Below are 144,179 nucleotides of genomic sequence, written 5' to 3' on the forward strand. Positions count from 1 at the left end.
AAAAGAAAAAAAAAAAAAAAACAGCTTAAATACAGAGCTGGAAAGATGCCTGAAGGAAGAACCTCTTATTCTTATGCAAATGGGTTTCTCCAACAGGGAGAGAATTTTTTTTTTTTTTTGAGACACAGTTTCACTCTTGTTGCCCAGGCTGGAGTGCAATGGCGCTATCTTGGCTCACTGCAACCTCTGCCTCCCAGGTTCAAGCGATTCTCCTGCCTCAGACTCCCAAGTGGCTGGGATTACAGGCACCTGCCACCACGTACAGCTAATTTTTTGTATTTTTAGTAGAGATGGGGTTTCGCCAGGTTGACCAAGCTGGTCTCAGGTGATCCACCTGCCTCAGCCTCCCAAAGTGCTGGGATTACAGGTGTGAGCCACCACACCAAGCCAAGAGAAACTTTTAATTGCTGTTTCTTCCCTGGGGCTTGGACCAAGCTGGAGCCCTCGGCTGGGGGAAGGGAAGACTCTGTGGGTACTTAGCGGGAAATGCTGTCCAGATGGCCACACAAGGCCCGGGCCCCCAAGGCCACCTTGGGCTGGGCGGTGGTGGTGGCTCATTCCTGCCCTGCACGGCCACTGGACATGGCATGCACATGTGGTGGACACTGCCATGCACCTCAGCTGAGAGGGAAGAGGAGCAGAGAGCCACTGTTCACCCATTTGTCCCACATGTGCACCTGCAGCCATTGGGGTGGGAGTGGAACACCCCCAATATTGTAAAAGAAAAGATAGGTGACATTACAGTCCCGAATAAAAAGAAGCAAAATGCCATAGAAAAGACTGGGTTGGACCGAGACCAATATTCCTGAACCCCAAGAGTGACAAGGGGTCGGGGGTCGGGGGGCAGAGTTTCCTCTACCCTCAGAAGAAGTCTTAGGACAACAAGGCTCAGAAATGAAAGGGAAAGAAATTTTTTTGTCCACATTTTACTCACCATGTCTCATAGTTCCAAACAGGCCACCAAAATGATACAGAATTTAATCTGGGTTCTTATCTCACAACTAGGAAAAATTAGGCACACTGAAGGGTGAGGAGTAGGCAAAAAGAAAGCTCTCAGCAAAGAAAGAGGTGGTCCTGCCAACAGGCCTCCACCTCACAGACTGAATACCAGGCCACCATACACAAGCTGAAGAGGCAGACTCCATCCCCTGCATAAGGTGTGAATCCCTGGCGTCTCCATCCCATTCTCCCAGTGCAAGCAGGCAGGCCCCCAGTCTGTTGCGGGCATGCCCAGACAAGGCCCTGTGCACCCTTATATGCCTCCTGCATCTATCAGTATTGTACAGGATAAGGTGATGTGACCCTTTTTATAGGACACCAAAGGCACAATCCATGAAAGAAATAATAAACTGGACTGGACTTCATTAAAATTAGTTTAGTTTTTGTTTGTTTGTTTGTTTTTTTACTCTGTGAAAGACATTGTCGAGAGAATGAGAAGACAAGACACGGACTGGGAGAAAATATTTGCTGAAGACATATGTGATAAAAGACTGTTATTCAAAACATGTAAAGAATGCTTAAAACTCAACAGTAAGAAAACATACCCAATTTTCTAAAAAGGGGGAATTAAAGACCTGAACGAACACCTCACCACAGAAGATGTGCACATGGCAAATAAGCATATGAAAAGATGTTCCATATTATATGTCATCAAGGAAATGCATATTAAAACAAGTGAGATAACACTAAACACCCATTAGAATGTCTATAGTCCGGCACACTGACAACACAAAATGCTGACAAAGATGTGGAACAGAAACTCATTTACTGCTGGTGGGAATGCAAAATAGTATAGCCACTTGGAAGACAGTTTGAAAGGTTCTTCCGTAAGTAAACATACTCTTAGTATGTAATCCAGTAACTGCCCTCCTTGGTATTTACCCAAACGAGTTGAAAATGTATGTCTGCCAGCAAACCAACATGGCACATGGATACATATGTAACAAACCTGCACATTGTGCACATGTACCCTAAAACCTAAAGTATAATAATAAAATAAAATAAAATAAAGAAAATGTATGTCTGCACAAAAATATGCACATGGATGCTTATAGCAGCTTTTTTCATAATTGCCAAAACTTGAAGACAATCAAGATGTCTGTCCTTCAGTATGTGAAGGGATATATAAAACTATGATACATCCAGACAACAGAATATTACTCAGTGCTGAGAAAAAATGGGCTAGCAAGTTATGAAAAACATGGAGGAAACTTAAATGCATATAACTAAGTGAAAGAAGCCAATCTGAAAAGTCTAGCTACATGCTGTAGGATTCTAACTGTGACACTTGGAAAGGTTAAAAACTATGGAGACAGTAAAAGGATCAATGGTTGCCATAAGTTAGGGGATTGAGGGAGAGAGGAATGAATAGGAAGGGCACATAATTTTTAGGGCAGTGGAAATACTCTGTATGATACTATAATGAAGGATACATATCATTATGCATTTATCCAAACCCAGAGAATATACAACACCAAGAGTGAACTATTGATTTTGGGTGACAACGTGTCAATACAGATTCACCAATTGTAAGCAAATGTAGCACTCCGTTTATGGGGAGGTTATATATGTGTGGCGGCTAGAGAGTATATGTCTGTACCTTCCTCCCAATTTTGCCATGAACCTAAAACTTTTAGACTGAGCACAGTGGCTCCTGCCTATAATCCCAGCACTTTGGGAAGCTGAGGCAGGAGGATCACTTGAAGCCAGAAATTAAAGCCAGCCTGGGAAACATGTGAGACCCCTTCTCTACAAAAAATTAGCTGGGCATAGTGGTGCATACCTGTAGTCCTAGCTACTTAGGAGGCTGAGGTAGGAGGCTCCCTTGAGCCCAGGAGTTCAAGGTTACAGTGAGCCACGATGGCACCACTGCACTCCAGCCTGGGCAACAAAGCAAGACTCTGTGTCTCAATAAATAAATAAGCCTTAAAATATATATATTTATAAAAAGACAAGCAATAAAAAATAAAATCAAAAGCTGGTTTTAAAAATATCAACAAAATTGGCAAACCTCTAGTTAGGCTGAATAAGAGATAAATGATTAATATCAGAAACAAACAAAAAAAAAGGAAAGATCACTACAGAACATACAGACATTTAAAAGTTAAGGTGAAAGAACATACCACCTCAACAGACAACATTTATGATAAAACTTCCCTAAAAACGAAGAATAGAAGGTAAATTACAAAACCTGATAAAAGGCATCTATTAAAAAAACCTAACTGCTAAGATAATAATAAAGAAAGGCTAAATGCTTCCACTGTAAGATAAGGGATAAGCCAGGATATCCACTCTCCACCTCTCCCCCATGTCAACATGGTATAGGTGGTCATACCTAGTGCAGTAAAGCAAGAAAAAAAAAAGTATACAGATTGCAAAGAGGAATTAATGCTGTCTTTATTTGCAGACGTGATCGTGTGCATAGAAGAACCTAAGGCACAAATAAAACTTTTCACTAAAGACATGATCATTTATGCAGAAAATCTTAAAGAATCTGGAACAAAATTATTAGACCCAATGAGTCATCGAGCAAGATCATAGGACACAAGGTCAAAGAACACAAGGTCAAATCCAAAACCTGAGCACTTAAAAACTGAAAACAAGAAAACATTTAAATAGCACAAAAATATAATTTACCAAAGATAAATGTAACAATATGTTACAAGATTGTATACACCGAAAAACTATGCGCTGATAAGAAAAATCAAAATACCTAAATAATGTAGACATATTTTGTGTTCATGGGCTAGAAGTCTCAATATTCTTAAATTGTCAGTATTTCCCAAATTGATTATGTAAACAATGCAATCTCAAAATCCCAGCATGCTTTCTAATTTAGAACAAAACATTGTAGTTTATTGAGATTCAATTTTTTTTTTTTTTGAGATGGATCTTGCTCTGCCACCCAGGCTGGAGTGCAGTGGCGTGATCTCAGCTCACTGCAACCTCTGCCTCCCGGGTTCAAGCAGTTCTCCTGCCTCACCCTCCCAAGTAGCTGGGATTACAGGCGCACACCACCATGCCTGGCTAATTTTTGTATGTTTTTAGTAGAGACGGGGTTTCACCATGCTGGCCAGGCTGGTCTCGAACTCCTGACCTTGTGATCCGCCTGCCTCAGCCTCCCAAAGTGCTGGGATTACAGGCATGAGCCACCACGCCCGGCCTGAGATCCAATTTTTTTAATATTAAATAAAGAGAAAGCCAAAACAATTTTTAAAAAGCAAAATAGGACTCACGACTACCTGACTTTATGGTTTACTATAAACTACAGTAATCACCATAGTGTGGTGTTGGCATAAAGACAGAAATATAAATTAATGGGACAGAATGGAAAGCCCAGAAACAGACTCACGCATATATGGACAGCTGATTTTCAATAAAAATCAAATAAGCCAGGCGAAGTGGCATTCAGCTATAGTCCCAGCTACTTGAAAGACTGAGGTGGGAGGATGGCTTTGAGCATGGGTGTTTGAGACCAGCCTGGGCAATATGGTGAGACCTCGTCTCAAAATAAATAAATAAATAAATAAATAATAAAGAAATATAGTGGAAAAAGGATAGTCTTATTAACAAATGGTGCTGAAAAAATTGGATATATAATATTTGAGCAATAACAAAAACCACAACTTTATGTGTTCCACACAACCTACAAAACATCAACTCAAAATGAATCAGACATACTTAAAAGGTCAAGGCTGCAGTGAGCCATGATTGTGCCACTGCACTCCAACCTGGGAAAGGAGGATCACTCAGCAATAAAAGGAAATGAACTACCGATAAATGCAAAATCATGGATAATTACAAAAGCATCATGCTAAGCAAAAGGTAAACTCAAAGGGCAACATACAATATGATTCCATTTATATGACATTATGGGAAAAATAAAAATATAGGAACAAATCAGTGATTGCCAAGGGCTTGGTATAGGGGAAAGGAGCAAAAGAGAACTTACTTGATAAGATGGAAATATTTTATATCTTAAGTACACTGATGGTTACAACTGCAAAATCTGTCAAAACTCATCATGCTGTTCACCTGGAGAAGGAGAATTTAACTTGGGTAAACACGATGTAAATTTCTTAATGGGAAAAACCTAGCAAGTAACAGCAAGAGAGGAGATTTTTTTGTTTTTGCAATTTTACTTTACGGAAATACAACATATTTCTCTTAGTGTTTTTACAAGTTGTGTTCTTGTGCGTTAAGAAAGATAGTGTATCATGATACCTAAAAACATATTTCCTTTCAAAAGATAAGGGAATAGACAACCCAGTCACTGTGGCTTGAGTCTGTAATCTCAGCTACTTGGGAGGCTGAGGCAGGAAGATTGCCTTGATCCCAGGAGTTCGATACCAGCCTGGAGCAATATAGCAAGACTCCACTTCTAATTTAAAAAATAATAATGAAGAAGGTTCATAAGAAAGGTAAAGCAATAGACAAATAAAAATGTTTTATATTTTCCTGTTATATACCACGTCTCTGCATCTCTTTGCAAAGTATCAATTATATTTCCTAAGTAGCTAGTTACAGAAACCAGTTTTTCATTTAAGCATTAGTGTATTATTTATAACAGTGGAATTAACCTCTGTCTTAATTATTCAGGTCAATGAAAGAGATATTAAAACCCCATTACTTGGAGCATTTCCCTGCCATTTTAATTCCTAGAGATGAGGCTTACGTTTTTCTATATTTCTCAAGTACCCCCGGTGATTTTTATTAGTCAAGTTTAAAAACTGGAAGTTAGTAAACAGACTCAAGTAATCCATGAAATAGTAAGGCATACGATAATTTCCAATACTAACAAATCAGCTTAACAATGGTAAGACAAAAAGTTTGGTAATGCTGGCCATTTATAGGGCATAGCATTTCTGGGAAGGACATTTAAAAAATAAAAACAATATAATTGATACAAGGCATCGTTTTAAGTACTGAGAATATAGCAGTGAACAAAATAAAGTCCCTGCCCTAATGGAACTTATATTCTAGTGGGGAAGCAGTCAATGGCAAATGAACCAAATATATAAGCAGTGGTAATGCTAGAAGAAAATGCAACATAAGGGATTTTTTAAAATGATGGGGCAGGGTACTAATTTCAAGACTTGAAATGACATTTGAGCTGAAAGAAACCTGAATTGAGGAAACGAGTTTTGTACAAGTCACAAATAAGCATTTTTAATAGAGGGACAACAATGCAAAGATCAAAAAGTATTTTCTTTGCATTGAGAGGAGTGGCTGAAGTGAAGCAAAAAGAACAGAAATAGCTAAGTAGAAGTGCCTTAGGTAGAAAGCTGTGGATGCATTTATCAAAGACCCTAGTTTTTAAAACTTTCTCTTTTTTTTGAGGCAGAGTCTCACTCTGTCGCCCACGCTGTAGTGGCGTGATCTTGGCTCACTGCAACTTCTTCTTCCTGGGTTCAAGCGATTCTCCTGCCTCAGCCTCCCGAGTAGTGGGGATTACAGGCGCATACCACCACACCCAGCTGATTTTTGTATTTTTAGTAGAGACAGGGTCTCACCGTGTTAACCAGGCTGGTTTCAAAGTCCTGATCTCAAGTGATCTGCCCGCCTCGGCCTCCCGAAGTGCTGGGATTACAGGAGTGAGCCACTGCACCCAGCCTTGTAGTTTTTAAAACTTTTAATGTCTTAGTGTAAAAGGGTTGAGTTTGGTTTTACATACTTTAATATTACATATCTACTAGCTAAGTGGAGATGAGTTCAGGGTAGTGGTTGAAGCTGAAGATAGTCAGCACTAGAAACAGGAAGAGAAAAATAGTACAGCTGTTGAGAAAGAGAGAGATCAGAAATTAAGTCTTACGATACCAATGATATAGGATTCCATAAAGTAAAAAGAAGTGGGTAAGAGGCAACAGCTGATCAAAAAATAAATTAAAAAAAAATAAAACCACCACACCAGGACTTAATATAGTCAGCCTGCAGAACACTAGAGACAAATCAAAGATTTGAAAAGTAAACAGAAGGAATAAAAAAAAGTAACTAGTGGCAGTTCCATAGCTCATTCTAGATTGGAAATCTAATTAATATTGGTCTACAATAATGACATGACAATACATCACACATTTTTCAGTCAGATAAAGTTTGCATATCACCAAATGCAAACAATATCCTTAGCTCATTTAATAGAATCATTAGGAGTTTTAGACTGTTCATACCTCTTTAGTTTCATATTTAGATCAGGACTCAAATGTGGAGTAGAACATGAAATTAAAATGATTTCATTCATTTGGGAGTTGGAACTATAAATTTTGTTTCAAATATAGATGTAATTTTTTTTTTAAGCTGAAGGGCACAGTGGCTAGTGGCCTTTTAGTGTAGAAAATCCAGCACATGAAGCCCCATTAGAGAATTTGTATAGGTACTTGGAACAACCTTTTTAAATTTATTTTATTTTTTTTTTGCACACAAAACAATAAACATTTTCTAAAAGTACATACGAACAAAAAGATGCATATCAAACATATTAGGAATGTTGCACATGGGAAGACGGGGAATAGAAATGGAGGGTGGGAATTAAAGAAAATAAATGAGAGAGGGACTTTGTATGGATCAGTGATAATAACTCAATCCTCTATTTGACAAAGAAGAAGGAGAAGGAAGAGGAAGAAAAAGAAAGTAGGATAAAGGATCAGAAAGGGAGGAAAATAGAAAAAATTAGAGTATGACTCCAGGGTAGACCTGTTTTGTTGTCGCTTGGTTTGTTGGTTGGTTTGACAGTTGTATTTTTCATATGTTTCACCATGTTGGCCAGGCTGGTCTCGAGCTCCTAGCCTCAAGTGATCAACCCGCCTCAGCCTCCCAGAGTACTGGGACGACAGGCGTGAGCCACCACATCCAGCCCCCACATTGCTTCTGGCCTCCGTGGCAGACCTCCCAGATGGGGCGGCCAGGCAGAGGCGCTCCCCACATCCCAGACGGGGCAGCCAGGCAGAGGTGCTCCTCACTTCCCAGACCGGGTGGCCGGGCAGAGACGCTCCTCACTTCCTAGACAGGGTGGCGGCCGGGCAGAGGGGCTCCTCACATCCCAGACGATGGGTGGCCGGGCAGAGGTGCTCCTCACTTCCCAGACGGGGTGGCCGGGCAGAGGCGCTCCTCACTTCCCAGACGGGGCGGCCGGGCAGAGGGCTCCTCACTTCCCAGACGGGGCGGCTGGGCAGAGGCGCTCCTCACATCCCAGACGATGGGTGGCCGGGCAGAGGGGCTCCTCACTTCCCAGACGGGGCGGCTGGGCAGAGGCGCTCCTCACATCCCAGACGATGGGTGGCCGGGCAGAGGTGCTCCTCACTTCCCAGACGGGGTGGCCGGGCAGAGGCGCTCCTCACTTCCCAGACGGGGCGGCCGGGCGGAGGCGCTCCTCACATCCCAGAAGGGGGGCCGGGCAGAGGCGCTCCTCACTTCCCAGACGGGGCGGCCGGGTAGAGGCGCCCCTCACATCCCAGAAGGGGCGGCCAGGCAGAGGTGCCCTTCACTTCCCAGATGGGGCGGCCGCGCAGAGGCGCTACTCACTTCCCAGACGGGGCGGCCGGGCAGAGGGGCTCCTCACTTCCCAGACGGGGCGGCTGGGCAGAGGCGCACCTCACATTCCAGACGATGGGTGGCTGGGCAGAGGTGCTCCTCACTTCCCAGACGGGGTGGCCGGGCAGAGGCGCTCCTCACTTCCCAGACGGGGCGGCCGGGCAGAGGCGCTCCTCACATCTCAGAAGGGGTGGCGGGGCAGAGGCGCTCCTCACTTCCCAGACGGGGTGGCCGGGCAGAGGCGCTCCTCACTTCCCAGACGGGGCGGCCGTGCAGAGGCGCTCCTCACTTCCCAGAAGGGGCGGCCGGGCAGAGGGGCTCCTCACTTCTTCCCAGACGGGGTGGCCAGGCAGAGACGCTCCTCACTTCCTAGACGGGGTGGCCGGGCAGAGGCGCTCCTCACTTCCCAGACGGGGCGGCCGGGTAGAGGCGCCCCTCACATCCCAGAAGGGGCGGCCGGGCAGAGGCGCCCCTCACTTCCCAGATGGGGCGGCCGCGCAGAGGCGCTCCTCACCTCCCAGAAGGGGCGGCCGGGCAGAGGCGCTCCTCACCTCCCAGAAGGGGCGGCCGGGCAGAGGCGCTCCTCACATCCCAGAAGGGGCGGCCGGGCAGAGGCGCTCACTTCCCAGACGGGGCGGCCACGCAGAGGCGCTCCCCACCTCCCAGACGGGGCGGCGGCCGGGCAAAGGCTGCAATCCCAGCACCCTGGGAGGCCAAGGCAGGCGGCTGGGAGGCGGAGGCTGCAGCGAGCCAAGACCACGTCACCGCACTCCAGCCCGGGCAACACCGAGCACCGAATGAGCGAGCCTCCGTCTGCAGTCCCAGCACCTCGGAAGGCCGAGGCGGGCAGAGCCCTGGAGGTCAGGAGCTGGAGACCAGCCTGGCCGACATGGCGAAACCGCGCCTGCAGCCAAAGGAGAAAAACCAGGGAGGGGTGGTGGCGCGCGGCGGCAATCCCAGGCAGCCCGCAGGCCAGGGCAGGAGAATCATGGGAGCTGGACGCAGGGAGTCTGCAGCGTGCCGAGTTTACTGCAGCCTGGGCCACAGAGGGAGGGAGGGAAGGAGGGAGGGAGGGAGGGAGGGAGTGGAACAACCTTTTAACATTTTTTATTAATCCTACTTTCCCCAGTAATCTTATCTTTCATCCTTTTACGCCATAGCTAAGATTTTCTATTCCTAGATCTTCCTATGATAATTCAAGGAATTTCTGTAACGGAGTCAACCTATTAGGTCCTAATTTTTTAAAGAAAATTAGCATGAAGTGTTCTACAAAATCAATTACTAGCTATTGTCAGAAAATATAATCTCAAACTTTCTTTCAAGTATCTGTAATTGAATGTCTTAGAAATTTTAACACATTTTGACACTATCTCAAAATATTTGTTGTTGCATTACTATCTAGTTGCATCCTCTATAACATCCTCCATTCACTACAATTATTGTACAGTGCTAAAACGTATCTAAGTTTTGTCTGCATTTTCAAATTGAGTAATGTATATTTAATAGAGGCATCTATATTAATGTGTTTACATATTAACTCAGAAATATTTTAAAATATTTTTGCAGTTTCCTATGAAGCTGAAAGTTGTTTTTAAAAATCTTGTATTTAAATATTAGTTGCTCTTCCAAATCCCTATCCCTTTTTAAAGCTGTTGTATTTATAAAGCTATTTGTATTTATAAAGCTATGACAGCTAGTTTGGGGTGCAAAGATTATTTTCTAGTTAGAAATAGTAATGGGGTAGAGTAAAAATCATGCCATTTGCCCCTAGAGCATATTCTTGATAAACTTCATGAAAATGAATAACCTACTCAACCTTTTCATATTAACTACAGAGAAATTATATATTACATAAAATTAAAAAGGTTCTCATTAAACTACTCACTCTGAAAATAAATGAAATTATTCAAACTCATTTTCCATAGTCTGAAAATTAATTTCTAACATACCCTAAACAAAGAATATCTTTATAAGCAAACAGGCTATTGCTTTTAGTAAATTTATTTATTGTATAAGAGTGGAAGGTTAGTTGGTACAGTACTATGCATAATCTCTCACCCTTGAAAAATTAAACGTAACTAGATAAAAATAACAAAGCAGAATGAAAACAGAATATTTTATGGAGAATGTTCTGCTGTATCTATATACTAATGTTCTTCACCATTGTGTCTTAATTTCTTTTCTTACTGATTTCTTACAAAAAATGAACATATTTTGTCATTTGATAAATGTACACAGTTCTATATTTTTCATTCAACTCAGCTAACTAGCTGACTGAAACTTTCAACTAAATGTAGCACTATTTAAAAAATTAGAGTCCATTCCCTTATCTCAGAAAATGCAACATTGTCCTGTGAAATTTGCACAATGGAATATAATGCAAATATCTCAGCTACAAAGTAATAAATTAAAAAATGCCAGCCACCATCTTATGACTTAAGCATTATGAATTAGTCAAATGCTATCTTGTGGAATAAAATAGTCATACTAAATGTAGAGAAAAGTGATAAAAGTTTCAAAAATGTGTGCCAGGACTACCTTCATTACTTTTATATTTAATTTTAAATTAGATGTTTAAAAAAATGAGCTACTCCCTCACATGTTATCTTATATACTAGAAAGGAAACAAAGCATCATTCTTCTTCAGGGTAACTGTATCAGAAAGAGAAATTACTGCAAAACAAAACAAAACAAAAAGCAAAAAACCCCACGAGCTTTTATACACATAAACCTAATTGGACAAAGGAAAATATTTAAAAATACATCTATCGACAAATATCTGTAGGTTCCTCCCCACAGCTAACAGTGACACACATAGCAATACTATAGAAATTATGTCCACATACTTATATTCGTCAGATTCAAATTTGTTACATCAAAGCATACATGCAAGAATGTGTGCCACATGACTTAAAAACTTCCTGTTGAACATAAAACAAAATAAAAATCTGTGAATAAATATAAAGCATCCCATAATAATATCTATAGGAAGCCAAAAGGGGCCAACAAAAATGTCTATGACCTAAGTTTTACTTCATAGGAATATTCATAGTCTCCAAAACAGATTTAGTTGTAATGCTACACATTACAAATATTCAACTGCTTACCAAAATACTTTTTCTGGCAGCAAAATGTTACTTAAAAAGCGGGCGGGGGGGGGTGGCGGTAGTGGTGGTGGTAAGTGCTTGAGGGAATAAGAATGCAGCAGAAAATTACAGGAGCCCACATATCCTTTTTCTTAAATTTAATTTGTCATATATAAGGTTTTTATATACAATCAGTGTGCATTGTAACAGTTTATATTAAAAGTCAATCAAGTTTATCTAAAATGTTAACCTGGCTGCATAGCACATTTGACATTATTGCCCACATGAAACGGGAAAACAAACGGATTTACAATAACTTTTGGCCATTTTGGATTCTGAAAAGTGTTTATACACCTACCCTTTTAAACCAGATGCATCTGAAAAAAATGTTTCCAGAGCATGCAGTTTAGATTTTACATATCATCTTGCCATTTTTTTAAAACTACAAACACAATATTGACTAAAAAAGGAAAAAAAGGGAATAACATGTATCTAATAAAATACTCAGTATAAAAAGAGGACTAATGGAATTAAGTGGCCCCTTTCCCCATTTTTACATTCTAAACAATGATTCCATCAAGACAAATCATTAAAAAGTGTTATTACACTGATTTTTTTTTTTTTTAATAAGAAAGCCTGAGTTGGTAGGGAAAGGAACAGTCAAAAAAAGCCTGAGAAAGGGAAGGAAGTAAGGAAAGTTCCTTTAATATTTACAATAATTTACAGCCATTTTTTTTTTTTTTGTAAAAAGGCATAATAGATCACAAACAGGAAATTCCTGGCTATTTTACAGATATAAGTACAGAATTTAAATATTCAAGCTTGTGATGAAAAGCGGCAAGGTGGTCGCAGTGTACAATGTAAACAAGTAGCTTTGGAAATGAACAAAGTCCTTGAGTGTTTTTCTTTATTAAGAAAGAACTCTCTTTCATTCCTTCCTGAAACATGATCACAGGTCAGAGTAAAGTTCATATATAAACATAATTTAAATGGAGGTCAGTCTAAAATCACTGACTTAAAAACAGTTTTATCCAGCCTGTATGGGAGGGCAGTGTTGAGGTCCCTGTAATAGTAAACATTTTCCATTTCTTTAAAAAAGAAAACAAAAAAACGTACTACAGTTTTGTAGTACAGTGCAGCATAATCCTTAAATATAAAAATATTTTCTCTTCTGTTGGGATAATAGACCTTGCATCCTGGAAAGAAGTAACAATACTGCTACTGATAGAAGATCTGTTTATATCTTTCAAGTCATGTAAGGCAATTACTGTGTTGGTTTATGATATATGGCTAAAAGAAAAGTCCAGAAAAACAAAGTATCAGTTTTTGTTATGTTTTCCGACTACTCCAGGTATGCTCCGGTGTACTTTTGTGTTCAACTGAATGTTCAAATGGAGATCTGGAGCCATAAGGAGATCTCTGATCTAGTGGTGACCTAGGGCCACTGCTGGAAGCTCTGTGGTCCATTTGCCAGTCTGAGTGATACCTATAATCCCTGGAAGATTTATGGTGCGTATATTCAGAACTTGACCGGTGGTCTGAATGTAACCGATGATCTGAGTGAGAACGATGATCAGAATGAGATCTATCTTTTAAACTTCCTTCCAAATTTGACCTGTGATCTCTACTCCTGTGATCATCCAGTTTTCTGTGTTTCTCTCTGTCACTGTAATATCTAATAAAGAAAAATTGAGAATTTTAGACAAATGCAAATTAAAATGTTTCCAAATAAAAGATAACTAAAAAACATAAAAATACCTTAAAACATGTTTTTAATTGTATACAAGCTCAGTGTTTCATTATAAAACTTACTAAATTAACTCAAAAATCACTAGAAATATCTCTTTGGAAAAACTATTTGATTCATAAAACTAAAGCGAACCATACAAAACCCCTAAAATAGCATCTAATTTCACATGGCTATTTTAGATAATTAGCTGCTTTTTATTTTACACATCATTTACATGACTGCATCTTAATTGTCTGGAAGCTGAAATTAAGATTATTACAACTATCTGAAATACTCCTGAGACCAGAGCCTTTTATCAACCTCTAAGCAGGAAAAAGTTTAAAAATGCTAGAATGCAGTCTATGAAATAATCTGAAAAATTTTTCACTGGTTGCTGATGCCTATTAAAAGCTTCCTCAAGTTTGACTAGTTATATAGTAAGACTTGACACATGAATCATTAAGAAATTTACTCCATACAAACATGTGACAGCTTGATAAAAAATAAATGTGGCAGTTCAATGAGAAGTATTCTCTAAAATGAGTGCCTTTTCCAAACTGACACACACACAACTGTAACTATATTGCATAAGCCTGTGAAATATATACTATAAATCTGCCTTTTCCTTTTAATTATTTGACCCTTTCAAATAACAGCCATTCTACAACTGATGTGTTCACAGTGTTGACAGAGGTTCTCAAAGAAATTATTGTAGTGAACACAACTAAAATACAAAGAATGTCTTCTAATTTGTTTCTCCTACTTACTATAAAAGCATAAATACTATAAATCTCAGTTTTCAAGTTTACTTTTATAGTAGTGATCATTAACTACCGAAAATACTTCTTTATCAATAAAGGAATAAAAAGTATTCTGATGTTATTATACTGAGGTTGCTTACTGTTCAAAGGCTTCAAAAAACAACAATAAACAAAAAACCTTCCTGGTTCCAATAATATTCCAGATTGCTGAGGTTAAGTTTTACCTCGATGAGATGTGTTCACATATATTAATTTTTCCCCTGACTTTTTAAAAATATGGAATGCAAAATTTCCTAAACCAAACCTGAATCACTGTATCAAGCTTTTATCACATTTATTATATTTTAAAGAGTATTTGAGCCAATATTCTTCAAAACCAACAATGAACCCCATGCAATTTATAATTATACAACTCCCTATATCAGCTTTCTTACTACATATTTTGATCTCAATTTTATAATTCAAAATCCATTTTAAAGAGAAATTCAGTTCTTAAAATATATTTTTCTTAATTATATACAACAACTTTATTTCACAAGATTTGTTTTGACTGCATGAAGATTGAATTGGCTGATAGGTCAAATACAGGAACATCATGATAAGGAGAAAGACATGCATAAGCAAAATTTCTAAAGTGACTGCCAAGTTTACCTGCTGTCTTGCTTGTAGTGATCCCAATCACGATGGTCTTTACCATTACTAAAAGAAGAATAGGGTCTTTTCCTGGAATCACTTTTTTTGTAAGAATCTCCCTGATGTCGGTCTTTATGATGATCATGGTACTGAGTTAAGTGTCTATCAGAGGAATAACTGTCCCTGCTGCTATCATCGTGATTTGTATTCTCTTTTAATCTTTCCACATCTGTTAGATAAGTACAACTTTTATTAATGACCTTAAAAATAATATGTGGCAAAAAAAAACTTAGTTGATAGATAACAAGAATTTGTTTCAACCCTTGCCAAAACAAAAATCGGTTCCCAAATGCAAGCAGTTAAAGCATTTAGAAATGGTGTATAAAAGCAGTACTAGGGATTAATTAAAAAGGGTTACTTGATTCTGAAATGTGACAGAAACTAGAAAATATGGGACCCATTCCTTTCTCAGACTATACTTTTGTGACTCTCATACAGAAAGAATGCATTACTATTCCAAGTTACATAAAAAAGAATATTTGTTCATTTTAACAGTCATTCTACAATTTCTAGAAACTGAGAAAAGGATGATTAAAAGGATAAACTAAAATGAACTATAAGAGAATACATTTTACATAATAATGTAGGTATGTATCAGAATTATTGTATCTCCTTAATATAAAGGTACTTATAAATAAAAACAAGGTAAGAACCTTTTTTATCATTTGGTTTATTTAAAAAAAAAATAAAAAAAAATTTTTTTTTAAATTTATTTTCCCAATCAGTAAGGCTTACATACCTGGATTTCTAATCATGTGAGGATTCAAGTTGCTGTTTTGATCATTGTTTTGCTAAAATAAATGCACACATGTGTAAGAATCTTTAGGTGACTTCACAAACTTACAAAAAAGGAGAGATAATTCTTAGAAAATACTGATAATGAAGTCTTCACACAAGATATTAGAATGTTTATGTGTGTATATATAGTGTGTGTATATATACATGTATGACATTTACAGATCTCCATTTTTAAAGTATGAACTACTTGTCCCATGACTTAAAGAGATTTTTTCACTTTGAAATAAATTGACTTAATAGAAAAGTTGCAAAAACACTGAGTTCCCACCTACCCTTCATCTAGCTTCTCCTAATGTTAATATCTTATATAAACATAGTATAATGATCAAAACCAAATAATTAACATTGGTATAACACTATTAATTGAAGAACAGACTTCATTCAGATTTCACATTTTTCCACTAATGTTCTTTATCTGCTCGGGGATTCGATTTGGAAGCCCATATTACACTTAGTTGTCATGTCTTCCTCTGGGATAGCTCCTTAGTCTACTGCATGCTCTTAACACTTCAGAAGAGTAGCAGACAGTTATTTTATAGAATATCCCTCAAGTAGGGCTTGTCTGATATTTTCACATAATAACACATATATTTTTGGCAAGAATTCCACATAAGTGATGTGCCTTTCTCAGTATCAGAGGGTTCATATGCTGCTATGTCTTAACTATTGGTGACATTAACTTTGATCACTTGTTTAAGGTGGGTCAGGCAAGTTTCTCTATAAAGTTATTATTTTCCCTTTATAACTAATAAACATTTCAGAGGAGATCTGCCAATATCCTGTTTTCTTGCGCATTAATTTTACCTCCCTTCTGTGAATCTTGCCTGCAACAATTATTACTCTGGTATTCAATGGTGATTTTTAAAATTTATCTTATTCATTCCGTATTTATTAATCAAATTGCTCTGTAAAAAGAATGTCTCACGGTTTTAATTATATAAATTCAGGGAAAAAATATGATGGCAAGTTTACCTGAGATTCCTGCCGTTTTTTAATAGCATGCTTATATAATTTATGTAATTTTCTTGCATCAAATTCAGTAAACTTAGAGACAAAAATCCACAGGTTTCTAGAAGAATTTAAAAAAAGGCAAATTAAGTTAGTCTGGTGGAACATATTTAGTTTTTTTCATGGAAATCCTTCCCTCCAGGCACAAACACATATACACATACACAGCCCTCTATGGAACAAACTCTTAAGGATATTAATTTTCCCATGCGTTTTTTCAAAACTTCATATATGAATAAGACTCCAGTGAAACTAAACATTAAATTTTACTTCTCTTCCAAATCGCTTCATTTTATAGTCTTTAGAGTGAAAAGCAGTACAATCCTAATTTGAAATGCACCAAAGACATAAATTAAATCAGGAAGTGACTCAGATTCATATTGTGATCCTGATTATGCATATAAGGGGCAGGTATGTTAATAACTGGAGTGGAAATACCATCAGATAATATGGATTATGCTTGTAAAGAATTATCTTAAATAATGCTTTATTAAAAAGTAACTGTCACTTAATAATGGTAATGTAATGGTCCCAAGAGTAACACGACCAAACCCATAAATGAGGTACAGCTTGCTAACTCTTCCCATCCCAAGGGAGGCATCAGTAATTAATCAGAGACTGTGATTATTTCACAATGCATGTGTGTATCAACTCATCAAACTGTATACCTTAAATATATAACTGTAATTGTCAAATATACCTCCAAAAAGAAAAGGAATGTTAAATTCTAAGGTAGGGTAGTAGTCCCTAGAAGATTCAAATATACACTAGAGGTATAATATTTACCTTGAAATATATTTTTTAAATGAACTTAGAGAATATATTGAATGATACCTTACTGAAATGAAATCCACAGAAGGGGGAAAATTCATCTAGCCTTTATATAAATTCACAGACTATCTCGGACATATCTACATTCTATGGTTAACTCATAAGGGTAAAAGGTAGAAAGTTAATAAAGTACCTTTTTGTTCCTAAGTAAATACCTTATAAAAATATATTTTCCCCCAAAAAAATCTAGTCAGGAATCAGATTCTGGTCTTAATTATATCATCCAAATGACTGTCTGATCTTGAACAAAGCACCAGAGCTGAGGCAAGCATCAGCACTTACACAAACCTAAGAATTAGTGCCCCTTTTAAACAGTTCAGGTCCTAGGTGTTTCCTTTGTCATTCTCCAGTCCCAGCCCTAAAATGCTTTTCATCTGAATCCATTTTTTTCTTCTGTAAAATGGTATAGTAAATATCTGTTCACACTTCCTACAAGTAATACTATTAAAAGGATCAGCTAGAATGAGGCATATTTGATAAGACAAATAAAATACAAATATACATTCTATTTTGGCCATCACTTTATTACAGTGATCTGTAAGTAAAAACTAGTGTTGCATTTCAGTTGTTTTTAAGAAATCTGGTCAAAAAATATACTGAAAGAAATTGTAAGCAAAAAACAAAAAGATCATTATGGTAACTACAGTAACACTTGCTTAATGCCAACCATTCTGTAATTATGGTTTAGATCTCTATGGTCTTTCATTCTGTACAATTCCCCAGATGAGGAAAGAAAGGGAAATATCCCATAAAGCAAAATAGCTGCGACCTCTACCTCCTGGGTTCAAGCGATTCTCTTGCCTCAGCCTCCTGAGTAGCTGGGTCTACAGGCACATGCCACCATGCCCGGCTAAATTTTTTTTTTTTTTTTTTTTTTTTTTTTGTATTTTTAGTAGACCACCGTCTCAGCCAGGATGCTCTCAATCTCCTGACCTCGTGATGCACCCGCCTTGGCCTCCCGACATGCTGGAATTATAGGTATGAGCCATTGTGCCCAGCCCACAATGACTGTTCTTGAGGGGATCGGGTCAGCCAATGATAGGTCTTAATATAAGGTACTTTTTTTTCTTGTTTCTGCATTAAAAAAAAATTTCCCCCAGCACTTTGGGAGGCCAAGGCAGGCAGATTGCTTGAGGTCAGGAGTTCAACACCAGCCTGGCTGACATGGTGAAACCCCGTCTCTACAAAAAATACAAGAATTAGCCAGGCCTGGTAGCGTGGGCCTGTAGTCCCAGCTACCAGAGAGACTGAGGTGGAAGGATAGCTTGAGCCCAGGAGGTGGAGGATGCAGTGAGCCGAGATTTGCCATTGCATTCCAACCTGGGCAAGAGAGCGAGATTCCATCTCAAAAAAATAAATAAATAAAAATAAAATTTCTCCAAGATAGCAAAAGATATTTTGCTTTATGGGATATTTCCCTCTTTTCTTCCCCATCTCCCCTTTAAGGGAATTTGGTTTAACCAGAGAGAGTGGCAGCAGGAATGAACAATAAGGAATATGAAATCAAAGTAACTGAGAACCAAACAGGGGAAAACCAAAAAGGTAATCTGCCCAACTGAGTAAAGAAAAGTGAGGTGAGAGCATAGCCTTAGGATGTAAAGTGACAGAACATAATGAAAAGCTTAAGTCTCTTGGCTATTAGTCTCTCTTCTTCCAAAGGTTGCCCCACCCTTTCCTTATAACAAACCGAATTTGAAATGGTACCTATTTGTATTAGTCACTGTGTAATTTTTTTAATTAAAATTTTATTTCAAATTCTTTAATTCTTTGCTCATTTTTAAATTTACTTTCAACCAAATTCACTGCGTAATTTCAATAAGATGTTCCTTATTTCTCATCTAGAAAGCAGAAAAGGTAGACATTCTAACTCTTTGAACCTCAAACATCTAAGCCCTAATTATAAGGATTCAAAAAATTGGTGAAGATACAACTAAGTATTTTCATTCAGTGGTCCTCCAAAAATGATAACCCATTCTTGGCAAAAGGCATTATTTAAACGAGAAGTTGCCAGGGTTTCAAATTTTATAGTTCCAGTTAAATGTAAAAGATAGAAGCCAAGCATTTTTACACTAATAAAAGTAGAGAAGAATTTTAATATAATCCTTTAGATTAGCTAAATTTAGCTTTAAGAACAATTTGCACTACATTACCTTCATTTTCCTAATTTTTTGCATTTTACATTGTGTGAGGATGTTAATTTTTACATCTTTATACATGTATCCAGGAGGTAAATTGCTAAATTCATGCAACAATAAACTTTGTGGGAACACCAACTTCAAAAGATATTACTGATAATAATTAGGTAAATTGCAAAGACTTTTTCAAATAAAATGCAATCTGAATTTTAATGAAACAGCTTTCACTATTTCTTTAAAGGCAGAGATGCCACTTGTTACATACCATGATACATAAGTAACCACTCATAAATAAAAAACTTAAACGTTAAAGGGAGAAAAATTAAAACAATCATCTGCAGGTTACCTCTTTAAAAATTATCTTGTTACCTAAACTTCAGGATCAGGAAAGAAAACAAAAAACAAAAGACAGTTATATAATATAAATTTAACACTTCCTGAAAAGTGTATCACTTACTTTCTCCATTGCTTAATTTGTTCAGGATTTGTATACTCTTTTAGACATTCTGTGATATGGTCTCCAATTTTTATTAAACATTGTCTAGTATGTTCTAGTTGTTCTCTTTCTGAAAGGCCTTTCTCAGGCCTATCAAGTTGTTTCAAAGCTGCTTTAACAGGCCTCATTCTTTCTTTACACTTTAAAATGAGAAAACAAGAATATAAACACATGTATTAGAAACCTAAATTCAACAAAATCTACCTCCTTCAATGATATTTACATGAGTATAATATAACAGTTTGATAGCAAAATAAACAATTAAATCTCACACTTCACAAATCTTATAAATCAGGGTTCTTTCCCCTTTAGATTTTCTTCAGGAAAGCAAGCCTTTCCGTTATCATTTAAAATCAGTCTTTGAGTAAGTAAAAGTTTTGGATTTTACTTAGCTTCTACAAAAAATGGTTATTTTTTATACTGTAGCACACTATTATAAGGAGTCTTAAATATAGACTATTAAAAGATAGTAAAATATTTCAGAGTATAACTTAATACCCTACTATCCACTAAATACAGGGTAAAATGACTTTAACAAAACTATTAAAATCAATATAGCTAGATATATAAACTGTATTCTTCCAAACCTCTGCGACAACAGAAGGTGGCGATAATGACTTGCTCTTCATATTTTGGGTGGTTGGGGAGTAGAGGGTCAAAGGGTAACTTTTTCCTTGGCCTATACATTCCTGACATGCATATTAAGAACTGTATGTTTTATTGTAGCAATAGGAACTATAACCTTATACCAAAATCAGAATAAAAATATTACTAACAAGGCAACCTTCAGATAAAATTTGTAAATGCAAAAACAAATTAAAATTTAACATTATATTCACAGAAAGCATGCTGGTTTAGTTCTAGGAATGTAAGGATGATGGGTCAACATCAGACAATATCTTTAGATAATCCAACAACATTTATTAAGAAATTGGGCCAGGCGTGGTGGCTCATGCCTGTAACCCCAGCACTTTGGGAGGCTGAGGAGGGAGGATCACTTGAGTCCAGGAGTTTGAGATCAGCCTGGGCAACAGTGAGATCCTGATTCTATACCAAAAGGAAAAAAAAAATTAGCCAAGCATGGTGGCGCACACCTGTAGTCCCAGCTACTCAGGAGGTCAAGGTGGGAGGACTGCTTGAACCCAGGAGACTGCAATGAGCTGTGATCATGCCACTGGCACTCCAGCCTGGGCAAGAGTGAGACCCTATTTCAAAAAAATAAAATAATAAATCCTCACACCACTGCTCTGAAGGACCTCTCTTACTACAAATAAAATTAAAATTCAGTCAGATCTGATGCTTTAAGAAAGGGAAAATCTTTAATTTCCTTTCTAACTTTTAGTTTATTCATCGCTGTTCTTTATGTTTCCTATTTTTTGTTCAACTTTGGCAGTTTATATTCTGTTACAAAATAATTTATCCAACATATGTAAGTTTAGTACATATTATGTTCTAGGCATTGTTCCAGATCCAGGAAATAGAGCTGTAAATAAAACAGATCCTGCCTTTATGGAACCTGGACTCTAGTATAAGACAGCTAGTAAATGAACAAGAAATAGTGTGTCAGATGACAACAACTGTGATAAAGAAAAATAAAGGAAGAAAGAGCAGGGAGCTTCCTATCTTATCATAAGCAAGATTTCAGAGAAGGGCAATGTTTGAGAAGACACCTAAAGAAAATGAAGGAGTAAGCCATTCCAAGTAAAGGAAAAAACAAACATGAATGTCCTAAAACTTGTTTGACATGTTTTTTAAAAAAGTATGAATGCCAGTGTCGCTGGAACCAAGTAAGTGAGAGAAGTGGCCGGCAATGATGGGAGGTGACTAGATGCTACGAGGCTGGTTTCAGGCTAAGAATCTTTTCTCCTAAATGAGATGGAAAGCCATTGGAGTGTTTTAAGCACAGAAATATAACGGTGTGACTTTACTCTCCCTCTAAGTCATGATTACTCTGGTTGCTATGTGGAGTACAAACTGAGGTATGAGTAGGATGGAAGCAATAAGAATAGACCCTGACAATAGTCCTTTGCAACAGTATTTAATCTATTTTATAGAAGAAACTGAAACTTAGAATACAATGACATCTGTCAAACCAAGCTCTAACCGACCTCAGACTCTGCTCTTTCCTGACTGCTAAATTATACTGTCATTTAGGAAGACAACAAGTAAAAGATAAGGAAAATCAAGGTGCCAAATGAAGCAAATATGTTTAGAGAGTGACGACCTAGAAAAGACCATTGAATTTCATAATTACTTAGAGCTATTCCCGAATACAACAGGATTCCTTACTTAGAGGTAAAATCCTATACAAGCCAGAAAGTCTGGCTACAGAGTCCATGTTTAAGAACTATTCCAGTCTTCATTTCCATGATACACACAATATCATTTAAGATTAATGGAGAGGAAATTCATGCATTGTGTACAGCGGGAATTTTTCCATTCCAGCAGTTACATGAAAAAGTTCGAAGATTAAAAAATAAATGTAGGGGAAAAAAAAGTGGCAAGAGATACAATTTCACCTAATTCATTAGTAGACCACATAGGGAAGGGAAAGTAGCTCCAGTGAAAAGTTTAATGTTTTCACTTCAAAAAAGCAAAAGAATACCACCTCCCCCGACTCCCACCCAATACAGAGTAGGTAAAAAACAAAAAGAAAAACAAAAAACAAAAACAAAAATGGTTACCCTTGAAAAAGAGAGAAGAAATACCAGCCTGTGAACCTGCAGAGGAGATAAAAATAAAAGTCCAGAGATAAAAACTATGGCTCAAATAAATAAAATGGAAGATAGGAGCTGCAGCAGCTTTGAATGTCTCCAATACTCTCAGTGACTGGAAGAATGTCAACAGCTCAAAGTATGGAGAACAAGAGGACTGGTAAGAACCAATATATTTAAAGAGCACGAACAATATTTGAACTATATTAGGGCATGTTGTGGAATCAGTAGGAAATACATTAGTGGGTTCATTAAATCAACATTGTCTAGTCATGGTGCAAAAGAAGAGAAAGTAGGACAAGAGGATAAGCTGGGGATCTAGAAGGACATAATGGGTTGAAAACAAATACAATTTTAGAAGGTGAAATTTTCCATCTTTGAAATATAGCATTTGATTAATACTAGTGATAAAACTGACACCCAAGTCTAACAAGTGACTGAAGTATGTTAATTGCTCCAACTAGTATAAAAGACTCAGATGCTAGAAATCTCTAAAAAGGAAATATAGGAATATATATTTATATATAAATTTGTGTATATTGTAACTATATATAAACATGATACATTTATATATCAGACTATAAGTGTTTCCTTCAGTTGTGGCTTGTAAGGAAACATTTCCTAGTCCTAGTTAAAGCCAAACTACATATCTGTCTCATATCACTCAGCCTTTTTTCTCTAACATTATTATTTCTTCCTGGTTTTGCTCTGCAAGTGGACTTTTTAGTCTCACTCTATCTGCTTCACATGTCTGAATTTAGGAACAACATCTACAACAATCACTATCAATTTCTGAGCTTTCTGAGCTTTTTTGAAGACGGCACTGATCTGCAAACTTTACATGTACCAATTCATTTAATCTTCATACTTACTTACCAAATAGCAGCATTCTGCCTCAAGAGTTAGTACTATTAAGCACAAACATACTGTTATATTATGTAATTACATAAGTATATAATTATATTCAGTAAATAAATTATGAATATATACATTGAGTAAATCATAAATACATAAATTATAATTATCTCCAGTAAATAAGTCTTTAGAATAAAGGCACAGATAGTTTCTCCCTCACTTTGAGGAACACAAAGGCATGACAACATGCAGAATCAGTATATTTGACAAGAGATATTGCCAGTCCAAAACAACATCGGTACAAAAACTGAGCCTGTTTAGAAACTCGTAATTTGACAATGCAACTTTATAGCTACTGCACCTACTAACAAAACATTAGGCTCATATTTTGTACATAATTTTTTCTTATTTCACTTATCTAGTGAAACATTTCATTCTTATTGTATTTTTTTAAAAAATATTGGTCTGCAAAAGACTGGGAAAAAAATTAGTCCTTCACCATAAATAAGAAGCACTATTACATAGGTGTGTGTGTGTGTATACATATTTATTTTTTAATGGCGTTTGGGAATTAAAAAATTTGAAATACGAGCTGGAAGAAAACAAATTCACTCAAAGTACTCGTTAAACCCCTCTTCTTAAAAGTCTTTATTAAAAAGTCTGAGTTGCTTTTAAATTTAAGACACTAGCTGGGTGCGACAGCTCATGCCTATAATCCCAGCACCTGGGCCCACCTTGGCCTCCTTTTATCTCCCCTGTCTGTTTTTTTTTTTTTTTTTTTTTTTTTTTTTTTTTTTTTTTTTTGAGACAGAGTCTCGCTGTTGTCAGCCCGGGCTGGAGTGCAATGGTGCAATCTCTGCTCACAGCAACCTCAGGCTTCCGGGTTCCAGCAATTCTCCTGCCTCAGCCTCCCAAGTAGCTGATATTACAGGCGCTCGCCAACATGCCAATTTTTTTTTTTTTTTTTTTTTAGTAGAGTGTCACCATGTTGGCCAGGTTGGTCTCAAACTCCTGACCTCAGGTGATCCACTGCCTCAGCCTCCCAAAGTGCTGGGTTTACAGGTGTGAGCCACCACGCCCAGGCTTATCTCCCTTTTACGCCAAGGAGTTCAAGACCAGCCTGGGTGACATAAAAAATCCCCATCTTTACAAAAAACTAAAAATTAGCTGGGTATATGGCACATGCCTCTAGTACCAGCTACTCGAGAGGCTGAGGCAGGAGGGGCACTTGAGCCCAGGAGGTTGAGGCTGCAATGGGCCGTGACTGCACCACCGAACTCCAGCCTGGGCAACAGAGTGAGATGCTAACTCAGAAAGAAAAAAAAAAAAAAAAAAAAAAAAAGACACCCTTCAAATTTCAAATACATTGCTTTTATCAATCTAATCTATAATAAATTCAAATGCAGTTCTAAATTAAAAGCTATAAATGACAAACTTCAACTTAAATGTTTTATGAGTTAATATTAATAATCAGAAAGTCTAAGGCTTACAATGCTGAATGTCTTCTGATCCAGCTCTTCAGATTCTTCAGAAATGGGAACTGGTTCACCACTTGCCGTGATATGAACTGGAGCATCTGACACTGAAGATTTCTTGGATCTTTCCCTACCATCAGACTTGGATTCACTCAACTAAAGAAAAAGTGAAAAGAAAACAAAAACAAAACCCCAATAGCAACAAAGGCAAAATGACTAACACTTCCAGAAAATAATTACTGTCTCATTTTATTCTACAAGTGCTCATTCTCATTGAATATCCTCCTCTATTTTAATCTGGTTTTTTTCTCCAATTTTATTTGGGGAAACAATCAAAGCTACTCTGTAATGTTGCTCTGAAGGTAAAGCATTAAAGAGTGTTCAGACCTATTATTCTCCTCTACTGCATACCCAAACATGCTTCTGAAGAACTCAGTTATTGAGACTAATATGGGCTGATATGCAATTTAGTCTCCTAAAATGTAAATATGCTGATTGTTTTTACTTTCTAAATTTTTTATTATGATTTGCATACCTTTTCTTCCTTTATGTCTTTTTCTTTCTGTATAGCTTCTTTTACTTTGTTTTCTCTTTTTTCTTTATAATCTTTTTCCTTTATATCTTTCTTATCCTCTTTTTCTTTTATCTCCCTTTTAAGTTCTTTTTTATTCTCCTTTTCTTTTGCTTCCCTCTTTTCTTCTGGTTCCTTCTTTATATAAACATCTGGCTCAGGTTTTTCTTCACTGTCTCTTTCTGTTTTAATTTTTTTATTTGGATGTTTCACAGAACTGATCTCATCCTGGAAAGTGCAAGTATGGCCAATGTATTACTAACCAAATTTTAACAACGACTAATTTTTCTTCATATGACTACAGATTGCATGTATGTGGATTCTGAAAGACAGCCCAGAATCCCCCTAATAATGATACATACAATGTTTACCTTCCTATAAACTAAAGTAAGCCAGTCCCATTCAAGTTCATAACACAATTAAAGCAGACTGAAGCTCATCGAACTGGCAAATGTTTGAAAAGGAAGGACCTTTGTTCTATGCCTCTAGTGCTATATAGTATCTACTGGACAGTGCTATATAGTATCTACTGGACAGTTAGAATTCTGTTCTATAATTGAGACCGTTATGAACCATAAGCATGAGTGCGCGCGCGCGCGCGCGCGCACACACACACACACACACACACACACACACACACACACACACACACACAGACTTCGGTACCTAAAATATAAATTTTAAGGGACTAGTTCAAATTTTAAATGTAAAGTACACAAAAACATGCCATATTCCCTTTCCATAGAAAAGGTTGTTGTTCTAAAACACATTCTTACTTTATCATCATCTTCATCAGACTTCTCTGAAGGCAGAGGAGAAGAATCACTCTTTATCTCCTCTTTCACTTTTATAGACTTCATTGCTTTATTCTTCTTAGCTCTTGCTTTTCTCCTCTTTGAACTTCCCTAAAAATCATTATTTTAATTTTATCCAATTCTACAGATTTCATTTTTAAAAACTTCATAAACATTAAATCCAATGGCTAGGACACATATTCCTATCTGATCCTTAGTCTATTGGTAATAAGCTGTACCAACATAAGAAACTCAATAAAGGTGATATAACTTAATGAGTCAGATGTAATATTAATGTAAATAATAAATACTAACCAATTATTATTCCTTTAAAAAAAGGATCAGAGAGAAGTAGAAACAAATTTTTTACCCTCTGAGATTATTATCGCCTTCAGCTTAATTCAATAGCACAAGAGACTGCATTAGGAATGATTTTTAACGCTACACAGGTAGTTATTGACATTATGGTCACAGGTAAACTTCTAACAGTTGCTCTAAGTTTCCAATCACCTCCTTTTTGGTGTCTTTTTCCTTCTTTTTCAGTAAGCTTGGCAACCTATGATGCTGTCCCTTAAGCATTCTAATGACTCCAAGTAAAACAGTCATGTAGGCTATGTAGGCTTGACTTCTCAAAAAGTACTCCGCACGCTAAACGAGTTTTCTCTATCCCTCTCCAAAACTAGAAAAAAAACAGAATCCTACTTCTAAAAGCTATGATTCACCAGTTTTAACATGTATGCTGAGATAATTTAAGGTAAAATTTGAATATGGCAACATCAAATAAAATTACTTAATTACAGAAAAATCCACTTATATAAGCTCATATTGACTTCAGATGTTTAGCATGGTGAAGTAAACAAAATTTACCTTACTAAAAAGTAAACTGGTCTTAGGCATGTGGGCTTTAACTTACCGCACCAGAAAGAGCTTCTTTTTTTGCAAGATCTCTACTAAGTAATTTGATGAGGTAGTCTGCACGGGTCTGCAACTGTTTTGCTTGTGGTTTTTTATCAGGATCATCTGGAAGAATCTGAAAAAGCAATTTTTTCAGATTGTCTTAATAACATGAGAAATGTATTGGCTAAAAAATGCTTAACCATTTAAATATATATATATATATATAGTTCACCAATAAGTCTCAATTATTAATATTTGTAGGAATAAACTCAATGCAAAATGTATTTTTTACACCTATGCCAGAGCCAAAAATTTAATTTTTCTGAGAATGAATTCTAAATATACTTTAAAAACCCTCAGATTATCTTTCAAAATGAAAAGTATGAGATTGTAAATTTCCTTCAAATATACAAAAGTGTACTTAACATCCACTATTAAATGTTATATAATCCTCAAACACCTTCCCTTCTCAGTAAAAGTGTATAATGTACGCAAAAACTCCTAGAATACAAGATGTCATCTTTCTAGAAGAAGACCTAAAGCATACACTGGTAGGAAAGTTTTACAGGGGAATCTAGACTACTTAATTTTTTCTTCACAGTAACAAATGACAAAGCACCAATATCTAAAGGTTCCCAACACATAAAGATAAACAATAAGGAAGTTCTCCCAGTGTTTCCCATTTTAGGCAAAAAAAAAAATGGATTTCAGCTAGCACAGTGCAACCAAATGACCAAAAATACTAAAATGCCGATATTTTTAAAAAATATATATAAAAGATTTTAAGGATTTTGTCTTACTGGAATAATAAAATTAATGATGAATGGGTACAAATACATAGTTAGATGCAAGAAATAAGACCTAGTGTTTGATAGGTGAGTAGGGTGACTATAGTTAGCAATAATCTATACATTATAAAATAGCTAGAAAAGAATCATTTGAATGTTTCTAGTGTAAAGATAAATATTTAAGGTGACAGATGTTCCAGTTACCCTGATTTCATCTTTACATATTATATGATTGTATCAAATTATCACACACATCCAAAAATATGTACGTTATGCATCAAAAATTTTTTTAAAGCTAATGATGGAACAAAACTTTTAACCTAATAATCTGAGAAATAATACACCTAGTGCCTTAATCATATAGTTTCACAGTAATGCAAAATCTCAGAAATCATTTAAATTTGATCCTTTCATGCAAAGCATCTTCTAAATGCACCAAGGTCACACAACCAGCTAGTGCCTTGGTTTCCAGATTTCCATTATTTCCAACGTAATTTAAAAGCAAGAATTAGAATAAATTAAATTCAACATGAATGGTCAACAGAATCAGAAATAGATAAGTACCTTGTGTGTTAGACTGAGGTCAGGATCCATTTTAATCATTTCCCAGCTTCCATATCCATATTCATAGATGCCAATTAACAAATTGGAATCATCTTCTTTGCCCCAGTCTATATCAAAATGAGCTGCCTTTGTGTGGCATGGGATAGTATACCTGGCATTAAAGTTAATAACTAATGGTAAGTTTGTAATTGCTTTACTGAAAAATTAATTTTGAAAAACGTGAGTCATTAGAACTTCAAAATAATATGCTTTCTTTTCTTTTTTTCAAAACTAGCCAATAACACCATAAAAATTCAGCACATTCATTTTGCAATTATTGAATAACAATAATCTTACAATGGAGAAAATAAATCACTCACTGCTTTCTTTCTTCTGGATCAGACGGAATGGATTTGTGCAAAGGTATTAATTCTTCTTCATGGGAGATGACTAGCTTGGCATTCACCTGTACTCCTGATATTCGGAATGTTGGACCCTTCACTTTTCCGAGTCTACCACCTTGATTTTTTTTTAAAAAACAGTATTTTTAAAAGTATAAAACATAATTCTATAAAACAAGCAACCGATGCTATTACTTATGTTATTTAACAGTAAGTATTCCTTATTTATATTATTAAGAGATTACTGGAAAACTTTAAATTTCATTACATATGAACAAGTGATCATAATCTAGCAGATGCAGATTCACAAAAAGTATTTATCTAAGTGTTTTACCAATTACATAAGATGGATCAATCTATTAATACCGTCAGCCTCTAAATAAAGAATTATAGGATGTTGACTCAGGGTCTCACTCTGTCGCCCAGGCTGGAAGTGCAGTGGTGCAATCATTGCTCACTGTGGTCTTGACCTCCTGGGCTCAAACAACCCTCCCACCTCAATTCACAAGTAACTGAGACTACAAGCACGCACAATCACACCCTGCTAATTTTTATTTTTTCATTTTTCTTAGAGACAGGGTCTCACTATGTTGCCCAGGCTGGTCTCAAACTTCTGGGTTCAAGCTAAACTCCCATCTCAGCCTCCCAAAGTGCTAGGATTACAGATGTGAGCCACTATGCCTGGCCTGCTTATTAAATCTTATCTAAATATTTTTATTCAGGTAAATGAACAGCAGAATAAGCATAATAATAAAATAATTATGTCTCAAACCAGTATCATATGTGTATATTTGCATTATATTTTCCCAGTCATCTATACTAAAAATCCTATAGATACTATACATATTGTATTATGTGTGTGTGTGTGTATATACACATATATCTATGAATGTATATATGTGTGTGTATAAAACAGTAATTTCTGACCTTACCTCACAGACAAAAAATGTCAGGGGAATTAAAAACAGATTCTACTGCCTTCAAATTGCAATTCTGTTCTCCATTTCCTATTACCGAGAATAGCTTTACTTTGTTTTATAAATAACCTTTTGAGACTGATGAATAAATAATTTAAGATATAATACCTAGCTCAATATAGCATATTTTGAAACTTTCATTTACTTCTCTTTTAAATCACTCTCATTTTAATGTTACCTGTTCGTTCTGTTCCTGAAGAACTATCCTTTAAAGCTTTAATGCAACCATTATGTACCAATTCTCCCAGTCGTCTAAGGTCTGTTTCCGACTTATCAACTAATTCAGCATCTCGAGCAATTGCATCTAATCTGTAACAAAATAATCCAATTTTCAGGTAAATATGTTAAATGAAGTGGTGCCATTTAAGATTAACTTTCACTCTATTTCAAGATCTGAATGTCACTCTACTGCATGCTCTACATATTCTTGTTCACATAAATGGCAGGAAACACATAAAAACCAGGACAATGTGGCAGACAAATAATGCATTTATATATTCAATAAGTTTAATTCATTATAGAGCAAATGGAAGATTATATACCAATTCTGTAAAACCTTTTAATAACTGATCAAATTTTAAGATGTTCAAAATGAACTGGTAAAGCTTTATAATTGTAAACACAAAAGCTGAGTAAAGTTCTGTAACTTTTTATTACTGTGCACCAAATAGATAAGATGAATAATATTCAAGACATTTTTTCATCTAAAATAATTATGCAAGTATTTCATTATATTTTAAATATGCCATCTCAAAATAAAACAGAAAATATATCTACTTTTTGAAAGGATTTTTTAAGAGTGAAAAAATAAACTAATTTGAGTCTTTGCTGATCTATATTCAGACAGTGGGTTGGCCACAACAAAGGGAAAAGAATATCCAAATCACAATAATTATTGAGATTATCTGGTAACTGCAAAAAAACTGTCTTAATTTGAATTTTAATATAGTTTGTATAATAAGAGAACGAATTCGAGAAAATTAAGAAAATATCTCTACTTAGGGAAAGCAGAGCTGGTTAAAAGGCTGGGTTAGCCTTTGGGAGGCTGAGGCAGGCGGATCACCTGAAGTCAGGAGTTCTAGACCAACCTGGCCAACATGGTGAAACCCTGTCTCTACTGGAAAAAAAAAAAAACTTAGCTGGGTGTGGTGGCACACGCCTTTGGTCCCAGCTGCTCGAGAGGCTGAAGCAGGAGAATCACATGAACCCAGGAGGCGGAAGTTACAGTGAGCCAAGATTGTACCACTGCACTCCAGCCTGGGAGACAGTGAGACACTCCATTTCAAAAAAAAAAAAAAAAGGCTGGGTTAGCAACTCAGCCCCTCTATGGATAAATCTGCTCATGCTACTTTTAAGTTATTGATGAAAAATGAGATAAAGATTGTAAAAAGTGCCTTACAGTCATAAAAGTGCAATTTAAACATGTATAGATAACTTAATTTACAGGAAAGAAATTTGAGACTAGAAATTAAAGGTAGTATAAAAACTTTTTTTTTTTTTTTTTTGAGACAGAGTCTTGCTCTGTCACTCAGGCTGGAGCGCAGTGGCACGATCTTGGCTCACTGCAAGCTCCGCCTCCCGGGTTCACGCCATTCTCCTGCCTCAGCCTCTCCAAGTAGCTGGGACTACAGGGGCCCGCCACCATGCCCGGCTAATTTTTTGTGTTTTTGGTAGAGACGGAGTTTCACCGTGGTCTCGATCTCCTGACCTCGTGATCTGCCCACCTTGGCCTCCCAAAGTGCTGAGATTACAAGCGTGAGCCACCGCACCCGGCCTATAAAAACATTTTTAAAAACAATCTGAAATTTCCCTTGTACATTAATTTTGTAAATGCCGATTAAAAGCAAATTTAACAAAGTAGCTAAATTGAATGTTAATACAAATAAATAAAGGTGACAGCATGTAACACATTCCATTGTTCTATGAGAATAACAAATGTATTTACCTTTCCAGAGGACCACCAAATTTCTTATAGCTCTTGATAAACCTAAGAGAAAATAATTGTTGGGTAAATGTGAGCTTCAGTATTCACTAAAAATATATGTATTTCTGATATTTACAGATATAAGAAAATACTCGTTAGTATAAAAATTCAAGGCACTGTTATCTAAGAAGAATGAATAAACTATGCTAAAAACAAAAATGTTAAAACATTAAGATACACCAGGTAAGACAAGGTATATTAACACCCAGGATGATGTTTAGATATCAGTATAAATAAAACAACAGAAACTAAATTTTGTTTAAAAAATTACTTTATTATTTTCATAAGACCAAAAAAGGTCTGATGTGTGTCTCCACAATAATTATCAATTATATTACACTTCCTCACATTCCAAGTGCTGATAAAAATTTACTGAATGGCTTTAATTCAGATGTGTGGTATTACACCAACAATGCAAAATTAAAATTTTACTTAAGAAAGCTACGTAAGTGGTTAATAAATGAGGAAAAATATCCAAGTAAAGTAGAAGTCGAAATGCTTCCTCAACTAAAGACGAAAAGTACAGCAATTCAGGTGGTCACGAAAGTGCCTTTTAAAAAGGCTAACAATGTATTAAATTTTCTGGTAGAAAGAATGAGGAAGAATTTTGTCAGGTCTAAGATTTAAAAGAAAAAAGTTACAACGGCTTCAAAGAAACAAACTTTCAAAATACGAAACTGAACAAGATTTTAATAAATGTCATATCCAAAACTATTACATAAACAAAAGTAAGCTGTTATCCCATTCCTCTTAAATAAATGTGTATATATAAACATATTCTGAATGGACACTACAATATATCCTGCCTGGCCAATCTTACCTCATCTCAATTCCTACTCGAACATATCAGAAATGCTTTTAACAGGGTTACTTTCAAAAAGGAAATTACCCTGTTGTTAAGAAACTAGAAAAATACAGAATTTCCAAAAAAACTAGGAACTTTGGGAGTCATAAATGCAGTGAGAATTTTTAAAAATAAAATGCATCAAAAATACTTTTATTATTCAAAAGGATCACTATTCTGAGTCAAATTAATAAAAAATTTTGTGTAGTCTAACTAGTTTAGCAATAAATAAATAACATGCAAAGATCAGACACCAAACTTGTTTTGTTCATTTATAACAAATACCCAAAAGCAGAACCACCCAATTCCTACTCAAATAACATACATTTGCCTCTTCAAAAACTTCAATCACAATTTTTGAAAATTATGGAATTTTTATATTTTAGTTTCACACTCTACTAAAACCAAGTTGAAGCGACTGTCTTATATCATCTTACCGCCTAATTTCTGCATCACTAAATCCTTTAATATTCTCCCGAGGAATAGTCCGTGGTCTTCCACGTTTCTTTGGCCTTTTCCCTTCTGAGATGGAATCACTGTCAGATCCAGAGTATCTCCTACTTCTACTGCGCCTCCCTTCACTTCCATTGAAACTAATCTGGAATTGGAAAATAAATATTTACCCAACCTTAGTGTAAAAACAGCTTGTATCTTAGAAGCAAAAACCATTATAAAAGATGGTAAGAATCTTAAAAATGTTATTCAATGTATCAAAAACATTCCATAAACAAAATTAAAGAGCAGAGAAAAATATATACCTCTGGTGGGTATTTTGATTTAAAGGGTAATTAGACATTATATCAAAAGCCTCAAAAGTTATTCTACTGACCCAGCAACATGGGCATTTTTCCTGAGGAGATCAGAACTGTGAAGAAACATTGATCAATAAAGTTATTTACATCATAAAAGAAAAATGTGGTTGAGCACAGCAGCTCATGCCTGTAATCCTAGCATGACTGGGAGGCCAAGGCAGGAAGATAACTTGAGCCCAGGAGTTCAAGACCAGCTTAGGCAACATAAGTGAGACCTGTCTCTACCAAAAATTTAAAATATTAGCCAGGTATTTTTGTAGCATGCACCTGTAGCTCCAGCTACTTGAGAGGCTGAGGTGGGAGGATCATTTGACCCCAGGAAGTTGAGGCTGCAGTGAGCCATGACTGTAACACGGCATTTCAGCCTGAGCAACACAGTGGGATCCTGTCTCAAAAACAAAAAGCAAATAATCTAAATATTCATCAAAGAGAGACCAGACAAATCTATACGATAGAATGCTGAGAGACCATTAAAAATGGGGTTGTAGAATAATTAACATTCATGACATACTGTCAAAAAGAAGAAAAAGTTCCAAATTAATACAACTCCAATTTAATTTGGCAAATGATAATGAGTTTTTAAAAATTAGAATGATGTACACTGTGATAATGTTATTAGTCCTATCTCTGGATGAACAGATTGATTAGCTGTCCTTTTTTTTCCGTTCTGCTTAATATCCACATATTGCTATTCTAACTAGACAAATCAGATATTCAAAAGAAAAAAAATGCCAGTTCAACCCACATAAAAGGCTATTTGTAATATCCATTAATTTTAATGGGATATATCAAAACACATATTCTGTAAGTCTTGGGAGTTTTTCCAAAGCCTTGGCACATATTCTCAACCTCTAATATGCTGAAGGTTAGATGAAGTAAAAAACGGTATTTAGACCTTATTTTTTCTAACCTCCCTTGATCCTTTCACAGGATCTAATGCAATGCTGCATTCTCACACACTCTAAAACAAAACTACTTAGGGGTTTGAAGAAATAAACAGAAACAAGAAATAACATGCATGGTTACTTTCAGGCCAAAAGCATTATTTTTGGCTCCACTTCTGGCTGTTATGTAGAAACTTGGTAGGTACACTGCTCCTACTCTAACAACAAATCTGATCTACAGAATCATAATTTTTCTGTTTAACATCAGAGAGATGAAATCACAGGGCAACCTACACATCTAAATGTAAGGATATATAGGAGATTACAAAAAGAGAAAAAGAGAACTTGAACAGTGGCTCATTTGTGAAGGGCACAGGTGACAGAAATCAAGTACCATATAAGCAGGTAAGAGGAGATCAGCTAAAATCGGCTAATGGCTGAGTGTACGCTATTGTGAGATCACAGGACCTAACAGCCAAAACTCGGAGGACCTGCACCCACTCTCAAGCACTTTGCCACAAACTTCTACCAGGTGCTCATGAGAAGGAAGACTGGAGAAAACTTTCCTCCATGGTACAGCCTTGGAGAAAGTGAGCAGTCACCTTTGTGTTAATAGGAAGGAAGCCTTGCCAGACCCTTCTCATCTGGTCAACTGAGGGCACAGAATAAGATCTAATATGGTTGCAAGAAAATAAAAAACAAAAAGCTACCCTTGGGGGAATGGTAGCAGGGCAGGGACTAGAGTGGGGCAAGCCCCTCATTTGCCCCAGGCTTAAAATTTAAGGAAGCACCAAAAAACTCAGTAATCAAGACAAATAATCTTATATCCTAAAAACCAAAGGATACCAGAAAAAGAAATTAGTCTTAGAATTTTTTCCTTTTTGGCAATATAGCTTGGCATGGCATTATTACAGTTATTTAAAATTTTGGTATTTGTTTATTTAGGCCACTGAATAAACACCAACAAATTTTTAAAAATTAAAATTACATAAAATATGCTTTCTGAACATGACAGAATTAAACTACCAATGATTAACAAAGATAGCTGAAAAATCTCCTAAATATCTGAACATTTTAAAACATACTTCTAAAAAAACCTGTAGGTCAAAGGTAAGTCATATGGGAAATTTTAAAATATTTTTAAATTAAGGAAAATATAAAAATAGATTTGGAAGATTCAGAAAAAGTAACGCTTAAAGAAAAATTTGTAGCATTAAATGCCGATATTAGAAAAGAGAGATTACATTTCTATATCTAAGCTTGCACCTTAAGAAACTGAATAAAAGAGGTCAGGTGCAGTGGCTCGTGCTATAGTCCCAACACTTTGGTAGGCCAAGGCGGATGGATCACTTAAGCCCAGAAGTTCCAGACCAGCGTGGACAACATGGCAAAACCCCATCTCTACAAAAAGAATACAAAAATCAGCTGGGTGTGGTGCGGCACACCTGTAGTTCCAGCTATTTGGGAGGCTGAGGTGGGAGGATTATCTGAGGCTGGGAGGTTAAAGTTGCAGTGAGCCAGAATTGTGCCACTGCACTCCAGCCTTGGCAACAGAGCAAGATGCTGTCACCAAAGAAAAAAGAAAAGAAAGAAAACAGCAAATCAAAAGCAGAAAGAAATAATAAATTGTGGAAACTCATGAAATTAAAAACACACACACAAAAAAAATCAATGAAACTACAAGAGCTGGTTCTTTGAAAAGATGAATAAAAGAGGAAGAAACACCTCTCAACTCATTTCATGAGGCAAACATTATCAAATCAAGGCCATTACAAAAAAAGAAAACTATGGACTGATACCTCGTAGAAACAAACAAAATCAGCCCAGGTTGAATACTCTTACTTTATAGAAATATCTTTAAAATTGCAAAATCACCTGTTTTGCACAATTTCTCATTCTTGGGAGCATATAAATTTCTTCAAGTTCCTTCTGTCTTTCTTCTTCTTCTAATCGTCTTCTTTGATCTTCTGGAATAATTTCCTCCCAATTCTTTGAATTTCTTTCAGGTTCCAACTCAATGTCATCCTCATCCATATTTGAGAAGTTGGCAACCTGATAAATTTCAGAATTTTAAGAGTAACTGTTACAGAAAAATTGCTCCCTAAAACTTTTTTTTTAAAGGGAGGAACTGGCATGCTCCTTAGGATAATGAATATGACTGTGGACTAAACCAAATATAACTTCTGAACAACCTAGATTCATTTCTTCATTAGGGCAAGCAGATCAAACCAAATGACATCTAATAATCCTCTAGGAATGATTTTATTTTGCCCTACTGCGCAACAAAATTAGTAGCATCACAGAACTAAGAGCAGTTAACAGAACAACAAAAAGTAATTTATACTATTAACATGCTAAATAATCTGCAGAAATTCTCAGACCAGTCCACCTATCAAGTATTGTAGAACAATCTAATATCATTTTTATCATCACAAAAACACTATCTAAAGAGCTACTGGCAGAGACATAGAGCTCTTTGAGAGCACACTAATTTCTGTGAGGATTACATAAGATAGCACATTTAAGGTACTATGCAAGGTCTGGTACACAGAAAGCACCCATTAAGGCTATCACAGCCGGGCGAAGTGGCTCACGCCGGTAATTCCAGAAACCTTCACCTCTTAACCAGGATTACTCAACATTCTATCCTATCTCCCCCTGCTATAGCTCTTTCCTCACTACAGTCAATCATCCACAAAGTAGTCAGAGTGATTCATTAAAATTATAAAAGTTTTTTATTCACTGTGTGGGGTACACTGCAGATGTTCCATAAATATTTGTCAAATGAACACATGAAATGAATTGATCTTTAAAAACCACAGTTCATAAAAAATAGCTAAGATGTAGAGAAACCTGTTTCTTCAAACAAATGGCACTTAACTTACTCCATGAGGTCAGTTGACTTATGTTGTTTTAGGACTTCTTTCAACTCATTGGCACTCAACAAACCAGGGATATTAAATATCAATATATAGTAGCTTATTGCTTACTTTGACTGATTTACTTGAGTTTTCTTATTTGTGATAAGTTAATGTCAAAAACTGCTTCAAAATAATATCAGCTGAAAGCCTTCAGTCATGGAAATCTAAATAAGAGATCACACTGATTCATTTATTTACCCAAGTATTTAAGGACATGTTATTTGCCAAACACTATTCTAGTTGCTAATTAGGAAACAACAGCTCTTTCCACCCAACTAAATGTAACTTCATAAATGAGTTTGGTCTCTTTCAAATCAGTTTGCTACTGGTTTGTCTGAACAAGAGAGAGTAGTTTTTATATAACACAGCAATCTTCCTGATTATGCTTAAAGAAAGATTAACAAACCACTAAATGACAATAACTCAATTCCTCTCAGTTTATGTAATTATAAGGAAAATTTTGTTTAAATCTACCTTGAACTGGGAAAGTAATTCATCTCCTACAGTTAAAGGACCTGGTTCATTTTCATGAGTTTCAGCTCTCTTCAAGATTTCATCTATATCCATTTCCTATAATTAGAAAAACAATATTTAAATATACTTGAATCCTTTCATCCTGTCAAATACATGACAAATATTCTGAAGCAGCCTTTTTTTTTTTGTTTTTACCTGGGGCTCTTGTTCTTCTCCTTCAGGTTCCTTAAAAAGTTCCTCAGCACCAAACTTTAAAATGGCTGATAACTCTTCTTTATTGAAAGGAGTAGAACTAAAACAGGAAAAACAAAAATGCTTAACATTAACAGTTAGAAATATAACATTTACATAGCACTTTTATTAATTACTGACATTTTCACCTTTACAAAAGTTACATGAAGAAGTTAGACGAATCAAGTATTAGCATCCTTTTTTTTTTTTGGAGACAGTGTCTCACTCTGTCACCCAGGATGAAGTGCACTGGCACAATCTTAGCTCACTGCAACCTCCACCTCCCGGGCTTAACTGATCCTCCCACCTCAGCCTCCAGAGTAGCTGCGACTACAGTTGTGTGTCACCATGCCCAGTTAAGTTTTTTATTTTTTGCAGAGGTGGGGTTTCACTATGTTGCCTAGGGCAGTATATTTATTTTAAAATAAGGAACTTGAAGCATAGAAGTTAAAGAGATTACCCCTAAAATTACAAATCTGTAGCGATGAAACCAGGTATTGAAGTATGTCTTCTGACTAGAAATTAGTCCAAAGTCTTCCAAAATATAAAAATTACAACTCTGAACACATTTCCTCAATGATCTACAGTGATGTAACATATCAAAAAAATGAGTTTACTGACTCTAAAATGACATTTTTTAAATAATCAAGTAACCACCTTGATGGGGCAGAACCTGTATGTAGTACTGTCTTCCCAGTTGTGTCCATTCTTTGAATTACAAGGTGATCTAAAACCATCTTCTTTTTGGCCCTTTCAAGAATATCTTCTTCAACTGATCCCTTTGTAACTAGACGATAAATATTCACCTGTAAAAATACACAAGAGGAAACAAATTGCAGTATAAAGGATTTGTTTTGCTAACCTCAAGTGCCTAAACACTGGCACACAAACTGAAGCTCATTCTACATGAAGTTTTCACTGGTTAAAAGCAAAACGAAAATTTAAAAAACATGTTTAAAGCTAGAGTTCCTCAACTTAAGAGACTATTTTGAAACTATATCCTTCCTTCCTTCTTAATATTTTGATAAGGAGATTGCATTTGCTTATTTTTGTTTTTTTAAAGGAATGACAGTAATTTTTAAGTTATGATTTAGCTGGGGAAAATGGGGGGGCATGTAAACTTCTGATAGCCTTATTATACTCGTTGCCTTGATTCTAATGTTTCATCACTCTATATAATACAAAATTCCATCAACTACTCCCCAAGTTAATAAGAAGCCCACTATAAAACAAACTCTCCAAAATTGAAAAGAATTGGTGTAGTAAATTTTCCCTATTTCTCTAGGTCAAAGGTTCTGCAGTAAATTTTCCCTATTTCTCTAGGTAAAGGTTCAGTACCACCATTTAAGGGTATTTTGTTACAATTATAAAATGGGGTCACATTTGCATGTGGAGAATCTTGTAAGCACATGGACAAAATATAGACTAACAGAAAGGCAGCATATGATGCTCAAACTCTCAAGTTAAAATAAGCAAGTAAAGACATTTTAAAGTTTTTATTGTAAGACGAAAAACTGCGTTATATAGTTACGACTAGAATACAGGATCAAAACAGAATACATGATCCTATTTATGCATAGTTATCTCAATTCTGTCAGACTCTCCAGGTGATTTTGGTAAACCAAGTTCCTCAGTATCCTATCTGTTAAACAGCAGTATGACTGTTACAGTGATCTCATCCTCTAGAGGATAAACTGAACTCACTTCCAAAAAAAAAAAAAAAGAATTCTAAAACAGCAACAAAATATAAATTAAAATTAAAAATACCTGTTTCTTTTGCCCAATTCGATGGGCTCTAGCCTGTGCCTGAAGATCATTCTGTGGATTCCAATCGGAATCAAATATAACAACAGTGTCAGCAGAGGCTAAATTAATCCCTAGACCTCCAGCTCTTGTGGACAGCAAAAAGCAAAAATCCTGTAAGAAATTGAATAATCAAAATGAAAAATTTTCAACTGATTTTCTGAATGTAAACAGTATGTTACTAATTAAACAGAAAGACAGTTTTTAAAACTAATACATAAACATCTAGCAAGACCAATCAACAAAAAGACTCCAAAATCAAATACATATGTTATTAACACCAAATTCAATACAGTGTTTACTTCTGGTGAAAAAGAAAGAAAACGGGATAGGAAAGGAATGATGCTTCAACTCTAACTGTAAATTTTATTTCCTTAAAAAATAAAAAGCATATATCAAAAAAAAAAGAACTCTGTGGAAAACAGTGTGGAAATTCCTTAAAGGAACTAAAAGTGGAACTACCACTGGATCCAGGAATCCCACTACTGAGTATCTGCTCAGAGGAAAAAAGTCATTACATGAAAAAGATACTTGTACACACGATTATAGTAGCACAATTTGCAATTGCAACAATGTGGAACCAGCCCAAATGCCCATCAATCAACAAGAGGATAAACTGTGGTATACATAAACAGCGGACTACTACTCAGTCATAAAGAATGAAATAATAGCATTTGCAGCAACCTAGATGGGACTGGAGACTATATACATATATATGTGTATATATGTATATATATATACACACATATGTGTATATATATATAGACATACGTACATATATATATCTGTATATATATATGTATGTATATATATATCTATATATATATATATTTTTTTTTTGAGACAGAGTCTCACTCTTTTTATCTTGGCTCACTGCAACCTCCGCCTCCTAGGTTCAAGCAATTCTCCTGCCTCAGCCTCCCGAGTAGCTGGGATTACAGTCACGCACTACCACACCCAGCTAATTTTTGTATTTTTAGTAGAGATGCGGTTTCACCATGTTGGCCAGGCTGGTCTCGAACTTTTTTTTTTTTTTTGAGACGGAGTTTCACTCTGTCACCCAGGCTGGAATGCAGTGGCGCAATCTCGGTTCACTGCAAGCTCTGCCTCCCGGGTTCACGCCATTCTCCTGCCTCAGCCTCCCGAGTAGCTGGAACTACAGGCGCCCGCCACTACGCCCAGCTAATTTTTTTGTATTTTTAGTAGAGACGGGGTTTCACCGTGTTAGCCAGGATGGTCTCAATCTCCTGACCTCGTGATCCGCCTGTCTCAGCCTCCCAAAGTGCTGGGATTACAAGCGTGAGCCACCACGCCCGACCAGTCTCGAACTCTTGACTGCAAGTGATCAACCCGATTCAGCCTCCCTTTAAAGTGCTGGGATTACCGGTGTGAGCCACCACGCCCAGCCTGGAGACTACTGTTCTGAGTGAAGTAACTCAGGAATGGAAAACTAAACATTGTATGTTCTCACTCGTAAGAGGGAACTAAGCTATGAGGATGCAAAGTAATAAGAATTATACAAAGGACTTTGGGGACTCAGAGGGAAAGAGTAGGAAGGGGTGAGCGATAAAAGACTACAAATTTGGTTCAGTGTATACTGCTCAGGTGAAGGGTGCACCAAAATCTCACAAACCACCACTACTGAACTTACTCATTTAACCAAATATCACCTGCTACCCAAAAATCCACGGAAAAAAAAAATTTTTTTTAAAGGAAAGTGGGCTAATTTGTTGTTTTGGGGTTTTTTTCTTTTCTTTTTTTTGAGACAGAGTCTCACTCTATTGCCTGGGCTAGAGTCTAGTGGCGTGATCATGGCTCACTGCAGCCTCCAATTCCTGAGCTAAGTGATCCACTCAACTCAGCCTCCCAAGTAACTGGGACTACAACCGAGTGCCACCATGCCCAGTTTAGTCTTTTTACTTTTTTTTTTTTGGTACAGACAGCAGTCTCACTGTTTCCCAGGGTGGTCTCAAACTCCTGGTCTGAAGCGATTCTCCTGCATTGGCCTCCCAAAGTGCTGGGATTACAGGTGTGAGCTACTGTGCCCAATCTGGCTAATTTATTTTGAAGCAAATTAAAATAACTGTTCCATGCTGAAACAGTATTGATAATAAAGAGTAAAATTCTTGGCTGGGCATGGTGGCTCATGCCCATAATCCTAGCACTGTGGGAGGCTGAGGCAGGTGGATCACCTGAGGTCAGGGGTTCAAGACCAGCCTAGCCAACAAGGTGAAGCCCCATCTCTACTAAAACTACAAAAACTAGCCAGGCACAGTGGCGCACGCCTGTAATCCCAGCTACTTGTGAGGCTGAGGCAGGAGAATAGCTTGAACCCGGGAGGCAGAGGTTGCAGTGAGTTGAGATCGTGCCACTGCACTCCAGCCTGGGCAACAGAGCGAGACTCTGTCTCAAAGATAAAATTCTTAGCTTTAAACTAGAATAGTGACTTTAAAACCTCGTTTGCTAATTAAAGGTGGCTAACACTACTCTTTTTTATCAAACTAGATATGAAGATTAAAAATGTCTGAATACAATAATGTAATATACTGATACTAAATCAAAATTATTTATAATTTTAAAAGCATTAATACATACCTCTGATCCCTCAGCATTAAAATGATCTAGAGCTTGTTTCCTCAGTTCTCCTTTTATTGATCCATCTAATCTCTAGAATAAAACACATTGAAATACTGCATATAACAGAATCAAAATATTACAAAGCAATTAAAATCAATTATAAAATTAAGTAGAAATGTGAAGCATGTCCTTTGCTAAAACTGTAATAGAAGGTACTTACTAGACAGTAAAATAATGCTCAGGCATTCTGTCTTTAGTCTGTGCTCCAAATCACTAAGACTGCACCCTCGAGAGTAAATACAGCATAGGCTGTCATACTATTCTGCCTGAGTCCCCATTCTAAAGGTATGTGATTGAGTACATAGCTGTTTACAAACACCTGAAACAAGTTTCATATCATGACATGATATACTATGTTATACTCTCATGTTTTATCATTTTACTTTCAAAATGTTGGTGCAACCCATTAAACTGATTCACAGATCCATTAACAGGTTACAATTCAGTTTTAAAAACACTGATTAAGTCCAGTGTGGTTACTAGAACAGCATTAGTGTCACCTGAGAACACAGGCAAATTATTGAGCCCTACCCCAGACCTACTGAAGGAGTTTAGCAAAGGCCATCCAGTTAATTCTGATGCACACTAAAGTTTGAAAATTAATGATGTGAAGCATCATGGGTTCTAGTTAACAGCCAGCAAATGAGTATCTTATTCACTGGGTATCTTGAGCAAGTGATCTGACTTTTCTCCACGTCAGTTCTGCTTTAAACAAAACAGACATAATAGTAGTCCCTCCTTCAGACTATAGAGAACTCAGTGAGAGAACACAGGAAAACATGTAGTACAGTGCCTACAACATACTGAATGCTTATTAAACATTAGCTACTATTTCACTTTATAAATGGCAATGATTTTATAATTATTAACTGGTTATAGACTAGAAATAACTTGTCTACTATGATCCATGCATTTAACCGATGAATTAAACTAGTATTTTGGGAAGTCATATGCCTACCTTTGCTTTGATACTATATGAATTTTAACTCTGCGAAGAAAAATATAAACATTTTAAATGATGTATTCTAAGTGGTTTAAGTGAAATGCTCTTACTTATCACCTACTCAAAGTAGGAAAACAGATGTCTATTAAGGTTTTAAAAAATTAAAATAATTTTTCTTTTCCACTAAAATACAAATTAGTACAAATTTTAAGAATAGTGGCATCTCATTACTGTGGCATGACCTAAACCAAATAAAATTAAAAATGATTCTCTCCAGGAAGTGACCTAGGAATGAGAAGGGATTAGTGGCAGAGAAGTGGTGCTTATAAACACTCAAAATTAGTCAAACTAATTTTTTGTTTGACCATGTACACAATAATTTGTTTAAAAACAAATCAACACAGGGCAAGAGAGGAAGGCAAATGGAAGGACAGGAGGAATAGCTAAAGGGCACAGTTTCTTTCTGATGAAAGTGTTCTAAAACCACCTGTCAAACAATTACACATATCTGTGAACATAGTAAAAACCACTGAATTGTATACTTTAAATGAGTAAACTGTATAATATGGGAATTATGTATCAATAAAGGTGTTTTCAAAAACCTCAACTAATGGTACTCTTCTACGTTTTCCCCTAAATGACTGCAATTATTTCTCAATGATATTCATATCACCAAATACCTGTCCTTCTTCACAACACTTACCAGAATTGTAATGTTACATTTATTTGTAATCACCTGCTTGATGTCTGCCTCCTGTAAGAAATTATAAGCTCTGACAAAGCAGGGATTGTGTGTTCAGTCCCATTATCATAATTTTACTGCTATTTTACTATCTGCACTAAATATACACCATTTACTAGCTGTATCTACATAATGTCTGCTATGTTCCTAGTACTGTTCATAAAATTGCTTCGAGAATTAAATAATTAGATGTAAAGTACTGAAAACAGCACATGACTTTAAACACTCATCGATATTAGCTTTAGTTATATTGAATGAACTTCAATATAAATTTTGAATACATGGAAGGGAATTCTGGTCTTTAGTTTCTTCTCTAAAGTTGTCTAGTTTTACTCAACAAACCCTGTGTCAGATAACTATGAGCACACCAATCACCAGAATCTTGGCAGCATTCACATTCAGAGACTACTGGCTGTTTTCCTCATTCAGATTAAAGACTAAAGGCTCCCCTGCTTTTAGACCTATCCAATCAAGAAAACTCTGCCTTAGTTCAGTTTTTAAAATCTAAAGCAAGCATAGAAGAAAAAGACAGAATCAAAAGAAAATAAAAATTACAGGAAAGGAAGAAAAATTGTTTTGTTGCAATATGTGAAGTCAAGAAAAAAGGAATGACAAATATTTTTTAAAGCAGATGTATCTTTTTAAAGAAAAAGTATAGTTTATATAAAAACCTAAACACTTACAAAATAATTTCAAAGTTAATTCTGTAAAATATGCACAGGAATTAGATAAAATTTAAAACAACAAATACAATTAAATGCTTACTTGAAAGGGGAATTGACGATATTTCAAATATTCTGCAAGTATATCTAACATCCGCACCATTTGTGAAAAAATAAGAACTCGATTGCCTCGTTCTCTTAGGCGAATTAATAGCTTGTCAAGAAGAATCAATTTTCCGCTACTACGAATTAAGTGCTACAGAAACAATAAATTCAAGTTGTTATAAGACATAAATGATAAGTTGTCCATGTAACACTTTAGTTGCTTGAATTATTTTAAATTGAGATTTTAAATTTTCATGTTAGAAAACAACTTATTTCACTTTTCAAAATTTTCTAAGACCTTTACCATTTCACTCCATGACTTAAGCTAAAATATTCTTCGCCATATTACACCTAGGTTTTGTTATATTGTCGGGGAGGAAAAAAGTACTGTTCGCTCTGTTTGCTAGTTACTATACCACAGTGTTTCTCCAAAAATCTTAGCTGAAGAACAATTACAGTGGAAGCAGCAGCAACTAAGCAACCAAAAGTTTAAAAAGAGTAAGCAAATGCATTCTAATGTATTAATTCTAGATGCTGATCCTAGCCCTTCAATGCACTACATTGGCTGGATTGCACCTGTGCCTTCACACTTCTGACTTATCTTCCAGAAGTACCAGGAAGGGTTAAAATGTGAGGTCAAGATGTCCTTCAGACTACCATTTACCAAATCACAAATGCAGCACAATTACTATTAATGATTTTTTTCATAAGTATGAACATACTGTGGGATTTTCTTGCTGGATAAGTTATTATAGGCCATGGTTTGAGAGACCTATTTTTAGAAAATTCATCAAAATAATTACCTAAATTAGAATTTTAAAATCTTTTCTACAAAGATTAATAACTGAGACCATTATAGAAAGGCACTATTAACTAAAGAGAACTTTTAACCAGTATATTAAAGCACTGAGCCATTTTCAATTGTAAGTGAAATCAACATTTCTAGAACTTTATCACAAAGTAACAACATTTAAAAATTCTTACTTGTAAGGCCTCCTGTTTATTATAGAATTCATTATTATCTGGTGGTTTAATGAGGTAGCAATGGTTACAACATTTCTTTAGCTCCATCATAATGTTCAAAAAGCCTGAGGTACTGCCCTTGGAACCTTTGCTGAGGGCCTTGTAATTCCTAGTTAAAATCCATCTTAAAAAAAAAATTATGAAAATGATGTTTAGCAGAACAATTACCAGGATAAATTCTAAAAGCATTAAAACAAAAAAAAAAGGCCAAAGGTAGTACCAAAGTAAAACTGTACCATTATGAAATTCACAGCTGGATATACAATGGACCAAATCTCTTTCATAATACTCATGAGAACACAACTTGTTTTCTGAACCATTAGCTACACACAGAACAGGCTAATGTAACATAATTATTACAGTGTATTAATCCTTTTCCCCTCAAATTTGCTAAAAAGATGGTCAGCTGCATTATTTATCTTAATCTTCTTATAACTTTTACTGCATTAGACAGCTAATGAAACTGAATATTTTGCATGGACCTAAAAGAAACCTGAGGATACCTCATTTTAGCCATGCTGTCTTCTCTAGATTGCAATTACACAATACATATGCAACTTATAGAAAACATCTTGGTGCTATTTTACTACTCCAAACTATATGTAACAATTCCTGTGCTCACTTCGGCAGCACTTATACTAAAACTGGACCAATACAGAGATTAGAATGGTCCCTGTACAAGGATGACATGCAAATCCATGAACACTCCATATTTTTGTATATATACCCCATGAATACTACACAGCCACAGAAAAAAAGGGATGAAATAATGCCCTTCAAATAAAATAATGTCTATGGATGGAGCTGTAGACCATAATCTAAGTGAATTAACACAGAAACAGAAAACCAAACACCACATGTTCTCACTTATAAGTGCGAGTTAAACACTGAGCACATATGAACATAAACATGTAACAACATTGTGGACTACTAGAGGGGGGGAATGAGGGGAACATGGGTTGAAAACTACCCACTGCTACCATGCTCACTACCTGGATGCAATATTACGCATGTAACTAACCTGCACATATACCTCCGGTATCTAAAATAAAAGCTGAATTTAAAAAAGAAAAGAAAAACTTCCTCTCACCATGACCTTTTCCACCTTTTATTTTCTTCCTTTTTACAAGGTCAGTTTTTGAAGGGCTTGAAAGTCTCAAATATCTAGTGTACATACTCTTTTATTACCATTCTTTACCACTAGTTATACAGGCAGTTCCCCAAAACTGAAATGAAAAGCAAAACAAAACCCATGGACAATGCTCAATGCCCTAAGAGTGGACAATGCTCAATGCCCTAAGAGGTAATCAAGAATAAAGAATTATTTTTCCTTATCCAGAAAAAATTTATTATTAATTTCTCTAGAGGTAAAAATTCTAAGAATTTTTCCAGAAGTTTGTGGCAGTATCTTATTACGTTAGTTGCCAAAAAGTGCCCTGAAGAGTTTAAATTCAACATCCATGATATATGACTAGCACTGAGAGAATTACAGGTGAATGTATCTTCTTCCTACTTTGACTTTTCTTTCCAAATAGTCTACAAAATGCATTACTTTTTTTAAAGAACCCCATAACAAAATTAGATAATCGCCATTGTGTACTACAAAATATACTCTTAATTATTAATTTGAATATTATCAAGCACCTAGATCTACCTACCAATCTATAGGAAATACAGGGGATACTGTTAAACTACTTTAGAGGGAAGTACTATGCAAAATTTAGATTGTGGAAAAATTCTACAGAATAACTGTTTTCCCCATCGTATACATTTTAAAAAGAAGTACCTATAGATAATAAACTCAGAGACAAATCAATTGCCATATATGAACCCATCTCAATCCCAATTCGAGTAAACGTAAAAAAATTTTTTGAGAAAACTTGAACACTGATACTGAATATTGGTATCAAGAAATTCATTCTGCTGGGAGAGCAATAATTTCCTAAATTGTGAAAATTTTAAAGTGGGTTATTTATTTATTTAAGATGGGGTCTCACTCTGTCACCCAGGCTGAAGTGCAGTGGCATGACCTCAGTTCACTGCAACCTCTGCCTCACCAGCTCAAGCGATCCTCCCACCTCAGCCTCCCAAGTAGCTGGGACCACATGCACCCACCACCACTCCTGGCTAAGTTTTTTGTATCCTGGGTAGAGACAGGGTTTTTGCCATGTTGCCCAGGCCGGTCTCAAACTCTTGAGGCTGAAGTGATCCATCTGCCTCAGCCTCCCAAAGTACTGGGATTACAGGCATGAGCCACCATGCCCAGGTGATACTAGTATTTTTAAAAATCAATTATTAGAAATACATAGAAAAATATTTATGGAAAAATTTCTGATCTGCATCAAAAGGATAGGTACTGAGAGAAATGGGGATGACCAGAGATACATAAAGACTGGCGCGAGTTGGAAGTGAAGCTGGGGCTGGGCACAGTGGCTCATACCTGTAATCCTAGCACTTTGGAAGGCTGAGGCGTGTGGATCGCTTGGGGCCAGGAGTTCAGGATCAGCCTGGCCAACGTGGCAAAACCCTGTCTCTACTAAAAATAAATTAGCAGGGCATTGTGGGGCACACCTGTAAACCCAGCTACTTGGGAGGCTGAGGCACCAGAATCATTTGAAACCGGAAGGTGGAGGTTGCAGTGAGCCAAGATCGTGCCACTGTACTCCAGCCTGGAGTACAGAGGGAGACTCCATCTCAAAAAACAAATGAACAAACAAACAAAGTGAAGCTGAGTCATGGGTATAAGAGTTCATTAAATTATCCTATTTTTGTATATGTCTGAAATTTTCCATAATAAAAATAATTATGCAATAAGTACATTCTTTCAAATGTATGGCACCTATAGATTTACCACAGAATATAAATGTTTCTGAAACTCCAAATGCATGTAGCAATATATTTCCTTTTATGCAATTAAATGTTTAAACAGATATTAGAACAGATTTTCCTTTCTGATTCTTTGAAAACTCCTACTGTATAGATCTTGACATACAAAATTTATACCACCTATGATTTGTTAATACTCTTCAAAAAGCAGCAGGGCCTAAAATTTTGTTCTAAGTTTCTTTTTTTGGCCTCTATCTGTTAATTGTCATAATCATATAATACCTTCATTATCGTGGAAATCCTAACACTTAAACTCTTTATAAGGTAACAGTATGATATATAGGAAAGCAACTAATTATTGTTAGAAGATGAATTACTCAGTGTCGTCACTCATAATTTTGGATATGTCATTAAATCTCCTTTTGCCTCCTAATGACACAGAATAAATTTATTCTGAAACTCGAGAATTGCAACTGCTCTAAGACACTATTGTAGAGAAGGTGGGGGCACGAAGAGCAGGACACAGACATGGAAGGTTTTCAGAATTAAAAGTTCAGAACATGTGTTCTGTGTACAGCTTACTTGTAGTATTGTTTCTGTAAAGCACTCATTTCCATTCTTAAAATCTGCTCAACCTTGGCAGGAAGAGATTTTTCCACATCTTTCTTAACTCGGCGTAACAGAAATGGCTCAAGCTCCTTGTGAAGGCTTGCATAACCATATTCTCTCCCTTTGCCATGTTCTTCTTCAAAATCTTCCCAGGAAGAAAACCTTTAAAATTTAAGAAATTGGAACAATTACTAGAAAAAGTCAAATTGTGTATGAGCTTTTTTTTTTAGAGGAGTCATTTATAAACAAAATACTACAGATTTTTAGAAAAAAAATTAGCTAAACTTAGTTACTTCTAAAAATCTCCCTCCCAAGAAGATGCATGATGAAATATAATTAGTTGTTTTATAAGTTATGATTCTTTTTTTTTTTTTTTTTTTTGAGATGCAGTCTCGCTCTGTCGCCCAGGCTGGAGTGCAGTGGCGCAATCTCGACTCACTGCAAGCTCCGCCTCCCGGGTTCACGCCATTCTCCTGCCTCAGCCTCTCCGAGTAGCTGGGACTACAGGTGCCCGCCACCACGCCCGGTTAATTTTTTGTATTTTTAGTAGAGACGAGGTTTCACTGTGGTCTTGATCTCCTGACCTCGTGATCCGCCCGCCTCGGCCTCCCAAAGTGCTGGGATTACAAGCGTGAGCCACCGTGCCAGGCTAAGTTATGATTCTTGAATCAAGTGAATATGAAGTATTTTGAAGTATGGGTTAATTATCACTAAAATATTTCTCAAAAAATATACTTTTAAAGTTCTGGACCTACTGAAAGAGAACAAGTAGTGACCTTTGGGAACTTATTTAGCCTTGTCTAATCTAGTTTTCCTCATTTAGAAAAAGGGATTACCAGCACCTCATTGTTGTTACTCCTACTATTAAATACAAAGAATGGTACGGTGTTAGTTTTTCAAACAAGGTATATTTTGAACATGCGCAAAATCAACTGTTGTGATTTATTACACATGGCTTAAGTTTATTAACAAAATTGAAAAATTCAAATAGTATTACAAACTACCTGACCTCATTTTCCTTTTTAAAAAATTCTTAGTAATCTGTGACCTAATCTTTTAGGGCAATAAAAACTCTTACTGACCTTATTACCTGGGTTTCTTCCCACTAAACATAACCACACAATATGATTAAAATTGTAAATTTGTCTTACTTTTCTGGCATAATGAAATGTAGCAAAGACCAGAGCTCTTTGAGGGAATTCTGTAGAGGAGTTCCAGTGATAAGGAGACGATGATTGGATTTAAAATCTATTAAAGTTTTATACAGAAGGGAGTCATCATTCTTTAATCGGTGTGCTTCATCAACACCTATAAATGCCCAATTTAGACCTCCAAGGAATGCCTTAAAATAATAGAAAAACAATATTTTGAGAGAAAAACGGAATTCAAATTTAGCCTTCCCATTTAATCTGAACTCATTAAAATGAAACGAAAATTAAAAACAAACTTTGTCTAATTTTCAAATAAATTGTAATCTCAAGATTACAATACACAAGTAACTCAGCACATATTCCTTCTATGACAAATTTAACCACTAGAATGTAATATCAAGCCTAAGTTTTTATTAGCTTATAAACTGGTAATTAATAGACAAAAATCAGCAGTGTCATTTAAAATTTTTACAAAAGATTTTTAGCCCAACCACAATAGAAGCCTCTATTAATGTCAATATGAAAAAAAACTATGACACAAATTCAGAACAGTGTCTTATTCCAAGTGTAGGTACAATTCTTTGTACAACTTTTATAAACGGTAGAACTCTCTTAAACTTTGAGTTAGAGCAGGCCTGATTCCGCTACTTAAGAGCTGTGTTACCATAGCCAAGTTCATTAAATTCTTAGAGACATTCTTGAGACTGATTTTCTTTTCCATAAAGTAGAGAAACTGAATATAAAGTAGATGGAGGAATTAAATAAGGCAGTATCTATAAAGCCTTCATTGCTTCACACAGTGGTAGCTTAATCCTGTTAGGTATCTTCCTCTTCTTTAAAGAGCTTACAAATCAATACACACTATAACAAACTGGTTTCATTAGATTGAGTTGGCAAGCCTTTTCTAAGAAGAGCCAGATAGTAAATATTTCAGACTTTACAGATAAATATATGGTCTCTGTTACATATTCTTTCTACGACCCTTTAAATGTAACCTTTCAAAAAGGTAAAAACCATTCTTAGTTCAAGCACCATTAAAAAAATAAGAACACAGGCTATAGTTTGCTGACTCACGATTTAGGCTATTCTCTCATCCTGTCCACAGCATATGATAAAGAAAAAACTGATACACAAGAGATAAAAACACGTGAGAAATAACTACATACCTTATCCTTTAATAAAATTTCGTAAGTTGTTAACAGTATATTAAATTTTAACCGTTTGGTCTGATGATGTGTCCATTCATGAGTTCTTATCTAGTAAGAAATTTGAAGGACAATTTTAAGACAAACATCAAGCAAATTATACTTTTACTTACGTATCTAAAAATTAAAATCCATTCAAATATGTAAATAACTATTAATATATGTTTATGTACTAAAAGAGTTTTTGTGTTTTTTTTGAGACAGAGTTTTGCTCTTGTTGTCCAGGTTGGAGTACAATGGCGCGATCTCGGCTCACCACAACCTCCACCTCCCGGGTTCAAGTGATCCTCCTGCCTCAGCCTCCCAAGTAGCTAGGATTACAGGAATGCACCACCACGCCCAGCTAATTTTGTATTTTTAGTAGAGACAGGGTTTCTCCATGTTGGTTAGGCTGGTCTCGAACTGCCAACCTCAGATGATCCACCCACCTTGGCCTCCCAAAGTGCTGGGATTACAGGCATGAGCCAGCGTGCCTGGCCAGATTTATTCTTTATATAGTCCAAAATGCTACGTAAATCTTATAAATAAAACACAAATACCACAGCATTTCTTAAAAAATGAAGTAAACACAATTTTAAAGCACATCTTTCACAAAAGGTCTTATTTAAGAAAACGTAAGTGATTAATTCATTTAATAATGTAACGTTTATGGATGAAATATGATGTCTGGGGTTTGCTTCACAGTAACTACGAAAGTAGTTGTGTAGAGGTATAGACAAAACAAAACTAGCAGTAGATTTGTGAAACTTGAGAACATGAGGGTTTATTACATTCTTCTATCTGTTCTCACGTATATTTGAAATTTTCCATTAAAAACGTAAAATAGGCTGGCATGGTGGCTCACGCCTGTAAATCCCAGCACTCTGGGAGGCCAAGGCAGGTGGATCACTTGAGGTCAGGAGTTTGAGACCAGCCTGGGCAACATAGTGAAACCCCATCTCTACTAAAAATATGAAAATTAGCTAGGCCTGGTGGCAGGTGCTTGTAATGCCAGCTACTTGGAAGGCTGACGCAGAAGAATCACTTGAACCTGGGAGGCGGAGGTTGCAATGAGCCGAGATCACACCACTGTACTCCAGTCTGGATGACAGAGTGAAAAGAAAAAAAAAGAAAAAACCACCAAAAAAAAAACAGTCAAATATATATATGAAGTAACACTAAACCAAAACTGACATTGTTATAGTCAATTAAACATGTACTGAGAACTTATCTGTGGCAAGTTCTATGCCAGAAACAAAGATGGTTATACAGACCAAAACAAAACAAAACCCCTCATCCTCGTTAGGCCAAGAACAGTGGTTCATGACTGTAATCCCAACACTTTGGGAGGCCAAGGGAGGCAGATCACTTGAGCTCAGTTCAAGACCAGCCCGGGCAACACAGCAAAACCCTGTCTCCACTAAAAAATACAAAAAAGTAGCCAGGAGTGGTGGCGTGCTCCTGTGGTCCCAGTTGCAGTGAGCCAAGATCATACCACTGCACTCCAGCCTGGGAGACAGAGTGAAACCCCATCTCAAAACAACAACAACAACAACAACAATAAAAAACACTTGATCTCAAAGACAAGTATATTCTGATTTCTACATTTACAGGGAAACAACTTACCATGTTTCTGCTGTTAATATCACCTAAATAAACCACAGCATTCATTTGAGAAGCCCATGTCTGAATTTCCCTTTGCCAGGAAGTAAGAGTGGAGAGCGGTACTACCAATAAAAAAGGTCCATATAATTGATGTTCATGAAACAAATAATTCAGAAATGAGATCGTCTGTATTGTTTTTCCAAGGCCCATTTCATCAGCGAGTATGCAACTATTTCCTCTACAAAGTTAAAAAAAAATTAGCATGCAAGGAAATATTCAAATATACAAAGAAACCTTTTTACATCGTGTATATGTTTACATGAAGTTAAATAAAATTAATCTGCTAGGTATTATATAGAATATACCACTTTTATTAACTACAAATAATAAATGTAAAGGTATCTGGCTAAAGACCTAATCATTAATGCTGTAAGAAAAGTAAAAGGAGATGACCGTTTTGGGCCAGAAGAGGCTTAAAGATTAATTTAGTATTATGTTTAATCAATTATGAAGCCAATAATGCAATTCATCTACTAGTAGTAGAGTCCAGATATATTAAATAAGTAAAAAGTGTATAGGAAGAACATACACTTAAAAAAACACTATAGCTAAATTGCAATCGAGATTCACAAAAGTAGAGTGGGGGCCACAGAAGATAGAAAAAAAATGTAGAAGAGTAAATGGATGTTAAAATAACTAGGAAAAAGAGAAATATTCCAGGAATAGCATGGGATGAGAACGGATATGCATTTTGATTTTTAAACTGAATAAAAACATATTTTAAAAAGTCAACAATCAAGTTAAACTCCAACTCCACTGGATTTTCTTCCTAGTATGTAGTAAGTATTGTTTATATAAACTAGGAAATAAAAAGACTAGCATATAAACTGCCAAAGAGTCTTATCCTTTATGTAAATGGAAATCTTTTCTGAATCCTGTATTGGTAAAATTCTTACTCTGTCAAATCAAATAGATGATTCAAAATATACTTACTTGCACCAAGAATGAGCAAGCCAATTTAAACCATTTAGTTGATAATCTCTTAATTCTAAGCCCTCATGTCCTCCAATATAGGATGGCTGCTTCTTCAGGGCTACAAACCTTGGCCTTTGTTTTAATACCTTCAGTAGAAATAAACATTACTATGTAGAATTATTAAATATAAGAAATTATACTAAAAGATGAAAGCCTCAGCTTTACCATAAATTCTTAAATTTCATCTCTAATCATCAAGCTCAGAGATTCCATTACTCAAAATGTTTCTGAGGATTCAGTCAATACTGTTTTCTACTACTCTACTAAAATGAACAGTGAAATATTTTTGCCTTCTTTTTTAAACAAAAATTTAGAGAAAATTAACTTCCTGCCAAAATATGAGTCTCATGTATTTCACAAGCAAAACCTATGTTAAATTGTTCAAAACCATCGCTCCAGCCTTAAGCTACAAACCAGCATAAAACTGGCTTAGCTTACCATTCAATTTCTGAATTCCGAGTTATCCCTATGAAGAATGTAATTCTTGTAATAAGGAAATAAAGTCTAGTAGTCCATAGATCTCAACACATCACTAGTAACTCTGGGTAAGTTACAAGGATGCAGAAAGTATTGTGCAAGGTAGTTCTGGATACTTTCCGATATCACTCTCCTTTTTCTCTACCTTCTAAGAAAATATCCACTATCTTTAAAATTGAGCATATCTCGTTTCCAAGGGTTTTTTTCTGTTTAGTTTCCCAACCCTTCCTGACAATCACCATAACCAACTTATCCTTCTGACATAGTGATGCTCAATAAGATAAAAGATAACACTTAAGACGATACACTGACGAAAACATCATTTACAATTTTTTTAAAAGAGAAAGTTTGAAATAAAAAATTATAAAACTAAAACTAAAAAACACACAGCAATTGCGGGAAGTTCACTTCCTGTAAGACCTATTATCCAAGAAATATTCTCCCTTAGTCTATCTGAAATCAGGATCCAACTCTTGTATTTAGGCTTGTAAATATTTATAATGCATAAATATATTTTTAATAATTTAAAATGTTAGACAATACTCACTTTGCAATCTTTAAAAGGAGTGGTTTTTGATTGGTTCCTGCTAAAATACTCATCAATGCATGCTTGAAACTTTTTGGAAATGAGAGCTCCATCTTCCCAGCTGCACTCTGAGTATGGAAGGCCCTGCCATTTGCAGTAATAATCAGGATAACCAGCTGCTGACTTTTGATTGGAATGAGCTGTGAGAGAATCAGGCATTTACTTATTTTTTTTTTTTTTTTTTTTACATTTAATCATCAGATACATAATTTTCAGTAAAGGCTACACAAGTAAAATTTAGCTATCTAGTTTACAATACTGTTTTAGTAAGAGCAAGCTACTGTGTTTGATACGTAAGTGGCAAACTTGACTTTTTTCAGATTATTTCAAGCATAAAAAGAAAGTTTTTTAACCAGAATCATTTATCACTAACCAATTATACGTTCCACTATTTGATACTGTTTATGTAGATCATCTGTAAGTTCTTGCTGGCAATTATAATATTCCACATCTTCTGGAGAGGCATTTTTCAACCTGAAAAATTATTAATCCAGGAATAGACTTAAAAATCTCCCATAAATAACCTGTCACTCCCCCATCCCCAACACTATTTGTAGCACAAAATCTCCCATTTCGCCACTGTGTGGGCCAAGTTTGAGTAATAAAGAAACTCAAACAGGAATAAAGCATCATTAATTTTTAACTAAAAATTTGTAATTTATAATGTATGAGACACACTCTATGTGACTGTTACCAAGGATAGGTTTAGATAGGTATACCGCTAGGAGTTTTACCTTGAGATGGAATAAAATCATCCCTCAGCACCTGCAGGGGATTGGTTCAGGATCCTCTACAGATACCAGAATCTGAGGATGCTTAAGTCCCTTACATGAAATGGCATGGTACTTAGAACATAACCCACACACATCCTCCCCTATACTTTAAATCATCTCTAGATGGTCTTATAGTACCTAATTTTACATTTGCAATGTAAATGCAGTGCAAATAGTTGTTACATTGTATTGTTTTTAATTTGTATTATTGTTGTTTTTTTTCCCCTCCGAATACTTTCAATCCATGGTTGGTTGAAACCAAGGATAGCGAAGCTGTGGACAAAGACAGCCAACTGTATTATAAAGTCTATAGTTATTTTAGGCTATCATTTAATGTTACTATGTATTCTTTATTAACATAAAGGCTTAGTAATCTCTGAACTATTAAAAAAAAGTATATGACATACAGCATACTTACCATCTTTTTGTTTCCTGATCTTTTTTCTTATAATTATCCAATTTTTTCATTCCTCTAACATTCTGCTGCTTGAGGGTTTCTTCTGTCTCCCAAGTGTTGTGGATATGGGACCATCCTTTCCATTTAATTAAATACTGAATCTCTCCTGGTTCTTTGTTTTTTTCAAAGCCTGCATTTGGGTCACCATCTGCTTCAACTGCATAGATGGTTGTAGTAGCACCAGTAGCTGAAAACAAAAGCGCAAGATCCGTCCATGTAATTAATTCTGTTGTAGGATTATATTTCAACTCAAATTTTCAAAAATATAAGTACAAAAATATATACTCTTTTAAATAAAGTATCAGGGGTATAGAAACTTATGGGAAATTCTATTGTTCATAAATAAAACTCAGAATTTCAGAATTATCTAATATAATCCCCTCCTTTTTCAAATTAGAAAAAATAAAAAGACAGAGGTCCACCTGAGATCCCACAGCATTATTCTATAATTATCCACAATATATGAAATGTGGTCAGGTGGAGGCCCAGCACGGTGGCTCACGCCTGTAATCCCAGCAATTTGGGAGGCCGAGGTGGGCGGATCACAAGGTCAGGAGATCAAGACCATCCTGGCTAACACAGTGAAACCCCATCTCTACTAAAAATACAAAAAATCAGCTGGGCATCCTGGCAGGCACCTGTAGTCCCAGCTACTCGGGAGGCTGAGGCAGGAGAATGGTGTGAACCTGGGAGGCGGAGCTTGCAGTGAGCTGAGATCGCGCCACTGCACTCCAGCCTGGACAACAGAACGAGATTCCGTCTCAAAAAAAAAAAAAAAACAAAAAAAACAAAAAAAAGAAATGTGGTCAGGTGGTTATTAAGAAGATACTCAGGCTAAGCAAATTATGCTTTATAAAACATAAGTAAAACAACAACAAAAAATCCACCCTCTTAGCTTTCAACATTGTAGAAAAATCTTAAATACTTCACCTTTATTTTTTTTTTTTTTGAGATGGAGTTTCGCTCTGTCACTCACACTGGAGTGCAGTGGCGCAATCTCAGCTCACTGCAACCTCAGCCTCGTGGGTTCAAGCAATTCCCTTGCCTCAGCTTCCCAAGTAGCTGGGACTACAGGCGCACATCACCTCACCTAGCTAATCTTTTGTATTTTTAGTAGAAACGGGGTTTTGCCATGTTGGCCAGGCTGGTCTAGAACTCCTGACCTCAGGTGATCCATCTGCCTCAGCCTCCCAAAGTACTGGGATTAGATGGGTGATCCACTGTGCCCAGCCCTTTACTCCTGTAAATATTATTTAAATAACCAAACAATAAATGGTTTTTTAAAAACTACCTCCTTTTCTCCCAATCCGACAATCCATAAATCTTTCTATGGTTTCAAATTCCTCTTCCTCAGGTTGAGGAACATCCTCTCCACAGACTTCCAGTAGGTCATCAGAATCTGTTTTCATTTCTTCATCCTCCTTATAGCTAACATTAACAGTTGCTTGGCGACGAGAACTTCTTTTATCATTATCATAATCTTCTTCATCATCATCCTCCTCAGATGAATCAAGCTGTCTCTTTTTTTGTCCAAGAATCTTCTTTCCATTTTTTGACTTAGATCTAGGAAAGCGCAAGGAGAAAAAAAAAAAAAGATTTGACTATATACAAAAAGAATGAATACTTTCCACAATAAATTTTCAGCACCAACCTGAGACCATACCTATTTTGAGGTTTTCTGCTTTTGACTTTGTTTTTTGGCTCATAATCAGATTCTGTTTCATCGCAACTGCTTTTATCTCTCTCTTCTTCAGATTCTGAATCTGAACCAGACTGAGATGGAGATCCTGACCCAGACATTTGCCAATCTTCACTGTAGAAAAAATTTATAAAGTATTTTTATTTGTACTTATATGGCAAATTTTATCCCTAATACAAAGATGATCAAATCAACCAAACTATATTCATTATCAAAAATACTGCTGCTTTTACTCATGCTAAAAATAGAAATATTTATAAAATAAAAACACTCTGGAAAATATTCTTCATAGATTTCTCTCACAACTCTAGTTTTGTTAATCACTTAGTTATACATCAGTGAACAGCAAATAAATGATTATTTTAATTTTCATTATAGATGAAAATCTTGTAAAATTATTCTACTTGCCCTCTCAAGAAATACTAATCCATGCCATTTTTATTCTCAAGAGGCTGTGATTTTGAAAAACACCTTTTTAAACTGATTTTTTAAATAGTGCATGTTCATTAAGAAACATAAAAAATGTAAAAAAAAAAAAAAGAGCAACAGTAGTACCATCTCAAATATTCAATCTGAGTACCTTACCTGTATTATTATTTTTAGTCAATTAAGTCTATTTCATTCCAATCAATATGTAGAGAAAAATAATGGATGTTAATATTTTGCTATCATAAGAAGTTCAAATGAAAGGCACATATTGAATTCTTACAAATACACTATATCCTATTTCAGCTATGCTTCTGCTTCGTTGCTCTGTATCTTTTGCACCAATTGTAACTATGATGAAGGCTACATAAACAAGCATATATGATAAAATCTGCTTATGATAAAAACATAGTAGAAGTAAATTTTTTACTTTGAGATCTTTTCAGGGCTTGCATACTGAAAAAAGTCTCCATTGTATATTTTTATAATGGAAAAAAAAAAACCGGATGATCCAATATACATCTATTAATATGAGGACCAGAGAGATTTGTAAAAAGAGAAAGGAAAAAAAATCCAAAGATAAATGATTGAATTTTCAGAATAAAACACAGAACAGAATAATAAAAGATACGAATCTTCGCATTAAAAATGCATGAATCTTTTGGGAAAAATAAGTAACAAATCTAATATGCAGAATATCAAAGGCAAATAGAAAAATAAAAGACAAGAAAATGGAATAATGTTTCCAAACCATCAAAATAAACATGGATTGAGAATTTGAAGTATTCTTAATACTTTCTGGGTCAAGATCTTTAGGAAATTACAGTGAGTTTCTAAAATGAGTTCTACGGTCTGAAGTAAATTTCACATGCAGCTGAATAGTAAAGATAGCTATTAACACAATTATAAGAATCATCCAAAATCAGTCACCCTGTCATCCCTATACTCCTATATTCCCAAGTTATTAAGATTTTCTGATATTACAACTAAGGAGATCATTAAAGTTTAAAAATATATAGGGGGAGTTATAGGAGATAAAGAAATGGCATAATACCCTCAGGTGGTCCCAGAAAGATAAATGTTAAAGATTTATCCTTAAATTGTGTAATGGTGTAACTTAACTTTATAAAATGCCATGAACTAACAATTTAGAAGAGTCTCCTTTTGGCAACAATTTTCATAAAGAAAGAAATAGGAAATAATCAGGATTTTTCTAAAATAAGAAGTCAGTTGTACAAAATGACGTACTCTTTATGCTTTTTCCTTTTGACTTCACTTGATGAGTCATCGGAATCTTCACTGCTAGAGGAATCCTGCAGAAAAAAAATAAAGTCAGTATCATCCACTAATGATTAGAATTTAACCACATCAAATTTTTATTTGCTATACTATTTAACATTCACTTTACGAATAACAGCACTTGTGAAGCCTTTTTTCAATGTAGTTTTATGTTAACTAGCTGAAAGTAGTAACATTTTTATTGCAAATTAATATAGCCAGTGAAATTAAGTAAACAGCAAAATGTCAGCATTTTGTATAAAACCTTAAAATCTACCCTCACTGGAGACCATTACTGTTGTCTAGTATAGCCAAAACAAGAAATCTTTGGTGCCAACATGCCAAATTTTGAATTTTTCTTCACCATTTTGTTATAATTTTTCCTGAATGTTTTTGTGCAAACATACATGTATGCATGCTTGCACAAACACAGAAACTACATTGTTTATAGTGGCCATCTACTCTTTCAAAAATATTATGTTGAAATTTCTGTTATTATTTCGTACAAATATGATTTAATGGTATAATATTCCTTCATTCATACATGTATAAGGATATATCCGTGTAGGTGCATATCCCATTTACCTCCCACATTTAGTTTATTTCTAATTTTGCTGTGATGAGCAAATGCACACAAATGTCCCACTGCTTATTCTGGATTAATCCCTAAAATTGGAATTATTGGATAATGCAAAATCTGTATTTCAAGATTCTTGATATATACACTTAAAGTATTTCCTACTTATTCTTTCAAAGCACTTATTTTCAGTAATTTCACAAATACTAGTTAAGTGATTCAGCAGCATGTCCACTTTTAAAATAATAGCCTATGATGAAAATGCACCTCTTCTGATCCACTATTAGATGAGGCTTGATGTTGTTGTTGTTGCTGCTGCTGTTGCTGCTTCTTGAGGATTGCAGATCTCTGAACGGCCAGAATACTAGGACTAGATTTCCAAAACTATAATAGAAATATAAACCAGTGAATGAAGAAGTATTAAGAAAACTGCAAAAAAAGGTTAATTTATTGAAAAACTGTACCACCATCTTTACTGCCTCAAAGTAATAAAGACTATATTCCTTACCTATATGTAACACAATTATCATTGCAATATAATTAAAATGCTGAGCTTTAGTTATGTATTAAAAAAATGGTGTGTTGAGTTCCACAGACAATATTAATCAATATCCTCTTGATGTTAAGAGCATTATTTTAAAGAACGAAGTGATAATACGCTGTATTAGTGCTACTCATAGTGTAGTTACCTATTTTATCAGTGTGAGGTAAAGAGGCTGAGTCAGAATATACATCAACGATGTCACTAGGCACATTGTTTTAGTTCAGATTGGGGGGGGGACGGTAGCAACATTTTCCTCTATGAAGGAAGCTGTGTGTCGATGTATATTCTGGCCCTCAAGATCTTATCTCATCACAAACTGGTACTCTGAGTAACACTGTATACTACCACGAAGTATAGACAAGTTTTTGTATCTCTTGTAGTTTTTTTCAAACAGAATAGCCCCTTACCCTATTCTATCATTATCTTTGAGGAATCTGAGTTCCATTAAATTATTCTGCTAGTAGCAATAAAGTATCTCCTTTGAAGATCTTGAAAGCAGAGATCATACACATTAAGGTTAACAAGTAGACCTCACAAAGTCTTAAATTTGTATCTATGACACAATGGATATTTATGAAACTCAATTTCTGCCTAAGAGGCAGAAAATGTTTTATTTGCCTGCGTGTAATTTACACTTTGTGTTTTCTAGTTTAAAAACGCATCTATTCCAAGCCAGTTAGTCCACAGGTGTACCACCATGAATGTGAGAATCACTAAAAGTAAATTTTAATTTAAAATGTTGTCTTCTCTAAAAGCTAGATTAAGAATGGTACAAACCAATCCTCTAAATTTTCCCAAAGTAATACAAGCAATCTACCTTTCATTGGGTATTTTATTGATTACCTCAGCTCCATCAACTTTCGGTGGTTTTGCTTGAACTTTGTTTTCTCGGGAAGTGTCTGACTCAGACTCTGACTGACTGCCTGATTCAGATCCGGAGTCAGAGTCACTGCTACCTGACTGGCTACTGCTTCCATCACTACTGCTTCCAGAACTCGAACCAGATCCAGAGCCTGAAGCTGACCCAGAATCATCATCCGACTGGCTATAATTTGAAAATAAACAATTTCAAACAAAATTCATTAGGAATTTAATTTTTCTTAGACGTCAGCAGAAAGCCCCAAATCATTAAATTTTACTTCATACTTAATATTTCAACTATCTTTGGCCAAAAAACTAGAAAAAGGAATTGATTTAATCTATAGTAACAACTGCCATAGTTGACAATTTATTTATACGTGATAGATTATTACATACTTGATAGATTTATGATATTTTATAGATTATGGCTAAAACATAAGCAATAAGATTGTAATCTTCTTCTAAGACAATATGCAAAATCTGCTAAGTACAAAATCCTGGGTTAGAAACTGAGAAGTCAAGAAGTTAAAGGCATGGTACCTACCTTTATAAAGCTCTAGCAATAATAAAGTAAGAAATGTGTGAAGAAAAGATTAAATGTGTTAAAAAAAAAAAATGCTTACAGTAACAGGCAGAAATTCATTTGTAGTTTCTGCTTGTTTTCAAGTTTCCATCTCTATCACTCCAGGAGAATATAATTTATTATTACTGAGCTATGATAAAATATAATTTATTTTAAAAAATTAGTGACACTGCTTGTCTGAGAAAATCACTTATTAATAAGTTCTTCGTGGATCTGTAGCAATAAATCTGAAATAGCAAATTCTCATATTTCCTAATGTGTACACACATACATAAAAAAGCAACTAACATTTCATAAACTATCCTTTTTTCCATTTCTAATTTTTAGTCCAAGATAGAGCAGAAATGGTCTGGACTAAACAGTTGATTATATAATTATCCCCAAGGTCATTTGTTTATATGTTGAAAACTAGGGCATTAAATTTCTGGTACATATGGTTGACTCCGCTTTTGATGTAATTTCATTTGGCTTTATAAGAAACCACAGGTAATATAGTTTACAGATACACAAGAAAATACAAGCTTCCTGTCCTCTTCTGTAATTTTCTAAAATGCCACCAGATGGAGGTATTACTCTAAGACAACACAGTAATTCTCTTTTTCCAGAGCAAGAATTTAATAATTTCTGCACGAAAACAGAGAAGTAAAAGTTTGCAGGAAGAATTTTGATTCTACAGGTGAGATATATAAATGCTTAAAGTATGAATAAGCATTGTTGTGTTTTTCAATCTAATGGAATAAATGTTGTATTCATAGAAACAGTAAATTAAAATTTGCTTCTTAAAGGCGTATGCTATGAAGATCATTTTTGCCATCATGTCTCCTCTCTGGTCACATAGTTTTGAGTTCCAAAAACAGCATATTAAATTTTAATTTTTAAGGCCATATTTTACTTGCATCCCTTGCGAGAAATTTTAGCAAGGATATTAGAAGATTTTTTTTCCTGACATACAACTTTATTTTTCCCTTAACACAATAGGTAAGCAAAATATTTCATTTACTCAATAAACTTTATTGAGAACTATCATGTTTTAGGCACTGGGGACAGACTGAGATGAGATGAAGTCTTTACCATTAAAAGAACTATTTAACCTTGAGACAGTTATATAAATGAATAAATATCATTCTTTGCTATGTTTAAGACAACTGATTCCCATGTATGGGGAGCACTAAAGATACAACCAAGTTTGGTACAGTAGTCAGAAAACACTTAGAAGAAAGTGCTGTTAAATGAATTCTTCAGCAAACAAATAAAAGAGTATCTCTTTCTTTTGAGGAATGTGAGTTCTATTAAATTAATCTGCTAGTAGCAATAAAGTATCTCCTCTGAAGATCTTGAAAGCAGAGATCATACACAGTAAGGTTAACAAGTAGACCTCATGATGTCTTAAATTTGTATCTATGACACAATGGATATTTATGAAACTCAATTTTTTTCCAGAGTACCTAGCAGAGTGCCTCACACAGATGGGTGCTCTATAAATATGTGAAAAGTAGACAGATGAATGACTGAATTGTGGGGGTTATCGTGGGCCTGTAATTCTTATTAGTCATTAGTCATTCCAAATGCATAGCCAGTAAAAACTGCTTGTTAACAAATCAAAATTCTTAAATGAATATAGAAATCTTTCCTTTCATATTCTTTAGGCAGTAGTACTGGCTGGAGATAAAAGCAACAGCCCGAGGTTAGGCTACTCTAGTTGCACAGGTTTATTGTTAGAATGTCTTTACCTTGGGTATTAGAAATACTGAATAAAGTATTTATTTTATTGAGTTGTTCTTTAGTAGGATAAAGAATATGCAAAAAGAGCCGGGAGCGGTGGCTTCATGCCTGTAATCCCAGCACTTTGGAAGGCAGAGGTGGGTGGATGACCTGAGGTCGGAAGTTCAAGACCAGTCTGACAACATGGAGAAACCTCGTCTCTACTAAAAATATAAAACTGGCTGGGCGTGGTGGCGCATGCCTGTGATCCTAGCTACTTGGGAGGCTGAGGCAGGAGAATCACTTGAACCCTGGAGGTAGAGGTTGCGGTGAGCCAAGATCACGTCATTGCACTCCAGCCTGGGCAACAAGAGCAAAACTCCATCTCGAAAAAAAAAAAAAAAAAAAAAATGCAAAAAGAGTAAGGAATATCTTATTTACTGCTATAGAATGATCCAAGATACAGTTTAAGTGAAAAAAGATACAAAATGTTTACAGAATGTTTCTTTTGCATAAGAAATAAAAATATTTATATATATTCACTTGTATTTTTTGAAAAGTAACAATGGCAGAATAACCCAACTAATTCGAAAATGATCACCTAAAGAGAGAGGGAGGGAAGAGTAGAAGGAACAGCAATTGAAATGAGTCTTCAGTTTTGGAATTATGTGAATGTTTTACATGATTTTTTTAAAAAGAGAGTTTTAAAAATGAAAGAAAAATATATATGGGGCCAGAAAAAAAATTATAGACTTAAAACTTTGAGCTAAAATAGATGAAAAGCCTCTCCCTAATAAAGTAATTTTATTTCCACCTACTGCTGCAAATGCTCTTTCTAAAATAAAAAGCTGATCGTGGCCTTTCTTTTTTAAGTCTTCTGTTCTATAACAACAAAGTTCAACAAACATCTATGAGACCTTTAAGGATCTCTAATTCGCCAATCTATTTTCAACTAGTTGCTCACTTAAATCCCTAAGTTCAAGCTATGGCAAGCTACATGTAATTCTCTGAAAGCCACTTACTCTTTCCACTTCCTGCCTTTGTACCATTCCTTCTCTTTTCTTTTTATTATGTAATTTTTTTGAGTCCCACCTCACAGCTACTCCTCCAACAAATCTCTGCCAACTCTATCCCAACCCAATGTTAAATCAGGTATACTTCCTCAGCACTCCCAAAACTTCTTGAATATACATCTCTATCTTGGTTACGAGCAAACGATGTAATAATCACTGTAGTGTTTTTGTTTTCAGGTACCCTACCTAAGACCTTATGTTCCTTGAGCGCTGGGATTGCTTTTTGCTGCTCTTACGTTAAACATTAAGAGTACAATGTTTCACGGAGAGATGAATGACTAAATAAGTAAATCAAAGAGATCTAGGAGACACGGTTTTACATATTTTATGTAAAACTCACAAATTTGGCTATTAAATCTCTGATCTCCAATTAATATTTTATTTTAGGTAATAACCAATATTACTAATCTTTTATAAAACTGAAATATCTGTACAACACTTGAATTAGCCTTAAAGTGTATTAAATCTCACCAGCATAACAGTATTAAAGTGGTAGGTAGATTACTAAAAACACTGAATTCTTAATTCAGATAATACACACACAGAATAAATAAATAAACCCATTGAATTCTTTTCCTCAATTCACGAAAGAAAAACCACAATTAATAGGTACTGTGATAAAATTATAGTGTTTTCTTAGGGTAAATTAAGGAGAAATACCACATTTAAAAGATAAAATAGTAATTCAAATTAAAGTGTCTTTTCAAGTTTATTTTTATATACAATTTCAAATATAAACTATAGAGCAATATGATGAATTATCATGAATCTATCACCCAGCTCCACAATTAGTAACTCATAGCAATCTTGATTCAACTAAGAAACTATTTGTAAACATTTGCAATTTCAATATCTCTTAAAAGATCACTTCGTTAATATTACAGACATTTAATATTATTAAACATTAAATTAAGTACACTGAATATTAAATATCCAAGCAGGCTATTCCTTTAGTCTCCTAATTGTTTCTTCCACTTTTCTGCTTCCCAGATTTTGCTAAGTGCACCCTTGTGTTATCATTTAACATATTTTTCTATCCCTTGTATTTCTTATAAACTGGCTATTATATCTAGAGGCTTGATCAGATTCAAATTCAGTTCTTCTTGACAAGAATAGTTTATACGTGGTGTTGTGGACTTCTACCAGATGGCATTTAATGTTTTGTTTTTTCTTTTGTGTGAGATTTAGTATAAATCTGTGGATTCAGGTACTGCCAGCCTTATCCATCCACTATAAAGCTCCCCATCACTTCATACCTAGTATTTTTAGCAGTCATTGATGATCATGTCTTCCTCCATTAATCAGAGGCAGTAAAATGGTGACATCATTAATCAGTTACCCAAAACATCTTTTCTTCATTACTACGTGGAACACTTCTATAAAGAGAAACTTTCCCTCATCATATTTGTTAACTCTGAGGTATAGTTCATGAAGAAAAGGGGTTTTATTTCTTTTCCTTATTTACCAGTTTTCAAAATGAGTTAAATCGCCAGCATCCTTCAAAGTAGACCAATATTTTTTTAAGTCCCGTTATGAACTCATGGATTTGAACTTATTTTATAAATTTTAATCCACTGTCAGCATCTTTGTTGATTTCCAAACTCTCCCATCTTTTGCCAACAGGAAACCCTTTATTAGCTTTTAAGTCCTTCTGACAAGACCTGAAGTAGTCTTTGATAACCTACCTGCCTTTCTAGCATCACAGGATGTACCAGGCTCATCTTGTGTATTTCTTGCCTGAGGCTATAACCCAGCCATTTTATCAAAAAGCCCTTCTATTTATAATAAATTAGAAACTAAGTTGCAATCTAAGTACTCGGTGAACCTATTACTACTGGACTGGTTGCCTTATTTAGGATGTTTCAATGGAATGAGCTAGGATGTGTGTATTTTTAGAGAAACTACATTAAGAATTCATGTAATTCAAATTCAAAACTGCAAGCTTTTTACTTCCAGTGTATGTTCATGTCATCACTCGGGTCGAGTTGGTTGCAAATGGCACTAATTATTTATTTGCTTTATTTCATTTTTAATAGTTTCAAAATAATACCATTATCATAAACAATATGATTATTAAAGTTAAGATGACTATGCAATTCTTTTTGTTTTCAGGAATACTCACTTCTACAATCAAATAACTGCTATAGTCAGGTAAAATAATTTATCTCTGTGTGACCACCAATTTGGCACAGTTAGGACCATTCGCTTTTTTAAATAGAGACTGCTTTCTTACTAATTTTGATTTTATGTTGCTTTATTTACTTGGATCCAACTTCGAGCTACAGAACAAGCTATGGTCAGAAGTTCAGCTTCCATACTTGACTCCTCTACACTATGTCCTCTCTTCCCCTATAGTAACCATTCAAAAATTTTTTATTTTCTCCTTTTTTAACATAAGCAAATTATGAATAAGAATGTTTATATTCCCCTTTCATAAATAATCATTAACATATTTAACACTCTTAAATAAATGGTAGCAGATTATATACACATTATATCCTGGAGATCATTTCTGCAGTAGTAGACACATTATTTTTTGTGAAACTGCATATATTCCATTTTGTAGATGCACCATGGTTTCATGTGCCTCAAGGATGTACATGTTGTTTTCAGTTCTTTGATTCTACAAATAGTGATACAAAAAAAAAATGGCCCTCTGCAGATCTTTTTTATTTATGACAGTGCGTATTTTGATGTGCTATTTATCAACCAATGTAAACTCATCCTCTCTGAGGTTTTAAATTTACAATCACCTAGCACCTAGATCCTGACTTCTAAATACTACTCCACACTTTAATAAACAACAGCTCCTTTGAGAAATGACAGGCTCTAAGGCTGCAATAGGGAAGATACAAGATGAGTCTAACAATCTTCCTGTGCTAAAATGAAAAAATATATATATATAAAAATATAAATATATATATATATATGGAGGTATGTCAAAAAGGACAGAGGAAAAACAAAAGGACATGAGAGCCTACTTGAAGGGGCTTCCATTGACCAAATCTGATTTGAGCATAAAAATAAAGACTGTTAAGGATCACCACTCAGTAAATAAAACAGGAACCCTTGAGTCCGTGCTGATGACAGAAACAGACACACAGAGGAGGGCTCTGATAGAGCTCTGAGTGTCAACTGGTAAGGTTATTAGTCTTAGAAAACCATAATTATGCAGTCATCACAGAAAATGCTGGTTTGGGCAAAAAATCGTCAATTGATACTAAATCTAGGGGAAGTTTGCTGAGGGATAATTTACATAGACTCAAAGTGTCTTCTCACAAATTGCTTCTTAGCTGTAACAGATGAACTAGAAATCACAGTGGAGAAACTGGACACCATGTCCTGGTGACTGAATGTAGCATCACTAATGGGGACAGACAGACAATGTGAGCTCCAGCTGTGAAACACTTTAGAAGATATATCATTACCTACACAGTTCTCCAGCCAGGTACGCGGAGTAAGGAATGCATAATTTGGATCTAATGATAAGTGAATACCAGAAAAACCCAAATTGAGAAATATATTCTATAAAATAACTAGCTTATAGTCTTTCAAAATGCCAATGTAATGAAAGACAAAGAAAGAGGAACTGTCCAGAATGAAGGAGATTAAAGAGATATGACAGTCAAATGCAATATGTAATCTCTGTACGGAAAGATGACTGACCAAACTCGAACGCAGACTGAGAATTTAAGTACTCTTAAATCAGTGTAAATTTTCCTGAACTTAATAAATACAGGCCTTGAGTAAAAGAATACTTTTTTTAACCTAAAATACATATTGACTTATAGAGAATGGTCTAAAAGAAAAAAAAATTAAAAAAATATACTGAAGTGTAAGAGGTATGATTTTTGCAACCTACTATATCACAAGTTTTCTTTATTAACATCCAAGATAGTGAAACCTTCTTTGCAGGTAGTGAAAATGTACAATGATGCAAAAATTTAAAAGCCACAGAAGCAAAGTGAACATAACAGGCAAGTAAACATTCAATGTATGAAAAATGAAAATACAAGTATCTAATGTATAATGTGTCAATAAAATGGCCAAACTAGGCCAATAGAAATAAAATAACAACACTTTTAAAAACAAATCTGAAAAGATAAAAATGAACATTAAAGAAGGCAAATGTCAAACTGGGCAAGGTGGCTCACACCTATAACCCAGCACTTTGTGGGAGGATGAAGCAGGTGGATCATTTGAGGCCAGGAATTCAAGACGAGCCTGCCCAACATTGTGAGACCCCATCTCTACTAAAAATACAAAAATTAGCCAGGTGTGATGGCACATGCTTGTGTTCCCAGCTACTCAGGAGGCTGAGACACGGGAATCACTAGAACCCAGGAGGCAGAGGTTGCAGTGAGCCAAGATTGAGCCATGGTACTCCAACCTGGGCGACAAGGCAAGACTGTCTCAAAAAAATAAAATAAAATAAAGAAGGCAAAGTAAAACGTATACAAAAGCCACCTCAGCAAGTACTAGTAGCACTAGAGAAGAGACTGTTTATGTGTATTTAAACATTATATGTAAATTAGCCTATACCAAAGCCTTAGATCTGTTATTTTCAATTATATTAATAACATATACATTTATTTACTTCTGTCCTTAGCACATAAAGATTTTCTTTCTTGTATAATTTCCCTACTTTTTCTTTATTTTTTTTAACCTGTTAATAGTGATTAGATGAATTAGATTCCAGTTGGGGGTGCTGGGGAAACCCTGATAGAAGGTAAACTAATTTTCCACAGAATTATAATGGAGGACTGTGTGCTTGACAAAGAGAGCTGTAAATAAATCAAAGAATTTTATTTACTGAAGAATACAGCATAGTGCACTCAATTCTGATCCTACGCCTCTTGTTCCCTTCCACCTATAGCTGCTAAGTGTCAATGTCATTCGAAAGAGCTTCTTGCTAGGCATGGTGGCTCACACCTGTAATCCCAACACTTTGGAAAGCTGAGGTGGAAAGATCACTTGAGGCCAGGAGTTCGAGATCAACCTGGACAACATAATGAGATCCCATCTCCACACACAAAAAAATACAAATTTAGCTGGGCGAGGTGGCATATGCCTTCAGTCCTAGCTACTCAGGAGGCTGAGGTAGGAGGATCGCCTAAACCCAGGGGTTCAAGGCTGCAATGAGCTATCAACTGTGCCACTGCACTATAGCCTGGACAAGAGCCAGACCCTAACTCTTAAAAAAAAGGGGAGGTGGCCTTCTTTTAGGGAATTCTTGAAAGAATTTTTGGACGCACACTTATAGGGTAAATTTGGGACTAACTTGATGTTCTGAAGTTCAACCATAAATTACTTTCCTCTAGCTCTCTAGCCCGTTCTTCTCCTTGTAGTTGTATTTATATCTGTACACTGGTTAGATGAGCCTCAGGTTTCTGCCACATAAAACTAATTATTTAATTATTTAATAAAAAAAGGAAAAGATGTTATTAGTTGGTGCTATGTGCCAGATATTAGGTTCTTACTTAATCCTTTTATTTTCATAATACAGACAAATACATTCAAGCTGAGAAGGCTGTGTAAATAAATGCCAACACTGTAATAACAAGTGTACAAATTACAAATATATATGGAGAACTGAAAGGAAGTTCAGAAAAATAAAAGCCACTAATTTCTTAGGATGAGAGGAGTAGTTTATTTTATAAAAAATTCCTTAATGTTTGTGGCAGAAAATGTGCCCCTCCCTATCCACCCAGTATCTATTTTGTTTGTCCTCTAGTATTAACAACCATCCCCCCAGTTTAGGTTGACACATGCCCACCCACCTAAAGATTACCTTTCTCAGTATCTTCTACAGCTCAGTGGAGTCATGTGAGTAGGTTCTGGCCAATGAGATACAGCTAGAAGTGATGGTGATGTGTGATTTCTACATCATAGCCTTAAAAATGAAGTGGCTTGCCTTAAATCCTCCCCCTTTGCATCTTCTCCCTGCTAGCTGAAAAGGGCAACCACTAGTATTGGAAGCCATACATTAAGAAGAGTAAGGCTGTCCAAAGGTTTGAACTCCCTTACCTGGGAGTGAAAGAGAAGTAGTTATATTTAAGCCCCTGTGTTTTTAGTTCTTTAATATAGTACCCTGTTTCTCTAGCTAACACACTGTATTAACATTCGTGAAATAAACATTTTGGAAAGAACAGGTTTTATACATACACAATTTTAACTCACCTGCTCATCTCGTCAACTAATGAGTATTGAGCCAGAGTTTCTATTGGGAACAAAATGCCATAGAAAAAAAATACCTTCTGTGAAAGTAAAAAGATAAAATACAACTGGTCCGATTCCTGATTGAGGAACTGGAAATAGGGGAGATGCAATTACATGCATGGTTTTATGGGGTATGATTTCAGAATTCAGCAACGGTATCTTTCTCCATACTTTTCCCTCTGTCTGGAGAACGCTTTCTCTCCAAAGCAATCAATGAAACTTTTCACTCTTTAAGACTATTCAAAAATAAGACTATTCAAAACTATGTCCTTTAGGTAGCCATTCCCTGGTTTCCCCAGGCACAGATCATTGCTCTAGCTCATGTTCCCACAATACTTTGCTCATGTTACTAATAATTCCTTCACAATATTACAATTATTATTATTATTTTTTTTATTTTTTGAGACAGAGTCTCGCTCTGTCGCCCAGGCTGGAGTGCAGTGGCGTGATCTCAGCTCATGCAAGCTCTGCCTCCCAGGTTCACGCCATTCTCCTGTCTCAGCCTCTCCGAGTAGCTGGGACTACAGGTGCCCGCCACCATGCCCGGCTAATTTTTTTGTATTTTTAGTAGAGACGGGGTTTCACCGTGGTCTCGATCTCCTGACCTCGTGATCTGCCCGCCTCAGCCTCCCAAAGTGCTGGGATTACAAGTGTGAGCCACTGCGCCCGGCCCTACAATTATTTTTATATGTATATCTCTCTCCTAACTAGGTCTTGAAGATCATTAAGTCAGGACCTTTACTTTAGTTATTTTATAGACCACTGTCCACTTTAGCATGACTGTAGAAAGAATCTGGAAAGTAGTAGGCAATGACTAAATGCTAAGCATTAACAACAACAAAAAAAACACAATTAGTGGCCAAAGTCAAGCAATGGCTTTCAAACTTTTTGGACCATGACCTATATAATACATTTTACATCATGATGAAGTATACACACACATAAACACAAAAAGTTTGACGAAATAGTACAAATAAAAACTATAAAAGGTTTCAGAAAACCTGGAAAACATCTTCTCATTTGTACAACTCTGAAAACCAGGTAGTTCCACTGCTTTGTTAAGCACTGACCAGCAAAAACAACAGTTCCTTTCAGCATTCTAAACTACAAATCCAAGACAAAATTGTATTATAAACTCTTCTTAAAGTACAATATGATTCTATCTCCTTAAAGTTTCTAACTGAAGAAATTTAAAACTGCTAAAAGTGGAGAGATACTAGGAAGAGTAACTTTTAACATGACTAATTTCAAAGATGATTACTTAGTTGTGTTGAACCTGGGGTAAACTCAAAAGTAAATATTTTCTAGTAAGCAGAGAATGATCAGATGAGAAATAAGGGCTATGGATACACACATTGAAAAGTCACTGAAAAAGAGTTTCCTAACATACATCTAAAATTTATTACAATATCAATGACATGAATGAAAATCTCTAATTCTCTAATTTATAGTTATAACAAGGCAAACCTTAATGACTTTTTCCCCCTTTAGTATATTATCAGGCAGAAGTCTAACACAGAGAAATTATGTTTCCAAAAAATCAAGTGAGGTGGGAGAGGGTAACAGGAGTTAAGACATTAAATTAGATTGGCTATGAAATGAAATATGTTGAAGCTATTTGGTGTGTACATGGGGCTCATTTTACTACTGTCACTACTTTAATATAAACTTCAAATTATTATTAATAATATTTAAGTTAACACAAATAATGCCTACATTTAAAAGTTCAATTTTGGCTGGGCGCGGTGGCTTACACCCAAAATCCCAGCACTTTAGGAGGCTGAAGTGGGTTGATCACCTGAGGTTAGGAGTTCAAGAGCAGTCCGATCAACATGGTGAAACCCCGTCTTAACTAAATACAAAAAATTAGCCAGGCATGGTGGCACATGCCTGTAATCCCAGCTACTTGGGAGGCTGAGGCACGAGAATCGCTTGAACCCAGGAGGTGGAAGTTCCAGTGAGCCGAGACTGTGCCACTGCACTCCAGCCTAGGCAACAAGAGCAAAACTCCATCTCAAAAAATAAATAAAAGTTTAATTTTAAAGAGATTAATGATATTTAGTTTGCTTTTCAAAAAAGGTGTTGGCAGGGCGCGGTGGCCCACGCCTGTAATCCCAGCACTTTGGGAGGCCAAGGAAGGCAGATCACGTGAGGTCAGAAGTTCGAGACCAGCCTGACCACCATGGAGAAATCCTGTTTCTACTAAAAATACAAAATTAGCCAGGCGTGGTAGTGCATGCCTGTAGTCCCAGCTACTCGGGAGGCTGAGGCAAGAGAATTGCTTCAACCCGGGAGGCAGAGGTTGTGGTGAGCCGAGATTGCACCATTGCACTCCAGCCTGGGCAACAAGAGTGAAATTCTGTCTCAGAAAAAAAAAAGGTTTTAAAATATTTATATGCTTTTAAATTACTTTAATGAATACTGCCACAAAAAAATGAAGTTACCAGCAATATATAATTTTAAACAAAACTATTTGTTATGTGGCATTTCATCTGTCTGCATATACCTATGGGTGTGTACTGCACCTAAAAAAAACTTCTTTTATTGTGAGTCATTTGGTTAAAAAAAGTGAAATAAACAATGTAGTATGTATCAGATACTAGGTTGGACACTGAGTTAATCCTTCACTATAAAATACATTCTAAAATTGGAATAGATAAAAGATGATTAGGAATTTTGGTACCCCATATACAACTAATTCTGATTCTCTTATTATAAATTTTCTTTTCATATCCAACCTCTGCCTTTTACTAATGTAACTGAGGACTGAATCATTTAAAACTGTGAAAACAGTATTACAGAAGTAATAATAATCAATCTCAAGCATAAAAACAAAAAGACTTCTTGTTTTAGGCTTGTAGGAATTTAGACTGTTACTTCAATCTTTTCCAATGGCCCCATGCCTTAACATAAGGCATGTTATCTTTTACTAACATACTTTTATCTCATTATCTTTTACTAGTATCTTTTACTAACATACTTTTCATTAGTATAAAAATTAAATAAAGTATCTTTTACTAACATACTTTTCCTTAGTATAAAAATTAAATCACTCTGCTTTTTGCCTAAGCCTGTCTAAATGCCTTACCAGCAAAGTCACATCACCAGGACATTTTTAACATATGTGAAATTTAAGATTATCATGGTTTTAAGCCCATTCCTCCAAAAACAAAGAAACCAAAAAAAAAAAAAAAAAAACCTCTTAATTAATATTGGGCTTCATACTTGTCCTTATGATCAAACTTTACTCCTATATTTGATGGGCCACAGATTTTGGTATCTCTCTGCATTTACAGTATCCACCTGACATATACATGTATTTTTGAAGACTTTTATCTCTTTCTTGATTATAAGCTTTAAAGGAACTCAAATTTTAGAATCCCATGATATCTACCACATAGTAATTGCTCAATCATCTAAATAACTATCTGAAAACAAACACTTGTATTTTTGAAAGCAACAACAGTAGAACTGAGAAATTGCTATTTGGAGTCATTCTCATTACGCAAAGAGTACCCCACTATTCTTGTGCCTTACGCCTCAGTTCTGAGAGATACTGTAGACACTGAATTCCAGAAGTCAGTACTGTTTAAATAGAACTTTGCACATCTCCAGCTTTGTCTCTACATATTTTAATGTCAGTAACTTAGATCTCAATCTATCTACACCAAAGAAACTTCTGAGTGCAATTTAACATTTAAAGTTGACTTCTGACTCAACAGTTACCTCATACCATAGTGATACATAATATATTTTCAATTATAAACACTAATTTTCTCAGTCATATATATAAGTTGATTCTGGTACGAGATTCCTGGAATCTCTCCCTAAAACTAGTGGTTCCAACCCATTCACATGGGGAACACACTCCCCATTGGCAGTGCTTTTTCTGCTATGCTTCCTTTTTTTTCCTTCCTTCACCTGGAACTAAGTCACAGAAAAACTTTTTTTTTGAGCTAAGAGTCTCGCTCTGTCGCCTAGGCTGGAGTGCCATGGCGCAACCTTGGCTCACTGCAAGCTCTGCCTCCTGGGTTCATGCCATTCTCCCGCCTCAGCCTCCCGAGTAGCTGGGAACACAGGTGCCCGCCACCACGCCCAGCTAATTTTTTTGTATTTTTAGTAGAGATGGGGTTTCACCCTACTAGCCAGGATGGTCTTGATCTCCTGACCTTGTGATCCACCCGACTCGGCCTCCCAAAAGTGCTGGGATTACAGGTGTGAGCCACCGCGCCTGGCCAAAAACTTCTAACAATGAATAAACCTCAGGTAAAGAACTGCAAAGCTAGATGTCAAATACATTCTCCTTATTAGGGGACTTGCATACTTCTTTAATGGGGGACTACGACTTCTATAAACATCTTCCTGAGTGGGGCGCGGTAGCTCACGCCTATAATCCCAGCACTTTGGGAGGCCAAGGTGGGCAGATCACGAGGTCAGGAGATCGAGACTATCCTGGCCAACATGATGAAGCCCCGTGTGTACGAAAAATACAAAAATTAGCTGGGCATGGTGGCGCGTGCCTGTAATCACAGCTACTCGAGAGGCTGAGGCAGGAGAATCACTTGGAGGATGCAGTGAGCCAAAATCATGCCACAGCACTCCAGCCTGGCAACACAGCAAGATTCTGTCTTTAAAAAAAAAAAAACAAAAAAACTTCCTCTCCAACACCCTTCTGAATATATATCATTTGTTCTTCCTTCCTTTTCAAACTACATTTGTCATCATTATTAAAATTACAAAAGTTAAAGCATGTTATGAAAACTTTCAAAATAGCTCATCAAATGACTCTAGTAAGTAATGTACCCTCCATTTTCTTTTTACCTCAGTTGCATGCCCATTTGGCCCAACAAATTTGAATATATTCAATAGTATATTTAAACTGGCTATTCCATTATCACCCCTAGATTATAATAATCTTTCTTGAAGTTAATTTATAACCTTGAAACATGGCAAGATGCTGAATGACTATAGGTGAATAGCTTCATATACATGCATATGAATTTAACATGAATACAATTCTCCTGGGAATCTTATTAAAATGGAAATTCTGGTTCAGTAGATCTGGGACCTTTTAAGATGAAGGAATTGTTCTGTACATTACTGGAGTACAGAATAAATGATTCTATGCACTTGTCAAAACCCACAGAACTGTGCATCATGGAATAAGCATTAATATATGCAAATTTTAAAAATCAACCAGTATGATGATGATCACAGGATGGAATGCAGATTGTCACAAATGAATCTAATTTTATCACAAATTTATCACATAATTACACTCAAAGGGGTGAGGGAAAAATGAACTTGACCAACATCAGAAAACAGTGTTTTGACTAGAAACTTAAAGGCTAAATATTAAAGCGTACTGCACGTAAACACCATATTTTAGTTGCAAAATTAGTTTCTCTTGATAAAGTATATCCTAAAAATTCTAAAACTGCTTTACATATATATTAGGAGTGAATATATAAGCACATAAATGGTGGATGGTCAGTGTCAGGTTTCTCATTGTTGAATAAGGAAGTTACAAAGGAATAAGAAAGGTTAGAATGAACTCTATAGCACTGGATTAGAGTTGGAGCCATCGGTATGAACTCATGTTTATGTATGAGTTAATATGTATACAGATGTAAGGATACAGAGATGACTATACATACCTAGATATACACAGTATATCTAGATATATTACCTAGCTCTGTCTACTTTGTTCACTGAGAGGAAATAAAAGCAGTGACACTTGAATATCAACAAGCACACCCAGTATCCAAATCTTGGTTTCTAATGCCATTCTCCAAAAAAATGGAACCAAGGCTCCTTGGAGAGTGGCTGATTCTAGGGTAAAAGTAAGGGAGTGTGTAAAAGAAACATACGAGCCAACCTAAAAAAGCTTCCAAGAGCCAAGGCTAGATCAATTTAAGTAACAAAAAAGTCAACTATTATACATTCGATACATAAAAGTACCTATTATACATAAATACATAAATATTATATACAAATACGTATTTTATAGTGGATTACAACTAAGCTGGATTACATCTCAAAGCACATACATAAATCCATACATGTATAAACGATTTATAAATTTCCTTACAGAAATTCCATTTAATATATGTAAATACTCCCCCCACCAGGAGATGGAATTTAATTCCTATCCCAACCCTCTTGAAAGTAGGCTAGACAAAGTGACTTGCTTCCAAAGAGTAGATTATGGAAAGGAAAAAACAGTAACTTTACAGTAGAGAAACTTGCAAATACTACCTTGACCAAGTGATAGAGGTTACCACCACCAGTAATGTCATGAGGATAACATGTTTCCCATATGATGTGACTAGCACACTTTATCTTTGTGGTATTCTTTCTAAAAACCAATAACCCTAGTTTATCCTAAGAACAATAGACAAGGCCAGGTGTGGTGGCTCACTGCCTGTAATCCCAACACTCTGGGAGGCCAAGGCGGGTGGATTACCTGAGGTCAAGAGTTCAAGATCACCCTGACCAACATGGAGAAACCCTGTCTCTACTAAAAATACAAAAATTAGCCAGGCATGGTGGCGCACACCTGTAGTCCCAGTCACTCGGGAGGCTGTGGCAGGAGAATTGTTTGAACCCAGGAGGCGGAGGTTGCAGTGAGCTGAGATCGCGCCGTTGCACTCCAGCCTGGGCAACAAAGCAAGACACCACCTCAAAAAAAAAAACAGACAAATCTAGATTTCAAAGACGTTCTATGGGATACCTGGCCAGTATTTCTTAAGGTGGTTTAGATCACGAAAACTAAGGAAAGACTTAGAAACTCTCACAGATGAAAGGAGACTGGGGAGATGTGACAACTAAATGCGATGTGGCACTGTGGATTTAATCCTACAACAGAAAAGAGGGAGTTAATGGAAAAATCAATGAAATCCAAGTAAAGTATAGAGTTTAGGTAATAGTTTTTAAAAAAAGAATAAATAAAATGGCTATAAATCTTGTTTCCCCATCTGGAAAGTGGGAATCATAACACTGTATACATCACAGAAGTTTTGTGAGGATGAACTGTGGTAATTCAAGTGATGCACAATGCCCTATGTGCATCATGCTAGGTTAAGGCACAGTAAGAGCTCAACAATCATCGGTTGCCATTGTTACTGCTTCCGGAGAAATGAAACTTACCTAGCCTCTTGCTAGTCCTGCTCAAGACACAGTTAATTGGAGGTTCCCAGAAAATGAAAACCATGTATAACAACATCAATAACAAAGTAGCAAGATGCTATGACTCCAGACGAATAGCTTCATATAAATGTATACGAACGTAATACGTAAGAATCACTTGGGAATCTTGTTAAAATGAAGATTCTGATTCAGTAGGTCTGGGAGGAGGCACAAGATTCTACAGTTATAATAAGCTCCCAAATGATGCCAACACTGCTGGTCCACGGACCACAACTGGTGCAACTTTTCTATTTCTGTAGTTTTAAATATTTCTCATTTTAAAAAAAGTTTAAACATTTTCTCCATTCATCATAAAGTAATACTCATTTTAAAACACAAAACTGCACCATATATAACCCATCAGTCATCAAGATCTTAAGCAACTACTTAAGCAGAGTAAAAGGGGTAACATCACATTAATGTTTGCCCACACATTATCTTATGACTATATATAGAAAAGTAATGTTTGAAAGGTAACTCATACACCATTCTGATCTTTAACCATATAGCCATTCCTGAAGTAAATCATCACTCGAGATAACTTATTTAAAACTAAAAAAAGCCAGCCAGGCGCAGTGGCTCATGCCTGTAATCCCAGCACTTTGGGAGGCCGAGGTGGGTGGATCACAAGGTCAGGAGTTCAAGACCACCAGCATAGCCAACATGGTGAAATCCCATCTCTACTAAAAATACAAAAATTAGCAGGGCGTGGTGGCAGGCACCTATAATCCCAGCTACTCAGAAGGCAGAGGCAGAAAACTGCTTGAACCCAGGAGACGGAGGTTGCAGTGAGCTAAGTTCGTGCCACTGCACTCCAGCCTGGGCAACAGAGTGAGACTCCATCTCAATTTAAAAAAAAAAAAAAAAAAACACACACACACTAAAAAAAAGTCTACCAGGATTTGAAAAATTTGCTTGCAAATACCACCACAAATCCACACAGCTGCAAATTGATGCTTTGAAATCTTCCAGCATTATCTTTAAAAAGCTTAACTTCAGTTATATAAAACTTTGTGTTGAACTGTAACTGTTATACAGGTGCATCCTGGCCCACATTTCTTAGTAACTAAATTTCAAGACTGTCAGCAACAGCATAGCCAAAGAGACACATTTTTCCTGTGCATTCTTCTTCCTTTCAGTAAATAGTTATAGAGAGCTCTCCAGACAGAAAGAACACTTAAAAATTTTTTTTCAATAGAAAGCTAACTGTAACCTGCAAATGCCAAATGAATTCTTTCTTAATTCTATTCTGTTTAATAAACTTTCACAAAGGAGAAAGGAAATTTTGAAGCAAAAATACATTACAGAATTCTAGCCACTAAAAAACCAAAATTTACTTTAAAAAGCTACTTACAATGAATATCAACTTTAGAAACAAAGTATATTTCTAATCTAATTATATTAGGGGCCAGGAACGGTGGCTCATGCCTGTAATCCCCAGTGCTTTGGGAGGCCAAGGTGGGCAGATCACCTGAGGTCAGGAGTTCGAGACCAGCCTGGCCAACATGACGAAACACCGTCTCTGCTAAAAATACAAAAATTAGCTGGATGCAGTGGTGCATGCCTGTAGTCCCAGCTACTAGGGAGGCTGAGGCAGGAGAACTGCTTGAACTCAGTAGGCAGAGGATGCAGTGAGCCAAGGTCATGCCATTGCACTCCAGCCTGGGCGACAGAGCAAGACTCCAGCTCAAAAAAAAAAGAAAAAAAATTACTTCATATTAATATTCATAGTTATAGAAATTTTAGTTTTTTTTGCAAGAAAATCCCTCTACCTCTAAAGTTCACCTCCTCAGTCTTTTAACTAGGCACAATCTCCCTTCTTTGAAATGTCTTACGACAAAAGCTTCTGGGGAAGGGAGTGGGAATTGAGTGTTAATGACGGTAGAGCATAGTATAGCAGCAGTAAGAAAGAAAATGAAGGCAAAAAAGAAGGTCTCTGTCCTGATAAACTCCAAGGCATTTGTAAAAACTAGGTAACTTGATAACCACACTTTTCAGAAGCATACAAAATCTGTATGGCAGAATTAACTCTGAATAATTAAAGAAATATGCTTTGCAATTATTTAAGATGAGTATGCATTGTAAAAGATTCCTTAAATTTGATTTCACAAGGTTTAATTTTTTTATTTTATTTTTTTTGTTTTTGTTTTGAGACGGAGTTTCACTCGTTTCCCAGGTTGGAGTGCAATCGCGCGATCTCCGGCTCACCGCAACCTCCATCCGCCTCCTGGGTTCAAGCAATTCTCCTGCCTCAGCCTCCCGAGCAGCTGGGATTACAGGCCACCACACCCAGCTCATTTTGTATTTTTGGTAGAGACAGGATTTCACCATGTTGGTCAGGGTGGTCTCGAACTCCCAACCTCAGGTGATCTGCCTGCCTTGGCCTCCCAAAGTGCTGGGATTACAGGCGTGAGTCACTGCGCTCAGCCACAAGGTTTAATTTTTTTTCACCTGTAGTATCAAATTGGACTTATTACTCCTCCTCATTTTAGATATGGCAGAAAAATATATAAAATATTGGAACAGGTAAGTAGTCAGAATATACCAGCACAGGATCTGTCTGCATATCCAACTAGAAGATTTACTCTCAAGTCTTATTTCCTATTGTATGAGTAGTTTGGTTCCTTTGTTTCCTCTAGGTATTTCTACCTACTAACCAATCCATTCCAACTATGAATAAGAAAATGTGAAGCCGGGTATGGTGGCTCACACCTGTAATCCCAACACTTTGGGAGGCCAAGGTGGGAGGACTGCTTGAGCCCATGAGTTCAAGACCAGCTGAGGCAATATGGTGAGACCTCATCTCTACAAAAAATTTTAAAATTAGCTGAGTGTGGTGGCATGCACGCCTCTCAGGATGCTGAGGTGGGAGAATTGTTTGAGCCCAGGAGGTGGAGGCAGAGGCTACAGTGAGCTGAGACTACACAACGTACTCCAGCCCGGGTGACAGAGTGAGGCCCTGTCTCAAAAAGAAAGAAAAGAAAAAAAAAATTGTGGGTGGACAATATGACTCTTCTATTTACTTAACTATAGTCAGTAGTCAGCATACCAATAGAGATTTGAATCAAAGCTGAGATTCAAAAGTCTTTTAATTAAACCTCAACTCTGGTGATTCTAGTAAAACTTTACTGTTTGAAACTTTACGATGCACTTTGTAATTAATTAAAATGAAACTTTAATATCAGTTCAATCCTTAGAGTTGAGTCAATCATATGAGTTCTATTAATGCAGAGATAGCATCAACTCAGGTTTTATAACTCCTAGACCAATACTTGTTCAAGTAATAATGCTGCTTTCCATAACTGTTCCTTATTTTATTCTCTATGATGTTCTTGTTTATCCAAACAGTACGTATGAAAGCTGATAAACTAAAGTATAACTAGCAAGGTCAGAAAATTCCAAGTGTCAGGCCAGGCATGGTGGCTCACGCCTGTAATCCCAGCACTTTGGGAGGCCAAGGCAGGTGGATCACTTGAGGCCAGGAGTTCAAGACCAGCCTGGCCAACGTGGCAAAACCCCATCTCTACAAAAAAAATACAAAAATTAGCTGGGAGTGGTGGCCAGCGCCTGTAATCCCAGCTACTCTGGAGGCTGAGGTAGGAGAATCACTTCAGCCTGGGAGGTGGAGGTTGCAGTGAGCCAGGATCACACCACTGCACTCCAGCCTGGGCGACAGAGCAAGACTCTGTCTCAAAAAAAAAAAAGAAAAAGAAAAGTCCAAGTTTCAGATCAAATACAAATACCACTATTTAGTTTTCTATCTAACATTTTTTCTTAATCTTCCTAATTGACAAAACTTTCCTGTTTCTTGTCCACCCCCATGTTTCCATCACTGTAATTAATGTTTTTGTTATATAGTATCCTGTGTCACACAAAATATGCTGGTTACAATAAGCAAATATTCAGTGCTCATTATCTCAGAAAATATTTTAAGCCCTTTACATGAAGCATCTCAATCCCCCAATTTTTTTTTTTAATTTTATTTTTTATAAATTAGAGACAAGGTCTCACTATGCTGCCTAAGCTGGTCTCCAACTCCTGAGTTCACGTGATCCTCCTGCCTCAGCCTCTCAAAGTGCTGGGATTACAAATATGATCCAACAAGCCCAGCCATGAACTTTAAATAAATAAACAATAGTGTAATCCCCTCTTTATGGGGCAAAAATCAGAGCCTCAGAGATTAAGTAATTTGCCCTAATTCACACAACTAATAAGAGAAATAGGGTAAGTAAATAGTTTGACTCCAATGCCCACATTCCTAATTTCTATATATGATAATGCATATAACTAAATGGATTGTAAACTAATGTGCAGATAACTCAAAATTTGGGAGCTACAGAATTTAAAGAATCTTCTTTGCAAACACTTGACCCAAGCAAGAACTCTTAACTTCTTTACAGATAATTAAAACTCCAATCTGAAAATAAAAAAGGGCCACAGTAATATTTCAACAAATGTCTGGCTCAGCACTGTCTAAAACTTTCTCCGGTGATAGAATGTTTTCTGTGTGCTGTCCAATATGGTAGCCGCTGGCCACATGTGATTATTCAGCACTTGAAATGTATCTAGTATGACTAAGTAAATTCTGAATATTTCATAATTGAAGTTTAAATAGCCACATGTGGCTAGTGGTTACCGCACTGGACAGTACAGGTATAGAAGACAAAATGCCAGAAAAAGATGAGTGAAAAAATTTTTATTGCCTTCATCTAGAAATTTCACTAACAGTCAAAACAATTTAAATCTATTATACATGCTCCAGCTTAATTATTAGCTCAAATATAAACTTCCAAATAGATTTAAGTAAACAAAAACTTTCTATATTTAAGATCTACTGTGTATCTGAATGAAAAAATAATTAAAACCTCTATTATGACAAAAGGTTCGTATATCAGAATTTTTTTTAGTATTTGGATAGCTAAGAGGAAAACCTGAAAACTCTGCTACCTATGAGGAAAACTAAATAACAACAATAATAATAAAGAAAAAATAGAGTCAAGTTTTCAACTCTCTTCATAGTAAACAATTGATAACAAAGTGCTTACTTACCTTGATTCTCCACTACTGTTTCTAACACTTTCTTCATCACTGTGTCCATTCATTGTAAATTATTATCAAGAAGTTTTAAAGTAAAATATAAATCTTCCCAGTTTAAAAGATGAATATAAATACTGACTCCTTGAATATAAAAATTCACAGATGAATTTTCTTCAACAGTCACAGGTTTTCTGGGACTCTCCTTTGATTCACCTAAAGAAAATATATTAATAAATTAAGAAAATTTCCTGCAGAAAAAAGGTAAATAAGCCCCGTCTAAAACGTACAAATCTACGTAGGCCAATTAGACTAGAGGTGTTAAGGAAGAAGTGGGGGCCTTTTATTAAGTACTTAAAATATCTAGACTTCTAATAACTACACTCCTGACTGCTAACTAGAATTTAGTATGCAACTGCTAATATACTTCGGACAGAAAAAATTAAAATATTTGTGGGGTGATAAGATTTTTAGAGACTAACTGCAACTAACAATGTTTTTACAGACTCCTAAAGCAAGGTGATACGATGTAACATATGCATACATCCCAAGGGTAGACAACGGAGTCTTATTAGATAACTTGGTCCAATAAATGAAGTGTGGGGGGGGCAGGAGGAGGCTACCTTTAATCAAGCCCTCATTCCTATCACCAAGAACTTCATACACTTGAGTGAGAAAGTTCTGAAAACGCTCCCATGGGAGGAACAGGCAACTAGAAGAAACCATATAATCTCAACAAAAATGCATAGCTCAAAATAAATGTGTTCTTTAACAGGTAAACGGATAGTGGGATGATAACATTTAAATAATACTTATCCAGTTTGCACTTGGTTTCTATTTTGTGAAAAAAATTGAAAAGGTAATAGAATATACACTATATCTGATTTTTTACGTAAAAAATTTGGGGCAAGAATAATGAACCAAGACACACCATTTCCACCTTTAAAGATTTCAGTACAACACTGAAGAATCACCTACAAGCCATCCACGAATAAACAAAGGAGATCTCTGGCAGGGGAGGGAGAGGAAGAAGCGGGGGAAGGAGACGTCAGATCCTTCCCCAGCCAGAAAGTACCGAGACAGCCAACTGAGAGCAGAGCTGTCCTCCGACCTCAGCAAAGAGAATTCACTCCTACGATTATTTCCATTCCACAAAAGAGGGAGGAAACAGACTGTTACCAACTCAATGATAGCAAAGTCTGCATCTGGATCAGGATGTTAATTCTCTAGACTACTGTCCAGCAGACTCTGCAAGAACAGTTATCTAAAAAGTAACCGTTCTACTCAACATTTATTTCTAATGTTAAATATTAATCTCAACCCTAGTCAAAGAGCCTTACTGAACAATTAAGTCTTAAAAAATCTAAGTATGTTAACAAACTGCCTTTCCCGTTTCTTCCTTTAAAAAGTTCACTCCCCTTTTCGTTCTTTCCTTTTCACCTTCCTTTCGTCCCTCAAAATGGCTTTCTCTGTACATTTTAACTTCCTTTCCCCTCCATCTCCCTTATCCGAATAAGTCCTCTGAGACCCTTTTCACAACCCTGAGTTCTGAAGCTCCAAGCGCACACAGCGCTGTGTCCTCTCAAGCGTCTCCACAATGACTACCCTAAGTTATTAAACCTCTTCAATCCTCTCTTTTAGCAGTTGCTTTGCTCCTGCTAAGTTTTTAAAGCGGCACTCGAAAAAGGTTTGGAAACCATCCTCACTCATCCATCCCGCGCGCTCCAATCAGCCTCCCTCGCGGACCTGCCCCCCTCTCCCAGGGCCTCCATCCCGGTCCAGGAGTCCCTCTTCCCGCCTCAAACTTCCCGCAGACCCGCCCCGCGCCCTCCCAGGCTCGCCCGAGCCGCCGCCCCCTCCCCCTCCCGCCGCTCCCCACGTGCTGGGAGCCCGGGTGGCGGCAGGACCCACGCACCGGCTAAGTGCTAGCCATTCGGAGGTCTCCTATCGCGGCCCGGTCGGCACCAAGCTGAAGAGGTCGGGGCAGGGCCGCCAGGCCGGGGCAAGGATGCGTTCTGCGGCCCCGGCCTGTACTCGCCGCTCACACGCCCCCTGCGCGCCGGGCCCGTACACCGCCACCGGCACTCAGAGCCACCTGGCCTTCGCCCGGCCGCTGGGCCGCCGCCTGGCCACCGCGCCGCGCCCGCCCTCCGCCCGGCCGGCTCCTGTCCTCTCCGCCACATCCTGACCCGCCCGCCGCCCCGTTTCTTACCGGCGGGCTTGGCGGGGCGGAGGGAGCCGACTCGTGTGGACGGCCTCCCCCGCGCCCAGGCCCGGGATCTCTGCCGCCGAGTCCTAGTGCTCCGGCGTCTCAGGGTAAGCAAGAGTCCGTGCGGGGGAGGGGGAAGGGGACAGCCGCGGAGGGGAAGGGGAAGCCCCGGCCCGCAGCACCAACGCGCGATCCCCTGCGGAGTGGAGCTAACAATTCATTATTAAAGCACCAAGGGCGAGGGCAGCAAGAGCTATAAGTAACGAGTCGTCGCCGCCGCTGCCGCCGTCGCGCGCGCGCTCCCGCTCCCTCCGCTTATCTGCCCCCGGCAGCCGCCATGACGCCGAGAGAGCGAGCGAGCGCAACCGTCTCCGTCGTAGCCGCCGCCGCCACCGAGGTCGCCGTCGCCTCCGCCTCCGCCTCCAGCGCGACGTAAGCGCCTCTGTTCACTCCCCTTCCCGACAGAGCGCGAGGCGGGCCGGTGAACGGGCGGGCGCGCGCACGGCGAAGCCTTTCTGCTCGCGCGCGGGCGGCGGGAGGGACTACGTTGAAGAGTCGTGGGCGTAGGAAAAAAGCGATTGGTGCTGGGGCGGGGCGGGGGGGGGGGTGAGTGCGCGCACGCGCACGAATGGGAGTGCGCACCTTGGGTGCGCGGAGGCCGCCGGACTCTGCGCGGAGACCGCCGGCTCTGGTCGCGGCCTTAGTCCGCTGATCCTCGCTTGGGTCCCCGCCTTTAGCGGCCCGGCGTTGAATTCCGGGAAGTGGGAGCTTCAGGCTCGCTCCGTGCGGGTATGGGCGCTAATGTCACTTGGGATGGTTGCGCAAGGACATCGCGGCGGAGACTGACAAGGAACCGGGGAGGAACGGGGTGGGGAGAGACTGCGATGGGACTCGGGAAGCCGGGAAGGTCCGCGCTGAATAAGCCTAAGGGGCCGGGTCGCAAGGAGTGTCGGGTAGCACAGGCCTCGGCTCAGTCGGAGCGCCAGGCCTCAGGGTCCGGGCGGGGGCTGCTGCGTCACAGTAGGCAGCCTGGGAACGCAACTGTTGGGCAACCGTGGTGGCCTCTCGCCACCTCTTAACGCTTGGGCGATCTGCGATTGACGCTCCCTCGGAGCTGATGTCCCGCACGGGCGGGGCGCCTGAGGAGGAGACAAAATAGAGACCTGGTTGTTGACAGCCTGTGATGCCGCTTGATTCATGTGTGGGTGGCCTGGTTTAGAAATGTACCACCCTTCCTTTCTAGGTTCCTCCCCGGAGGGCGGGGTGAAGGGTGCGGCGCCGAATCGCAACAAAAAACGCTACTCGAGGGATGTTAGTAACTGTCTCAGTTTAAGTTGCTGCCTTTTAGCTGACAGTTTGTATCGTAACTGTAATTGTGGGCCTTAGTTAGATCCCTTCAATGTGTTGGAAACATATTTTTTAAGTGTATTTTTGAAACATAGAGCATATTGAAATGCTTTTTTGAAAGCGTTTTTTAAGTCAAAATTCTGTTACACTTTATTTTTTTCAGTCTGCAGATGGACTTGACTCACTCAAGGTTAATGATTTTTGTTTTTTACTTACTTTTATAGAGGCGGGGTTTGTCATGTTGCTAGGTTGGTCTTGAACTCCTGGGCTCGAGCGATCCACCTGCCACTGCCTTCCAAAGTGCTGGAATTACAGGCGTGAGCCACGGCGCCCAGCGGCGGCGGTCAATAATAATTAAAGTTTCTAATCCCATTGTTCAGTTATTTGATTTGGTGTAAAGGCCTACTTTCCAAGTCAAATGAGTTTGTGGTAACATGCATTCCCCAAATAATTATTTTTCCCTTGTGGGAAATATTCCAGAGTTTTAGGCTACCAGCTGTTTAAACAGTTTGGTTCAAATCCTTCAAAAAAATCTCAAAACATAACTCCACATATGTATTTACTACATATTGAAGGGTATATTCATCTGGAGAAGTAGGAGAAAGCAAACAGATGGCCATGGCCTTTTTGAAAACATGTATCTATCAGCAATAATTGAATAGCAAAACGAAATGGAACACTACCATCCTTCGCGGTATTAGACAGTTTTAATACTGGGTTGTGAGAAATAAAAAGATCATACAAATCTTCATTTCTGAAGTCCCTAGAGTATTATGAACTGAGTGCTAATTTTTCATATTAAGCTTTATGTTAATATCCTTAATGATAGGAACTTCCTGTGCCCCTAATTTCTCCAGAGAAACTATTAACATATAAAGAATGTTGTAATCAGAAGTATAGTTCAGTTAATAAAGTCCTCAATTACAACTCTGACATTTTTTCATTGTCTTATGAAAAGAATTACTGTATATACAGTCTATTTTACGTTTTCCGGAAGCACGTCAGACTGGTTTTCTGTTTGTTTTTTTACTACTAATTGTGCCATTGAATATGCTGTTCTGCCATATTGTGCCATCAAACATGCTATTCGAAAAAAGATCTTGCCCAATTTGTAATAAAATATTGAACATTGGAGATTTAGATTTCGAGTAAAATCATACTTTATTGCTTTGCAGAAGTACACAGTGGGTGGAAAATTGCAACAATCTTGCAAGTTCATTTTTTAAAAAGCGTGTAGGTAATCCAAAGATACTTTTTTGATGATTTGTTATCAACGTAGTTAAATTTGCAGTGTCACTTAATGAACTGGCTTTATCTCTACTTACTGGTACTAAAACAATAGCCAAACAGTTGATAATCTCAACACATGACTAACGAAAAATTCCACATAATTAACGTTAACCAGGAGGTTTTTGTTACTATTTAATTTCTCATTTTTTAAATTTCATATTGTTTGGAAAGAATATTACTTTTCCAGAATCCAAGACAGCATTTTGTGGGTCCTTAATTGTGATATGCTTTACTAGGCAAAGTACTAAATGGGTATCCTTAGGTGGGGATAGACTGGGAACCATATATCCAGAATTGTGAAATATATAACATAAACAGGATAACTTGCTCCTTTGTTAGCTTTTTGGATGCCAGGGTTAGGATTTTAATTCCATAATTATGTCCTTGTTGCCTGGAGGATTTGCATATGAGAAACCACAAAAACAATCAGGACATTATTAAAATACCCTAGAATTTCAACCTATGACAGTATTTCCCATGTCCTTGCAAAACCGGAGAAAGTCTTTCCAATGATTCTTAAATTTACAAAGTCCTCTGAATAGAAACCATGAAATCCTAAGTCATCTTCTAGTGAAGATTTACTGTACATTTTCTGTTTTCCTAATAAGAAATTAGAGGAGTTTAGTTCCCAATGTTGGGCAAGGGATAGGACTCAGTCACCTGGAAAGTTCTTTTGTAACTACACGTGCCTGACACTCCTCTTCTTCCCTTCTTCTGATATGCAGAATTTCTAGGTTCTAGGTAGTATTTGGGAAGTTTCCCAGATTATTCTGATATCTACCAGCGGCTCATCCACCTTCTTTATGGTCACTGTATTTGGGGATTTTGAATGATAAATTCTTGAATCACTAAAAGCTAAATTTCAAACAAAATTCTTAGAGGTGATACTAAGAGGCAAGTATGTATAAAATCTAATAGGCATTGAAGAAGATACAAACATTCCATCCTCTACTGAAAAATTAAGTGTGCACGCAGAGTAAGAAAGAAGGTTAAGTAGCCAACCTCAAAAATATTTAAAAATTGTTGCATTGATGCTGTATCACTCGTTTCCTTGCCCAGATTCTTTTTTTTTTTTTTTTTTGAGACAGAGTCTCATTTTGTCACCCAGGCTGGAGTGCAGTGGTGCTATCTCATTTCACTGCAATTTCCGCCTCCTGGGTTCAAGTGATTCTAATGCGTCAGCCTTCCAAGTAGCTGGGACTACAGGCACGCACCACCACACCCAGCTAATTTTGTGTACTTTTAGTAGAGACTGGGTTTCACCATGTTGGCAAGGCTGGTGTCAAACTCCTGACCTCGGGTGATCTGCCCGCCTCAGCCTCCCAAAGTGCTGAGATTACAGGCGTGAGCCACCATGCCCGGCCCTTGCCCAGATTCTTTATTCACTGCTGTCCAAATACTGTTGGTCCTGTGTACCTGCAGGGATTTGCAGGTACAGAGGCTCAACTATAAGGGACTTGAGCATCCCCAGGTTTTGGTAAATGGGGGTCCTGGAACTAATTCTCTGCAGATACTGAGGGACAAACTGTACCACTCATTTTAATGCAGAAATTTTGTATTCATCCTTTCTTTTTAAATCCCACTACCGGGCTTAGTTTAGGCCTCTATTTTCTCTACATCTTTCCCTTCAGCTTATCCTTTAGGTTTCCTTCAAACTTGAAATCTAATTAAATCAGTCACCTGTTATATACCACATATATTTGTAAACTAAACATATATAAAGATGTACGTACATATCATATATTCCTAATATTTTAGTTACTTAATTTTTTCACAGACCAATCTCAGTATTGCCTCTCATCATTCCTAATGGGCACTTGGTACTCTAGACACTTCTTCAGGTCACTGGAAAGGTATCTCTCATTGTAAGTGGATGTAACCCATTTATCTTACGGGTCAATCTTTCATAAGTTCGTTTAAGTAAATGCTCAAGAACTGTTGAGTACCTTGACACATTTGTGCTGACAACCTATGAGACTTGTCAGAAAACTCTCTGACCTCCCTTTTTGGACATGGAATTGAGTATTCCGTAAGTGCAGCATGTCATTGTATCACAATATAGCATTTGTTTCCATACTACATTGTGAGGTCCTTGAGCAAAGAGCACTGTGTCCCAGTGCATTGTATTGATATTCATTCAATACAAATATAAGAATATATTACATACCAGACATTCTGCTGAAGGTAGGGAGGGATTATGATACAGCAAAAACCAACACTTTCAAAGTTAAAGCCTAGTTCAGGACACAGCCACACTATAAAATTACAACTTAGAAAAATAGTATGAAGAGACATACAGTACTGTGAGAATCCATAATAAAGAACCCTAGTCAGAAAAGTCTCAAGGAAGTGACGTGATCGACGTGATCTAGAGCTGAAGAATTTATATGAATTAGGTAGGCAAGAAAGGGAAGCACAAGAGCTGCTTTCTGGGTAAAAGAAACAACATGGGCAAAGATTCGGGGATCAGAGAAATCATGTCAGTGCACTTGCCAGTTTGCCAAGAACAGGCCGTATTCACTTTCAGAAGTGTTCAGGTTTGGATAGTAAATTACATGGCCATCCTATCTATAAGGGACTCTAAGAAGCATGGTACTGCTGGAGCAAACAGCAGCTGGGCAAGATGAGGCTACAGAGACACTAGGCCCAAAGGCTAAGTGAAGTATGTTTTTCAAGACAATGAGGAAGCTATTGAAGGATTTGAAACTGGGTGGTAGCTTGCTGGGACTGGCAAATTGAAAGTTTTTACTTTAGGTATAAATCCCAAAGAAGGATTAGATGTGGGTCGAAGTAGATACAGTATTCCTAATTGAGTCAGGAGTCTTTGGCAGATAAGAGAGGTTAGAAATGATATGATAGACTAGGATAGTGTAATGGAGGTGGAGAGAAGTAGAATTGGGAAGGGTGACAAAACTTGATGGGATTGGATTCAGGCAGGGTTAGGAGGAGGAGGGATGTTAGTCGTTTGCAGCTGAATGACATTCATTTATATAGTAATGTATTTGGAGATGTAAAGATAGGGAGATTATTATGTTTGGTTTAAGACAGAATTGGGCCGGATGTGGTGGCTCATGCCTATAATCCCAGCACTTTGGGAGGCCAAAGCGGGTGGACCATGAGGTCAGGACATCGATACCATCCTGGCCAACACATTGAAACCCCGTCTCTACTAAAAATTAAAAAATTAGCCGGGCATGGTGGCATGCACCTGTAGTCCCAGCTATTTGGGAGGCTGAGGCAGGAGAATGGATTGAACCTGGGAGGCGGAGGTTGCAGTGAGCTGAGATCGCAACACCGTCCTCCAGCCTGAACGACAGAGCTAGAATCTGTCTTGGAAAAAAAAAAAAAGAAAAAAGACTACAGAATTTCCAATGCCTTTGAATTGCCCAGGAGGTTTCTGGATAGAACCATGGAGCTAAGTGAAGTCTAGACTGAAAATTAAAGCTGTTAAGTGTGAAGTGTGTAGGGAAAAATTAGTCTTGAGTATTCATGAAGTAAACTTGGAAGACAGCCTAAGTGTGTGCAATGAAGAATTCCAGTTTATTTTTGACTAGGTAGAGGAAGATGAACGGGATAAGGAGGAGTTACACAGTTACCAGAAGGGTGTTGTGCTATTGAAGATGAGTAAGGCTTCATGGAAAGAGTGGTGAATAGTGTCCAGTTGCTGTATAAGAATTAGGTGGAAGGATTAGCACATACTAATCATCTAAAAAACAAATACATTAATATCTTCAAAGTCTGATTTGGGAGAATTTGTTTTCATTGTTTTTTTTCAAACAGGAACTGAACAATACCATCATTTACAGTTATGGGCTATGGGTGGTCACTTAATTGGTGTGGTTTGAAACTGAGAACCTCCTATTCCACAAATCTATACTTCATCCTCTGCTAATGCTTGAAAAGTCATTGATGGAAATCTGTTTTAAAGCATATATTCCTGGGAAAAGTAATATGTTTAGAAGATACATAATTCTCAGCTGTGCCAAAATTTAGAATTACCTGAGGAGTTGTATACTAAAAAATGCTCAGGATTATATTCCATGGTTCTGAGGTGGGGCCTTGGCACATGCATTTTTTTAAAAGCTCCTCTAGGTGATTCTAATGTGCCGTTGTTGAAAAATCATTGACAGCATCCTATTAACACAGTATTGACTCATAATGTTTTGTTTAGATGACATGTGGGTGGGACAGGACACTTATTTATAAAACAGTGGTTGGTAATGGCCATTGAGTAGGGAGGATTTCGCCCAAAAGAGAACATTTGCCAAAATCTGGAAACATTTTTGTGGTCATCCCAGTGGGTGTGTTTTGCGGAGTTGGCACTATTCATACATAGTAGTTAGAGGCCAGGATACTGCTAAAAATCCTACAGTGTACTGCACAGCCCCCTCTCCCCCCATAAGAAAGAATTATCTGGCTCAAAATGACAAGAGTGCCCTTGTTGAAAAAAGTTGCTGTAAGTGATGGCAAGCTAGGTAGTATTTTCCAGTGAAATCTTACGCAGATTGGAGTTGTGGTTTGGTAAGGGTGCTAATGAATGAGGATCTACTCTCTACCTAACAGCGTACTCACCCTTTCTTATAACCAGTAACAAAGGAGCCTCAAATAAAATACATTTTGAAGAACAAAGAAATGTGACTAGCATAATAGACTGACTGCAATGTTATTTTTGTTGTTAACAATTTATAGTGTAACAAACTCTTATTGCTGGTAAGGGTGCAAATTGGTTACAACCACTTTGGAAAACTGATGTGCAGTATTCATTATAGCTGAACTTATCCTACCCTGTAATTCAGCAGTTTCATTCCTGAGTGTATACGCAAGAGAAATGAATGTATGTGCCTACTAAAAGTTTTGTGTAACAATGTTCATAGCAATTTCATTCATTATAGCCCCAAACTGGAACAAAGTGAAGCATATTCATAAAATGGAATATTATCTGGTAATAAAAAAGAAAATGCTACACACAGTAACATAGACAAATCTCGCAGTCATTGCATTGAGTGAAATAAACACAAAATAATTCATATTGTATAATTCCATTTATATGAAATTCAGGAACAAGCTAAACTAATCGATGATAGAAGTCAGGGTGGTATTGACCTTTCTGGGGTTGGTATTGACTTAGAAGGGGCACAGTGAGGCTTCTGAATTGATGGAAATGTATACCTTGATCTGGAATGTTACACTTGTGTATGTGTATGAGAAAGTTCATCAAGCTGCACATTGACTTTTTGTGAACTTTATATATGTTATACTCCAGGGTTTTTTTTATTATTACATATAAGAAAAACAGCAAAGCCACTTCTTAACTACTTGAAGTCTTCTGTCTCAAGCTTGGTTAAATACAGGGTCAACTACATACTGTATTCTCAATAAATATAAATAACTCTAATGCATTATTTGGTAAAAGGAATATGGGATTTGGAATCAGATGTAGTTTGTTTGTTTGTTTTTTAAGACTAGTCAAGTGCAGGAGTGAGAAGGAGAGAAAGAGTAGAACAAGAGTTCAATCTAGAACTGACTGAACAACCAATTGAGATAACTCACTACCTTTCGATCAGCTTCAAACCTAGTTTTGTATCACAGCTTCATCTTTCATTAGCTGTATGACATAGAATAAGTCACTTGGGTACTTTTTGTGACTATAAGAGAACAGAAGATAGCTGAGAGAAGTATAAAAAACTTTTAAAATTTTTATAATTTTTTAATTTTTAAAATTTTAGCCTTGATTCATGATCCGTCACCACTGAGAAACGTCCACACACATTCAGGAATGGGCCTCAGCAGTTAAGAATGTATTAGGTGACCTAACACCTCTGGCTTTAGCTAGTTGAACAACAGAACCCTATCTGAATGAATCAGATTTTTCTGAGAATTTAAAATTAGGATTGAGAGAAGCTTGTCAGACTGCTGATCACTTGAACTGGGAAAATATAAACTTAGGCCAGGGCTGCGTTGTTTGGTAGCAAGCAGCATGTGGAGAATCTGAGAGCTGTGATACAGAACAAGAGTAATCTCAGATGACTTACTGTGTCACCCAGTGTTCTAAGTGCTATAAGTCTATGAATTTAGGTACAGGTTTGGTATTCCTTATCCAAAATGGTTGGGACCAGAAGTGTTTAGGATTTGGGTTATTGGAATATTCGCGTATATATAATTAGATATTTGGGGATGAGTACTCAAGTCTAAACATGAAATTCTTTTATGCTTTATATTTTATGCTTTATATATACCTTATACACATAGCCTGAAGGCAATTTTGTACAGCGTTTTCAGTAATTTTGTGCATGAAACACGTGATGCATCATACAAGGTCAGGTGTGGAACTTTCCACCTGCTGTGTCATGTGGGTGCTCAGAAAGTTTCATGACGCAGAAAGATTGCTTGAATCCAGGAGTTCAAGACCTGCCTGGGCAACATAGTGAAACCCCAGCTGTATTTAAAAAATAATAATAAAAAGTTTCAGATTTTGGAGCAATTCAGCTTTTTAATTAGGGGTGCTCAACCTGTACTATTATCCTTACTTTACAGGTAAGGAAACTAAAAAGCTTGCTTAAAGTAAGTGCTAAAGATAGTAAAACCCAAGTAATTTGACCCCAAAGTCTGCTTTCATGAAGCAGTGCTGACATATCAGACGCAGATATCATAGCTGCCTCAGTTCCTGATAGCTTTCTGGTTCCTGATCTTAGTGCTTTGCAAAGATAGGTCTGCTCCCTATCTTTGAATTATTTATAATAATTTATCCTTAAAATAAAATTTTGTGTCTTAATCTAGCTTGAGTGGGTTTCAGCCAGTTGCAGCTGAAAGAGCCCTGCCTCAATTTGACTGTGAATGAGGTTGCAAATAACAAACCTCAGAGAAACTGAAAATGGCTGATTCAAGGTGAGATGGGGGGTAATGTGGACTTTCCACCATTAAGATGGAAACTTAGTTTGTGTTATGCAGCAGTGAATCTTTTTATCCAGACTTTCTCCAACAGTGTTTTAGAACTTGGTCATTGAGTGTTGCATTACAGAATTTGGTAGCCAAATATTTTTAAATGTCAAGTATATTGGTTACTATATATGAGTTTTGAAAAGTACATTGGAAAAGAGAGGCATTCTAAACAAGTTTTCCAGAAAAAAAGCAGACTGGAGCAAACTCTGCAAATTTGGTAATTATTGGAAGCCATTTCTGCCTGTAGCCTATGGTCTGAGAATGTAAGACCAGATCAAATTATTCAAAAGGCATGTTTAATTGCAGCATTTTTTTGCCACATTTTTTCTAATACTAGAGTTTTTACACTGAATACCAGAAAGTGAAATCTTAGTATTAGGAATAAGACTCTCAAGGAGGTGCAAGTGGTAATAACTCTAATTCCTCAGCTTCCTCCCAAAATATTTTCTACTGCCTACCCCCTTTCATGCCTCACAGAAATATGATGATACTTCACACCATCTATCAATAGCAACTAGGATTGGAATGCACTGTGTGTATAGGGATATGACTAAAGGGCAAGCTGGCATGCCTGCTTATTCTCTTGTTTGCTTGTGAGGCTAAAACAGAACAATGTCGATGGACAGAGGCCCAGCTGTTGCTAAGAAACAGAAGTTCAGAAGAATTGACAACTTAAGGAGAAAGCTGACCCACTAAGGTCTTCAGCATTAACTAAATACAAAAGGAATCTCCCCTAAAAGAAAATTGGCAGGCAATCCTTCACAGTAGAGCAGTTGCATGCCATAAAACCCCAATGTCTGCAGTAGACCCAGACCACAGACTATCTCAACTTCTCAGGCACCTCCCATTCTCCAATTCGAGGGAATCTGCACCTGCCATAAGTGAGTACCTTTACCCCAAATGAGGAACCTCAGTGTCTTTCACGTGGGAATGTACCTGAAGGACTCTATAAAAGGGAATCCAAACTGGGTGTGGCCAGATTTTCTAATAACTGGTTAGGAAGTGGGTCAATTAATTTATGCCTGGGAAGTTTACAAGGGCCTATTATGTCCTATCATACTCCTGCTGAATACAGTATATACTCTAATTGAGCTAGTTAAATTTGTATTGAGTCCACAGATTGCAGTATAAATTCAAATATTTCTTGAAAGCTCTCTCTCTCTCTGTCCTCAGGCCAAGTACTAGGAAAACAGTGTGAAGGACAGGGTTTTTCTCACTTGGAGTTGACATTCTAGTTTGAAATTGGAGGAGGAGAAAGACAGATGAATAAGTAAATAACAGGATTACAAATGGAAGCTGGGTGCTATGGTACATGCCTGTAGTCCCAGCTACTTGAGAGGCTGAGGTGGGAGGATTGCTTGAGCCTACGAGCTTTAGTGGAGGCCCACCTAGGCATCATAGCAAGTCCTTCTATCTTTATAAATAAATAAGATATTGGGATGATTTCTGTAAAGGAAAGGGTACTATCAGAAAGAGTAACAAGACATTTACATAGGAAGAGCAGTTAGGGTGGTCAGAGAAGGCTTCTTTGAGCTGTACCTGGAAGGATGAGATGGAGCTGATTGTAGGAAGAACCGTGGGAAAAGTAGGAAGGAGATCAAATGCAAAAACCCTAAGGTAGGAAAGTGTTGTGACATGGAAAGGACTGGAAAAGGCAGATACTGCTGAAGATAAGTGAGTAAGAAATAGAGTTGATAATAGAGTGAGCACTCATGCAACAATTTAAAAAATTATTTTTAAATTTTTATCTGAATTCATTTTTACTAATTTTGTGTTAACATTAATTTGAGGAAGTAAAAATACTCATTTGGCTAGAAACTTCTCTCTTTCTCTTCATTTTTTAAGTTCTCTGTACATCTTAATTTTTTAACTACCTGAAATTAGACTTGGTATAACAGGTATAAGGCATGAATATTTTACTTTTAAAAAATGATTTTTCAATCAATTTGATTTTATGGTTTCTTAACATTTGTTATTATGAATCATGTTTCTGTTTTTTCCTCTGACTAGTTAATATCACTTTAGAGAAATGTAAGTAAAAACTGTGCAAAACTGTTGTTTCATATACTGCCATTAACAAAACTTCCCGAGGAGGTAGTATATGAACCTACCTAACTCATCAAAAATAATTAGCCTAGACAAATAGACATATTTGATGGGAAGGGAAAAGAAGTACAATTAGCTCTCCATATTGTTGTCCTATGGGTTTTCACAGTTAACATGCAGTTTTCAATGACATTAATAAAATAAACTAATTAGACATTTTGAAAAGGGTTCAAACTTAAAAAAAAAAACTCTGTATAGCCCCAAATCTACAGTAAAATAGAACTGCTGCAAGGAAGATAATGGTAGTAGGACTTCCGCCTGTTTTTCATACTTCCATTTCTGTTCTGTGCCTTCCCCCTGCCTGCCACTCTCATATAGAAATCATAGAGAGAGGGGTCTTTAAAAATGTAAAACAAATCATGTTGCTTAGCACTCTCAGAAAAATTCACCCTTCTTTCCACTGAGTCTTACAAGAGCCTGCATGATCTCACTTCAGTCTAACTCTCCAAAATCCCATCCCCTATCATTCTCCCCTCTACTCATTATGTTCCAGCCAATTGGCTTGCTTTCTGTCCTCAAGCCTGCCAAATTCTTTTCCACTTGCAGGCTTTTGCTCTGGTCATTTCTGTTCCTGGAATGCTTCCTTGGCTCTTCACACATAGGGCTATTTGTCATCCTTTAGGTCTGAGGCCAGATGTCACTTCCTTAGAGAGGCTTCCAAAACATTTTCCAAAGAGGGCTTCCTCTGTTACTTTTTCTAATTACCCTGTTTATTTCCTTCGTAGTAACGATCATGATTTGCAATTACTTTATTTTACCTGTCTTGTCTGTTGTCTTCTCCCTTACTAATACATAAGCTCCCTGATAAACTGATACGATGAAACATTTGGAAAACTTAAAGATGTATTAAAAGTAAATTTTGTAGGATTTTTAAGAAGCAGCAATTAAAAATTACCAGTGAAGCATAACAATTATACAGAAAGGAAACAAAATCTACCATCTATTGTCAACATGAAGTAAATATTGTTATTGATTTTAAAAAATATGGTGATAGTAGTTCTATTGGAGTGGTAGGGGTGGATGTAGTATGTGAGTGCTAAATGCCCATAGTGGAAGTTGGCATTGTTGATCCAACCTCCATCTGTCTTTCTCCCATAGGATAGTGGCCACATGGTCCAGCTTTAGAGTTTAGCCTGATTAACTTAAATTGATTAGTGTAATCCCATCCTGCTTGCCACTCTACTACATTTACAGATGGGCAGGTCTAATAAATTCATGGCGTTCCCTAGGCCATAGGGCATAGTTAAGGAATGGGCATATAACCCAATTTGGAATAAAGAGTTTGAGAGGTTTGTTTAGGAATTGAGAGAGGAGGCTTTTTTTTTTTTTTTAATGAAAGATGAGAATGAGCTTCTTTTTTGCCTCTGGGTGTTGGGTGTGTTGTTGTGAAACCAGGAACTGTTACATTTCTTTTGCTCCCACAAGAGATGCAATCAATGTAAAGATGAAGACATCACACAGAAGAGAAGAGAGAAATGGAGCTAGAGCTGCTGGGTGAAGCTGACTCTGAGGCTTCTTATAAACTCTGTGCTTCCAGTTGTGAAAATAAATGCAGTTCTCATTTCTTCTTTTTTTTTGTAAATTTTTCAAAATTTTATTTATTTAGAGACGGGAGTCTTCCTATATTGCCCAGGCTGTTTTTGAAAACCTGGGTTCAAGTGATCCTTCCCTCCCGAGTAGCTGGGACTACAGGCACGTGCCACTGTGCTCAGCTGTAGTTCTCATTTTTTAAACTAGGTAGGATTGTGATTACTACAAGTTGAGGCATACTATCTGATAAAATCCTACTAATAAGAAGTCAAGAGATAAGTTCTAAAATAATTAAATGAAGAAGTAGCTAGGAATATATATTATTTAGAAAAATGGAACTTGCTAGCAGAATAAACAGCTTTCAGTAGCTAGAAAGTGTTTGTCTCTTTAAAATAAAAAGCAGAGATGGGGAGAAGAGAGATGAGGCACAGGCTATTTTTTTTTTAATTGTGAGCCTTTCAACACTTTGATTTGTTAATTGCATATTTTAATTGTTAAGTTTTTTAACCTGATGAAGCTTAGACTTAAATTGAGCCCATTTTAAAAATTGTATCTTAAATTGCTATTTTAATGCAAGCAATTTTAAAATAAAAATATTTGGTTTTCCAGATATAGAGAATGGGTATTAGAGGGGTAGGGTACATGGAACAGACCTAGAAGGAAAGTCAGGATCTTAAAGGATACGAAGTTTGAAGTTTTGGGGTTTTTTTAAGTGCCTAATGGCTAATATTTTTAGTGTATGTACCATGCTAAAAGTACTGCAAAAGTATTGAAAAACAACAAAAACTGATAGATTTGTTAAGATAGAGTTCCTAAAACAAATTGAACATTTTATACATAATATGATTTATCAAAGCCCATTTTGGAGAGAGAAGAATATCAGTTTTTCTTTTCCTTAGGTTGATATTGGCAATATGTTTTCCCAAAGTAATATTATAGCCCTGTGTTCCACTTGTAAAATACTCAACTGTTTCTATGAGTAACAAATTTATTACTTCCCAATAGATTTTCACAGTGTTCTCATATTCACTGCATAAAATTCCAGATAGGTATTTGATACTTAACTTCTTTCTCTTACTACAGATCCACTTTGCATCTAATCTCACCCAAAATTCAGATGGCATCTGACATGTATTTTAGTGGAATGTTTCAATATCTCTATGACCACTTAATTTTTATACAGGATATATAGTTGGAGTCACATTGAGCAATTTGTTTTACTACACAAAAATGTTCATGGGAGGGGAAAGTTGTGAAATCCAGCCTGGTGTCCATTCACCATGTAGTCTGGAATTTGCTGCGAGAAAGAAAGGGCACATTTTGTAACTGACACAAAGTTTCTATATGTGTAAGTGGTGACCCAGGTTAGAGAGAGCAGTAAAAACAGCAATAGATCGTACAGTACATAATAAATTTTAGCTAAGATTTTTGAAGCACACATTGAGTGTTAGGCAGTGAGATCACAGTGATGATGAATTCACTGGGCCAATGATGAGTGGGGTGACCATAGGCCAGTTTGCAGAGTACTACCCCAGTTTGCATCTGCTTTCCCATTGTTTTATTTCATTAGTGTCCCCTTTCTCACATGTGTTACAGTTTGGACAGTAAGTTATCTAATCACCCAAAAAAAGGAAAAATTCATCCCAGACTGAGTGGAAGAGACATGGGTATGTGAAAAAGCATGATCTCCTCTGATTTGGCTTGAAAAAAAAGTTGGCAGTGGAAAATGGCACAAGGTAGAAATTAAGACTGGAAAGATGGTAAGGATCCAAGATGGTATAGGGCCTTATACAGTACTTTTAAAGAGATTTCTCTTGAAGGCAATGGGGACTAATAGTGGTTTGGGGCAGGCATATGATAAAATCATATCTGTTTAGAGTTGAAAAGAGCAAAAGTTTCACTATATTACCCTCTGTCCCCTCCCACAAATCCCCCTGTAACACCCCCCACACAAAGCTGGGAGAAAGAGAGGAAAATCATATTCTTTCTGAGTGTAAATGCACTCACAACTGAGCTCCACTTAACTCCTGGGGATGAATGACAGACCCTATGTATTCTATCTGTAAAACTGTTGTCATCAGCATGATGAATCTACGTGTTTGCAGATTGTAAGCTACTCTAATACAATATGCATTTCTTTTCCTATAAGTTGAATTGTATGTTTTAAGAGATTATTGTGTGTGTTGGTAAGCCTGTTAATGCTAGTTGCACATTATTGCAATTATGTAATTGAAAAAAATTATGGAAATTGATGAACTAAGAAGGCAGCTGTTTCTATGAAAATTTTGTTGCATGCTTTTGAAAAACTGAAAGACAAGTGTCTTAGTTCAGGCTGCTATAACAAATTACTATAGATTGGATGGTCTATAAATGACAGAAATTTGTTTCACACAGTTCTGGTGGCTGGAAGTCTAAGATGGTGTTAACATGGTCGCGTTCTGGTGAGTGCCCTCTTCTGGGCTGCAGACTGCCTACTTGTGGGACTCTCACATGGCAGAGAGCAGAAAGAAGCAAGCCCTCTTGGGTACAAATCCCTCATGGGATTAGTATCCCCTCAAGACGACACCTAATCCTAATTATCTACCAAAGGCCCCACTTGCTAATATTATTACATTAGGGGGTAGGGTTGAGTTTTGGGAGGACACACACATTCAGTCCATAGCAACAAGTTGCTAAAAATATTCGGATAATTGAGGTGTGGATGGAACAACTCTAAAAAACAAATAAATAAAATTAAAGGAGGGGGTAGCATAACTCTCAAGAAGGTTCTGTGCTCATTTTGCTATACTACATGCTATGTACCTGTGGCCATACTATGCTCTACTAAAGATACAGGTCTGGCAGCTGCAATCAGGGCTACTGCTTGGACTAACAGTAGCCTATGGTCCTTGTCTAGGATTTATCTAGTTTTTGTGGGTGGCAGCCAGGTGAATTAAATGGAGATATGATAGGGATCGCATCAAGGCATCCTGGAAGTCTTTAAGAGTTGGCACTAATCTTCTCCATCCCCACCTGAAATATGAGATACTGCTTTTGGTTTTACTCTTTTGTCTGAAGTAGACTGGGGATCAGTTTCCAAGACTCTACTTAACTTTCCCCACTATAGTAGGTCTTACTTCAGGATCTAAAACTCAATGTAGAAATTACTCTAACTGCCAAGCATGTCTATGCCTTCCTAACTATAATAGCTCTTACTTCAGGACCTAAAACTCACTGTAGAGATTACTCTAACTGCCAAGCATGTCTATACCAAATATAACATTCAGGGACTGGGGACCATCAGCTGTTCCCATGGACCCAGGGTACACATCATAAGCCAGGATTTGGCCAAGACTAAAGTTTATTATTAGTTTGGTGCAAAAGTAATTGCAGTTTTTGACATTAAAAGTAATGACAAAAACTGCAGTTACTTTTGCACAAACCTAATACCTGGCCCTTGTATGCTGCTGCTCTAATAAGAAGGCCAAGATGATACTGTTGGTTTGCAGGTATCAATGTCAACTCAGACCCTGTGTCTGTCTTCCCTGAAGTGTCTAAATATTTCCCACTTTCCGGTGTGCCGTCACCTGAGAAAAGGCCTAGATCCCTTTAGGGAAGGATGGGAAGAATCATTACAGTATATGATTATGGGATCCATCCCTCCAGGGATCTGGCCACCTGTCAACAGGTTCCCAGTCTGAAAATTGGCTCAGATCTGGCAATTGAGTGAGGGATCACGATGCTTTTTATTGTGATAACCACTCTTAGTCTCCCCATCCACTCTTGCTTTTTTTGATTATATATATGATTATATATATGATTATATATATTATATACTCTTGTTGCCTCCCCATCTGTTTTGCACATAGGGACACGGAACTCTGTTAGCCAACTCTAAAACTTGTTTTGGGTTGAACCCCCTTGACTGTCACTCTGATTTTGCTGGTCGTGATAATTGTGACTCCCCCTGACTTCTGGCAATAAACCCTGCCCTCTGGCATTTAATGCGCTTCTGGGGCCCATCATTCCCATCCCTTTTGATAAGCCAAGCTCTGTGATAGTATTTTCTAGCGTTAGCTCTATCAAAGGTGAACTGTCACTGAACTTTTTAGTGAGGCTAGTGCCTCTCTTACTAGTACATTCCTGATGGCCTTAGTGATGGTGTGTCCTCCAGGCCCTTCCATGGAACATAATTCTTGTGTGGGCTGCTGGCCTCACCTAATGTATCTACTCCAGCCTGCCCATTTCCTTGATCCCTTTTAATCCTGTTCTTCACTGTCTGCCTTTAGCAGTTCAGGCATTTCAACTTCACTCAACATGGGCAATTGCTTCTAGTAACCATCCTAACCGGAAGTTTGCACCCTCCTCAGGGACCCCGATAGAGTATTAAATCTCATATCCTGAAATTGCCTCCAAGTTAATAATGTCACTTTTTTCCAGTCTTATGTTTCAGCCTTCTTGATCAAACACCCTCAACATCCAGTCCCACATAATCCTCTATTTCCTACCAATATATTCTGACTAATTCTTTCAGCTTCTTTGAGGGGTATACGTTAGGCCTAGCACATTCCCATTTGGGCCATGACTTAATCCTAGTTACTGGTCTGACAGTCATGAGAGATAGGGTAGGTTTCCAAGAAGGCCCTCTGTTGCCTTATTCAGGAACTATCTACTTTTGAGTACTAGCTTTCAGTAAGAAAGGTAGGCAACCTCTGCAGACTGAGTGTTCAGAGGAGATCTGACAGCCAAAATCTTTGGGGGTATCCCCCTAGCTGTCCTCATCCTGTATGCCAGAGTCCCAAGTTTTCCAACTAGCAACCTAACCTTGGCTTCAATTGTATTTTAATCTTCTTGACTGTTAAGTCCTGAGTTTGGTGTTCTAGCTTTTTTCTGTTTTCCCAGGGCAAAAAGATAAGGGCCTCATTGTAAGCTACTAAAGAAGCTGTCTGGCCTACACAGTAAGTTTTCGCTTGTTTGTTAACAAGCTCTCAGATTTTCGTTAACCTTTTGTAGGCCTTAATGTAATTTTATAATAGCTGGCCAATTCCATTGTTCTTGTAGATATTATTACACACACATACACACACACACACTGAATTTTTGCCTCAACAAGGGCATTGCTCTGCATCAGAACATTCTCCCAAGTCACTCTTGTAAGTTTTTTTTTTTTTTTTGAGACGGAGTCTCACTCTGTAGCCCAAGCTGGAGTGCAGTGGTGTGATCTCGGCCCACTGCAAGCTCTGCCTCCCAGGTTCACGCCATTCTCCTGCTTCAGCCTCCCGAGTAGCTGGGACTACAGGCGCCCGCCACAACGCCCGGCTAATTTTTTGTATTTTTAGTAGAGACGGGGTTTCACCATGTTAGCCAGGATGGTCTCGATCTCCTGACCTCATGATCCACCCCCCTCGGCCTCCCAAAGTGCTGGGATTACAGGTGTAACCCACCGCGCCCGGCCACTCCTGTAAGTTTTAATGACTGAGCCACCACGTTCTTCCAGGAACTATCCATGCTCCAGCAATCACATATCCCATTGACAGTGGGACAGTTGTAATCTAACCCCAAGCCCCATCTATGTGTTTGTTTGAGTTTGTGGTATAATATGAAATAATTTGGTCTTTGTCTCCAGTTCCTGTCACAGAGCTAAAACCCTTGGAATTTCCTTGTTATTCTTAATATCCCTCTCTTGATCACATCTGAGTTTATGCTAATGAGATAATTTAGGGTGGGCCCCTAAATAGCCTCAGGATCAGGCCGGTCGCCAGAAAAACCAGGTGATTACAGGATGAGAGGATTGGAACTTTTAACTACACCAAATAACCTCCAGGAAAGGGAGTGGAGCTGGATGGATGTCAAGCTCTATAAAAACTCGGACAACATGATTTGATGAACTTCTGGGTTGCTGAAGATACAGAGATGATGGGAGGCTAGCACACCCAGAGAGAGCATGGCAGCTCTGTGCCTGCCTTCCTCCCCTTACCTCGTCCTGTCTATCTCTTCATCTGGCTGTTCATGTGTATCCTTTACAATATCCTTCATAATAAACCAGCAAATATAAGTTGTTTACCTGAGTTCTGTGAGCCAACCTAGCAAATTAAATGCTAGAAGAAGGTTGTGGGAACCCTGATTTGTAGCAGGTCAGAGTATAGGTGACAACCTAATACTTAAATCTGAAGTGAAGGCAATCTTGTGGGACTGAACCCTCAAACTGTGGGATCTGACATTATCTCCAGGTAAAATGCCAGGTGGATTACACTATTCCAGGTAGATAGTGTCAGAATTGAATTCGATTAGATAATACCCAATTGGTGTCCAATGGAGAATGCATAGTTTTGGGAACAGCCCCCCACACATCTGTTCACAGATGTGTTCTGTGTTGAGTGTGAGAGTGGGGTTGTGGGGAACAGTATGTGTTTTTTTTTCTTTTTTTACAGGGTTGCTGTAACAAAATAACATAAACTGATTGACTAATAAATAACAAATTTATTTCTCACAGTTCCAGAGGCTGGAAAGTTCAAGATCAAAGAGCTGGCAAATTTAGTGTCTGGTGAGGGCTGACTTTGTAATAGATGGCATCATCTCATGTGCCCTCACATAGTTGTTTTTTTTGTTTTTTTTTTTGTTTGTTTTTTGTTTTTTTTGAGATGGAGTTACGCTCTTGTTACCTAGGCTGGGTTGGATGGCTCATGCCTGTAATCCCAGCATTTTGGGAGGCCGAGGCAGGTGGATCACTTGAGGTCAGGTGTTCGATACCAGCCTGGCCAACATGGTGAAACCCCGTCTCTACTAAAAAATACAAAAATTAGCCAGGTGTGGTGGCTCATGCCTGTAATCCCAGCTACTCGGGAGGCTGAGGCATGAGAATCACCTGAGCCTGGGAGTTGGAGGTTGCAGTGAGCCAAGATTGTGTCACTGCTTTCCAATCTGGGCAACAGAGCGAGACTCTAAAATAGATAAATAAGTATAAATCTAGCAAAATCTCAGCTAACTCATTGTGGAGCTCTGGGAAAATATTGCTTCTTAGGGAAATTCAACATTGGACAGAAATGACTAGACCCTCATACCATTGCCATGTTCAGTCATTGGCTGGGGGCTGCCAGAGAAGATGTTACCTCAACTGGTATGCTGTGGTAGATCTTGACAGTGCTGCAGATGGAGGCAATTAGCTTACTGGTATTCATTGCAGCTGAATGGCAAGTTCTATCTAAAAGGGAGATGTTAGTGGTGTACCTCCTATGACTGCCCCACTGATCTAACCTGAGAAGGTTCAGGAGGTGCCTGCAACTAGTAGTCTAAGCATTTGATGAGGAAGGAGAGTAAGGCCAAAACAAGGCAGGTTGGTTGAAAGCTGATGACGGAGCAGTTATCCCATTAGATATCCCCAATTCTTGTCATTAGGCAAAGGCCAGTTGAAAACTGGTTTTATCAGTACACATCCACACCTATTCATTTGCATATTGCCTATGGCTCCTTTTCATTTACATATTATCTATGCCTCCTCTTTTTATTTTTATTTTTTTCTTTCTGAGATAGGGTCTTGTTCTGTCACCCATGCTGGAGTGCAGTGGTGCCATCACGGCTCACTACACTCTTGACCTTCTGGGCTCAAGCGATCCTCCTACCTCAGCTTCCCGAGTAGCTGGGACCACAGGCGCACACCACTACTCCAGGCTAATTTTTGTATTTTTTTGTAGAGATGGGGTTTTGCCATGTTGCCCAGGATGGTCTTGAACTCCTGAGGTCAACCAGTCCACCTACGTTGGCCTCCCAAATTGCTGGGATTAGAGGCATGAGCTACTGCACCCAGCCTGGCTCCTTTTTTACTGTGATGCAGTGTTGAGGAAATGCGAAAATATTTACTGCTTAGTCATTTCCAGAAAAGCTTGCTGAAAAGTTTGCCGATTCTCAATCTATGCTATTGGGGTTATTGACATCTATGCATTGAAGTTATTTGTATCTATTGTATCTCCATGGTAGAATTACTATATAATGGTGTGCTGCTGCTTATCTCTTCCCAACTGCATTCAGAGGAATCATGTTGGTAGCTTGAAATTGGCTGTAGTGGGGGAATTTTACCACAGAAGTTAGCAAATGCTACAATTCAGGCCTTTTTCTTTTTGGACAGCTGATTGTTAAACATTGACCTGTAGCATTTTTCGCTACAGGGTATTACGGGCTGAATTGTTTCCCCTCTCCGGAGGTATATGTTGAAGTGCCTACCCACAGTACCCCAGAATGTGGGTGTGTTTAGAGCTAGGGTCTTCAAAAAGGCATTTAAGGCTAGGCACGGTGGCTCATGCCTGTATTCCCAGTACTTTGGGAGGCCGAGGCAGGCGAATCACCTGAGGCAAGGAGTTTGAGAGTAGCCTGGCCAATGTGGTGAAACCCCGTCTCTACTAAAAATACAAAAATTAGCTATGTGTGGTGGCATGCACCTGTAATCTCAGCTGCTTGGGAGGCTGAGGTGGGAGGATCACTTGAACCTGGGAGGCAGAGGTTGCAGTGAGCTGAGATCACACCACTGCACTCCAGCCTGGGAGACAAAGCGAGACTCCATCTCAAAAAAATAAAAATTAAAGAGTCATATAAGTTAAAATGAGGTCATTAGGGTGGGCTCTAATCCAGTATGACTGGTGTCTTTATAAGAAGAGGAAATTTTTACAAACAGGTATTGGGGAAGACCATGTGGTAACACAAGAAGACAGTCAGTCATCAACAAGCCAAGACAGAGGCCTCAGAAGAGAACAACCCTACTGATACCTTAATCTCAGACTTCTAGCCTCCAGAACTATGAGAAAATAAATTTCTGTCATCTCACCTGCCTATTCTGTGGTACTTTGCTATTGTAGCCTTAGACTGATAGAATAAATGACCTGAGAAAGAGTCAAAAGTTCCTGCAGAAGAAATCAATTGAAACTACTTCCAAAGAGCTTTGGTATAGGGCCAGGAATAGTGGCTCACCCCTATAATTTCAGCACTTTGGGAGGCTGAGATGGGAGGATCACTTAATGCCAGGAGTTCAAGACCAGCCTGGGCAACATAATAAGACCCTTTCTCTAATGTCAGTTTAAGAAACAAATACACACACACAACAACAGCAACAAAAAAATGGCTTTGAATATTTAATGCATGGTCTTTTCCAGAAAAATTTGCACCTCATAGAAGTTTGCTAATTTCTGTGGTAAAAATTCCCCCACTACAGCCAGTTTCAGGCTACCGGCATGATTTCTCTGGATGCAGTTGAGGATAAGCAGCAGCACACCATTGTGTAGTAATCCCACCACAGGGATACAGTAGATACAATGCACAGATGTAAATAACCCCAAGAGCATAGACCAAGAGTCAGCAAATACACCTGATTCTTTTTACCCCAACTGCATTTTGGTGACATTTAATAAATTTGTTGCGCACTCTAGGTACCATGGAAGCCTTTTGGACTCTGTAAAGACCAGTTCCCCTAGGAAATAATCTTCAAGACTCTAGAATCAGGGTTATATAAAGGCAGTACAGCTTTGTTCCCTTCCACCTGTACCCTGCCTTTCGTTGGCCTCATTCCTAAGGTAAAGTGATAGCTAGGTAAAAAGCAGAAGATACATACAGCTAATGACAGTCTAAGAGAGAATATCAGGAAGGATCCAGTAGGCCAGGTGAGTGACACCTGAGCTACTTTTTGTTTAAGATATGTAGAAAGCCTTTGAGAGCTGGGCGCAGTGGCTCACGTGTGTAATCACAGCACTTTGGGAGGCCTAGACAGGCAGATCACCTGAGGTCAGGAGTTCGAGACCAGCCTGGCCAACATGGTGAAACCCCGTCTCTACGACAAATACAAAAATTAGCTGGGTATGGTGGCAGGTGCTTGTAATCCCAACTACTCTAGAGGCTGAGGTAGGAGAATCATTTGAACTTGGGAGGAGGCAGAGGTTGCAGTGAGCGGAGATCACGCCATTGCACTCCAGCCTGGGCAACAGAGTGAGACTCCGTCTCAAGAGAAAAAAAAAGCCCTTGAGAGAAAGGGGCAAGTAATATGAATGCACCACTCCCTAGGTAGTATAATCTTTGGCCTTAAAAGTTCTCTGTGACTTGACCTAGGGTGTTTTTAACATGGAAAAGAGCAAACTTATTGGGAAAGTAAATAGTCCCAAGACTTCAGGAGAATAAAATAATCCCAGTGACCTTTTATGCTGTTGTGGTGTGAATACGGCAGCCTGAATTAATATGTTGAAATTTATTAGCCAATGTGGTAATATAAAATATGGGGCTGTTCGGAGGTGATTAAGCCCCTTATAAAAGGGGTTGCGGAAGTGGATTTTCTCTCTCCCACTCTTTTGCCATGCAAGGACACAGCATCCATTCCCTTTTTTACCTTTATGCCTTCTGCCATGTGAGAAGGCCCTCACCAGACATCAAATGCCAAAATGCCAGTGCCTTGATCTCAGACTTTCCAGCCTTCAGAACTGTGAGGAATAAATTTCTATTTTGTATAAATTACCCAGTCTGTGGTATTTTGTTATAGCAACACAAATGGACTAAGACATATACCATTAGCACTTTTGAAACATGATTTACTTTACTGGCACAGTACATATATAAAATAAACTCTTTTATCCTTTTGAAAATCAATAAATATGCATTGAATGCCTGTATGTTTACTTAGATGTACACAGGCTATAATAGGAGACCTGTAAGATATTTAAACATTTATTCTCACATCATTAGTTACTTGATAGAGAGTATAAAGGACAAAAAGACTTGAAGTAGTGGGAGCATAGCCACTGCTGATTAAAGACAAAAAATAAGAAAGTAGACAATTATTTGTCAGTTAAAAATAAAATAAAACTTTAAAAAATTAAGCAAATATATATGTGAAGTTCTACATCCTTAAAAGGTCAGCTTACATGTAACTTTTCTGGAACAAATATATTTACTGAAGTTATATATATATAATATATATATATTATATATATATACTTACCAAACAAATATATATATATTTACTGAACATATATATATTTACTGAACAAATATATTTACTGAAGTAACATATATATATTATATAAATATATAAAGGTATACTTTCATTTAGCACTACTGGTAAATGAAATTCCACATTTATAAAGTATTCAAACTGTATTAGGGTTCTCTAGAGGGACAGAACTAATAGGATATATATATGGGAGTTTATTAAGTATTAACTCACATGATCACAAGGTCCCACAATAGGCCGTCTGCAGGCTGAGGATCAAGGAGAGCCAGTCCGAGTCCCAAAACTGAAGAACTTGGAGTCCCATGTTCGAGGGCAGGAAACATGCAGCACGGGAGAAAGATGTAGGCTGGGAGGCTAGCCAGTCTCGTCTTTTCACATTTTTCTTCCTGCTTTTTTATTCTAGTCCCACTGGCAGCCGATTAGATGGTGCCCACCCAGATTAAGAATGGGTCTGCCTTTCTCAGCCCAGGGACTCAAATGTTAATCTCCTTTGGCAACACCCTCACAGACACACACAGGATCAATACTTTGTATCCTTCAACCCAATCAAGTTGATACTCAGTATTAACTATCACACAAACTGAAGTGGATCATTTGGCTTTCCAAATGGTTGTGCTGTGAGATTAATCATGTATTTCACAAAATGAGCACCAATAATATTCAAAAATATTTTGCAACCAAACACACTTTATGATACCATTCAATGATTCTTTAATTTCATGAAGAAAACACAAATTCAGCACGCCCAAAATGAAAATTATGTATACAATAAAGCATAATGTAAATGTCATATAATGGTATGACATAACTTTTTACTATTAATACTGAGTTACACCATGTTGTATAGTGAGTACTAGAATACATATTTGAATACAATACTTAGCAAAGCATCTTTATTTCTTGACATAATTTGACTTTAGACATTTTATTTTATTATATTTTTTTAAGACACAGGACCTCACTCTGTCACCCAGGCTGGAGTGCAGTGGTATAATCATAGCTTACTGCAGCCTTGAACTCCTGGGCTTGAGCAATCTTTCTGCCTTGGCCTCCCAAAGGGATTACAGGCTGAACCACCGCATGTGGTGTATTTTATTTTTTTAAATATATTTTTCTACCCTCTTTTGCAGTAACCAGGACCTACCCTTAGGTGAGGCACAGATGGACACGCAGAGCCAACACACTAGTTGTCCCAAGCTGGGTCGGAAAACCTGTGTGATCACAGGGAGACCCTTTGAGAAGTCCCCCTTCAACCAAGAGCTAAAGCTGATAGGCAAGTATGGCCTCCAGAGCAAATGTGACATCTGGAGGGTCAAATTTACCCTGGACAAGATCTGCAGGGCTGCCCAGGAGCTGATGATGCTTGTTGAGAAGGACCCATGGCATCTGTTTGAAGGCAGTGCCCTGCTGCGGTGACTTATTCACATCAGAGTGCAGTACAGGGGCAGAATGAAACTAGATTGCATCCTAGGCCTGAAGATGGAGGCTTTCTTGCAGAGATGCCTGCAGACCCAGCTCTTCAAGCCAGGAGTGACCAGGTCCAGTCATCATGCCCCTGTGCTGATCCACTAGTACCATATCTAGGTCTGCAGGTGGTGAACATCCTGTTTGTCCTTCACTGACTGCGTGGACTCCCAGAAGCACAGCAACTTCTCCCTTTGCTCTTTGTTTGGCAGTGGTCGCCTGGGCCTCCTGAAGAGAAGAATTCCAAGAAGGGCCAGGGTGGGGCTGGAGTGCCCCTGGAGATAACCAAGAGGAGGGTTAAGCACACCCATCCCCTCCTGGGGTGGTGGATTGTCTAGTTTTCCAGTCAGATAATGGGATCAACACTTTGAAAACAAGGATTCTAGGGATAATGCTTCTCTATTTTCCATTGATATTATGGAAAAATGTTTTTGAATGTACATACTTTTATATTCCATTAATAAGTACAATCATCTACCCAAATCATTTTTTTCCTGCAATTTCAGTAACTGAATTTGAGGTAAGTAAAAATGCTTTGTTTTCTTTCAAACATGCACAATCTACTTTCAAAAATTCTGCAAGCATGAAAAAGAGGAGCACTTTTTTTTATAATTATAAATTTTCTTTTATTATACTTTTAAGTTTTAGGGTACATGTGCACAACATGCAGGTTAGTTATATATGTATACATGTGCCATGTTGGTGTGCTGCATCCATTAACTCGTCATTTAACATTAGATATATCTCCTAATGCTGTCCCTCCCCCCTTCCCCCCACCCCACAACAGTCCCCGATGTGTGATGTTCCCCTTCCTGTGTCCATGTATTCTCATTGTTCAATTCCCACCTATGAGTGAGAACATGTGGTGTTTGGTTTTTTTGTCCTTGCAATAGTTTGCTGAGAATGATGGTTTCCAGCTTCATCCATGTCCCTACAAGGGACATGAACTCATCATTTTTTATGGCTGCATAGTATTCCATGGTGTGTATGTGCCACATTTTCTTAATCCAGTCTATCATTGTTGGACATTTGGGTTGGTTCCAAGTCTTTGCTATTGTGAATAGTGCTGCAGTAAACATATGTGTGCGTGTGTCTTTATAGCAGTATGATTTATAATCCTTTGGGTATATACCCAGTAATGGGATGGCTGGGTCAAATGGTATTTCTAGTTCTAGATCCTTGAGGAATCGCCACACTGTCTTCCACAATGGTTGAACTAGTCCCACCAACAGTGTAAAAGTGTTCCTATTTCTCCAGCACCTGTTGTTTCCTGACTTTTGAATGATCGCCATTGTAACTGGTGTGAAATGGTATCTCGTCATGGTTTTGATTTGCATTTCTCTGATGGCCAGTGATGATGGGCATTTTTTCATATGTCTTTTGGCTGCATAAATGTCTTCTTCTGAGAAGTGTCTGTTCATATCCTTAGCCCACTTTTTGATGGGGTTGTTTGTTTTTTTCTTGTAAATTTGTTTGAGTTCATTGTAGATTCTGGATATTAGCCCTTTGTCAGATGAGTAGATGGCAAAAATTTTCTCCCATTCTGTAGGTTGCCTGTTCACTCTGATGGTAGTTTCTTTTGCTGTGCAGAAGCTCTTTAGTTTTATTAGATCCCATTTGTCAATTTTGGCTTTTATTGCCATTGCTTTTGGTGTTTTAGACATGAAGTCCTTGCCCGTGCTTATGTCCTGAATGGTATTGCCTAGGTTTTCTTCTAGGGTTTTTATGGTTTCAGGTCTAACATTTAAGTCTTTAATCCATCTTGAATTAATTTTTGTATAAGGTGTAAGGAATGGATCATTTCAGCTTTCTACATATGGCTAGCCAGTTTTCCCAGCACCATTTATTAAATAGGGAATCCTGTCCCCATTTCTTGTTTTTGTCAGGTTTGTCAAAGATCAGATGGTTGTAGATATGCGGCATTATTTCTGCAGGCTCTGTTCTGTTCTATTGGTCTATATCTCTGTTTTGGTACCAGTACCATGCTGTTTTGGTTACTGTAGCCTTGTAGTATAGTTTGAAGTCAGGTAGTGTGATGTCTCCAGCTTTGTTCTTTTGGCTTAGGATTGACTTGGCAATGTGGGCTCTTTTTTGGTTCCATATGAACTTTAAAGTAGTTTTTTCCAATTCTATGAAGAAAGTCATTGGTAGCTTGATGGGGGTAGCATTGAATCTATAAATTACCTTGGGCATTATGGCCATTTTCATGATATTGATTCACTTCTTAAAACACATACCATTTACTAAGAAATCTGTTAAATGTTCAGGTGGTGTTGCACAGTTTTCTAGGCAGAATATTTAAACCATATGTTCAGTAATAGGCACATATCTCCTTTGGACAATATGGAATCACTTTCCATAAAGCATTTTCAAAAAATATTCATGTATTTTTTAGCAATGGAATTATTTTTAAAACAAAGATTTGCTTAGAATCTTAGGAAGTCAAAGAGGTAAACATAGCAATGCTAGAGTTGAAGCTCGGTTGGGATGCAAAGGCTCTTCCACTCAGCCATCCATCCATTATCCTAGAAGCCCTGTAGGTTTCACCAAGAATCCTGGGTCCTTAAGAAATCGAGTTTGGGAACTGGTATAAGGAACAAGCACCAGGTAAGAATCTGAAACCTTTGTTCTGAGTTTGAGACTTGCAGCTGGTCATTAACTTTCTCTGGTTTTTGATTCCGTGATTGGTATAGTGGGGTGTAAGATGTAGATGATCTCTGAGGTACCTTCCAGGTCTAAAACTTTATGATCTCAAGTGCTACTGTTGATAAATTACTCCACATCTGTCCAATCAATGCCAGAGATTTAATCTAAGTTCATGAGCAAGCCAGGCTGTGCCAAAGAGGAAATAGTTCTCGACTCTGTATTTGGCATTGTTTTTAACACTAGAAGCAAATTTCATTTTTCACATTGGCTACATTCATCCCTGATCATGAACCAATAATTATTTCAACATTGCCTAGTTTATCTGACACAAATAAGGAATGTTCATGTTGTTACATATTTGAAAACTCTGGGCCGGGCGCAGTGGCTCACGCTTGTAATCCCAGCACTTTGGGAGGCCGAGGCGGGCGAATCACGAGGTCAGGAGATCGAGGCCATCCTGGCTAACATGGTGAAACCCCGTCTCTACTAAAAAATACAAAAAATTAGCCGGGCGTGGTGGCGGGCGCCTGTAGTCCCAGCTGCTCGGGCGGCTGAGGCAGGAGAATGGCGTGAACCTGGGAGGCGGAGCTTGCAGTGAGCCGAGATTGCGCCACTGCACTCCAGCCTGGGTGACAGAGCGAAACTCCGTCTCAAAAAAAAAAAAAAAAAGAAAACTCTGATTTCTAGTTCATGAATATCAAGTTGAATAGAAACTTGGCACATAGTAGGCATTCAATAAATAGTTGTTCCTTATGACTATGCTAAAAACCACTGAATTGTACACTTTAGAAGAGTGTATTTTATGGTACATGAATTGTATCTGTTTTTTTAAGTTGTTAAGTGAATAAATTAAATAGTTATATTTCTGGATGTAGAAGTAAGGGAATTTGTTGTATTTTTAAAATCCTAATTTCTGGTGCTCAGAATAAAACAACAGCAACAACAAAAACCAAATTAAAAAAAAAAACAAAAAAGCTGCTACTTGTTGTCAGGAGACATTAAAGATATTGGGGCTGGACACAGTGGCTCACACCCAGCACTTTGGGAGGCCAAGGCGGGAAGATTGCTTGAGCCCAGGAGTTCAAGATGAGCCTGGGCAATAGAGTTTATATAAAAAGAAACAAGGTCTCACTTTGTCACCCAGGCTGGAGAGCAGTGGTGCAAACACAGCTCACTGCAGCCTTGACCTCCCAGGCTCAAGGGATCCTCCTGCCTCAGTTACCCAAGTAGCTGGGACTACAGGCCCATGCCACCACACCCAACTAAATTTTGTATTTTTTGTAGAGATGGGTATTTGTCATGTTGCCCAGGCTGGTCTTGAACCCCTGGGCTCAAGAAATCTGCCCATCTCAGCCTCCCAAATTGCGAGGATTACAGGCATGAGCCACTGCGCCTGGCCACATTCCTAAACTTTTTAAGATTTTGGCAAGCATGTTACATAATAGAATTTTCCTTGCTGCTTTTTCAGAGGCAAAATAGTGACTAGAACAACTGCACTCATAAATTTCTATGGCATTTTATAATGTTTTTATGGGCTGGGCGTGGTGGCTCACGCCTGTAATACCAGCACTCTGGGAGGCCAAGGCGGATGAATCACCTGAGGTCAGGAGTCGAGACCAGCCTGACCAACATGGTAAAAACCCATATCGACTACAAAATACAAAAAACTAGCCGGTCATGATGGCAGGCACCTGTAATCCTAGCTACTTGGGAGGCTGAGGCAGGAGAATCACTTGAACCCGGGAGGCAGAGGTTGCGGTGAGCCGAGATTGCGCCATTGCACTCCAGCCTGGGCAACAAGAGCAAAACTCCGTCTCAAAAAAAAAAACAATGTTTTTATGGTTTGTAAATATTACATTTAATGCCATGAATTCACGATGCCTAATATGTTGCCTATTATTCCCTTGGGTCAGTTTCTTAATGCGGTGAGAGCCATGGGCTTGCACATTAACTGTAAACATTTACAATGTTTGGGAATTGGGTGCAGTGGCTTGCACCTGTAATCCCAGATACTGGGAGGCTGAGGCAGGAGGCTTGCTTGAACCCAAGAGTTCTAGGCCAGCCTTAGCAACATACCTAGACCCTGCCTCTATAAAAAAAAAAAAAATGTATCAATTAGTCAGGTGGGTGGCAGCACGTGCACGTATTCCAAGGCACTTGGGAGGCTGAGGCAGGAGGATCATTTGGGCCTAAGAGTTCAAGCCTGCAGCAATCTATAATCATGCCGCTGCACTCCAGCCCGGGTAAGAGTGAAACCCTCATCTCTCTAAAAAAAGAAATTACAATATTCAATCAAATGCACATGAATATAGTATTTTTATATACTTCCTTCTTTCTGAGTAAATGAATATTTGTTGGGGGAAATCTTATAAATTAGTTTAAAATAAAAACTCTTTACATTTGGTTTATTTATTATCTTTACTATATTATTAATGAGAGGGCAGCCCCATAGACTATTTTTTTTTTTTTTTTTTTTTTTTTTTTTTTTTTTTTTTTTTTTTTTGATGAGGCATGCCCTCCCCCCCCCCCCCCCCCCCCCCCCCCCCCCCCCCCCCCCCCGGCTAATTTTTGTATTTAATAGACGGGTCACTGTTACAGATTATCTCTACTCGATCCCCCCCCCCAGGCAACCTACCCCCCCCCACTATTTTAAGAATTCTATAGCCTACATATATTTCAGAGGCAAAAGTCCTTTAATTCTGCTTTAAAAACACTTCATTCAGTAACGCAAGGTACATACTTTTTTTTGTTGTTTTTTGAGACAGAGTCTCACTCTGTCACCCAGGCTGGAGTGCAATGGCACGATTTCGACTCACCACAACCTCTGCCTCCCTGGTTCAAGCAGTTCTCATGCCTCAGCCTCCCAAGTAGCTGGGACTACAGGCTCACACCACCACGCCCACCTGATTTTTATATTTTTAGTAGAGACAGGGTTTCACCATATTGGCCAGGCTGGTCTCGAACTCCTGACCTCAGGTGATCTGCCTGCCTTGGCCTCCCAAAGTGTTGGGATTACAGGCATGAGCCACCACGCCCAGCCAGTACATACTATTTAAACTCATTGTTGACACATCATTTATATCTCTGATATAACCCGTAGAACATAGAGGGTCCTAAGTAACTGTCTAACCGTCTCATTTTATAGATAAGAAAAGTAAAGCCCGAAAAGCTTGCATGACATGTCCAAGACTACCTAGCCACTTGATGGCAGAGTTTATGCTTCAGAATTACCTGAAAATTCAAAAGATAATTCAAAAATCATTTACATTATCTAAATTCACAAACGAACCTGATGACTTTTCCTGATCCTATATCCTAATTCTCATTTGCTGTTTTTCTCCTCTTGATATGTTAATATTTACATACATCTTAATTATTTACAGAGTATTTGAGATAACCCAGCAGCATATTGCATAAAACTCTTAGGTTTGCTTTGTACTATAGTAATACGTTTAGATTATTTATTTATTTATTTATTTATTTTATGTATTTTTTGAGACGGACTTTCACTCTTGTTGCCCATGCTGGTGTGCAGTGGCGTGGTCTTAGCTCATTGCAACCTCCGCCTCCCAGGTTCAAGCCATTCTCTTGTCTCAGCCTCCCAAGTAGCTGGGATTACAAGCATGTGCCCCTATGCCCGGGTAATTTTTGTATTTTTAGAAGAGACAGGGTTTCACCATGTTGGTTAGTCTGGTCTCAAACTCCTGACCTCAGGTGATCCATCTGCCTCAGCCTCTGAAAGTTCTGGGATTACAGGTGTGAGCCACCGTGCCCGGCCAAGTTTGGATGATTTCTAAAAGTCATTATTTACAGCACGTTATAATGACATCTATACGTCTGTTAAAAATTATTGTTTATATAGGCTTTGAACATTTCTGGCAAAAACTGTATTTGTTTTTGTTCTCAATATTGTAGTACTCACTTTAATGCTGTAACCTGAGGAAACTGAAGATCAGAAGCATGAGGAGAGACATTTTTATGTACTTGTTTCTCTTAGTTAAAAGATGAGTTCCCTCAACCTTGGTTTTCCCACGCAGGTTTGTCTCTGCTTCAGAGATGAATTGAATAATTATTCTCACCAGCATCAGGTGTAGTTAGTCAGTTTACCAACATATTTATTATATCACCAGAATACTTTGGTCATCAGTAATCATTTTTTATGATCCGCTTACTGACCAACCAGAGATTCACTAAATACACACCACACACACACACACACACACACACACACACACACACACACACACAGACTTGCAAAGCTACAAATCAGGTTCTATGGTGGATGATGTGGTATGGCCCCCACTGCACCCCCCAATTCTAGCCCCTTAAGGACTAAGACACTCATGGGCCCGTTTGCCCAGAGTGTTGGCTGCTGACTGCTGGCAGCTACATTCTTCGTGTGAAATTGTTCTTTACATAAAGAAGCTGCCTCACTATCGATGTGGGAATACAAAGGCTTGGATCCTTGGCTTTAATTTAGGACTTCTCTGAAGGGGCTTCAGAGCTCCCGTGGGTCAACTGAGGCCTCTGTCATAACTTCATCACAGTTCAATTTCTCCCTCTCTAATCCTACTTCCTTACCTCTCACAGATCATGTTCCTGACAGAAACCCTCCTTTCCACAACAAACCTCCTACATGCGCACCTCAGAATCTCAGTCTATTTCCTGGGATCCCAACTTGCAGCTGCTTACAAATATGTGTGTGTGGAAATGGAAGGAGAGAAAAGAAGTTTGAATGAGTTGATTAGTTTTGCCTATCACATGTGGCGTAATCATGGGAGAAAGGCCAGGAAAACAAGGCTTGGATATTAAATTCATTTTCTTATATAATACTACTGGTTCTATTTTATCTATAGTCCTTACATTGGATTATTGTTTAATTACCTCTGAACGTTAGACTACCTCATCCTTCCATTCTTTACCCTCTTTTCTCTCTATAATTCCATAAAGAGGCCAGATGTGGTGGCATACATCTGTAATCCCAAAGCTTTGGGAGGCTGACATGGGAGGATCAGTTGAGGCCAGGAGTCTGAGACAAGCCTGGGCAATATAGCGAGATCCAGTCTCTTAAAAAAAATTATAAACAATCTTTTCTATTCAGGTAAGTCCTATGAATTTAATTAGCACCTATACACACATGGATTCCTAAATCTTTAGCTCTAATTCTGACCACTTTCTGAGGTTTAGATAAGAATTTTCAAAACCTATTTGACCTCTGAACTTGAATTTTTGACAGACACTTCAAATTTATTGTGTCCAAAACTAAATTCATTACTATCTAAACCACTTCCCCATATAGTCTCTATGTTTTAATACAGTCACTATCTGCCCAGTTCCCCTAAAGTAAATGATCTAACCATTGTTAATCTTCCCATATGTTATACTAATGATTGATCACCAAGTCTTGAAAATTCTAATCAGAAATGTAAAATCTATTTTTTCCACTACTTAAGTCTTGTCATTTTATTTTCTTTTTTGGTCTGAAAGGCTACCTACATATTCAATTTTAGTTCTTTAACCATCCTCCCAGTTTTTTGGTGTAACTCACCACATACCACCTACCTTTAGGTCTATAAAAGAAACTGTATCCAGCGGTATTTGTGAAAACCAATTTAGGCCCCACTTCCCTGTTTCTGATCCATTACATATCCTGAGTTCTTATTCTGTCTCTTTTACTTCAAATTGGCATTTATGTGTGTGTTTGGGCTCTTGAATCCTATCTATCCTGTGGGATACAGACTTGGCTGTCTGTACTCTGGACCCCTGCAGGTGATGTTATCATTCTCATACTCTGAGCTGAAGCCTCTGGGTACTAAGGATGTAGCAGTCAGTCAACAAAAATTACTATTCTCGTAGAGTTTACATTCTAGTGGGAAAAGTGCATCTGTTGAAGCTCAGAGATGAGGGAGGGGAATAACCATAATATTTACACTTTCTCACCTGGCTGACCTAGTTTGTTAAAGAGGAAGAGAGACTGTTTGTCCAGCAGATTGTACCAGCATCTCCTCCCATAGTTGTCCAAGGGATCTGTAAGCCATTGCTACTTCACCCTCTTCAAACATATCTTGCGATCAATTTAAAAAAAAAAACAGCCTTCCTTGCTTAAGCAACTGCAAATTCATATGAAAGCCTGAGACTCATAATTGGCATGTGTAGTAGGGTGATATTTTACAATATTGTAAGGATAGAATGTAATCTTCACAGCTTTCCTTTTCCTTGGTTTGAGGCTTATTACGCAAAAGGAGCCAGAAGATTATTACACAAAGGAAGCTACACCAAAAAGGACACTGATTAGCTTTGAGACTCAAAGCTGACTTTCCTGACCTCTCTAAGAAAAGAATTGTCTTGCAAACCTGGAGAATGAAAGGGTTTCCCAAATTCCTTTTGCTGGCATTAACACATCAAAGGCTAGGCCTGATAGCTATTAGGCTCTCACATCACCACTACCCACAATAGGAAACATCATATTGTGATCCAGTTGACATGTACCTAGACCGAATATTATATGTACATGTGAACTGGATCATAATATACATACAGACACACATATGCATTATCACTGAAACAAAATTTAACATGCATTTTGATATATTCTATCCACTACAATTTTATTTCTTTTTAATACACTATTCACAGCACACTGAACTGTGATGTGCATTAAAAAAAATACCACCTAGGATTTTTCAAAAGGGAGAATTCAGTGAGACAGAAAAAGAAGTTAATTCTGCTTCTGCTGGGGGGAGAATTGGGGATGGTAGGGTTGGGGGCTGTGCTTAGGGAAAGGATCTGAAGAATCAGAATGTTCAAATTCTTGGTGTTGAGTAGGTTTTGATCAGAGGGAAAATACCTTACAGTGAATAGAATTATTTGATGTCGGTTATTAAAAGCTGAAAGTTTGAAGTCACTGCATTCAGGGGGAATTGTAAGGTCACCAAGACATTGTAAAAAAATAGATAAGGATGAGGCAACTGCAGAATGTTTACATTCTTACAGGGATAAGCACAGGATAAGCTAAAACCACAGCTGGTGTTTGACCAAAGAAGAACTGGCTATAACTGACATTGCTCTGTGTGGGTCCCTCCTGATGACCTGGGCAATGAAATTCCTCCTTATGATAATGATATTATAAAAAGAAAAAAGTAAGAAAATGAAGTAATTGGTAACCAGTGGTGGAGCAATCTGTGGTCTAGTTACTGTCATCTTGAGGGAAAGACTGGGGAGCACTTGTGTTTGTGGTGGGTTGGGTGGTGGTGGCTGCAGGTGGAAAGTTGTGCAAGAAAGATGAGACCAGGAAAATGATAAATATGAGGTAGGCATAAAAATGTACAGACTTGCAGGCCGGGCGCACTGGCTCACGCCTGTAATCCCAGCACTTTGGGAGGCCAAGGCGGGCGGATCACCTGGTCGGGAGTTCGAGACCAACCTGACCAACATGGTGAAACCCTGTCTCTACTAAAAATACAAAAAATTAGCCGGGTGTGGTGGCGCATGCCTGTAATCCCAGCTACTCGGGAGGCCGAGGCAGGAGAATCGCTTGAACCCAGGAGGTGGAGGTTGTGGTGAGCCGAGATGGCGCCATTGCATTCCAGCCTGGGCAACAAGAGTGAAAACTCTGTCTCAAAAAAAAAAAAAAAAAAAAAAAAAATATACAGACTTGCATACTTAGAGAAAATGCTTGGGTGCTATAGACATATTATAATTAACCGACAAGGTTGTGTTCAATAAAGATAATAGAATTTTATGTCTCCACATTGCCTCATCAGTTTCCCCCATCCTACCTTTGAAGCAACAAGTAGATTAAGCTGAGGTTTTTCTGGGCTGGGTTAAATTTAGGTTTTTTTCTTCCTTGCCTCCCCAAAGGGGAGGAACTAAAAAGGAAGATGAGATTGTTGACTGCTATATCCTTAGTACCCAGAGGGGACTAAGAAGTTATAGTAAATGAAAAGACCTCATTGTCATTGTACATTCAAGTATAGTGAGTAAATGTATGACCCCATCCATATGGTCTTTGCTCAAATGTCACCTTTTGGCAGGCCTTCCCTAACCACACTATAATTTACCCCAAGCACTCCTTCTCCTCCTGTTCTGCTTTACACTTCTACATAGCATTTATCACGAACAACAGTGTGTGTGTATGAATAATATAATGAATCTCATATGTTCCCATCACCAAGCTTCAATAATTATTAATATTTTACCCATCATTTAATCTATACCCTCATCACTTTGTTTTGCTTTGTTTGGGCTTTTTTCTGAAATGTTTTAAAGTGAATACCAGACATGACATTTCCCTTCATACTGTATGTTTTACTTATTTAATGTCTGTCTTCTCCTACTAGAATATGTGCTCAACAAGGGCAGGAATTTTTATCTACTGTTCACAGAAACATTCCCAGCATCTTTTTTTCTTTTTCTTTTTAAATTCATTCAAGTTTGAGAAGTTATTCTTATTCCGAGCATCTTTTTTTTTTTTTTTTAAGGCAAAGTCTCTGTTACTCAGGCTAGATTGCAGTAGCATGATCACAGCTCACTGCAGCCTCAGCCTTCCCAGACTCATGTGATCCTCATGCTTCAGCCCCCTCAGAAGCTGAAATTGCAACTGCACGCCACCACACCCAGCTAATTTTGTATTTTTTGTAGAGATGGAATTTCACATGTTGCCCAAGCTGGTCTCAAGCTCCTGGGTTCAAGCGATCTGCCCACCTCAGCCTCACAAAGTGCTGGGATTATAGGCATGAGCCATCGCTCCAGCCCCAGCATCTTAAAAAGGTTCCTGGCACATAATAAGTACATAATAAATATTTTTGAGTGCATAAATATGGAATCCATATTTTTAGTCTCTTGCTAGTTAGGCATTGTCTCAGTCAGTTTAGGATGCTATAATGGAATATCATAGATTGGGTGGCTTAAACAACAGAATAGTTTGTTTTTAGTGTATAGAAATGCAAATAATTTTTTTTTTTTTCTTTGAGACGGAGTTTCGCTCTGTCGCCCAGGCTGGAGTGCAGTGGTGCAATCTTGGCTCACTGCAAGCTCCGCCTCCCAGGTTCACGCCATTCTCCTGCCTCAGCCTCTCCGAGTAGCTGGGACTACAGGCGCCCACCACCCGGCCCAGCTAATTTTTTGTCTTTTTAGTGGAGACGGGGTTTCACCGTGGTCTCAATCTCCTGACCTCGTGATCCGCCTGCCTCGGCCTCCCAAAGTGCTGGGATTACAAGCGTGAGCCACCGTGCCCAGCCTGCAAATAATTTTTTATGTGTTGGTTTTGTATCCTGCAACTCTCTGGATTTATTAGTTCGAAGAGTTTTTTTATGGCATTTTTAAAGGATTTTCTATACATAAGATGTTGCTCACAAAGAGGGACAACTTTACTTCTTCCTTTTCGATTTGGATGCTTCTTATTTCTTTTTCTTGCCACGTTGCTCTGGCTACGACTTCTAGTACTTTGTTGAATTGAAGTGGTGAAAGTGGGCATCTTTGCCTTGTTCCTGATCTTTGAGAAAAAGCTGTCAGGTTTCCACTGATGAATATGATGTTAGCTGTTGGCTTTTCATATATATACTTTATTATGTTGAGGTACTTCCCTTCTCTTCCTTTTTTAAAATTTTTTTAAAATCCCAAATTGTAGTAGAGAGAGTCTATGGGTTTTTTTTTTTTTTAATCACAAAAGGATGTTGAATCTCTTAAAATGCTTTTTTGGCATCTATTGAAATGATCATATGGATTTTATCTGTTGATGTGGCAAATCACATTGATTAATTATTTTGTATCTGAAAAGAAAATTAGGAAAACAATCCCATTTACAACAGCACCAAAAATAATAAAATACTTAGGAATAAACTTGATTAAGGAGGTAAAAGACATACACTGAAAACTATAAAACTGATGAAATAAATAAAGAAGGCATACATAAATGGAATGGTACTATATTCATGGATTGGAAGGTTTAAAATTGTTAAAATATTCATACTATACAAAACAATACAGATTTAATGCAATCCCTGTCAAAATCCCAATGGCATTTTTTTTTACAGAAATAGAAAAAACAATTCTAAAGTTCATGTGGAACCACAAAAGACCATGAATAGCCAAGTCAATCTTGGAAAAGAACAAAGCTGGAAGCATCACACATCCTGATTTCAAAATATATTACAAAGCTACAGTAATCAAAACATATATACAAAAACATATATACAAAAATCAACTCAAAATGAATGAAAGACTTAAATGTAAGGCTTGAAATAGTAAAACTCCTAGAAGAAAACTTAGGGGAAAAGCTTCATGACATTGATCGGCAATGATGTTGTATATACAACACCAAAAAGACAGGCAGCAAAAACAAAAATAAGTGGGACTACATCAAGGTACATAAAGCTGCACAGCAAAGGAAACAATCAACAAAGTGAAAAAGCAACTTACACAATAGAAGAAGATATTTGCAAACCACATTCTGATAAAGGTTAATCTCCAAAATATACAGTGATTTCCTACAACTCAGTAGTAAGAAAATGGATAACCAGATTTTAAAAAATGGTCTAAGGACTTCAACAGACATTTTTCCAAAGAAGACGTGCAAATGGCCAACAGGTATGTGAAAAACAAATGCTCAATATCATAAATCAGGGACATGCAAGTGAAAACGACAATGAGATATCACCTCACACCTGTCAGGATGGTTACTATCAAAGGAAACAAAAAACAAGGGTTGGCAAGAATGTGGAGAAATTGGAACCCTTGTTAGTGGGAATGTAAAATGGTGCAGTTGCAGTGGAAAACAATAGAGAGCTTCCTCAAAAAATTTTAAAAATAGGACTACTGTATGATTCTGCAATCCCACTTCTGTGTATATATCCAAAACAATTGAAATCAGGATCTCAAAGATGTTAGCACTCCTGTGTTCATTACAGTACTATTTCACCATTACCAAGATGAGAATATAACCTAAATGTTCATGGAAAGATGAATGGATTTTTAAAGTGTGGTACATACGAATGGTAAAATATTATTCAGCCCTAAAAAAGAGGGAAATTCTACAATATGCAACCACATGGATGAACCTTGAGGACATTACATTAAGCAAAGCAAGCCAGTCACAGAAGGACAAATACTGCATGATTTCACTTATTTGAGGTATCTAAAATAGTCAAGTCTGGAAATTCAAGGAAGGAATGGTAGTTTCCAGGAGTGGAGGAAGGAGAAATGGGGTATTATTAATCAATAGGCATGAAGTTTCATTTAAGCAAGATGAGCAAGTTGTATAGATCTGCTGTACAACATTGTGCCTGTAATCAAAAACACTGTTATTGTACACTTAAACATTTGTTAAAAAGGTAGATCTCATGGTAAATGTTCTTACTACAATGAAATAAAATTTAAAAAAAAGAAAAACTGCCGAGTCTAACACTGCTATCCTACCAGTGAGCACTTTTTTCCTCAAACTTGCAGCAGCCACTGCTCAAAGTTCTCCATCTCATTATCCATTTGTCAGTAACCCACCATCATAGGCCAATTACTGCACTGGGTTCTAGATCATTTACACTTCTATGTACTATACAGGCCCAAGGCGTAATTCACTAGAATAGAATTTGCAGAATGTGTTGCTCTACCCATTCAGCTAATTACAGCAGTCATTACCATTACAGCTTCCATCCCTAATTCCCCACTTCCCTGCCCCTCTAAGAACCAGCCTCTGATTGATAGTGGGATAAGCTGCTTAAGAAAACGTACAGGATCCACTCTGCTCTTGGACATCTAATGTTTTAGCATAGTCAGCACATTGTCATTCTTATGGTAAATGCACCAGATTTTTGCTTAGGGCACTGTCTTTCTTTGGTTACCATTCCACATTGTTAGGTTGGGACTGATCCCTCCACCTTTAATCCAGAAGAAATTATGTAAGCCAGTCAGAGAATCTCATTAGCCTTGCCACAGTGCTTGGGTCATAGATAAATGTATAACAGGAAACAGGCAAATCAAAGGCACGAAACCCATTTCTGAGCTATATGTTGGAATTGTTGGGGGCAGAATAGCTCTCTTCACGATAGGTTTAAACCTAAAAAAATTTGAGCTGCTGGTTGCACTTTTGCTATCATCTGTGGAGAGCCTGAGGTGAGCCTATCTGAGACTGAAGATAATGCTTAGGAAAGGAGAACCAAGAAATGACTAGTTAATATCAATTGAGCAATTACTATGTGTTAATCACAATTGATCATTTAATTCTACAGTAACTCTTAGAAACAGGGTCCACATCGATCATCCACAAGCTAGAGATGAGGTCAATAAGAATAAATGTCTTGCCCAAAGTTTTACAGCTAATGGCAAAGCTGAGATTTGTACCTAGGCAGTCTAGATCTAGAACCCATGTTCAGTACCGCTATGCTACACTGTCTCAATGTATGCTAATATATTGACTAATAAATACACACTTCAGAGACAGCTAGAGAGAGAGTAAGAGCCTGAGAGAGACAATGAGTCCTGGTTATTTGTCTTTGAGTGCCTGAATCTAATCATACCTGAAATCATAAACTTTTTTTTTTTTTTTTTTTTGAAACAGAATCTTGCACTGTCACCCAGGCTGGAGTGCAGTGGCACGATCTGAGCTCACTGCACCCTCCGCCTCCCGGGTTCAAGCGATACTCCTGCCTCAGTCTCCCGAGTAGCTGGTATTACAGGGGCCTGCCACCACACCCAGCTAATTTTTTGTATTTTTAGTAGAGACGGGTTTCACCATGTTGGCCAGACTGGTCTCAAACCCCTGACCTTGTGATTCACCTGCCTCAGCCTCCCAAAGTGCTGGGAATATAGTCGTGAGCCACCGTGCCCAGCCCTAAACTTTTTTTTTTTAATTAAATAAGCAAATTGCCCTTTCCACTGTTTCTCAGAAGCCAGTTTGACTGTTAAAACTGATAAAACTCCTAATATATCCTTCAGTATGCAAGGAGTGATACACATAAACCTGTATCAAATGTGAAAGCTTACAGATCACACTGAAACCACTGGATGGCTCTACATACTTTGTAAACATTTACACTTGCACCTAGGAGAAATTCGAGGACTATTTCATGAGATTCTTTGAGGTAATTCATTGAAGTAACCAACCCTTCAGTGTTCTCCCTCTATTTACCCGTGCCCACTTATGCTCTCTTTCATTTCTTCATGTCAGGCCTGACTGACATACACCTTGCTCTACATCTAGGGCCTACAGCTCCAGGAAAAATCAGCGTACATAGTGAAAGCAGTGTCCTGGTGACCTGGCATGCTGCAACCCAGGCTCCCATCTCAAAATTGCCCAGAAATGTATCTGTTATCCATGGACCTTCCCCAAAAAAGTTACACTGATCCTTGTCTAGTAGGGGAGCCTTGCATCAGATATAGTGTCCATCTCAAATTTGTTGCTTTAAGTCATCCTAACACATCCACATGGGGAACCTAAAGGAGCATGACCTGACCCTCCTCATTTGTTCATTTTCTGTTCCTGCTTTCGTCCTGTCCTTAATTGATTTCCAATTGGAGACGCCTCTTATTTAATCTACCATTTCTGTAGGCAAAGATTTCTTAATCAGTATTACAGACAACACAATAAACAAAAAGATTAGCAAATATTAACAAAGTGATAATATTAAAATTAAGAATTTCTGTTTCTTGAAAGATACAATTGAGACTGGAAAGGCAAGAAACTAAAAAAACGTTTGCAGTGCATACAGCAAAGAGACCCTACAAATTAATAAGAGAAGTACTTAAAAAAATAGATAAGAAACTTGATTGGCCAGGTGTGGTCAATCCTAGCACTTTGGGAGGCTGAGGCAGGCAGATCACTTGAGCCCAGGAGTTTGAGACCAGCCTGGGCAACAAGATAAAACCCCGTCTCTACAAAAAAACAGAAAAATTAGCTGAGTGTGGTGGCAGGCACCTGTAACCCCAGCTACTTGGGAGCTGGAGGAGGGAGGATCACCTGAGACCAGGGAGCTGCGGCTATGGAGAGCTGTGATCGTGCCACTGTATTCCAACCTGGGTGACAGAGTGAGACCGTGTCTCAAAAAAAAAAAAAAGTTAAAAAAAAATCCCAAAACTTAATTTGGTACTCCTCCATATAATGGGATACACAATTGATCAATCAATATATGAAAAGATACATAGCATCATTAGTCAAAAAGGAATTGAAATTAAAACTATAAGGAGTTAACATTACCTACCCAGTGATCAGAATGGTTAAGAATATCAATACTAAGAGTTATGTGGGCCACCTGGGGTGGCTCATGCCTATAATCCCAGTACTTTGGAAGACTGAGGCAGGAGGATCCTTTGAGGCCAGGAGTTCAAGACCAGCATGGGCAACATAGCAAGACACTGTCTTTACATAAAAATTAAAACATAATTTTTAAAAATTTAACCAGGCATAGTGGCATGTACTTGGAGTCCTAGCTACTCAGGAGGCAGAGGTAGGAGGATTCCTTGGCCCAGAAATTCAAGGTTACAGTGAGCTATGATCACACCACTGTACTCCAGCCTGAGAGACCTTGCCTCTATTGAAAAAGATAAAAAGTTGATTTGGATAATTTGTTGATGATCTGAAACTCTCACACACTTTTGGTAGGACTATAAATTGGTACAACTTTGCAAAAACAGTATTAATCTGCCAAAATTTTAATCTCCTAAAATCTTAGGGATACGCCCACCAGGAATGCAAACATGCATATCAAAGCTACACTGGAAGTTCTTAACAGTATTACTTATCCTAGCTATAAATTGCAAGCAACCCCAATGGAATTAGAATGGATAAATAATATGTGACATAATTCATGGAACAAAATATCATTCAGCAGTAAAAGTGAAAACACTATAGCTATGTACACAATGTGAATGCATCCCACAAACATACCGGACACCAAATAATATAAATGCATGATTCTATTAATGTATACTCAGAAATGAAATTTTAGAAATTAGAATATTGGTTACCTTTGAGGAAAAGAAAAGTGATAGTTCATCTTGCTCCAGAATACCCTGGTAACATACATACTACCATGGCTGTCTGGTGGGTAATTCTACCCTCTGCCCCAAGTCCCATGTCCCACTCCAGACCACAAACAGGTTCCCCAGTCTTTCTACCCGATTCACCAATGCAAGGGATGGTGGAACTGTGTTCTAACAATGGTCAACAACTCAGATTTTCCTAAACATTGCACATACATGCATAACTATTTGTTCATACTGTTCCCTCTGCCTAGCATGGAAATCCCTCTTCTCTCTCAGCAGAGAAACTTATACTCCTAATTCAAAACGCAGATGGCATCACGCGAGGTCAGAGAAAGAGGCAATAAGTTTTAGTCAACCTGTCTTTGATTATTGGCTTGCCATATGCAGTCTACGTGTACTTGATCATTTCTTAACTTTTTAGCCTGTTTCTCATGTATGAAACGAGAATAATGATATCCAGCTCATGGGTTGTTTAAAGGAATACATGACATGATAAGGTAAGAGCTTATTACATATTATTTTTCTTTGTTTTCCTTTTTCCCTTGCAGTATCACTTGCTTTCAGCTGTGTACTGGCACCACTCAGAATAATTTTAGAGTCATTAATTTTATTTATTTATTTTTCTCTTTTATTTCTTTTAACTTTTTTTTTTTTTAATTTTAAAGACATGGTCTTGCTTTGTTGCCCAGGCTGGTCTCAAAACTCCTGGGCTCAGGTGATCCTTCTGCCTCAGCCTCCCAAAGTGCTGGAATTACAGGCATGAGCCACAGCGCATGGACCCAAGTCATTAATTTTGTTTTATTTAATTTAATTAATTTATTTATTTGAGACAGAGTCTCACTCTGTTGCCCAGGCTGGAGTGCAGTGGTACAATCTTGGCTCACTGCAACCTCCCTCCGCCTCCCAGGTTCAAGCGATTCTCCTGCCTCAGCCTCCCTAGTAGCTGGGATTACAGGCATGAGCCACCACGCCCAGCTAATTGTTGTATTTTTAGTAGAGATGGGGTTTTACCATGTCAGTCAGGCTGGTCTTGAACTCCTGACCTCAAGTGATCCACCTGGCTCGGCTTCCCAAAGTGCTGGGATTACAGGCATGAGCCACTGCCCCTTGCCCCAAGTCATTAATTTTAAAAAATATTTATTTATTTATTTATTTATTTATTTATTTATTTTTTTTTTTTTTTTTTTTGAGACGGAGTCTCGCTCTGTCGCCCAGGCTGGAGTGCAGTGGCGTGATCTCGGCTCACTGCAAGCTCCGCCTCCCGGGTTCACACCATTCTCCTGCCTCAGCCGCCCTAGTAGCTGGGACTACAGGTGCCCGCCACCACGCCCAGCTAATTTTTTTGTATTTTTAGTAGAGATGGGGTTTCACCGTGGTCTCGATCTCCTGACCTCGTGATCCACCCGCCTCGGCCTCCCAAAGTGCTGGGATTACAAGCGTGAGCCACTGCACCCGGCCCAAAAAATATTTATTTAGCATGAGCATACTTGGTAGGAGCCAGGGTTAGAAAAAGAGCGAGATATGATGCACAAGAAATTGTTACTTTGGCCAGGAATAGCAAGTTAGTGAATAAGAAAATATTTAATGAAAAAATAATTTTCAGGCCGGGTGCGGTGGCTTATGCTTGTAATCCCAGCACTTTGGTAGGCCGAGGAGGGCGAATCACGAGGTCAGGAGATCGAGACCACGGTGAAACCCCGTCTCTACTAAAAATACAAACAATTAGCCGGGCGTGGTGGCGGGTGCCTGTAGTCCCAGCTACTCGGAGAGGCTGAGGCAGGAGAATGGCTTGAACCCGGGAGGCGGAGCTTGCAGTGAGCCGAGATCGCGCCACTGCACTCCAGCCTGGGCAACAGAGTGAGACTCCGTCTCAAAAAAAAAAAAAAAAGAAAAAATAATTTTCAGAAATTTTAAGAGATTTTAAAGCCATTATTTGCAAGAGACTAAATTTTTTAGATAACCAGGGAGATTAATTAGGAATCTACAGTAGCTATGCTGATCTAAAGTTATTGGTATCTAGCTTAATAGGTATGTCAATGGGAAGAGAAAAAAAAAGATATGACACATGAGACATTAATAAGGAAGAAGCATTATAATTTTTTAATAGATACTGTATAAAGAATAGTACAGGCCAGACATGGTGGCTCACGCCTGTAATTCCAACACTTTTGGAAGCCCAGGCGAGAGGATCACTTGGAGTCAGGAGTTTGAGACCAGCCTGGGGAAAAACAGCAAGACCCCATCTCTAAAAATAAAAAATAAAAAAAAATTTAAACTAAATTAAAAAAAAAAAATTAGCCGGATGTGGTGGCATGCACCTGTACTAGGTGACAGAGTGAGACCCTGCCGAAGGAGAAGAAGGCAAAGAAGAAGGAAAAGGAAGAAGAAAAGAAAAATGAGGGGAAGGAAGAAGGAGGAGAAGTGGTAGGAGGAGGGTGATGAGCAGAAGAAGGAGAAGAAGAAAGAGGAGGAAGAGGAGGAGAAAGGAGAAAGAGAAGGAGAAAAGAAGAAGAAAAGAAGAATAGTACAATGTGAACCTGTTTTGTATTTTTTGGTTTTGTTTTTTTTAGCGACAGGGTCTCGCTAGGTCATCCAGGCTGGATTACAGTGGCTCAATCATAGCTTACTGCAGCCTTCTGTACTACAGGCACACATCATCATGCCAATTTTTTTTTTTTTTTTTTTTTTTTTAAGATGAGGTATCTGTGTTAGTCAGGCTGATCTCAAATTCCTAGGTTCATGCAGTCCTCCTGCTTCAGCCTCCTGCGTAGCTGGGATTATAGGCATGAGCCACACTGCACCTCGCAATTTCAAAGTCACATAAAAATTGTATTTGTTTCCTCTGAAACCAAAAACCTACCAATATTTTATCAATCTTACTGTATGTGCTTCCAATGGTGTTAGCTGAAAATTTCAAACATTCAAAACAAAACACACTGTTAGAGAATAAATTCATCACGTTGATTCTAAATAACATTAAACATGTTTTATTAAACATTGTGATTTTAATTTTTGAAAGATGATGAGACTTTCGTCACTTCTGTCAAAATATCTATCTTGGAAAAAAGAAAATAGGATGCAGGAAAACATCAAGTGGCAACTGTTGCTACATAGCTAGAAGGCTACATATGTTTCAGTTATTAGACAAACATTTCCATGCTCTGTGGCTTTTAAAAAGATTACTGCCCATGTAATGGGACATAAATCTTAACAATACATACAATTTGACAACTTGAAATTTATTGGTATTGTTATGAGCTGTTTGACAAAGTTTTACTTTGACATTTGAATAAAATATCTAATATGCAATTTGCTTAACACATACTTTGCATATCAACTGCTCTAATATAAACTTTTAGTGTAACAATGGGAATATAAGATATAAAGACATTTTTACATATTAGAAGTGAACCAATGAATCCTTTAAGATGAAATGTGAAATCCTGGCAAGGAGGGGGAAAGAACAGAACATATTAACAGAATGCCCTAAGATGGTCTGGGAATACTTACCCCAAATCAATATTTCGTCAAGCAGATCACATAGCAAAGCTACTAATGTTATTAAGCACTGAACTAAGATACGTAAATAGAGAATAAAAATTTGTAATACACAAAATAAATTACATATTTATAGTTGTGGATATATGAAAAGCCAGTATTTTAAAAAAAGATCCTGGAAGAATCATGGCTTGCCAATAATCAAAACTGATTCTGGAGTGTTTCATCAATGGAAGATCTTTTGAAGTAACGGGATACTCATAATGGGGAAGATACACTCAGGAGAGAGGAAAAAAATCCTTCTGATATAAAATCTTGGAATATCACAATAACTATTTAATAGGAACAAATATTCCTATTGAAGTACTAAACTTTAATGTTCCTATTAAAATACTGAACTCCTGGATATTACTCATCTGATAGGAGACAGTTGAACCTTACTGTTATGCTTGTACAAATGTTTGGAATGTAACTTCATCTGGAACAATATTTGCACCTGGAACTTCTTTTATAATCTCATAAAATTTGCCTTATGAGTTTCCACTGCCATTTGGGAGTAACCTAACATTCAGTCCTTGCCTCTGTGTTAGTTTGTTGTTGCATTGCTATAAAGAAATACCTAGACGGGCACAATGGCTCACACCTATAATCCCAGCATTTTGGGAGGCTGAGTGGGACAGATCACTTGAGTCCAGGAGTTTGAAACCAGCCTGGGCAACACAGTGAAACCCTGTCTCTACAAAAAATACAAAAATTAGCCTGGTGGTGCACACCTGTAGTCCCAGCTACTCAGGAAGCTAAGGTGGGAGGATCACTTGATCCCAGGAGGCGGAGATTGCGGTGAGCCATGATTGCACCACTGCACGTCAGCAATTGGGTGACAGAGTAAGACCCTGTCTCAAAAAAAGAAAAGTGTGTGAGAGAGGAGGGAGAGATAGAGAGAGAGAGAGAAATACCTGAGGCTGGGTAATTTATAAAGTAAACAAGTTTCATTGACTCACGGTTCTGCAGGCTGTACAGGAACTGAACACACCCACATAGGGTATGTACAGAAGCAGATGCTAACGCATCTGCTTCTGGTGAGGCCTCAAGGAAGCTTACAAGCATGGCAGAAGGTGAAGGAGAACCAGCATGTGACATGGAGAGAGAGGGAGAAGATCTCATGCACTTTTAAACAACCAGATCTAATGTGACCTCAGAGCAAGAACTGACTAGCACCAAGAGGATGGCGCTAAGCCATTCAAGAGGGATTCACCCCAATGATCCAAACACCTCCCACCAGGACCCATCTGCAACATTGGGAATTACATTTGAACATGAGATTTGGAGGTGACAAACATCCCAACTGATCCCTGTATCAGTTTCTACCCTGGTACAGGAATCGTCATTGCATATAGTGCCCTGCCATGTTGGGTGCCCTGAATTTCTTTCAGTTCTACTAGGTACAAAAGTTAGCTGCTTGTGGGCAGTGAGTAACATTCATGAACTTTATGGAGGCTACAGAATTGCCTAGCTGTTCAGTTGGAGGATGCCCCAGAGGAGGGCTATCTCTTAGATACCTTGATAATTAATCTTTTTGCACATAGCATCAACTTCCCAAGACATAATATTTTATATCCAAACATTAGAAGAACAGAGTTCATGAATGTTTATGCCTAAGCATGGACTTTTCTGAAAGCTGTGGCTTGTTTATGTGGGTGTGTCTTTAGTTAGGTACCCTATGTGGGTGTGTCTTTAATGTACCAAGCATTAAAAACCACATCTGTTAGGGTCTAGGACAGGAAACCCAGACTATGTCATGCCTAAGTGCCACTCCAGAGTATACGAAAATTAGAACATGTTAGAAAAGGTCTTATAGCTTCTCAAGCAGCTCTGTAGTTCCTTTATTCCCAATCTTCTCTTAACCCTCATGTGCTGGTGTTGCTGGTCGAGGACAGTTTCAAAGCAATAATTTCAGAGCCTATGAGCTGCCTCTGTTTATACAATGATATGTGTCATAACTCTCCTGGTTCCTGCAAAAGAGCTGGAATTCTCAGGATTGGGGGTGCACACTTTAAAGGAGTATGTTGATAGAAACCTGTTACAGGAATTCATTTTCCCCTCAAGCCACTTCATGGAACCACAAGTACAATTTGTAAATTTAGTGAGACCATAATTCAGGGATGCACTGGATTTGGGCTTCAAACTGAGTGCACAGACATCACTGGAAGACTTAGGGGAAAAAAAGGAAGAGACCCTATGAACAGGGGGGAAAAATTGACAGATGAAAAGAGTGAAACAGAATGATAACTGCCAGAGGAAGGGATGAAGTTTTATTCCCTACAACAACATCCTTTCTTATACCGCCTAGGTGAAGAGGCACAGCTGCTGCCATGAAAGGGGTTTCCTAGAAAGTGGTGAAGAGACCATAGCCTAATGCAAGTAGAGAATTGGGACCAGGAAAAATAAAGCCATGAAATAATGAGTCTACTATATTAGAGGTAATTTATTGCTGCTTCCAAGATTTAACATATGGAGTAAAATCCTAAATGCTGAGTGAAAGAATCCAAAAGTTGAACATAACATAAGGTGTCCTAGGATCCCTCAAAAAAATAAATTAAATACCATTGGTTTAGAGAGAGGTATTCTATGGATTGACGTTTCCTGGGAATTTGGGGGTTTGAGGAAAAGAATATACTACACTCGATGTTTAGTATTTGGTGGTATTACACTATATGTTTAAATACATAAACATTTTAACATAAGTTCATTGTCTGAGAATTTGCTCTATTTTCACGTATCATCAATACTTCTAGGAAAAAGTTTCCAGAACATTTTATGAAACTTTAATCAGTGGATATCTATAAATTTTGTTGGATTATGATGCCATATAAACAGGTAAGAAGCCATTTTTTCCCCTAAAACATTGTCCACACAAAATGTTCTTATAAAAAACTATGAACTTTGTCTTTTCTCCTTGGCCCTACAACTCCACCACCACCAGAGAAGGTAAACAGTTCTTAGGATTCCATGCCTCAAAAATGTACTTTCAGGCTAATCTATTGTTGTCCAAGAAAAAGCTATATGGCCATCATTACAGGCAATTTGCAGCAAGAGAGACTTGAATTTAAAGTATCTCACCACTTCGCCCACCACTGGGCCCTGAAAAAACTTAAGAACAGGTCACTGAGCCCCTTTCAAGTCAGGAAATTATCTAGTGAACTAGTACCTCATCGTCCTCTTTCAAATATCTGCAACCTATTTTTCATTGCTTATATTTAGGCTCTTTCTTTATAGATCTCATGTTGCATCCTGACTGTTTTCCTGATAGAGCTAGGAGAGAGAGACAGCATGTTCCATTTATGCTTTCTGGACTCCTGGGATCCTAGAAGCCAGCTAAAGCACATAGTTGTAAGAAGAGCTACTTGCTGTAGAACAGAAGAGCCAATCTTTCCTTGTGTATTCTGCCAGAACAAATTCTAGCTTTCCACTGGCTGGCCCCATTCCACCTCACTCCCATGCCAGGTAAATCTTTTGAGTCATCAAGCACAGCCAGGCTCACCCTATTAGATATGTTTACCCCCAGATTAAAACCTAATGCTTCTCACCTCACCCACTCCACCTGGCTTCTGTACTTTATTTATTAAGGGCCTAACTGTTCTTTTTTTGTGCCTTACCTCCACTTCCTAATTTGAATTATTCAGTTTCTTTTGTTTTTTCTTACTGAACATTTGATACACAGAATGTACTTATTCATAATTCTTGTTTACTACCACAGTCTCATCATTTGTACACACAGGGCTTCCTTCCTTCTCTCCTTCCAACCTTCTTTATTTTTTATTTTTTTACAAATTGGGTCTTGCTGTCACCCAGGCTGGAGTGCATAATCGTAGCTCACTGCAGCCTTGAAATTCTGCGTTCCAACAATCCTCCCACCTCAGCCTCCAGAGTAGCTAGGACTGCAGCCATGTGCCACCCTGCCCAGCTAAGTTTTATTTTATTTTGTTTTGGTTTTTATTTTTTTAGAGAGAGAGTTGCACTTTGTTGCCCAAGCTGGTGTTGAACTCCTGGGCTCAAACCAGTCTCCTGCCTTGACCTCCCAAAGTGCTAGGATTATGGGTGTGAGCCACCATGCCTGGCCTTTTTTTTTTTTTTAATTTATTAGCGTAGTCAGGGTCTCACTATGTTGCCCAGGCTGGTCTTGATCTCTTTGGTTCAAGCAATCCTTCTGCCTCAGCCTTCTGAGTAGCTGGGACTGCAGGTATGCACCACCACACCTGGCCAATTTATTATTTTTTATTTATTTATTTTTATTTTTAAATATTTTTATTATTTTTATTATTCACTTACTATTCCTCAAATATTTTAAAAATTATTTTGTTGAGACAGGGTCTCGTTCCATCATCCAGGCTGGAGTGCAATGGCATCATCATGGTTCACTGCAGCCACAACCTCCTGGGCTCAAGGGATCCTCCTGCCTCAGCCTCCTGAGTAGCTGGGACTACTGACATGTGCTACCACACCTAGCTAATTTTTTTTTTTTTTTTTGTAGAGAGGTAGTCTCACTATGTTGCCCAGACTGGTCTCAAACTCCTTAGTTCAAGTGATCCTCCCACCTGAGCCTCCCAAAGTGCTGGGATTACAGGTGTGAGCCACTGTACCTGGCCTTATTTTTTTAGAGATGGGGTCTTGCTATGTTGCTCAAGCTGGTCTCAAACTCCTGGGCTCAATAAATCCTCCTGCCTCAGCCTTTTGGATAGCTGGGATTAATAGGCCTGAGCTACAGTGCCCGGCTCAAACCTTTTATTTTAATAATTTTATATATTGCAAAAAAAGAAAAAGACCATTTATGAGTCTACCACAGGAAAACTAGAGCACAGACAATAATTTACATCCACCTCTGTGGTTCTTCCTTATCTTCTTCCCTCCTGCTTTGATTTGAATGTGTTTCCCCAAATTCTTGTGTTAGAAACCTAATCTTCAATACAACAGTGTTAGAATGTGGGGCCTAATGGGAGGTGTTTAGGTCATGAGGGATGGACCATCATGAATGCATTAATGTTGCTATAAAAATGGCTTGTGAGACTGGGCGTGGTGGCTCACGCCTGTAATCACAGCACTTTGGGAGGCCGAGGTGGGCAGATCACTTGAGGTCAGGAGTTCAAGGCCAGCCTGGCCAACATGGTGAAATCCTGTCTCTACTAAAAATACAAAAAGTTAGCAGGGCGTGGTGGCACATGCTTGTAGTCCTTGGGTGGCTGAGGCATGAGAATCACTTGAACCTAGGAGGTGGCATTTGCGGTGATCTAAGATTGGGCCACTGCACTCCAGCCTGGGAGACAGAGCAAGACTCCCTCTCAAAAAAAAAAAAAAGGCTTGTTAGAGTAGGCTTTCTCTCTCTTCTGCTATATAAGGACATGGTGTTCCTCCCCTCCAAAGGATGCAGCATTCAAGGTGCTATGTTGGAAGCAGAGAGACTGAGTCCTGACCTGCCAGTGTCTTGATCTTGGACTTTCCAGCCTCCAGAACCATGAAAAGGAAATTTCTATTCTTTATAAATTACCCAGTCTTAGGTAGTCTGTTATAGCAGCACAAAACAGACTAAAACACCTTTATCCCCCACTGCATCCAAGGTAATCACTATTCTGAATCTTGTGTTCATGATTATTTTGCTTTCCTTTTACTATGGTACTGTATGTATGCCTAATTAATTAATTATAGAGATAGGGTCTCCCTATGTTGCCCAGAGTGGTCTTGAACTCCTGGGCTCAAGCAATCCTCTCACCTCAGCCTCCCAAAATGCTGGGATTACAGGCTTGAGCCACCAAGACTGGCCATATGTATGCCTTAAAAATTTGAACTGTTACATGACTCATTTTCATTTGACTTCAGACTTGAGCCCTCATATGACTGCAGTGTTCAGTCTCTTAGTCTGTCATGGTGTTGCATGAACTAAAGATGAGCTGAAGGTCAGATAAATAGTAATTCAAAGACACTTGACATGACATCTGTGCCTTATTTGTGAAAGAATCCAGTAAAGATGCTCTAAAGGATAGGAACCAAAGATATACTATTAATATTTGCCTTTTCTTTAACTATATCTATTCCTTTAAAAGCTTTACAGAGAGATTACCTGATAAGTAGCCCTCTGCAGATTTCCGATAGTTTGCTGTTTTTCTCTTCACTAGTCTTTACCTGAGAGTGTTCTACTCATTGTTTAAGATACAATTTAAAATTCACCTCAGGGCAACAAATGCAAACACAGACAAATGAGGTTACATCAAACTAAAAATCTTCATAGCAAAGGAAATAATCAACAAAGTGAAGAGACAATGTGTAGAATGGGAGAAAATATTTGCAAACTATACACCTAAGAGGTTAATACTCAAAATATGTAAGGAATGTAAACAATTTAATAGCAAGAAGACCACTGAACTGAAAAATGGGCCAAAGATGTGAATAGACATTTTTTTCAAAAGAAAACACACAATGGACAAGTATGCAAAATCTCAACATTATTAATCATTAAGGAATCAAGCAAATGCAAATAAAAACCACAATAACACCCTGCACTCCTATTAGAAAGGGTACCATTAAAAATACAAAAGATAAACAAGTGTTGTTGAGGATGTGGAGAAAAAGGAACCCTTGCACACTGTTGTGGGGAATGTAAGTTTGTATGGCTATTATAGAAAACAATTTAGGGGTCCCTAAAAAAATTAAAAATAGAGCTAGCATATGATCCAGCAATCCAACTATGGGGTATATATCCAAAGGTAGTGAAATCAGTATGTCAAAAAGATATCTGGCCTCTCATGTTTATTGCAACACTATTCACAATAGCCAGATATAAAAATCAACCAGGATAAAGAAAATATCGTACTTATATAAAATAAAATACTATTCAGCCATAAAAAGAAATCTTGTCACTTGCAACAACATGGGTAAATCTGAAGGACATTAGGTTAAGTGAAATAAGCCAGGTGCAGAAAAGACAAAATACCACATGATCTTACTTATATGTGGAATCTAAAAATTTTATTCCATAGAAATAGAGAGTAGAATGATGATTACCAAAGGCTGGGGTTGTGAGGAGTGAGAGAGGAGATATTGGGAAGATTTTGGTGAAATAATACATAATTATAGTTAGAAGGAATAAGTTCATGTGCAGAATGGTGACTAGTTAATGAAGATATATTATGTTCTTGAAAAATGCTAAAAGAGTTTAAAAATGCAACCCAAATGTCCAACAACAATAGACTGGATTAAGAAAATGTGGCACATATACACCATGGAATACTATGCAGCCATAAAAAATGATGAGTTCGTGTCCTTTGTAGGGACATGGATGAAACTGGAAAACATCATTCTTAGTAAACTATCGCAAGGACAGAAAACCAAACACCGCATGTTCTCACTCATAGGTGGGAATTGAACAATGAGAACTCATGGACACAGGAAGGGGAACATCACACTCCGGGGACTGTTGTGGGGTTGGGGGAGGGGGGAGGGACAGCATTAGGAGATATACCTAATGCTAAATGACGAGTTAATGGGTGCAGGAAATCAACTTGGCACATGGATACATATGAAACAAACCTGCACATTATGCACATGTACCCTAAAACCTAAGTATAATTAAAAAAAAAAATGCTAAGTGTTCTCACCACAAAAATGATAACTGTGAAGTAATAGATTTGTTGATTAGCTAGATTGAATCATTCCACAATGTGTATATATTCAAAACATTATATTGTACATCTTAAATACATAGAATTTTATATGTCAATTTTTAAAAATAAATAATTTGAAAAAAATAAAACTCACTTCAGAAAATCCTTGTACTACTCTCATAGGCATATAGTTCTCCATCGTTTGTTCTTTAAGCACATGCCCAAATCATTATTCTGGAATTTATCTCACTCTGTGGTGATTACTTCTAGAGAAGCCTGTCTTTTCAAGTCACTGAGCTATTGAAGAGATGGTCTCACTCACCTTTGTCTTTTCCAGAAATTAGTCCAGTACCAGGGCAATAGTAAATATTTGTTTAGTAAATGAATGAATGAATGAATGATAGGCACTATTTCAGATTATTAGAAGTGGAAAAGAATGGGGCATGGTGTTGCATGTCTGTAGCCCCAGCTACTTGGGAGGCTGAGGCAGGAGGATTGCTTAAGTCCAGGAGTTCAAGGCCATTCTGGGCAACATAGTGAGACTCTGCCTCAATATATATTTTTTTCTTTTTTATGGAAAGAAAACATTACCAAAATATCTACTTATGGTCCCAGACTACAATAAGAATGTGCCGTAATAGGAGTGAACTTAAAATTGTTTCTGTATCTGCTCACCCTACTAGGCTTTTTCCTTATAAATGGTATCACTGAATAGAAAATGATGGCAAATCATGTTTAACAATCATGCAATAATCACAATAATGGTGGGTACTATAACTGATACTGAGGCTGAGGATTACATTCATTTATATCCTCAGGAAATTCTGACTAAAATGGCAGATTTGGAGACAGTAGTAGAGGGGACAGTAGCAGACAAGGAATTTATTTATTTGTTTGTTTATTTTTTAGAGACAGGGTCTTGCTCTGTCACCCAGGCTAAAGTGCAGTGGTGCCATCCTAGCTCAGTGCAGCCTTGAATTCCTGGGTTCAAGTGATCCTCTCACCTCACCCTCCTGAGTAGGCTGGGACTGCAGGTGCATGCCACCGTGCCCAGCTTTAGGCAAAGAATTTAAACAAATATTTGGAAGATGGAACACAGAGAAGGAGCAATAATTAAATTAGTAGAGCAAAGTAAGCTGCAACCTAAATGCCTGCAGAAGGGAATACCAAGAGAAGCAAATAGAATTGTTTCGGGACTCTGGTAAACAGTTAAAATAAGGAGCAAGACAGGACTGCTGGAAACAGAGGGAAACTCTGAAAAATCTATACTTACAGTAGCTAGACTCCCCTAAAAATGACTTCTTATCTCCCACCAGAAACTAGATGTTTAGTCTCTGGATATATTGAATTAGAGAAGCTCTGGGATAGGAGACACCAGCTCAGCAGATGGTGATGGGAGAGGGTTAAGTTGAGATACTGAAGGTGACACCCTGAGTTATTTGTTCTTTTCCCGAAATGCCAACAATCAGACCTATGCCCTATCGGACAGGAGATCAGGAGATTTCTTCATGGAAAAATTGAATAGCCTTGGGATCCCCCAACCAAAAAGTCAGCTTTTTACCCAGGTAATCGAGAATAAAACTAGCCAATAAGCTTTATACTGCCTTAACCTGAAATGTAGGTGATTAGCCAAAGATCTCCAGATGTTTGAAAATAACCCCTTGACACGAGAGGCACAGGTTCAATCAACCTAATATGGAAAAGGAACCCAGAGAATATTGAGATAGGGCAAGAAGAAGAAAAGAAAATCTTTGTAAAAAATCAGTAATATTCTCAGAGAAACAAGAGAAGATATTGCATCCTCACAACAAAAAACAATGTTACTTTGTAGCAAAGAAATAAGATGTTATATTTTAAAAAGAATAATTTGGGAACCCTCCCCCCAAGAAAGTCCTTTTAGAAAAAAGTGACAAATGAAAACTTTAAGAAAATAGAACAACAACAACAAAAGGCAAAGAAATATAAGAAAAAATGTAAGAAAATCCAGGAAGTTTGGGCCAGGTGCAGTGACTTATGCCTGTAATCCCAACACTTTGAGACCAGAGGATGACTTGAAGCCAGGAATTTGAGACCACCTTGGGCAACAAAGTGAGGCCTCTATCTCTACAAAAAAAAAAAGTAAAAAAGAAAATTCAGGACTTTCAATATCTGATTAATAGGAGTTCCAAAAAAATAAAGAATAAAGAAAATGGAAATGAGGGAATTATCAAAGACACAACATAAAGAAAAGTTTTCAAATTGAAAGAACGAGTCTATGTGTTTAAAAGGCCCACTCGGTGCCCATAGTAGCAAATGAAGACCAACAACAAGGCATAGCACTGTGAAATTTCAGAATACTACACGTAAAATGAAGATTCTTTAACCTGAAGAGAGAGAAAAAAAAGTAGTATGTGGAGGATTATGTCATCAGACTGCAAGAGCAGTAAGTACATGTAAGACAGTGCGTCAATGCTCTCAAAATTCTAAGGAAAGTTTTTCAACCTGGAGTTTTATATTCAGCCAAACTATTAATTAGTTATAAGAAAAAAACAAAGGTATTTTCAACATGTGAGTCTCAAAAAATATACTTCCCTTCTATTCTTTCTTAAGATATTACAAGCCATGGCCGGGCATGGTGGCTCAAGCCTGTAATCCCAGCACTTTGGGAGGTCGAGGTGGGCGAATCACCTGAGGTCAGGAGTTCAAGACCAGCCTGGCCAATATGATGAAACCCCGTCTCTATTAAAAGTACAAAAAAATTTGCCGGGTGTGGTGGTGTGCCCCTGTAATCCCAGATACTCAGGAGGCCGAGGCAGGAGAATTGCATGAACCCAGGTGGTTGCAGTGGGCTGAGACCATGCCACTGCACTTCAGCCTGAGCAGCAAAGTGAGACTTCATCTCAAGAAAAAAAAAAAGATATTACAAGCCAGATGTGGTGGCTCACACCTGTAATCCCAGTGCTTTGGGAGGCTGAGGAGGGCGGGAGCCCTTGAGCCCGGAAGTTCAAGGCATTGAACTATGATCACACCAGTGCAGTCCAGGCTGGGTGACAGAGTGAGACCTTGTCTCTAAATTAAAAAAAAAAAATATATATATATATATATAATTTAATGAATTACTCCATCCAAACATATTTTTGGTCATCCTGGATCTTGGAAATTAGAAACAAATCATGAGCACTGGGATCCAGGATGTCCCAAAATAAAGGCAGGGTAAAGGAATTCCTGGATGGCAGCTATATATCTGGGTTTGATGGATAATCTGATGCATTTTAACTATATACAAAATAGTATTGAGGATATTTTGAAGACCTTTCTGAGAATTTGGAAAGAATTTTTGATAGGTATGTGGGAAAATACGTAAATTGGACAGATTGATAATTTGTAACTCAGAAAAAAAGAAGAAAAAATGGAAAAAAGAAAACATTTCAAAGTGAAAAACTACCATATTACACAGTGAATCAATGTTAGATTATATTTTAATATTCATAATATTCTGAACAGTGACTGATAATTTAAAATATTTAGAGAAATTTTAGGGAAAGACAAATGGG

The 144,179-nt window shown here is 37.7% G+C and overlaps 1 protein-coding gene and 1 non-coding gene across 3 annotated transcripts; one reads left to right on the forward strand and one right to left on the reverse strand.

Annotated features, from left to right (window-relative positions):
* Positions 1–12,288: 12,288 nt before the first annotated feature.
* Positions 12,289–89,398, reverse strand: CHD1 (chromodomain helicase DNA binding protein 1). Of its 2 annotated transcripts, XM_030817252.1 has the most exons (37): positions 86,242–89,398; positions 84,045–84,245; positions 62,214–62,415; positions 61,094–61,210; positions 60,220–60,284; positions 58,510–58,659; positions 58,138–58,409; positions 56,808–57,033; positions 55,990–56,090; positions 55,578–55,756; positions 54,512–54,639; positions 53,540–53,756; positions 51,896–51,985; positions 50,730–50,920; positions 49,552–49,740; positions 46,105–46,267; positions 45,119–45,271; positions 42,627–42,698; positions 39,996–40,145; positions 38,886–39,034; positions 38,193–38,289; positions 37,998–38,093; positions 36,478–36,654; positions 33,344–33,504; positions 32,024–32,065; positions 30,257–30,387; positions 29,081–29,219; positions 28,722–28,872; positions 27,386–27,502; positions 26,455–26,583; positions 25,643–25,906; positions 25,123–25,263; positions 20,025–20,203; positions 16,566–16,662; positions 15,535–15,586; positions 14,754–14,964; positions 12,289–13,287 (listed from the first exon to the last, which is right to left on the reverse strand). In XM_030817252.1, exons 2-37 carry the CDS (start codon positions 84,095–84,097, stop codon positions 12,942–12,944), a joined length of 5,397 nt encoding a protein of 1,798 aa, XP_030673112.1. In that variant the 5' UTR covers positions 84,098–84,245; positions 86,242–89,398; the 3' UTR covers positions 12,289–12,941. The 2 variants fall into 2 exon arrangements, with proteins under 2 accessions (XP_030673112.1, XP_030673116.1); XM_030817256.1 differs by lacking the exon at positions 25,643–25,906 and having other exon boundaries at positions 12,294–13,287; positions 86,242–86,646.
* LOC115831816 lies at positions 46,758–46,860 on the forward strand. The gene has a single exon (XR_004027306.1). It is a non-coding gene; the product is annotated as a U6 spliceosomal RNA (small nuclear RNA).
* Positions 89,399–144,179: the final 54,781 nt, after the last annotated feature.

This window comes from Nomascus leucogenys, chromosome 2 (genome assembly GCF_006542625.1).
Source record: "Nomascus leucogenys isolate Asia chromosome 2, Asia_NLE_v1, whole genome shotgun sequence".
NCBI classification, from domain to species: Eukaryota; Metazoa; Chordata; class Mammalia; order Primates; family Hylobatidae; genus Nomascus; species Nomascus leucogenys.

What these genes read in the sequence shown, in the direction of transcription:
- CHD1 (XM_030817252.1), bottom strand. Translation starts at nt 84,097, where the DNA reads ATGAATGGACACAGTGATGAAGAAAGTGTTAGAAACAGTAGTGGAGAA. An exon ending in AATTACTTTCCCAGTTCAAG is followed by an intron (nt 36,655 to 37,997) that starts GTAGATTTAAAC and finishes GAAATTTATCAG; the next exon opens with GTTGCCAACTTCTCAAATAT. An exon ending in GATCCAGAAGAAAGAAAGCA is followed by an intron (nt 28,873 to 29,080) that starts GTGAGTGATTTA and finishes CTTTAATGCCAG; the next exon opens with GTATACTATCCCATGCCACA.